Here is a 119219-nt window from a genome sequence, read left to right as displayed (position 1 = left end):
GCACAGAAACAGAGCAAAGCATGCTTCTGTTTTCTGTCTTATTGTGCAAAATATCATTGGTCGATAAGACAATGAATGATGAATTAGACATGAAGCTGTATAATTAAAAATAGAGAAGTCTTAGCCTGCCCATTAATTGTATCTGAATATTTGAACAATTGCTTAGAACAAAATTCACTTTATGATTTCTCTGCAACAGCAGACTGTTTTTTCCATTTCAGCCAATTTATTACTTCAGCCCTATTTATGTACAGTATTTATAATTCTATTAATTGATTTAACAACACTAAACCAATTGTTGCTTCAGGTGCAGCAATCACACTTTGTTCTTCTCAGTTTATTATTTTTATTCCAACAACTTTTGCACCAACAAGTCCCACACGCTTACAGCTAGAAACATGGTTCCACTTCTAAAATGTTGAGTGTGTTTCCACAGTTTAAGCTATTACTTTATTTTTTCTTACATATTTCTGCGATTATTTATTTATATATATGTATGTGTATATATATATTTAAATTTATAATGGTAACCTATGGGGGGAATTGAAAAACTCTTTGTAACTTTTAAACTCACATGCTCGGATGGATGTTGGCCAACAGACCCAAAGTTTAAAACATTCAGCAAGCTTTGAATATTCAAAGTTGTGTTGTGATACCTTTTGTACTTTTGGGCATTTAAGTCCAAAGTGAGGGCTTTTCCAGTAGTTTTCAGATCTTATCAGTGTGTGGTGTATATATTATTCCCATAGGAGTTTTAGTTTTTTAGTTCTAAACCTTAATTGATAGGGAGAACAATGTCCAGCTCTCACTCACTGCAATACAAACTGCAGTTGGTCCCTCTTGTTTCTTAAACTTACAGATTCTCTCCCCCTTCAAACACTGTGTAAACACATTAAACATTTTCATCCTCAACTTATCTTGCTGCCACTAATGATGTATAAATCTCTGGGCTATAAACTTTAGTTTCAGGCAAATCAATTTCTCCTCAACAAAATGGGAACTTTTTCTTCACATATCAGGGTTAGTCTACTGGCTCTGCGGTTTAAGCACTGTTCTTATGTTCAGCTTTCCTGTGGGATTACAAGGTTGTGGGTTTGATCCCCGCTCCTGGCAAGACTGCTGTTTTTAAGGAAACGCAGACACAGAGACACACAGCTGGTTCCAATCAGCCGATAGAGATTCTCTCTCTCCCCTTTAACTGTAAGAACATTCAGACCTTCAGAGGCTTCATGTTTCATTCACAATTCAAAACTGCTTCAGTTTCTCTTTCTCTCACACACACATACGCACGCACACACAGACTTATCTGATCAATAAATCTATAACAATATGTCTTCACATAGGGAAAGAACAAATATTAAAACAGTAAAAGCATATGATTATTTGTACACTATTATTACATTTACACACTATTAATACATAAATCACTATTCTATTAATATATGAAAACTGTACTATTTTAACTACATGTTCAAAATATAACACAGTAAATAGTAAAGAAAATAAGGAAAATACTATATTTTTGCAAATAATTTCTTTATACATTATTGTAAATAAACATGTTGCACATGTTGTAAATAAAGTTATTATCACTTGTATGACGTTAGTGACATATGTGACTGGGGACCCGCCAGGGGCCTCGACGGGACGTTGAGAGCCTGACATATCAACACATGAAGAACTTAAGCACCTATTAGCGCATGAAAATAAAACCATAAATGTGCCAATAGAAGATGAAGAAATAAAGAAAATCAATACCCTGCAATTAACATCCAAATCCTCACCCTTTGTGTCAAAACACAAGAAGAAAAAAACTAAAAAAAAGGCATTTTTCATTTCTCATTTCATTTCACATCAAGACTTGTGTAAGCAATGTCGCACTGCCGGTGTGGTCATATCGTTCGGCTGGAACTCATTGAAATTTGCTTTTCAACCTGTCACAAAACATCTTAAGATTTGTGATTGCATCTGAAACGGTCAAGGGCTTAAAAACAGAATTATGAAAGGATGAAAAGTTTGACAATATTGAGTTAGACAAATTAATCAGAAAATTAAGACCAAAATATGACTCATAACCATATGAGGTTATCATGTGGAAATATAGTCAACCCTAATTTTATGGTACAGAAAGTAATTTTAAAAGTTACCATACACTTAAATTAAATTCTCATTTAATATTTACCAATACCCCCCACTCCCAAAAAGTTTAAAGGTGCTGAACATACTAACAATGTACTTAACCTATTGATTATATATAATTAGTGCAAGTACAAATATACTGAAATACACTTTTGGACACTTGACTGTGTGATTTTGAGACACCATTAAGTTATAATTAAGTCCCCATCCACTTTAAATATTTTTTTCTTCTCGTTCCTTTGCTTAGATGTTTGAGTTCCACTGTGCAGATTTTGACCCTCTGGTGTTATAGGATAAAACACGCAGTTGCACTTTAAAGGAAATGAAATGACTCAGACTGTGCAATTAATTACATTATTGCACTTGAAAATTGAGCATTTTTCCAATGCAGTGGACTGATTTAGCCTGGGACTGTGCAATCTACTGTGCATGACATTTGAGGTTACTGTATATATGGTGCATTGATTGAGAAAAGACCTGGGTTGAAGCAGTTTAGTCTATATACAGCATATAGTACAGTATCTTCTAATCTTTATATTGTACTGCTTTCATATGAGAAAACAATGTACACATTGTTTTACAGAATTTATTTCAAAAATTGAATCGTTATTTTTGTTTTCTTAGATGTTCCTGGAGCTGTCTCACCACCATCCACTACTACTTTTCATTTTGTCCAGCGGTGAGTACTGTAGCTCCCTCACTTTGTTTTGTGCATTGCATTGTTGGAGAATATTATCCATCAACAGCACACACAAAAATCAATCAAAAGTCAATTTTGTCACTTTTCCATTATGAACACACTAAACACTTAAACCTGCTATATAGTGAATGACTGATCCAACTGTGGTGAATGATGAATGAGCAGAATACACTGAAACTTAGTGACTCTTTTGTCCACTCTACTGCTGTGTTTTTTAGATATATATGGTATGGTCTGAATATACATTCATGTTTCTATCTCCAGTGGATTCAAATGTGTTTTACTTCTTTAGGGGAGATGTCAATCAAGGACAGTCTATACAGGCCCACACAATCCTAAGTAGAGGTCTAATCAAGCAAAATAAGCCAAAACTCCTCTGTGGGTCTATCATTAAGGACCTTTAAACTGGGAGAAGCAGAAGAATTTAAAAACGTATTGTTATGACCCAGCCTAAGAGAAACCCTGGCGCAACATGAAAATGACATTCCCTCGTCCCAGCTCCCAAGAAACAGCAGCAACAACGGACTTTTCAGCCCTTTAAATGTTTATTTCATAGTTGTAGTTTCAGGGTGAGTTAACAGCAAAACAACAAACAAAAGGGAACTAAAGCTAATCAACCTAAAATTACTTATTTAAACATAAAGAAACAAAAATACAAATCACTGACTCAACTCCTAACTTAACAGAAACAGGAGAAAAGATATTAAACAAAAATGCTATCCACCCCTACAGAAACTGGGCTGTTAAATATATTTACAAAGTTATTTACAATACTAGTTTCCTGTTATATTTCTATTGAAAATAAAACATACTTAAATAAATATTAATATTGATGAATTAGGGCCCCTGGTGGCCTTGGATGTTTCCAACATTGGTTTCTAAAATAGGGGAAAGTGGAACTTGAATTATTAGAAACTAAATTAAAGACTTTTAACATATTTATTTGTAATTGCATTTTAATGAGTTAATTACTATGTGCTTTTAAATTACGCACTGTAAAACTCAAAATAAAAAATATATACTTCATATTGTTAAATTTGCTAATTAATAATTGTATTTCTTTGATCTGTCTTTAAATGTTTAATGATTAAGCCTACATTTAAAAAGGATATTACAAAATGAGTATTTAAAAGCAGCAAGAGCTCTGATTATTTTTATAGGTTATATTTTGCTCACATGATGTGACTTCCCAAACACAGCTGTGTTTCATCAAATTACCACAAACTAACCAACAAACAGAAAAACATATCAAAAACTTGGGCCAGGTGTTTCAGTACAGGTGTACTCAGTCCTGTTTCCTGAGAAAACATATTGGACGGACGCCTGACACGCTCTTTTTATTTTTCTCTTTTTTTCATTTTTTCCTTAAGCGTTAATTAATGATAAAATGATGATGCGAAATACAGGACTGTAAAACACCACAGAATGAGAAATATATGTAACATCTGTAAAGATCATGTTTGCTGAATTCATTGTTATAAATGTTTTAGAGATTACAGCAAAGAGAGAAAGCAATAACCATGTAAAAAACAAGTGATGTACTCTGAATATATGTACTGAATAAGTAGCGAATGAGTATTTTTATTCAAGTGTAATACACCCAAAACTGCCCAGAAACATGGGATACAAAATAATATTTACATCACCTGTAGAGGCAAGAAAAATGAAGGGAAAGCAACCCACACATGTTATGTGTAAGACACATTACATCAGATAGAAACATATGTTGGTGTTAATGATTTAACACAAACTGAGCTGATGTCAAATAGACTGGGATGTCTGGTGGATATTTTCAGGAAAAAGTTCACATTAAGATCCTGATAAAAAGGAAATAACTAACAGCCACTTTCTGCTCCAAGAAAACTTAATTGAAGTTAATATCAGTGTCAATACAGTTTATACATATTAATTCAGCCCGGCGGAAATCATTTCGCTACTTCTAATAGAAACAATATTCTAACAATAAAGCATAGTCAGTGATCAAATGAAACCAGAGTGAAACTTCGTCCATCATTTAAGCACAGGGAGCTGCCGGTGTCACTTCCAGTTTCCAGTTCACCAGTTGTTCACTGGCAAACAGAGTGAACAGTGATTGAGCAGCTGTCTTCACTCAGCAGTCTGAGTGTTTGTCTACACAGGGGGACACAGAGACACCGAGGCACCAGGCCAGAGCCCAAACCCAGGATACAGAGGTTGAGTGAATGTAGTGTTGAAGGTGTGGAGGTGGATCAGTGTGCCAGAGGAGACTCTGTAGAAGGACAGAATGCCAGCAGGACAGTCCACATACACTACTACTCTGTTAGAGGCAGAGGAGGGGAAGAAGAGGGGGTAGGACGAGGAAGGGATGGATGTGCGTATCCCATTGTGACGGACATGGTAACCAAGAGCAGAGCAGTCCAGAGTCCAGGACTGATCATTAAATCCAAACAAACAGTCAGAACTGTCTCCTTTCCTGCCGATCCCTCTGTAAGACACTGCTATAAGAACTCCTCCTGTCCACTCTACCTCCCAGTAACAGCGACCAGTAAGGCCATTTCTATACAGCAGCTGAGGACCTACGTCAAATCTGTCTGGATGATCAGGATATGGCTGATGCTGTCCTACACATGTCACCGTCCTGTTGTTGTTAAACAGTTTGAGGGTTGTGTTTATTGTGTTTGTATCCGGTGTGAGTTCACAGATATCTGATGAAGAAAAGATGAAACAACACAGCAGCAGTTTATCATCTGACACACCTGTTGGATTTATTCTCTGTTTAAGTTGATCTTTTGTACATTTCTATCAAGTTTGACAATGATGCATTTTCTAAGAAATGTTTTACTGAATAAATACCACAAAGATCAACTTAGTATTTAAAGAGAAAAAGACTGTGTGCTGTTAAGTTGTCATGAATCAAATAAAATCCACACTTACACTTCTTCATACCAGGTTTTAACCTGTGCTCTCCACCATGGTCCACCCTGGAGGAAGAAACACAGTTAAAATTGTTTTCTATCCAACATGAGTCCTAACTGCTGGTTAACATGAAGCAGTGTTCCTCAGTTTGTCAAAGAGACGCAGAAACTGGCTGCAACTCATCTGTCTCAACTGTGTGCTGCATTCTTTAACTGAAGTCTGTGACGAACGTGAAGAAGAAGATGTGATGTACAAATATGTCCTCCCATGTGATAAATCAGAATATTAAATATTGACAGAGTTTGTCATGACTTCAATATCAAAAGGAGACTGAATTTCAAGGTGAATGTTAAGGAGCAATTTTGAAATCATCAAAGAATACACCTATAAGATAGCAAACCATTTTAATGCAATTATATGCATTTGTTTATTCGTTTGCTTTCAATATATAATTATAGAGGTTATAATAATAATGATAATAATAATAATGATGATAATAATAAATAATACAGGAAAATATGTGACTTGGAGATGTTTAGTAATTCAATATTGAAAGGAGATTGTATTTCAAGTTGATTAAGGAGTAATTTTTCAGTTGGAGAATAAATGCACCTTTAAAACATCTTACTGTAATTATATGCATTTGTTCATTCATTTGGTTTGAATATATAGGCTAATAATAATAGTTGAAAGACACTGTAAGAAGCAACAAGGACAAGTTAGGAAGTTCTAAATAAAGTTCATGATACAAGTGAACCTCTTTATAATAAACATTAAATACATCCATAATAAAATAATATATGGACTCTCCTCTGATGAGTTAAGGGACACCAGGAGAACAGGAAAGTTTCACAAAAAAATAACTTTAGGTCGCCTTTTCCTAAGGTTTCACTCACATCACATGGTCTTCAAACTATTATTTCCATGATCAAGAATGAACATTTATGTTCAGCATCAAAGTTGTTTACCTGAGAGTGTCCACCTGTCTGTCCATACCTGAGAATGTCCACCTGTCTGTCCATACCTGAGAGTATCCAGTCTCCAGTGTGGATCCTCCAGTCCAGCAGACAGCAGCTTCTGTCCTAAGGCTCCTGGATGATTGTAGCTCAGGTCCAGTTCTTTCAGATGGGAGGGGTTGGAGCTCAGAGCTGAGGCCAGAGAAGCACAGCCTTCCTCTGTGATATGACATCCTGACAGACTGTAATTCAGAAAATTAAGTTAAGTGTTTCAGAAAATCATGTTAGCAGGACAATCCTATAGATGTTGACCATCTTCACTAAGATGAACCTAAAGCAGGATGAGTAGGATATTGAAGATGAACTGTTTATATGAATCCTGACCTGAGAGTTTCCAGTGTACAGTGTGGACTTTCCAGTCCAGCAGACAGTAGCTTCACTCCTGAATCCTGCAGGTTGTTGTTACTCAGATCCAACTCTCTCAGACTAGAGGACTGAGAGCTGAGAACTGAGGACAGAGCTGCACAGCTTCTCTTTGAGAGGTTACAGAAACCCAGTCTGAAGAAGAATTAGTGATTAACACAATCAAAACTTTTTGTCATCTATACAATTAAAAAGACATTGTTTGACATTATTCATTTATATTAATTCATCCACTTACAGAGCTTTATTTGAAACTTTGACCACTGGTAGCAGCCTCAGAAGAGCCTCCTCTGAAGCAGAGTATTTCTTCAGGTCAAACACGTCCAGATCTTTTTCTGATGACAGTAAGATGAAGGCCAGAGCTGACCACTGAGCAGGAGACAGTTCATCTGTGGAGAGACTTCCTGAACTCACATACTGTTGGATCTCTTCCAGTAGAGAATGATCGTTCATTTCATTCAGACAGTGGAACAGATTGATGCTTCTCTCTGCAGACTGTTTCACATTGATCTTCTTCTTGATGTACTCAATTGTTTCCTGATTGGTCTCTGAGCTACTTCCTGTAGGTGTCAGCAGGCCTCGTAGGAGAGTCTGATTTGTCTGCAGTGAAAGACCCAGGAGAAAGCGGAGGAACAAGTCCAGGTGTCCATTTGGACTCTTCAAAGCCTTATCCACAGCATCTTGGTAAAGGTATTTTTCTGCAGATTTGTTTCTAAATAGCGCAAAGAAGGAAGGCTCTGACAGCAGATTGACTCCAGAGTTGATGAACGTCAGATGGACATGAAGAGCAGCCAGAAACTCCTGAATGCTCAGATGGACAAAGCAGAACACCATGTCCTGGTATAGCCCTCTCTCCTCTCTGAAGATCTCTGTGAACACTCCTGAGTACACCGCGGCTGCTCTGATATCAATGCCACACTCTGTCAGGTCTGATTCATAGAAGATCAGGTTGCCTTTCTGCAGCTGCTCAAAAGCCAGTTTTCCCAGAGAAACAATCATCTTCCTGCTCTCTGGATTCCAGTGTGGATCTCTCTCAGTTTTTCCATCATACTTGACGTTCTTCAGCTTGGACTGAACCACCAAGAAGTGGATGTACATCTCAGTCAGGGTCTTGGGCAGCTCTCCTCCCTCTCTGCTTTTCAACATATCCTCCAGAACTGTAGCAGTGATCCAGCTGAAGACTGGGATGTGGCACATGATGTGGAGGCTTCGTGATGTCTTGATGTGGGAGATGATTCTGTCGGCCTGCTCCTCATCTCTGAATCTCTTCCTGAAGTACTCCTCCTTCTGTGAGTCCGTGAAGCCTCTGACCTCTGTCACTATGTCGACATACTCAGGAGGGATCTGATTGGCTGCTGCAGGTCGTGTGGTTATCCAGACATGAGCAGAGGGAAGCAGTTTCCCCCTGATGAGGTTTGTCAGCAGCACATCCACTGAGGTGGACTCTGTAACATCAGTCAAGATCTCATTGTTGTGAAAGTCCAGAGGAAGTCGACATTCATCCAGACCGTCAAAGATGAACACAACCTGGAACTCTTCAAACCTGCAGATTCCTGCTTCTTTGGTTTCAGTAAAGAAGTGATGAACAAGTTCCACCAAGCTGTACTTTCTCTCTTTCAGCACATTCAGCTCTCTGAAAGTGAACGGAAATGTGAACTGTATCTCCTGGTTGGCTTTGTCTTCAGCCCAGTCCAGAGTGAACTTCTGTGTTAAGACTGTTTTCCCAATGCCAGCCACCCCCTTTGTCATCACTCTTCTAATTGGTTCATCTCTTCTAGGTGAGGCTTTAAAGATGTCCACTTGTCTGATTGTTGTTTCTGCTCTGTCTGGTTTCCTGAATGCTGTTTCAATCTGTCTGATCTCATGTTCCATGTTGACGTCTCCACTTTCTTCCGTTATGATGTAGATCTCAGTGTAGATCTCTTCTAGGAGTTTTGAATTTCCTGCTTTTGTAATTTTCTCGAACAAACACTGAAATTTCTTCTTCAGCTTTGATTTGAGTTTATGCTGACACTGGGCAAAAATCTCTGTGTGAAAACATAAATAAGAGAGTAATGTTAGAGTAGGTTTTAGTAGTTTTGTAATAATTGTGCACATTTGATTCATAACAAAATATTTCCTCAGATCAAAATATTGTTCATATTGTGATGAATCACACAACAATTGTACAACCATTTACACCAAAACATCCTCCTGAATTTGTTTAAGTCTCCCCTCCAGTATTCTCCCATTGGTTTCTGAAGTAGCCTCAGCAATGTGCCTCCCAAATAGTTGGAGCACAACCTCTGGTCCCCTTTTTAAAAATGGGGATCACCAAGTTCACAGGCACTGTCCCCAACCTCCAAGTAACACTGTGTCACCCCGCGGGACCCAACACAAATCTTGCAGGAGCAGGCGGCTATAACTTTGCTGCGGGTAGTCAAAAAAATATACCGTGGGTCCCAGGATTTAACCAGCACTGAAGGCCGACTCTCACAGAGCCAGGCTTAGTGCTCAGTCAGCGCTCCTCCTGGTGCTCCGATACAGCTTCCTGCTGCTGCTCCTCCTCACACACATACACATACACTCATGATTGCATTGCTGCTGCCACCTGCTGACTTCACCTGAACAAGCAAGGAACAGAAACACCAAACAATGTGTGCATATTGCATTATGCCATACCACAGGTTATTACTACTTTTGCGCTCTTTTAGGAGGTAACGGAGGAGTTGCATGCCATCATCATTAGGAGTGCTACTCCTGATCAGTGCGTTAAAAGACACAGGGAAACTAAACAAAATAAAAGAACCTCAGCAAAACAAACAACCACAGCCAACAACACATGTTCAAAAATAATATGTAGGCTAAAATAGATAAATACAATATAATTTTGCCCTAGAACAGGTGTACCCTACTTATTGCACTAGAATAACTGTAGTTAGGGCTCTACCCTGAACCAACCAAGCCTGAAAGGACTCCTCCTTCAGGTTGATACCAGCAACCTTCTGGCCAGAAGTAAGAGCAGCTGCTCCTGTGATGGAGGTTTGGGAAATGGCCGTACCTTTCACCCTGGGAAACTTCAGAAAAGGACAGAGTTCAATCCTTATTCAGGAGTTTGTTTTCAGAGCTGGCATAATGCGTAGATCTGAGTCTAGCTACATCTAGTTAGTACTGCTCCACCTCCGGCACCAACTCTGGTTCTTTTTCCAACAAAGAGCTGACATTCCACATTCCTGGAACTGGTTTTCAAAGCTTAGGGTAAACATGCCAGGGTCATTGCCTTTGCATGACACCCATTTGGCAACACACCTGACCCATATGTCCAGTGTTGCATGTAGATCTGGCCAACAGACAGTCTCTCTACTCTAGGTGAGGCACCTTGCTTACAAAGGTTCTCATAAAGATTTTCACCTGGGACTAATTTGCCTTGGGTGACCAGGAGCTTTTGTCCCTGACAAGAAAAGCTTCAATTAAGGGTCATGGTGATTCTCAATGTCCGCCAGATTTTTGATATTATAAAGATTCAATATCCTCACTTCTACTGTATCTGTTGTTATTGGCATGTAAATTACCTTATCACAGTTTAAAAGTATTCTGTTATGTAGTTATATTCTTTTTTAAAGACTTACCTGCAGGTTCGTAAACAGTGTTTGATAAATTCTCCAAAAGATTATTCTGATTTATCTTCCCCAAAACCATTCTGGTCACTTTAATAGTGTTTATACAGTAGTTTTGGACCATTTGATCCACTGTGTCCATTCTGTCGGCATTCTCTAGTTGACTCTTTCGGATTGCTCTGAAGCCTTCGAGGACCCCCTGCTGCTGAAGGTACCACTTGAACATTTTAAAGTCCTCGGCTCCCAAATCCTCCAATGTTTCCAAGATCATCTCTTTAGGTGTCGCCATCTTTTCTCCCTGCCAAGACCCCAAAGAGATCAAAGGAAAAATTACTTTTCTGAATTTGAAAACATTCCTTTTTTTCAGACCAAGTTTTGTAGAGTGAGCTATAGCTGAATTAGGTTGTTTAGTTTTAATGCGCAATAATAACCCAGAGGGGTCATATGGAGAAGTTGGGATGAAGAGCTTTGCTCAAGTACATCTCAGTGGTACTGGAAAAGTACTGACTTTTCACTCTCTAAATCAGAAAACAATTTGTAGACTCCAATAAAAGTGACCGCATTTGTTTTAGAAACCGCATTAACTATATTCCTTTTTATAGTTTTATTTTTGTCCAATTGAGAGATCATATGCAGCAAGTTACAGTTAACTTCTGTTTAAAAACTGATGACATGCATATACTTTTAGTCAGCTGTGTGGCAGGAAGAAAGTACTCACCAGGTGAATTCAGACCCACATCTGGTCACAGAGTCGTTCTACCTTTACCTGTAGAGGAAACACAGAGAGAAGCTGCAGCTGACTCTCCTTCGTCAGTCCTTCATCATCAATCTGAAGATGCTGCCACACTCTCATAACTTCACAGTCAAAGTCCAAAACCATAAAGATGATATTAAACCAGTGAACCCTGCAGCAGAGGTCAGCTCCAAACACACAGGGGGAACCTGCCAAGACTTTCTGTGAGGACATTAAACAATGTCACAGTGCAGCAGTATTCTGATTTCACTGGAATCTTATGTTTTTCTGTCCAAAAACAAATCATTATTCTTTGTCTGATATGTGCGAAAAGGAGCAAACCATGCAGAATATTTAAAAAACTGAAACCTTTAACCCATACCAAAATACATTATCTCTATCTTGTCATAAAATTGCTTTTATTGTCAATTAACTGACTACAAAGCATTTATTTAAACAACATGATTCACTTTTAATGTTTTTTAAAAGGTAAATGTTTATTAAGATAACATGTAAAAATCAGTGCCAGTGTACCTTAACCCTTTAACATCTAGTGTCAGTTATGTACTGTACTATATTTGGCAAAGATGTACTATTTGAGAATGATCGTAATTAACTTTTTATTGAACTAGAGGTCTGAGCTAGATATTATGCTCCTCTAGGTAAGATAGACAAAATAATCTAGTTAGACAAATTAATAGACTGCCACAAAGTCGAGCCTAAACATGAACCACAGAATTAAACAAACGTTTGAAGAGGTTGAATTTCACCTTTGGCAAAACAAAACTTTTCTTATTTATTCTGGCATTTTGTTCCTTCCACAAATGCAGTAAACAAAGCAACATAATTCATCATTATAACTTCCATCTCTGCTGCTATCAGATCATTTTAACACCTGCTGACACAAACATGATGAAAACTGTTGGTTACATACCTTTAGATGCTGAAAATAATAGCTATATGAGTGAAGGTGAAATTAAGTAGCAGCTTCAACCAGGGAACCAGTGTTTCAACTATAATAGTACAGGCTTGGCGGGCCACCAGGCCAACGAGAACCCCCGCCAGGCCCAAAAATATTTTTTTTAAATGCCAAAAATAACGCCAAATATCCATTCATTCGAAAATCAATAGCATTTGGGAGAATCTGAGCAGCGCTGTTTCGAAACGTGAGTCCACGTCTGTGTCGTTGCCTGGGAAACTGCAGGTACATAACTCCTTTTAAGGAATAGGGCAGAACGTAAACCAGTGAGTGGTTAAACGAGAGAGCGGGCATCAGAAAAGTGACAGTGAATGTGAGCAGAGCAGAGGAAAAGGTTAGCAGTAAGGCCATATTTCAGGCGGTGCAGCGTTCAGCCGCAGGGTCAAACGGACGTGTGAGGGCGTGTTTATTTGTCCTCTGGAATGTAACTGCATTGAAACAATCAGAAAATAACGTTTTTTGATCTGATTCACCAGCATCCTCGCTACCAGCGATCCCTCTCTTCATTCACTCTCTAGCTTGCTCGACCACTGCTGCTCTCTTTCTCTATCTCTCTCTCTCTCACTGGTGCTCTCTCTCTCTTTCTCTCGTCTTTTTTACAGTACAGACTACAGTGTGTAAGTTAATAAATGCTGCAGCTTGGGGATTAGCTCTGAAGTTAGCAACAATGAATTAGCCTAACCTGTTGATTCACAGTCTCTGTATTCATCTTCAACCTGAAGTGTTTTTTAAGGAAATCTTATCACAGAACAGAAGCTCTGGAACTTTGGAAAGAAAAACCTGCAACCAAAGTCAAATATTAACAGGAGTCCATTCCAGATAGCAGGTTCAACAAACTCTAACCCTGAACTCTGAGTTGATTAACCATAAGATGGGAAACTCTGAGTTTTCAGTTTCAGAACAGCTCATCAGTCAGTCCACTCAACTCTGAGTATGTTCACTCTACATTAAGCACATGTGAGGTGATTGAGAAAAGCAATCATCGATAGAGCTCCAATACTACAATTCACCAACAGGCAACACGTAAATAAAAGGCACTGTCTCCATTTTAATCCAGTGGACGATGTAGAGATATTAATGCGTGTGTATACAGACGGTGCATTTATCTTTAAAAAGAAGAACCTGAGTCAGAGCGGAAGAAGTGTCAATAAATTAACAGAATACATTTTTAATCTGATAGGGAACAAAACACAGGAGGCAGCAACTAAAGATGAAAAATATAGTTTAAGATTTAAAAAATATATGGATCAAATACATAGAGACATGACTATAAGCTGACAATCTGATCCAGTAATAATGTGTTTTGTGATTTAGACTTGAAAGGTTAAAATGCAGTGGATTTTAAATGTTTAGACGTCTATTTGTACGTTGGCTCAACAGCATTCAGTGATGCTGCTTCATCCTGCTCACTCAGAAATATTAACATATAATCTCCAATACTGTAAGAATGATGTTCCATCAGTGAAACCAATAACATCATGGGTGATAGAGATAATTCATTGATCCTACATGTCTAAAGCTCCATACCGATTTTTACATTTTAAACTTACAATTATACATTATGTGCAATAAACATTTCAGTGTATGAGCTGCTCTTACAAACTGACAGCTGTCTTGTGTGCACAGTGTTATAGCAGAGGGACATGCAGAGGTTTTATTCTGAGCTGAGGCTGAATTCACGCTGTGTAATATCCAACGTGAAGGCAAAAACCGTTGTTCAAAGAAATGACTGATGCGCACAAAAGCAGTAACTTTAGATAGTCCTGAGTAACTAAACTCATATCAAACCAGGATTTTGATTTTTTGATACGTATAAATGATAATGAGGAAATGAAACAGTTTGTCTGCTTTCGCTTTCAGGAAACATGGCCCCGGAGCCTGTACTACGAAGCGGGAGTTGGAGTTATTGGAGTTAGCGAGGTAACTTCAGGTCTGGGTTTTCAGGGTTACGACGGTGGTTCACTTCTTACCTGTTTTCATCGCCATGGTAACTTATGCTGAACAACTAACTTGCTCCGGCGCAGACTGACGTGTACGTCCCGTCCATGATTGAATCACATGATCACGGCCACGCAACATCTCGACCACTGACCAATGGTAGAGATCACTGCAAAAAAAAAAAAAAAAAAAAAAAAAAAAATTCATAATTTCTACAGGATCTCGACATGGACAAAAATCCTGAGTTTACAATGAAGTGACAAGTAAAAAGGAGCAATATATCGATGGCCAAAGCGCAAAACCTAATATCTGCAGAATTTTCCGGTTGGCTGATTTCACTTTAGATGATGAGAAAAAGGAAAGCTGCTCATATTTAGTCTGTCTGCAAGATAATCCCGTCCTTCGTTGTGACAGAAAAGTCACACAACAAAACAAAAACACAACACAGAGTCCCTGGATGTGTAGGGAGGCTATAGCACGAGTGTGTTACACAATCACTGAACATTCACTTCCAGCGGACAAGGAAGCAAATACACTGAATTTAGGGAATTCTGACCCTAGTATACTACAATGTAGTAACTATTACAAAAAGTTTAACAAACTTAATTTTATTTTTAATTTAATTTTAATTATTAACTTAATTTAGAGCATCGTTTTGTAGAACCTCTTCCAACTTGCACCAAGTGCAAAAGCTCCTATCTGCACTTTGCGAGGCATTAATACCTAGTCGATATTGTTAACACATAATAGGGATGTGCAGAGAGCCCAGTATTTGTATTTGTATCTGTATTTGTTGAGGCAGCAAAATTATTTGTATTTGTATTCGAATAAAATTGGACAGAGGCTTAAAAATTGCTTAAAAATACGCTTTTAATTTTAGAAACTTAAAGTGTTACAATAAGTGTTCATGAAGCGTGTGTCAGTAGCTCAGTTTATCTCTGGGGAACACCCTCAACTCTGGGAGTGATGTCCAAATTAGGAAATATGGGTCATGTAGCAGGTGGGTGTGACTCCCCTCACTGAGACCCACTGATAGGCGTCACAGCGGAGCAGAGGAGAGACACTGAGATAGCGATGTAACCAACCTGCACTCTGGTATTTGAAATGGTTTATTTTTCTTCCTGAAAACAAACAATTTTTGAAATATTTGTATGAAACAAATATTCGTAAAAAAAAAAAACCCACTATTTGTGCTTTGCCAAATAATGTATTTGTATTCGGGCACACCCCTAACACATGACATAATAATATAGTCCAAAAACAGTGTATTATATATTGGGTACCCTTAACAAATAGCATTCTGCAAGAAAACAAGTTTTTTTTAGTTTTCTCAAAAAAGTGCATTTTTCAGATAGGAGACTTTGCTCTTCGGCTATCGATATATATTTATAGGTCAGTAGAAACATTCAGTTTTTTCAGACTTTCTATTTCCACTCTGGTTTTAAAACAGATCTTCTACCAAACAGAGAGATCGTCTACTTCACTAAACACATAATGGTTATTTTAGCTGCATTTTAACTGTGCAAAGTTTATTTTATCCCTGGACTGACAGCTGACAGTGTGGAATATTTTGACACTCTGATTCCATCGCTGCACCTCAGAATAACATGAGACAACTGTGTGATACTAACTGGAAATAAAAATGTAAGCTTGTCTTTTATTAGAAAAATAATCCACACACTGTTAATTGGCTCCCATGATTATAAAAGCCACATTTGGGTCAGATAGACCTCATCAGTCATTAATTACTTTTCCCCTCTTTGCTTCAGTAGCAGAAACAGTCTGGCATTACTTTTAATGTGACATATTCAGAATGGTTTCATCATCCAACTAAATAAAATAAAAAACTACTCACTCTATAGTTGAGTCTTATATAATTATTCCTACATGTATTTTAAGCCTTAGCCTACTTTTAATATGTGGAAATTATTTCTACTGTTTCTAGTCTTCTTATTCTGTTGTATGATTAGTCTGTCATTTACATTTCACTTTGCTGAATATGACTTTTTGCTGGCCCTAAAACAGCAGTTTTTCATAGGTACTTGATATCACTGTTTCATATCATATTAAGTTTTTCATTCATGGTTCTGATGATGTCGCTCGTAATTAGCAACCCCATGTCTTTCACATGAATTTGCTCCTAGCTGGATAGGAAAACCCAGAGTTGACTGAGGTAGTTGATAACCAGCTTCATAGTACTGGTTATTGTGACGGCCAATGTTAGGCTCAGTGAAGCCAGATAACCAAAAGATATCCTGGATATGTTGAACTTGCTTCGTAGTGCAGGCCCCTGATCTCCTCTCTTTTAATTGGGTTGTTTAGACACAGTGTTAGCTTATTTGAATATACTTCCCAGCATGCATTGCAGTGGTGTGAAAACTGTCCAGAAAACCTGGCAGCTGGCAGTTTAATCAGCTGCAGCAATCACACACATTTTCTTCAGGAAATGTAAATTCTAGTTTCACATGTGAATAATTCATATAGACTTATAGATTTCACACACAAAAAATAACGTTTTAAAAATTATAAGTATTTGCTGTAATAAACTGTAAGGTGTTGTTTAAAAGGATGTACAATATGGCAGGCACACAGTAGAGTGGAATGAACATCATGACAACAACATTTACTCAAGTATTGTACTTAAGTACAATTTTGAGGTACTTGTACTTTACTTGAGTATTTACAAGGGAAATATTGTACTACGACTAGAATTATTTCATAGCTGTAGTTACTTTTCAGATCTAGATGTAAAACTGTAAAACTGATGTATTTTTAAATATTTCAATAATATATTTTTTATTTATTTTATTTTTATTTTATTTATTATTTAATTACATTTTTTTTCTGTTGATCAGTGTAAAAAAAAATCCACATTAAATAACCTTTGATTCAATGTTAAAAGTTAAAACATGAAACCTTCCAGAGTGTTAATACTTTTTTAAAGGCACTGTATGAATGTGTAAATATAATGCATGTGTAACTATGTGTTGCCATTTTGAATTGATACTTTTACTTTTGATATTTTGAGCAAAATTTGCAACTAATACTTTTGTAATTTTACTTAAGATTTACAATACAGATCCCAGATCTCTGACTATTCCTTCTCTGAGAATACATATGAGTTAATTTTACACTTCGCTGTAAGTCACTTGATAAATGCATGTTATTGCTCACACTCAGCAGATAACTTTAACTCATAAGTTGGTTCTTTTGGCAATATTTTGCTGTCGTAAGATAATGTATATTCTCTAAATCATATCATAGTTTGGATATGTATGAGATTATGTAGATTTATAAGAATTATTTATTTTGAATCATAAATGAGTCCTGAATTCAGTTTTGAGAAGATTTTATTGCGTATATACGGGTTAAGGTTCATTGTGTGTTCTATGTAATGTAGCACTTCACAACACAGCAGGATTGTAAGAACAACCATCATTTCACCAAACCAATGATTTGCTTAGAAGCAGTAAACATAACATCAATTCGTATTTTCATGAATCACCGTCGTCAGATTTGATTATTCACAATTCAAAAACGCATTAATGTGAATTTCACAATTATTGAATCTAAATGGCTTCAACTTTTACGTGATCAATCAGATTTTATGTGCAACGCTTTACTTCACAGACATCACTTCACAAGACAAGAGCTTTTACATTTTATCCAAATATCATTGATGTGTGTTGTCGTATAAATTAAACATGACATTGCACCGTCTTCCTGCGAGCAATGCGGACAAAATCAGTGCGGCTGCAGTTTACAAAACCTCTCTTGAATGCTACTCCATGTCAGACACATGCGACCTTAACTACAACTTCAAAACTGTAAAAAACACAACAACCCCCCTCTGAATACCAACACGCTACTCTACACTGAAAAGCACCGCGTCATTCAACATACTAAACATACAAATATAATTAAGTCAGTGGCCAGTACTAAAACAGAATTAAAACATTTGAAGAGCACAGTGACACATCGTTATACAGTACAGTACATAGCTTACGTTCTCCATTTGTTTTTATAGTACAGATAACAAACACACAATACATTCATAAAGAAAACACACAACATACTAACTTAATCACAACGTGCTGACATATTAAAAGTTAAAATAACAAAAGAAATTGGCCTAAATAAGTAAGGCGACTGTGTAAATGAAACCTTTAAAACATTATTTGATGATTCTGACAAAATAATAAATGACAGCAGCAGAACAGTTAGTGTTAAAGAGTCGAATTCCAGTTTCTCCTCAACACACATTTCTTAAATAAAATAAAAAAATTAGGGCTTTTCACATTTAAAATCAGCTTACAGTGCAGTCTGAAAGTAGTTGAATTTACAGCTTTATGTTTGGTCACCAGAATTTGAAGGCTTGTACATATAAAAACAGTGACTTTCCTACACAGTTTCATTGAATGTGGATGTTAACGCCCTTAAATTAAAGCTGAAACTCAGCACTTAAGCCTTGTTCACATTGGGCCTCATGCAAGAACATTTTTATCATCTTCTCCTAAAACTCTCTTACGTTTTTCTCTTGAGGTTTGTTCGTACGAGTGTTCCAAGTCAGACTCAACAAACTCTCTTAACTCCACAAACTTGTCGTAAATCGCTTGTTTCAACCTGATGATTGTCATCTGTTCATGAGGAGGTGCGTGGTCGTGAGATTTGATCATTAGTGCTATCAATACCCCTGACTTGTCCATATAAGGCTCCATATTCCGCTCCATTTGTGAGAAAGTTTCGTTCACAAAAATGTTACCAAAGAGTAAAAACAAGTCCTGTTTTCAGAAATCAGCAGACAAAAACAACAAAATTTAGGGGCGTCAGTAGTAATGGACCCAAAACGATTAAAATATATTAAAACAGCTGCCAACAATGTGTCATTAGAGCAGCGCTGTAGTGTGACAGAAATAAAGAGGGAATGCTTTGACATGGAGGAGATAGAGCATTATAGCCTTCTGCAGGTGATGTTACACTGACAGCTGCTACAGAAGATGATACTGGATCTGCAGAAAGAATTTTGCTATTAACTGATTCTTTTTTTTTTTTGGCCACTTGGGGGCAGCGGAAACAAGGTGTGAACACAAAACTGTTACAGAGCAACATTTTCATTCATTTAGAGTCGTGTTTCTGTCCATCTGGTGAATGTAAGTCCAATTTTCACTCTTTTAGCTCTGTTAACAGTAAAGTTGTGGCTGGACAGCTAAATAATGAGCTGAAAGTCACTATAAAGCTCCGTAAAGCCGAGGAAAGCTGCAGAGTCGCTGATAATTCTCTGTAGGTTAATCACTACAAGCAGCGCCTCACACATTACACAGTCATTTGATACATTGCTATTATAAAAATATTGATTATAGCCGCTTCAAACTCATGACATTATAATTCTAAGTCAAACTAGTGTTTTCCTCTTCATCTCTTCAGAATTAATCTGTTTGTACGAGTCGTTTTTGCACGAGGCCCAATGTTTCGTTTCAAATCCAGTGTGTTGGAGTCCAGAGCCAACACAACGCTGTTCAAATACTTACAGACTACGCTGTTTGTCGCTGTTAACATACAGTATGCAACACAAAGAAAATGTAAAGTTGGAATAGATTTTTTTTAAACTGGCCATGATTAAAATATAAATACATTCTGTGATTATTTTTTGCAAAATAATCAGAGAAAGTTTCAAAAACAAGGACCAGACGATAAAGGAAAGTTGAAACAGGTCCAATCACAGCCACCTATGATGAGCTTGTGCTCGTCTCTAGTCTCGGTCTCCATTTGGTCTTCATGCAGAGCTACGGTGCCAGCGTCTGTCTCCGTCAGTCTTTACAGGTAAGGATACTGGTTGAGTTTTCGGGGGTAGGTAGCACTGGAACGGTGGAAAGGCTGCCCTCCCAGCTGATGCTGCTGCTGCTGTTGTTGGTGGTGGTTGCCGTACTGTCCCGGAGTAGACCCTCCCAGGGCTAAGCTGCCATTCTTTTGGAGCAGCGCCAGGGAAGAATAAGCCCCGCTCGCTCTGCCGTGGCGGGACGAGGCCCCTTGCATCTGGTCCACAGCCTGGGACACGGAGGCCAGGGCGGCGGATGCAGGGTAGGCATACAGGTTAGGGGTCGAGCTGAAGAGCGTGTTCTCATGAAGCCGGTAGGAAGAGTGGGAGGAGACGGGAGGAGGGTATGTGGGCTGCCGCCTCAGAGATGTACTGCTTCCTGTTTGGTCATGAGATGATGACATCACAGACTGCTGTACCTGAAACAACAGAGAAAGCTGAACTCTGCAAACAGACTCTTTATGGATTCACGTGGAGCAGACAGCAGGGGTCTGTTCCAGAAAGCATGTTTCAGTTTGTTTAAAGATAGATTCACGTTTTTTGAACAATTGTATACACTGAAAAAGCTCATTCTTCTCATTCATACTAGTCATAAAGAGATCCCTTCCTATCATGGCTCTAATGTAACAGATGCTGAAGCAAATATTAGGCTTGAGCAGTCTCTTTTAGGCTCCACACAAGTAAGCAAATGCCAACATCTGGTCCAGCTGGCAGAAACAAACATTCTGTGAACATACTCTACATGAGCTCTTGCACACCAGTGAAGGCTAGTTAAATCTAATCAGAGCGTTTCCATGACCACGGTTGTAAAAAAACATTGCATGAAGAAGGAAAAAAAGAAAACACTGAAGATACGAGCTGCGATCTCTGAATTACTCACCGAGGAAGAATAGAATTTCTGTCTGAATGAAGTGACAAAGTTCAGCTAGAGCTTCGTTGAACTAGTCAGCAGATTGTTTTAAGCAGAAGTAAACCCAAACGAAAGGGGTCCACTTTCTCTTGTTGTTTCATGCTATAGCGACCCAAGCTAGAACACAGACTGCAGCTTGTGCTTGCATTGGGCTTAAGGGGATGTATCATGCACATTTCCAGGTCTATATTTTTATTCTGGGGTTCTACTGGAATATCTTTGCATGATTTACAGTTAAAAAAACTCCTTATTTATCTTCTACTGACTCTTTATGCAGCGTCTCAGTTACAGCCTCTGTCTAAAACAGGTCGTTTTAGCTCCTGTCTCTTTAAGGCCCTGCTCCCGATGAGCCCACTCAGATCTGATCGGTTAGCTTTGTGGCTCCAGAGGCTACAAACAGTAGCAGGACTTTTTTCTTGTTCTTTGCTTAAAATGGAAACTACTGAAATACATCCGTACATGTTCAAGCACAATCATACTTTCACCTGAGGTTTTAGAACATTGACCATGTTTGACACAGACATCCAACATCATAACAGTATATAGAGTAAATGAAAGAAAAGCTTAATAAATCCTCTTTAAGTATTTTCAGGTGACTCCATAATGCAATGACGTGTGAAATGGATCTTGCATAACTCGAAGCATGTTCATACTTGCAAGGCTCTGACTTTGTTAAACCTGCTTTCTTGAAGAGGCCCTCGCTGCATTGAAAACCTGTTACCTGACTCAAGTTGAGAGGCTGAGATCTGCTGGATGCAGCCCGCTGATGGCGCTCCGTGTTGGAGTCTCCTGGCCGACTGGACTGCTGAGATGACCCCTTCTTGGCCTTACTAGAGCCACTTGTAGCTTGATCTATTGGTGCAAAACCACACAGAAGTATGTTAGCACTAAGAAGAGTATCGCTTACAGATGTTGGAAGTAAAATGGATCTGTCATTTCAGTTAAAAGTTAATCCTGTCAACAGAAAAATGTATCCAATGATGTAACTTGCAACCACATCTAGTTATTTAAAATACAATGAATATGTTCGGAGGCTTCACTGTAAGAAGAATATTCATTGCTGGATATAAAGCAAATAAATGAGGACTTTATGTTTCAAGTTAGGCAGTGAAGTGCCCTGGAGGACCTGGAGCTGCTGGAGCTTTGTGGGTTGTGCTCTCCCCAGGCTGGCTCTTCACAGAGGGCATGATGACGGCCAGAGACTTGGTGGGCTGCGAGGAGGTCTTGGGGCTGAGGGGGCTGCTGGTGGAAGAGTCAGAGTCGTGGGAGTCGTGTACCGTCACACAGCTAATCACGTTGGTCCTCTGGCTTGTTCCAGAGCTGCGGGAGAGGATAAGAGAAGAGTAAACAAAAATTTCAGCTAAATAAAACCTCTTAATTTTTCTCAAAGTGTGAAAAATATAAGTCTACTGAAATATAATATGTCCAAACTTGCTTGAAAATGGGCCAAACAGTCTAATAATATCTGTCTGAACAGGAAATGAGCTCACCAGGCAGCAGGGAACTTCCTGTCATCTTCGTCCTCTGAGTCGCTGTGGATGGTGATGATGCTGACGGCAGGACTCGGCGTGTCAGAGATGACGATTGGCTGAGACTGGTCACCGGCCAAAGTAGAAGTGTTGTGAACCACAGTGGTGGACGAAAGCACTGATGACACAGGCCTAGAGGGGGAAAAAGACGCTCTCTCACTGAATCATCTTAATCATTGAAGACTGTTTTCAAGCAAAATGACAAACATTGTCTGATTCCAGATTCACAATTTTGAGGATTTGCTGATTTTCTTTGACTGGTGTGATAGTAAACTGAATATCTTTGGTTTTTGACTGTTCGAATAAAACAAGAATGTCGATGGTGTCAACATGGACTTAAAGGATAAGGCTGGTGATGATGATGATGATTTTTTTAATTGCTAATCATGTCTCTATACTTTTTGACTTCCCATTCATTCCTATTGAAATCTTTAAATATGGGTCAAAAATATGTAGCCTATTTTATTTTTATAAAATGATAAATAATTTCCTAGAACAGCTGGACACTGTCATTTTTAACAAACATTACTCAGACTGGTGTAAATAGTGCATTTGTTGGGGAATATTTTCAGCTGCGGATTGATACACATTTGGTTCTAGTATTTCCAGCAGAATGGTGTATGAGGGATTGATACAGAATAAACTGCTGTGTGTGTGTGTGTTCATGATAATGAAGGAACATCAAGTCATCCAGTGCAACTGTGTGGCTCCTTAAAGGATAAGTTAACACATTTTCCAATGTCTGTCTTAAAGGATATCACTGGCAATTTTTCATATTGTCAACAAATCTCATGTATAGATCCTACTTAGAAGTATTAGTATGTATCCAAAGTCTGATATATCTTATTCCATATAATCAAATACGAGGCTTCAGCAATCTGAGTTAGTCAAATCAAGTCTCCCAAAGTCTTTTTTAGTATAAAGTTCAACTTTGTGTTTCCTTTTTGAGCATTTCTCTCTATTTTCAGACATTTTTTACTGACATTGATTGATTCATTAATCAAGAAAAGAATCAGTAAATTAATTGTCCATAACGTCTTTTACTCAAGGAGATCGAACCACCAACACCACAATTTTTTGACAACCTTCCCCCCCATCAACATGTAGATGAGGTGACAGTGTGACAGTCTGACAGGATACCTGGCTCTGCTCTCAGCGTGACGAGCCTTTGACCTCTTGCCCTGTTGGGATCTTGAGTGAGCGGCCCCGGTGCTGTGGCTTTGGGAGGCAGCGTGACGGCCCACGCCAGAGTCCTGCTGGCTGCCTCCATCGTACTGGCTGCCGTGACGACCCCTAAGAAAAGCAAGAACACATCTAGCTCAACTATCACTTCTGTTTGCCTGACTGATGTTTTACTAAATGTCCCATTATATTTTGACATTAGAATGAAAGACAGACTCTCACCTCCAGCCAGAAGCTTGTTGACTGTCGGAGACAGGCGCTCCCATGGGTGAGTCGGGCACTACGGCCTGCCCAGGGTTATGGATGGCCATGCCAGGCATCTGCTGCCATGTGGAAGGGATGAGGATCTGTTGTGTGCCTGCTGGCCAGCCCTGCTGTATTCACACACACATGCACACACATACATAAGCACATCTAAAAAATGGCAAGGGCTAGATGTCACTTGGTCTATTTTCAAAAACTTTAAATTTCAGTAGTGACACTGAGGGAGGAGGATAAACAGTGCAGAGTAAGTCATGACTGTATCGACCACAGTGGAATAGACAGCGGAGATATTTTCTGAACTGAAAGAGAAAACATAATGAGAACATGCAGTCTGTACACATACACAAAAGGTTCCCAAGTGTCAAACACCAAGACATCCAGCATGTTCCACAAGAAGTACAACACACTTTCACCTCAGATGTCACATTTAAAATAAGCCCTGACACATTGACAAGCTGAACACAATTGAGATGTCACCGCCACCAGAGAGCTGCATTTGTTACCGCTGAGAGGAAAATGTGCTAGAAGCGAATCAACAAGCAGTAAATACCCTGAGTCACAGCAGGTCAAACCAAGCTCACAGAAAGACAGAAAAAAAACCACATTTCAATCCTGAGCCAAACGTGCATGCCAGACAGTCCTGCGCTGTGGAAAACAGAGTGTCCAGTAACAAGACAGCCAACCTGAAATTGAAAGGAATGTGTTTGTCTGAGATAAGAGCAAGAAAGAAATGACGATGTTAAAGCTGGTCACAATGCTATTTTGACTCTTGCTGACATTTGTTATATTGCGTTTTTTAACTAAAATAAATATTGGCGGAAGCTTTCAGAGCTTTATAATAGTGTGCATTGCTGTCTGCCAGTCTTTTTTGTTTGACACTACCACTAGGGGACGCCAGAGTTCTATAGACAAGTTTGAAGGAATCTCTGAAAATTTCTTCTGTGATGAATTTTGATATTTACAAAAGTGTTTTCGCTTGAGACAACACAGTGTGGCAGTCAGCATTTTGTAGGGAAGCTTTAAAGGATCCATCTGCTGTAGTCAAAATGCCAAATTAAAAGGAACACATTGGATTTTTCTTCTTAATAATTAAAGTTCTCTTTACATTCTGGTGTTGAATGCATTTCCTTCCACATGGAACATTTGCAAAACTGATTTTTTTTCAAACAATTTGAAACATGCATTGTTTACAGTTTATAGTCTTCTTCTTATCAGCATTTTGCTGGCATATAAATACATTTATTGGTGTGTTACTGCCAGGTGTTGATCAGTGGAATAGTGTGAAATCATTGGCAGGAATGTGTATCACGTCACCCGCAACCTTGTGCATGTGAAAGTGTGCTCTCAAATTTGAGAAAAACACTGTTTTCCTCTATTCTAATCTGTATGGATGAAGGGCTGAAATAGAGAGAAAAAGATGAGTTTTTAAATTTAACCGTCTTAATGTGGTCTTGGACCTGCTCCATATTCTACTGAATTTTGTTTGCAGAGCCGCACTTGATCAAGAGTTGTCAATTTGTGGGAACACCAGAACAAGTGTCATTTTGAGAGTTTTATTTGGAGTGGAGAGGACTGAATGGTTTTTGGCATGCAGAAAACATAAATGACCAATTATGATACAGTGGCCACTTGCATTTTGGATCTGGGTCCCGGCTGATAAAATTCCTGGATTCACTAAGCTACAAGGCTGACAAATCTCATTCAAACTTTTTACCTCTCTTCACTTTTTTAATTTTGCAATGTGCAAAACATTCTGGTAGCAGCTTTTCATTTTTAGCCAGCGCTGAATGCTAATGTCACCATCAAATTAAACTTAGTTATTAAATCAAATTAAAGCAGTGTTTCTCTGCCTTCTCTGGTGCTAAGTTTCACATCTGTCACACTTCTTCCTGCAGCCCGCATTACTGATTTTGATTCATTCAGTAGATGGATTCAATACTGGATTCAATACTGGATTCAGATTCAATAAAACTCCATCAAACTCAAACCCTGGTAGTCATGCAGCGGGGCCTACCTGTGCCAGCATGCTAGGCTGGATGTGAAGAGGCTGGGACGACTGGTTCTGAGGAACTAAAGGTACTGAGTTGTCCATCCTCACTGGGTAACCAGAGGGCTTATTGGATGTTTGAAGACCTGTAAGAAGAAGATGGAGGCAGATTATATTATGTAAAAAAGAGAAATACTACATATAGTGCATGAGAAATGTGTGAATTCTGAAGTTAGCTGCACAAAAGCAAAATATCAAAAGATGTTATTTTCCTTTTGTTTCTCTTGATTGTGATAAAAACGGACAAATACATTTTTTTAAATTCTAGTTATTGCCCTCATGTCTGGTGGTCATATTATTATAATTTCTACATTGTAATATGTAAGTGTAAAATGAGATTTCTTTTCTTTGAAGCAACACTAACATCTTGCTTTCTCACCCTGGATGGTGGGTGGGCAAACGATGAGGGTTTGCTGGAAGGGCTCGGTCTGGGTACAGAGCTGGGTGGGTCTGGTCTGCAGGGGCACGCCCTGCTGGGCCAGGCCAGGGATGTTTATGGTGGCCTGCTGGTAAAGGCCGGGCTGGTAGTTCAGCAACGGGACATTACTGCTGAGGGACAGGGACTGGCCTCCTGTTGAAGCCATCTGGCAGACAAAACATGCAGAAAAGAGTATTTAATGCCTGAAATGATGAGTCAAGTACAGTTTCAAAGTCCAGCAGCCTCATTTATGATTTACACATCAATGCTAAATGTGTGTGTGGAAACCATTTATACGAAAAAGCAAATTGGTGTTATCAAACATGCAATATGGACAATGATAAATCTCACCTGTTCTACATTAATCTAACATACAGAATTCAGATTAACATATGGAAATGCCAAATATGGTCGATTTATTGTTGAGTTACTTGTGGACAAAAGTAGCAGCTGAGAAAGAAAACATCACAGACCATATGGTTAAGATACTTAAGCATCCCGGGAGCAGGCATGTGGGAAAGCTTCCCAGCAATATAAAATGCAGTCATTAATGCAGATTGATTCAACCGAGTGTGACTGACAGATCCTCTGAATCTCTAATATGAAGCCACAAGTGCTCAGTGATGCAGTACAAGAGAAACAAGATGAAATTGAGGCAATGAAGGTATAATTTCACCCTGAAAGACATGATTAACTTGTTTACCAAATAAAAACAGAAATGCACGTCTCTGCATATTTTCATCATTCTCAAGCACAAGAAGAAAGTGATAAATCAGATTCTATGCATAGAAATGAAGCACAAAACTGTAGATAAATGAGCCCTCACTTTACAAAGCTCACTATATAACCTGCAACAAATGAAAACTGGATCAACGAGAGAAATGTTTCAAATCTTAAAAGGTGACCAAAACTCACCTGATTGTGCTGGTTCAGTTGGCTGCTGAAGGTGACTGTGAGGTTGGTGGCTGCACTTGGGGTGTTGTTGCTGGCAAACATATTTTTTCCATTCTCGAAGGCGCTGCATCTGCGTTTGCATATGTCCATATTTTGGAAGCAGGACTTCACACTGTAACATGAATAAAAATCATGATACACAAGCTCAATCAATCAGTGGAATCATGGGAACAATGTTAAACCAAGGCCAACACAATCACTACAAATGGCTTACTGCGAGCTGTGAGGGAAGTGCAGCAGGTGCGTCATGGTAACGAAGGGGTGGTTCAGTGTCTTCATGGGCGTGATCCGTTTGTCTGCATCTAGAGTCAACATCTTCTTCAGCAGGTCTATGAACTCCCGTCTGTCGGCCTTCTCCGCCAAGATGTCTGTCCCTTCCAGGTTTGTCATGTTCACCTGCAGAGGGACAGGAAATAAGTCAAACTGCAACATTCAAAAGGTTTTAATATACCTGACAGCATCACTTTCTAGGATATAGTAAATTCTGTTAATAGTAAAAGTACAGTGATACAGCAGTTACACACAGAAGTTATGTGTCCTACTTTACATCCCTAGAGGGGGAAATTATAAAATAATCAGTTCCAGCAACAAGGAAACAGTTCTGTAAATGCTAATCTGAGATTAAACAGTTCCTTCCTCACCTGCATCATATCATCGAGACAGTTGAAGATGTATTTTCTCGCCTCTTTCGACTTTATCCCCATCTCTGCCTCGTGCTCTGCAGGAGTCTGCAGAAAAATAACCGCAACAACACCTCAGTACATGTATATATTTTAGGTTTATGATAGAAGAATGTTATGTGACGTCTCTGTGGACTGAATCTCTGCGGAGACGCTTACTTTGAGTCTCCAGAGGGGGTAGCTCGAGTCGGGGCCTCTGTTGAAAAAACGGCTGGTCTTGGTTCCTGCACTGAGCAGGTACTCTGCTGGAAGGCCCTGCGTCTGAGAAATGTAACGAATCTGAGGGAGACAAACAAAAAAACAATCTGCCAGTTAATAATGTATCACATATGTAAATCTTGTTACCAGCAGTGTATCTGTGATCAATACCAGTTAATACAGTTTATGACGACTGGTTGTGTCGATTGATTTAAATATTAAGACTCACAATGCAATGAAATGCAAACAATCTGGTATTGTAGATGGACTCTCACATGTCCCCACTCACATGTTTTGAGATTTTCTAATTATTTATAAGCAAGAAAAGCATTTTTTAAAGTATTTTTCTGTGTGTTTTATGACTTTACTAGATAGCAATAGTGGAAAGATGACAGGAAATGAGGGAGAAAGAGATGCAATAAAGGTCCCACTGGACTTGAACCAAGGATGTTGCAGCTCATCGTCAGCATCTTAACCCTTAACTAACTGGGCGCCACAAAAAGTGTTTAAATCAAAACACACTTTAAACTCATGTGTTGACACCATAACAAAGTTGCTATGACTGAACTGCCATCAACAGTAATCACCCCTTTTCACAATTTATGTATGCTGCTTTACAACCATTTCCTATTAAGCATGAAATAAATGTGACTTTAAGGTATTTGTGAGAGCGTTGCAGCTGACCTGATCATACTCTGAGGCTCCGGGATAGAGAGGCCAACCCAAGAATAGCTCAGCAATGACACATCCCAAAGACCACATGTCGATTGCTTCACAGAAAGGAAGGCCCAGAATGATCTCTGGAGCTCTGCGAGTACATCAGAATGGACAAATGACAAGATCACAGCAGGTTATTTACATATTACAGACACAATGAATGATGTACTGTACTTACTGTACAGTCTTACCTGTAGTAGCGTGACTGCAGGTATGTGGAGCAAACAGCTTTGGACACGTGGCTGGCAGAGCCGAAATCAATGACTTTCACCCTGTACGGCTGCCTCAGAGGGTCAACCAACATAATGTTTTCTGGCTTCAGGTCGGCGTGGATCAACCCCAGGCTTTTCAGCTTCATCAGTGCCGTGGCGACCTGCTGCAGAATAGGCCGTATACACTTGAGTAGCAGAGGGCTGAACTTGCTGTGCTTCAGGAAGTCGTAGAGGTTCTGCTCCAGCATCTCAAACACAAGGCACGTGTGGTTCTTGTGCTGGAAACACTCGTATGAGCGCACAAAGTTGAACTCATCAGCGTTTTCTGTGCTCAGCCGGCTAAGGATGCTCACCTACAGTAGAGCACAAGGAGGAAGGAGAAGAAGATGAAGATATAATGTCTTCATCAATGGAGAAAACATTAGGTCACCACATTTTGTATTTTAACCCTTTGAACCCTCTGATTTTTTGCTCACTTTTTTATCCCTTTATTTCCAGGCTTTCAGCATAGTGACTACGTGTCTTAGCCAGACATGCCATACTGTGTATTATTATTTTTCACAATAAGTTGGGCTTCTAAATGGAAGTTGCACATGTTCTAGGATAGTTTTCATTAAAATAAAATTTCCAGCTTCATGTGATTAAAAATTGTTTGAGTTTTTTGTGTGTATGTCCACACTTTTCAGTAAAGAGCAAACATCTGTATGTGAATGGATGCATAGAGGAGTGTCACTTTTCCAGTAATATAAGAACCATGTTGATGGGACATTCTGATCTTTAATAATATGAAAAATAATTTGAAATAATCATGTTGTAAGTTTTGGAACTACAGTTCCCATAATGCTTTGGGGGAAGGAAGCAGAAGGCAGTCAGTGAGACCCCACTGGACATTTTTTAGCCTATATTTGTTTATATTTTGGCTAATTTGCATTATGAAAAGTGATACAGAATTTGCTATTAGCAGTTCCTGTTTGCACTGTACACACAGATGTTATTGTTGAATTATCACTGGGTTACTTTTGATACCCAAACTTCCAAATGCGATAATTATCAGGCAACATCTGAAGTTATAATGAGCATCTTTGTCTTTTGATTTCTATGACTTCTGTTTATTTGAGAACCAGGTGCAAAGGGTTGAAGAGTGAGAACAGCTTTTCTATCCTGAATGTTGTCTTTTTAACTGCATGTTGTCTCTTTTAACTGAATGTTGTTTTTTTTTGTCTGTTATGTCAGGTGTCTTGGCACATACACCCTATGAGAAACGCCATTTTATTCTGCCAAGTGTATGAAATAGCCTACATATGACATGAATGATAAAAATAAAGCAAATCTGAATCTATCTGCCCTGGAGTTCCTTTTCTTTTCAACACAACACACTCACTTCAATTTGACCTTGTCGAGCATAAGAAGGATGGTTCTTCAAGATTTTGATCGCCACAATCTCATTTGTGCCACGCTTCCAGCATTTTGCCACCTGGCCGAAGGTGCCGCGTCCCAGGAACTCGAGCACCTCGTAACTGTTGGACATCGAGCACAGAATCTCGTGCTGGACCAGCTGGTAGTCGCCCTCGCTGTGGGAGTTGCTGCTCTTTGTGGTAGAAGTGGAATGTGCTATGGACTGAGCTGTAGTGGTCCCTCCTCCACCACCGGTGCGGTTTGACACAACGGGGGCTGAGAGCTCTTCCAGTATCTGGACGCTGTCGCTGCTGTCCACCTCCTCGCTCTTCCGCTTCAAGCTGTACTGCTTGTGGTAGAGGTCGCACGGCTGGGAGGAGGACTCTGCATCCTTAATGCGGCGGCTGGAGGAGGACGAGGAGGAGGAGGAGGAGGGAGGTCCGCGGAGGCTACCTGTGCTGTCTGCTGCCCGCACCACCGTCTGCTCCCTGGAGCCTGCTGTCGGCGGGTGCACCTGGTTGGCGTTGTACACCGGGTTGAAGTTGGAGCCAGAAGTGGAGGGTGCAGCTCCCTGCGTGGGGCTCTGCTGGTAGTAACCATTGTCCCCCAGCTGGTTGGACACATCCCAGGCAGGGTTCTCTACTTTAAGCCTCTTTGAACGAGAGTAGGCACTGGAGGACACAGAGGGAGAGGAGAACACCTGGAGCTGGGACGCCATGTCTGTGGACGAGATTAAAGATCGGCAGCAACCATCAATCAGACATCTAAAACACCTTGAAACAAGTGAAATGGATCCAACTAGTGCAGCTCACTTGATTTAGGATGACAGCCCCTGGCTTTAATTTTTTTAGTCCTTGTTCAAACAGAAAATAATTTTAACCCTCACAAGCTGCTTGTACATATAATACAGTTGAAGAAGTTCCTTTTTAGACAGATTACAAGGATTTGAGTGGTAAATTGGTGCAAATTGTAACAATTAGACTGGTGATAGGGCTGCAACTAACAATTATTTCTATTTAATCTGCAAATACTTTTCTCAATTAATCGTTTAGTCAATGAAATGTAAAAGAATTGCATCCACAATTTCTTAAAGCCCACACTGATGTATTCAATTTGCTTATTTTGTCTGAATAGCAGTCCAAAATAAATATGAAAACAACAGCAAATGTTTAAGAAGCTAGAACCACAGAACATTTGGCATTTTTGCTTAAAAAATGACTAATGATTAATCAATAATTTAAATAGTTGCAATTCATTTTCTGTTGATCGATTCATTGATAAATTGTTGCAGCCCTAGCTGGCAATATTCTACATTTTTGTTATTGCCCACAAACCCCATGAAAAGACTCTCTGACTACCCTTATCTGTCTGTGGCTCTCATATTCAAGCCTTTGGCATCCTTCTGAAAATAAAAGTCTTTAAAAACAGGTCACAAATATTTAGTTTCATTTTTTTCTAAAAAGGCTCAGTAATTTCCTTGAACAGCTTGAACAGTAATTTCCTTGTTGGGGACTATTTTCAGCAGTTCAACAGTTATATGAAGGGAAATTTAGAGGAATTTAGATGTCTCTTTGGTGGAGCTTCTAGCAACTCTGCCATCTGAAACATGACAAGGAGACACAACTACACACTGATTTTTGTATGGGGCCAAAAGCCAAAAAGTTTGGGAACCACTGGTTTAATCTTAAAGTCCCCTCCACTCAAAACTGTTTTTTCTTGTTCCTACAGTTGAATGTTTGAGCTTCACTGTGCAAAAAGATGTGCAGTTGAGTTGAGTTTGACACTAGAAGGCTGTTTTCACATCCGTCTGCTGAAAGTGGAAAGTTTCTCTGTGCTCATTAAAAATCTGATTTTAAAGGATGAGCCTACGAGCCTGATTTATGACATCACAACTAATTTGGAAGCCAATCCTGGTCCAATATGCAACTTACATAAGTGTGATACAGAAACAGTTTTGAAGCCTCCAGTGCACAAACACTGAGAATGGACTTAACAGTGAAGAAGGAGACATCTTGCGTCCACCAGTTAAACTTAAAACTAAATATATTCATAGATTCTGGATTTTTTTTAATGAGGGAAAATAGGTAAATGTAATTTTAAGGATTTTCACAAGATATTTGAACTTTTTTGGTGGAAAAAAACATATCAGATACACATTATTCACAGCAGATGCATCTTAAAACATGTCTGGAGGGGATCTTTAACATTCCAGTGTAATTTATAAGCTCATCATTGTGATATTATATGTAAAACTGTATTCTGAAAAGTAACTAAAGCTGTCAAATAAATGTAGTTGAGTAAAGAGTACAATATTTCTCCCTAAAATGTAATGGAGTGGAAGCATAACGTAGCATAAAATGAAAATACTCAAGTAAAGTACAAGTACCTTAAAATCGTACTTAAGTACAGTAGTTGAGTACATGTACTTAGTTACTTTCCACCACTGTTGTCTACCTATAGTCTACCTTAAATGCCCCACTTGGATCACACACAATAATAAAAATGACAATGACTGCTATCGGTAAATCACAGCACTGAGACTTTAACTATTCATGAATGGCAATACCTGTATCTGATAAGTGAACACACCGCCGCCGATCCTACATTTAAGGCCTCCTCCTCATCTTCTCCTGTCCGGGCTGTGTGAGGTGCTGCAGCGGATCAGCTGAGCTGCTAGCCGCCTGCTGCTGGAGCTCCGGCTGTATGTAGCAGGATGGATGAGCGCTAAGCTAACTGCCAGCTACAAGCATCCGAGTCATATCTGACTCAAGAGTTACATCGCGTGTCAAGCAGGCAAAATGTGCATGATGTCCCTCGAAATGTCAGATATCTTCATCGTGAGCGCTGTCGCCTTGACAGAGCTCCATCATCGCGGACTGACTGCTCGCCGTACTTCCTACCCTGCCGACGTAACGGCGGGACGTGACAGACGTCAACGGCCGGGACCGTTGGCATGGTTACAAAGATGGAATCAAAGATCGTCTATGACTCAATATTGGAGCACATTTTAAATCTGCTTTAAGAATCGTAAACTGCAGCAGAATATAAAGGTAGGAGAGGCAGTGACGGAATGTAAGTAAGTGCATTAGTCTGCGTAGAGATGTAGGCTACTTAAAGGACAGGTAAACATTTTTCTAGACTGTCTGTAAACAACAGTCAGGTGTCCAAATAAGCATTTAAACAGGTTATTCTTGCTGTAATCTTTCCTCTTGTTCATACAGGTGATAGGGGACACAGTCCTCCTTCTGTGCAAAAATGTATTATAAGTTTATCTGAAGCTAATATGACGCTTCAGACGTTCAAATTAGTCAAATCAAGTAGATATCTTTCATTGTTACAGTCTTTTTAGTGTCAAAGTCCCTCTTTTTGTTACTTTACCTCCGCTGCAGCTCAACAAGGAAACACAAAGAGGGAATTTGATGCTAAAAAGACAGTAAATGTGGCAGATATCCACTTGATGTAACTCAGACTGCTGAAGCCTCATATAAGCTTCAGATAAACTTTTAAATGCATTTTTGCACAAAATGACTGTGTGGACTCACTGTGGATTTTGGCCTCCATCAATTACATTGAAAACACATTTGAAGGGGATCTTTTAACAGCCAGTATGAACAAGAGGAATGATTACAGCGAGTATAACCTCTTTCAGTGTTCATACGGACACCTGACTGTTGTTTTAAGACACATTTGAAAAATTGTGAACCTGTCCTTTAAGTACAAATTTGAAGTACTTGCACCTTACTGAAGTATTTTCATTTTATGCTACTTAATACTGCTACTCAATTATATAGGCTTATCTTACAGTGCTTCTTGTTAATTTCCAGATTTTTCCAGATGTCTTTTTGAGTTGTTCCCAAAGACTGATTTTCCCTCTAAACATCTCAGATGGAGCCTGTCTTTTGAATAACTATGTTTGAGGTTCAAAGAGATAAAATTATCCAAAAGAAAAATGAAAGAAAACACCACACAATTCATACAATTCACCTTAATCACATCATACCCCCTTCATATTTATGTTGTGACCCTCTGGATGGTGCAGTGGCAGTAGTATTTGTCAATAATCAAATTTAAACTCAAACTTAAATTGTCCAACTGAATTCTTAGCATTTTCTTGAGATTTATTTATCCAGTGTGAGCAAGAAAACATGGCTCCTGCTGCCTCTCTCGCTCTGCTAAAAAACAAAACAAAACAAACAACAACAACAACACATATACCTTCCAAGTGCATGTTGGTGCTATACCTCCCTTCCTACCTATATAACCTGAGGTGCCCATAGTGTTACCCAGTTCTCACAAAAATGAAGCTAAATATGCTAAACATACATATAATTAACATTTTTACAGAAATCTCTACTAATACCATGTTCAGTTATTGCAACTAATGTGTAGGCTATTGTTCAGTGAATACCATTCAGCTCATGCATTTGATAGGCAATGTGTAATGATACAGTATTTTAAATGGTGTTTATCCTCTTTACTTTCTCATGGTTATCACCATCAAATAAACTCAGATAGTTTTATACTTAACATGCATGATCCAGGCCTGTTTTATCATTTGTGACTGACTAGTCTCACTTTTCGACACAGGAGGGCGCTGTTGCCTCAGCTACATGGATGTGTGATGTAGTCAACCTCAACATAGACTCTTACTGCACATATGTAAACACAGACAATGTTTATTTTAATACATCTTTCATCAGTACTCCTGTTCATTCAGATATATTAGCATTTTTGCCTCTACAGCATGTAAACAGCATCATAAGCACTGCATTTCATAGTGGTACTGCAAAGTACATTTAAACAAAAATTATTTATCACCGAGACTATACCAGCATAGTCGATGCAAAATAACACATTTCATATCAAAATAAACTATCCATCAAGAGAGATAACACTGCGAGTTCAAGATGTTGGACTGGTGATGCTGATAACTAATGATGATATGACACTTTTTAGCCTTACAGACATAGCAGAATTCAAGTTTAAGTATGAAATATAATGAGAGTAAATGCATGCATTACACATACAGAAAAAAACATTAATATACTGTAAAGCATTGATGAACTTCCTTCAACCAATTATGAAACTGATGACAGCAAACAAATCATGGTTTATACAAAAAAAAAAAAGAAACAAAACAAGTGCTTGGTATTTTTTTATCCATCTAACACTGTACAAAAATGCTTTATTTATATATGCATATAAGAGGAAAAGACCAGCAAATCCTCACAGAACACATTCCTATCAAAACAACTGGTTGATCTGAGAACAGCACATGATTCTTGCAGATATAATGCAGCTATCCTAAACAAAACAACAGCATCCAAAAAAAAAAAAAAAAAAAGTCTTCCACTAAATCCACTGTGTAGGTAGGGTAACGGAGTACAGAATCAGGTTTCTCCAACTAGTGGTTCAAAACATGGAGCTCAGGATCACTTGTGACTGCGTTTGGAAAGTGGCTACTGCACTTTTCAAGTATGTCTTCCTCTGTAGACGCTTGGCGGACTACCTGAAGGAGTGTCGGAAGTGCACACTCCTCCGTTTCAGCTTCTCTGGGTTGTGCGATGCCATGTGGGAAAATTCTCGGAAGATGTCGAGGTATGTGGCGTCTCCTGATGAAGGAAAACAAAAAGGAAAATATTAATGAAACTAATATACATGCTATTTGTGCAGTTTAACTAAAAAAAATGGGGGAAAGTGGCATTACCGCTTTATACAGTCAAAACATCTTTTATATGAATTGAGGAAAACAGAAAGCAGAGGGTGAGAAAGCCTCGTAAATGGAGGGGCAAAAACAGCCTGAGGCACCATGAAGCCCTCCTCTTTCAACTTTCCAAATTCTGAGGCTTTACTTTTCTTGTGGCCATGGTAACCGCTGAATCTACGGACATAACAAAAGCAGTTGAACTCCTTTGTGTCCCATGAGAGCTCCCAGGCTCGGCTAATTAAAAAGGGGAATGAACATTCCTGGCTTTCCCTGTGTGTGTGTGTGTGTGTGTGTGTGTGTGTGTGTGTGTGTGTGTGTGTGTAAGGAGAAGGAAGTTGAGAGATCACTGAGTACAAGCCTTATAGTAGATATGGTTTCTTGGTAACACTTTATTTTAACCCCCCCATTCAGTATTTATAAGCAGTATGAAAATGATTAATACATGTTTTATAACACAGTATAACACACTAGTTGTAAGCAGATATAAGCGCAGTTTAAAGGACGTCTTCACAATTTTTCAAGTCTGTCTTAAAACAACAGTCAGGAGCCCAAAGGAAAATTGAAACAGGTTTTTCTTGCTGTAATCATTCCTCCTGTTCATACTGACAATTAGAAGATCCCTTCATAATGCACTTACAATGTAAGTGACGGAGGACAAAATCCACAGTCCTCCTCCTGTGCAAAAATGTATTTAAAAGTTTATCTGAAGCTAATATGAAGCTTCAGCTGTTCAGATGAGTCAAATCAAGTAGATATCTTTCAACGTTACAGTCTTTTTAGTGCCCAAGTCCCTCTTTTACTTTACTATACTTCCACTGCAGCTCAACCGGGAAACACTGTCCGAGGGAACACAAAGAGGGAATTTGATGCTAAAAAGACTGTAAATGTGACAGATATCCACTTGATATGAGTAACTCAGACTGCTGAAGCCTCATATAAGCTTCAGATATACTTTTAAATTCATTTTTGGACAGAATGTCTGTGTGGACACACTGTGGATTTTGGCCCCCATCATTTACATTGAAAGCACATTTGAAGGGGATCTTTTAATAGCCAGTATGAACAGGAGGTATGGTTACAGCGAGGAAAACCTCTTTCAGTGTTCATATGGACACCTGACTGTTGTTTTAAGACAGACTTGAAGAATTGTGAACCTATCCTAAAAGTTTATCAATGAATTTGTCAGCAACTATAACTCTTCCTGTGAATCATCTATAACAGGTGTACACTACAATGTTAGAAAGTTATTAAGTACATTTAATCAAGTGCTGTACTTACAGTACTGTACATGCAGTTTTGAGGTACTTTTCCTTTAGTTAAACCTGCATTAACTGATTTTTGGCCACTTGTTTTCAGCAAAAACAGACATCATCACCTTTTAAGTTTATATGTTGAACTCGTTAGCAAACAGTTGCTTATTTCCACATCCAGCAGTTACAGATCAACATTATCTTTCATTTGGAGTCGTGTTTATGTCCATCTGGTGAATCTAAGTCCAATATTCACTCTCTTTAAGCTCTGTATTTGCTCTCTACCAACTCCTGAGGGAAACATCTGGCTCTTTAGCTGCTAAATGTTCACCAGCTGCTACTCCTCTACATTTCAGAGGGAAATACTACTACTTTGAATCCAATACATTTATCTGGAAGCCACAGTTACTAGTTAATATTCATATTTTACATATAAAACATTTGATAAACTTATAAGATATAATGCATATATATTACCACATAATATACAACATGCCATACCCGTGTCTGTATCTCTACTATCACTATCAAGTGAAACTATGAATGTAAAAACAGAACAAAATTATTTAAAATTAGCTCCACGTTGATCAGCTGTGATATAAAAATGCTGCTTAAATGTTAATACTACTATCAATCCATTAATATTATATATATGAGTATTATATATAATACTCATACACACATAATACATAGACTATGTATATATAAAAGGTTTTTTTACAGTGTGCTGCTACTTTGACTTCAGTTGCATGAATATTTCCTCCACAACAGCAATTGTATAAATTGTTGACAATATAACACAACAGTTGTAATCATATAAACACTTTCTCACTCTGGAGAATGGGACGGTCTGTCCAAACTTTAGATTGGTGCTGTATATTTATTAATGACGTATGTATTTGTATACAAATACTTCTACTTCACTCTCATGACAGCTGAGCAAACTCCATCAGCTGATAAAAGCTCCAGAAGAAATCTAGTAAGTGTGTTAAGAAATTTTGTCACACTTGTGCTCATGAGGTGAAGAATAAACCTTGAAGCTCGACACGTCTTCATCAGTTTTGAACACGTTTGTAACCCGTTTTAAAGCCGACTGTGAATAATTTGTTCATAAGAGTTCATAACTTTTTATAACACACTGAAAGGGTTTGTTCATGTGTGTAATTATATATCACTAAATATAATTACAGCTATGTTATATAAGCATTATAGTGTGTTATAAATAATTAATTTCATATTTTTATACTGCTTATAAATTCTAAATAGGGAAGTTAAAGTAAAGCGTTACCAGTTTCTTTGAACCAGAGCTAAAGATTATGTGTCTTCAGCCTGAGTGGAAAAGATGAAATGCGAAAATCAAACTCTCTCCACAATCTCTAATGTCATGCATGATCAATCAAGTCAGTCATGTTATAATGTCATCTTGTGAAAATCAAAGATATTTGACCCATAATTAGTTCACCAGTGTACCATCAAGTTAGAAGTTTGTTAATGCTGTTAGATGTAGTAAAAAGGCTGTCAAGGCAACTAAAAGAGGAGTTAGAGATGAAGCAAAGAGGCAGAGGGAGAAGTTAGTTTTTAGTCACATCTTCTGTTTATTTTCAGTATGATTTTAGAAGACACTGGGAGGAGATTTTGAACAAAAAACAGATTCTAAACCAAACATAGGTAGCAGTAAGTGTTAGTAAGCACATGTACTGTATATTCAGAGACACACGTTCTCTTACAATATTCAAAGAAATTGTACAGATAACAGTCAGAGACAGAAAAAATACAAGAAAGTTCAAAATTGCATGTTAGAAGCAAGCAGTTAAAGTGTTAATAGTTTTTAGTTTATATACACAACAGTCAACTCGCTGACCTACTGACTGATACACTGTAGACACACCGTACTGTACAACACATAATCCTTCAATGGCTTGATGCAAATCATTGTTTGGTCAGTGATGACATCATTCATGTCGTATAATCGGCTTCCTGTTAACTTTTGTAAAGTCAGTGTGTAGCCACCACACGCATGTACTGCAAGTAAAGGCTGGATTAAGAGAGATTTGTGTGTTTCAAAGTGCTTAAAATCTATCACTGACGAGAAAGAAGGGAAAAGAGACACTGCCACATCCATTAAAATAACATTTCACTGCTTAATGACTCCAACCTGTACACTATGTGTCTTGACAATGCAAGTTAGGGACTGTACGAAAATTATTTGCAGTGTGGTCTGAAATTTCTAGAACATTTCCATGTCCCACATTTAAGGCCCGACTATGCCAGCATTTAAAACTGTCAAATTGTGTGACAAAATCAGTTTCACTAACAGGAGCAAAATGGAGGACGCTATTGTAGATTATGAGTTGTGTTAAACCCTCTACTATCAGAGTATAAACTGCTCCACAAAGGAGGAAATTATGAGACAGGAATCGATGGTATAAATGCGTACATATTCTGAATAAACTGCTAGAACTTATTGTCCCGTTAGCAACAAAGCTAACAAGCTTGCTAAGTTAGCAAGCTCGTTAGCTCAGATAGCTTTTTTTCCCCTCTTGAATAAAACTGGCAGTTATTAGTTTTGAGAAAAAGTACATGTGGATTTTTATATTTAATAAGGACTGAAGTAGAACTAAAACTATTTATCGTTCAACAGAAAATGAATCAGCAACTATTTTGACATTTTGTTTCAGCTTCTGGAACAAGCAAACATGATGTGAAATAGGATGTTTTTCTTTGTTTTATGTCATTGTAAAGTGAATATCTTTGGGTTTTGAAGTGTTAGTTGAAAAACAAGGAGCCATTTAAAAATATTACAATGGGCTCTTGGAAATATTCTTACAGTTTTCTGATACTGCCATTTGCTTATTCAGAGACAGTGTAATAACTGTTCATGTAGTTGCTCTTGGTTCAAAAATATAGAGCAGCTGGGATGCTTTTTAAAAAAAATTTGATTCATGTCTTGCACTGCACCTTTTATTCTCCTGTTTTATCTGTCTTATTCTATTTTAGCTTATTTTCATTTTCTATTGAACTCTTTTTAATTGTATTTAGATGTCTTTTTTATATGTTTATTTTACATTTTGTCTTGATTCCCTATGTTTTATGTAAAGCACTTTGAATTGCCTTGTTGTTGAAATGTGCTATACAAATAAACTCGCCTTGCCTTGGTAAATAAAACACATTTGTTATGTTTCCAATTTTGGTAATCGCTAATTCCACTCCAAATGATTGTTCTATTCACATATTAAACTTGAAATCAGGGTTGAGTTGAGAAATGAGGGGTGTTGTAATTAAGTCCAAAGCAAATATTAATAACCCTGGGAAAAGTCTTGCTTTTTCAAAAAGTCAACATTAGTACCGGTCCCCCTCCCTCAACAATAATTTTCATACAGTCCCTTATAAGTAAAAGAAATCCCTTTGGACTCATGGCCTTCTATGAGAAAGGAAATGGTAAAAACACTTGCTGGCTCTGATAAAACTGTCTGTGGTCTTTGGTTTGAACTAAACCCCAACAGTCGCTAACATCTGTGAAAGACAAGCAACATCTTTGGGAAAAGGTAATTCATTAATACTGTTCTTTAGGCTGATTCTGCCTCAGATACCATATGAACAACGCAGTGGTCCGTTACATACGAAGCTGTTCAATGATTAAAAAACACAAAAATGTCAAAAACGTAGTTAGTGGTTTGTCCATTTGGGGCTATGAGTGATGGGATGAATAAATACAGTTTTAGGCAGCGTCCAGCCTGCCTAATGTTCATTGTCATCAAGCTTTTTTTACACTCGCATCACCCTGCTAATGGAAGACAGCGGGAAAGTTTGTTTGTATCCATTTCTGTCTGAAAAATTGAGATAGTGGCTCATGAATGTCATTCCATGCACTGTTGTCATGATTTGGCAGCATATAATATGGATATTAACATTATTCAACAATACTAAATGTCAAATATTCACATACACTGGGTACAGAAGTAAACAAAAGCAACAGGGCTTAGGAAGACCTGGGCAACAGCCACCCATGCACTATAAACAAAGAACAAATCTAATATAGGCCTAGCTGTGATACATCAGATTACCATAAACAAATGTTTTCAACAAACATTTTAACATACAAATACCGTATATCAAGTAACACATGTTAGTTTAGTGTAATTTATCAAAAATGTCCATCTTCTACTGCAGTTTGTACTGCAGAATTACTCCAAGTGATTATATATTATGAAATTGTGGAGTATTGGCTCTCTTTCTCATAATGAGAATATAACACTGGCGCTGTGTGTGCGTGAGTGCTCAGCAAAATAAAATCTAACAAAATATATCCAGCTTAAAAAAATACCATCTGCATTGTTGTGAAACATAATACAAAAAATACAGATTATCTGTACTGAAATAATCATTGCACTATTGCTCTGGACGTTTTGTCATAAATAAAAACAAAAGCATTCAAACCTGTTCCCGGAAAAAAAAAAAAAAATAAAAAAAAAAAGGTACAACGACATAAGAGCAGAAAAAAAAAAAAAAATTCAAATCACTGTTGGTAAGAAAAAGTGCATAATTTCGCTTTTAATTAAACATAAAAGCTTTACTTGATCAATCTCTCGATCAATACAGAGAAATGATACTTCTTCTGTGATCATTCGACTCTTTAGCCTCACAGTTACCCCTCATGACCTTCACACATATAAATTCAAGAGCTCCACCACCGCTCGATCACACGTGCACCGACAACAGATCCTCAGGTTTTAAAGAAGCGCAGCCAACACAGATTTAGTCGACCTCCTACAGGTGAGTCAGCTGTACCTCCCTGTACTCGTCAATTTGGCATTATTCCACACTCTGAAACAACATCATCTGTGCTACATATACCATATAGCGTAAGACTGTAATAACAGCTCAGTTACATAAAGAAATTAAACTTATTGGGATAGATGTCAGGTCTTTGGTTCAGAGCACCCTGTACCCTCTAATACCTCCAAATGTATGACACGGTTGGTCCCAAATACATGTCTGATGACTTTATTGGTGTCTTTTGATTGCTTCACAATAGTGCTGCTGGATAAGCTTTAAAAAAAAAAAAAGTGGCTAACCCTTCCCTGGCAGTGATTTCTCAAATCCTATCAGCACCTCGCTAAGCTCATCACTGATTTTTTTTTTTTTTTTTTTTTTTTTTTTGGCAACCGTCGGATTTGACATCATTAAAGGAAGTTAACACTGAGTTCTTGTGTGATCCTGAGAGGGGAGCTGACTTGCTGGCAGACTGTGCAGGGGAGAGGAATAATTCTGGATATATTTGATGTAAAGAAGAAGTTAATCTGGTGGTTAAAAGTCCTGTTTAGAGAGAACAAGTGGAGGAAAACAAAGCTTGAAGCACAGGATCCCCAACAGGCCTCTCTCTCTCAGTCAGTCATATGTCTACTGGCACCCCCTGCACTGGTTTCACCTGACTGGATTTGATTCTAGCACTCTGCTATAGTGAGACAAATAAACTCCTGTATGCATTTCTTATACTGCTGTTCAGTGGGGCTGCTGGTTGGGTATTGACCTGGTTGACCAAAGGGTCCCTCCGACTCCCGCATCTCCTCGTTCATCCTGGCCAGACGCAGCCTGCAGGAAAGACACAAAAGAAACAGAGAAGAAGAGCAGAATGTTAGAAATTTGTCAAAACTGGAGAATAAAAAAAACATTAAGTAAATAGCTGCTGATTTTCAATAATTTTCTTATTGTCACAGAATCTAATGTAATGTTTTTTTTCTGTCTGCACATGTGCAGGAACATGAGTCTGTTTACAGAGCTTCACTAGCTTGCTGTGCTACATATTACAACCTCTTGACTTTGTCCTACATTATAAATATCTCAAAGAACTTCACTACAAAGTCAAAAGGTTGTGATATGTGGCACAATAAGCTAGCAAAGCTCTTTAAATGGAGCAGCTTTCCTACATCCTGCACATGCTCAGTGGCGTCTGCCTTACACAGAACTACTCTCCTGAGGCTGAAAACGTGATCGCTGTTATTAGTCTTTGGAGCTGTTTCTAAACTGTAATCTTTGGGGTGAAGAAACATGTCACCCAGTGCAGCAGTGTGACTCACTGATGTGTTTTTAATAGTTTTTGGACAACAATGGAGGTCTACAGCAGTGAGGAATAAGATGTATCAGGCTTTGGATACACACACAATACTTGTAAGTAGGTCAATCCATTGTTGGTTTGGCTCTGCACATGAGATTTGTGGACAAAAAACAGAAATGGAAAGTATGTAAGAAATTCAACGTACAGTGTGACTATATCTGCATTGGCCTGCTGTACAGCTATACTCAAAGGATCCTGGCCGTCCTCATCCCCGTCATTCTGTGTGGCTCCTCTTTTCAGGAATAAACACACCTGCCTGGAAATACAAGGCAAATGGAGATCAATAAGAGCAAACAAATTATAGATTTCTTTTCATGTGTGAGCATGCAAATGACAATAAATTATCTTTGAACCTTGAAACACATATCCAGTCACATTCTCATTTTTACTCAAAGTCTGTGCTCCGTACGTCTCCCTCAGCGACATAAAACAAACAGTTCAAATTCAAAGAGGCAGCTGCAAATTCTGGAAATCATTTTACGTTTTATTGAAATAGAAGCCGTGTGAAAAGTGGTTACAAATGCTGCAAACGCAGCTTTCCGCCTCATGACTCACCCTGTGTGTCCCAGATATGTGGCATGATGCAGGGGGCCCCGCCCTCTCGCGTCTCTTTGATTGACATCAGCAGCGTTCTGCAGCAGGAACTCACAGGCTATCAATGAACCCTGAAATAAAGTAACACCAGTCAGCACTGACAACAAAATATCACTATTATATTGATTATGGCAGTAAATCAGTATTTAAAATGGATGTTCATACATTCTCAGATGCTGACATGTGACTTCTTTTTTTATATATATTTAGTATCGGCAAGAGTTGTGTGGTGAATGCACAACAAAAACTCGGTGCTGGTCATTGCAATGGCATATATTGATGAGACTATGACTGCACACTGCTTTGATTTTATCCATAAAACCAATGTTTTGATCACACTTGCTTTGAAAGACCAAGTGAGGTCAAAATGTTGGTTATATAATAAAATCATTGGACCATAGTGTGCGGTCATCTTCTCTTCTATATACAGTGTGTATATGTGAAAGTTAATCAGAAAATGTAACATGCTTTTTTGAAATAAAAGGGTCAAGTAACAGGACTACTTCAGCATGCTGGCAACTCTGTGAGGCTGTACTTACACACGGCGATCCTTTGAGCAAAATGCTAACAATAACATTTAGCAGGTATAATGTTTCCCATGTTAATATCTTAGTTAAGTGCATTAGCATGCTAACATTATCTAATTAGCACCAAACACAAAGAGAAGCTGAGGCTGATGGAAATGTCATTAGTTTTTTAGGTATGTGGTCATACATTTAAGTGAATTAATGAATTGACTTTTTACTCTCATGTCCATAAAATGGTCCATCCCACATGGGTTTTGGATAAATTTATATTTTTACCTGATAATGGTTCTTATAATTTACCCTGACAAAGGCATGCATATCCTTTGTATCTAATTTTGTGTTATCATCTTGTAAAGTTTGTATATATTGTGCTTATAGTTTAAATACTCATAATTTTATATTTTTTTAGAGTATATTCCCTACTCTGGTTATCGATGGCGACTGGAAGGGAGTGAAAACTAAAAATTTCATTGTACAGAGCAACTGACTGTTCTCTGTACATAAGACATAAATATTTGGTTGATTGATTGATTGATCAATAGTTGTTGAGACATTTAACTCCTCTAGCGCCACTACCTCACAGTGGCGCTAGAGGAAAAGTCACTTGCATCCATGTAAGATTTTAAAAGTTTACCATAAAAACCAAACTATTACATGTTGTAGTATCACACGTATAAATCTGCTGCTCGTCACAGATCTAATTTCAGTACAGATATCAATACATTATCCGATCACATAACTGCCAAATTTACATGAGCTATTTCATTTCTTTTTGTTCTATTACTAAAACACTGATATTCACAAATGACAAATTTTCCCATATGACTAATTTCTGGTGCTTCTCAGTCGACTGACTCACCCCGATGACAGCCTGTATGAGGGGCGTCTTTCCTTCATCCTCCTCGTTGACCAGATTGACGTCCGCTCCATGGGCTAGTGCTTCAGCCATGACAGGCAGGTTGCGTGCTTTCGAGGCTTTGTAGAGCAGCGCTCCAGGATGAAGATCCCTCATGTCCTCCGGGTCTGACGTCTCCGGCTCGGCCTCCAGCTCAGCCTCGCCACTCGAGTCCTCTGACACCTCACACTCTGAGGACGGGGAAAGGAGACTGAGTACTCATATTACAGGAACATACAGTAGGTTAAACAAAGTATATAGATTGTTCATGTAGCTGTTGAACTTGCATTTAAAGGATAAAACCAGCATATTTCTGTATTTTTCTTTTCATCTCATGAAAAGATCAAAACCAAAAATAAGCTAGCCCTTCTTTTAATACTTAAATATTGAAAAATCTGACTCAAACATATACTTTCAATTTTTAAAAAGGCTCAGTTATTTCCTAAAACACCTGGGCACTGTTGTTTCTAGCAAATATTACTCAGACAGAAGTAAAAAGTGTTTTTGTCTGGAACTACTTTCTGTGGCGGATTAATACACATTTGTTACTTTAGTAAATTCATGGTAATGGAGGAACATGTCACCCAGTGCAACACTGTGGCTCATTGGTTTTTAATAGTTTTTGGACAACAGTGGATCTCTACAGCACAAAGGAATAAGATATATCAGGGTTTGGACACACAGACAATACTTAGTAATTATGGGATTTGTTGACAAGGGGAAAAATATAAAATATCACCAGCTTTATCCTTTAATTTATTGATTTCATAATGTATCATTTTATGCCTACAGTGTGCACATAACACCAAAGTGGCCATCTGGACTCACCCTCCTCTGTGACGCTGTCCACCACCGAGCCAAACACCAGGATGTCTGTGCTGCCGTCTGTGCTGCCTCCCAACCCGCTGTCACTGCTTAGGCCTGCCGGACCGGGAGACGCCAGAACATGGACACATTAGTTACCGCTGTCTCTTTCAGGCTGACCAGTTTTGTTTAAAAGGGACATCACACTCATTCAAGAACAAACAGATCCATTCAAGCATCTTATTCACACGTTATCTGGCTTTAATGTGGCAGACTGTCAAAATAGCGAGTCGCTTACTTCGAGGTCCAGATCCTGTATCAAAGTAGGAGAAGAGAGAGTCCAGCTCATCGGGACAAAACAGGGAGTCTCGTCTGAATTTAGCAGCAGCTGTGAGATGAACATAAGTGACAAGTTAGAATTCAGAGAGAAAAGCATTTATATATTAAATAAATTAACTATATCATTAAAAAGTACCTGAGGAGAGGGTGGAAGGGGAGACGCTTCCAGGCTCTTGCCGATATCTTCGCCGTGTTTTGGGTACTGTGGTAGCGCTGTTGTGCCTCCGACACTTTTTTACGCTCCACCGCCGCTCCGACTTCCTCTCTCCATTAATGAGTATCTCTGTGGAGCCCAGCTTCTTCAGGAATTTCTTCTCTACATACTTTGCCTTGATCCAAGCCTCTTTTTCCTGCCTGATTTTAGTGTTCAAAAGTAAATATTTAGTTATTTAAATAAGGCGTTAGATTGTGCTTATACTGTATATTTGAGCTATACTTGATTAATTCCTACCTTGAGCTGGATGGTAACGGTTTCTTCAGACCTTGTTCTTGGTATGAGCCTTCATAGATGTGGTTGATGACGCTGTTTCCAAGCTCACACATTAACTACAAAGCAAAGACAAGAGATGAGATGATGTTAATGGTCTTTACACCAACTGATTTGTACTATAATAGTTTGACATTTTGGTTAGTACACTTATTCGCTTCATATTAGCGTCAGATAAACTTTTAAATACATCTTTGCACAGGAGGACTGTAGATTTTGGCCCCCATCACTTACAATATAAGTGCATTATGAAGGGATCCTCTAATAGTCAGTATGAACAGGAGGAATGATTACAGCAACTATTTCAATGTACATTTGGGCACCTGATTGTTGTTTGAACCTGTCTTTAAAGCTCAATTAACATGTTATATCTTATTTATTTAATCGTTTTTTTAAATCTTTCCTTCTACAGAGCCAGGCTAGCTGTTTTCCCCTGCATCCAGTCTTTATGCTAAGCTAAGCTATCCATTTCCTCGCTGTAGCTTCATATCTAACAGACAGCCATGAAAGTGGTATCGATCTTCTCATCTAACTCTCAAAAAAGCTAATATGCGTCTTTTCCAAAATCTCAAGCTATTCCTTTAATGCATCAATATCTGCTTAATGGATAAACAACAATAACTGCCTTGTTCTCATCATTATTTGGCAGGATAATGCTGAGACAAACTGTACCTTTAATAATTCTGGTTCCCATGAGTCCAGTGTGAGTGAGCGCACCTTCGAACAGTGAACTCCGAGACTCCTGCAACAGAACATATTTTAAAGTTAAAAAAAAAACGTGTTTTGTTGTTAAATAGTTAATTGGTAAAAGTAAAAAAGAAACTGACTTGGCAGCCAGTGCAAGGAAACAAAAGTAGTTTCTATTCTTCTGATAGGAAAAGAGGAAGTTTTACAAATGAATCATACGCTGTGGTGCTGTACGGTGACCTGGTTTGAATCTAAAATCACAACAGTGTTATCCCAGGGGGAAATGAGAGAAGCCGTTCCTAATGTCATGCAAATCACTAAGTTCCACCGATGAAGCTGTCTGGTATCCAGGCAACAGCGATGCATTAGAAAAAAAAACTGATACTGTGTTTTTTTTCCCCCCTCGTCGCTCTGCATTGTAACATGAGGCCACGTCTGATCTCACTGTGGGAAGACAAGCCCAAAAGGGGAACATGAATATTCAACAGGTGGGAACGCACAGGGACGAGGGTTTTGTGATTACATAAGCAGTGATAATTGCGGCATCAAAATAAACACAACTCCGGAGGGAAATCTTTTCCCACCGGGAGCTTGAAAACTAACCTCAGTGATGCAACAGTGTGATGTAACAGAACATGAGCTTGGCGCACTGATCTGGATGATGAGAGGACGTGTTATGTGATACGTTCATTCAACGGCATTACATCATGACTATATTCACCAGGATCTGACACCGAATTTCACTATTCACTGGCTTGTTCGCTAGTGTGTGTCTCAGCTCTGCAGCCGCCTTTATCTTCTCACTTCCCTCCCTCAATAAGAAACTCTCAAATCAAAGCCTGATCCAATAAGCAACATATTGCACTTTAATCCCTTCAGCTGTGTGTGTGTGTGTGTGGCAGAACGTGCTCGCTGCCTTTAGCAGCGCAAGTTAAGGCCAAAGTAACAGACAGTTGGCACATCTTCCTGTCTTCGGAGCCAGCACCCTCACAGCACACATGGCTGCGGTGGAGGAAGCATTCAGATCCTTTTACTTAAGTAAAAGCCTCAACGCCACAGTGTGAAATTACTCCATTAGAAGTAAAAGTCCTGCAAAGTTTTACTTAAAGAATGAGGCGAACAATTTTCTGTTTTTCTTTTCCTATTGTCAATAAATATCATGTGCAGAGCCAAACCAACAGTGAATTCATCCGACTTATAAAAATGTGATCGCTGTTATTAGTCTTTGGAGCCGTTTCTAAAAACAAACTATTGTAACTAAACTCTTTGTGGTGAAGGAACATGTCACCCGGTGCAGCGGTGCGGCTCACTGACGTGTTTTTAATAGTTTTTGGGACAACAATGGAGGTCTACACAGAGGAATAAGATATATAAAGCTTTGGAAACACATATAATACTTGTAAGTAGATCAGTTCATTGTTGGTTTGGCTGAGATTTGCTGACAATAAGAAAAATATAGAAAATCACCAGCTTTATCCTTTCAAGTGCAGAAGAATTATTAGCAAAAAGTACTCATTATGCAGAGTGAGCCCTTTCACAGTGTTTTAATATACACTATAACTTATTATTGTATTGTTATCATCTATGAATTAACATGTCAGCAGCATTTTAATGTTGGCTGGTCAAGGTGGAGCTGATTTAACCACTTTATATAATGATCATATTATGTTCTACAGTGAAAAAGTAATTATTTATTAGTTATTGAGGCCTAAAAGTCTTTAAAATACTGTAAGTGAAAAAGTCTGACAGTCTAGTTAGATTATTTCAAACTGTTTCCGATAAAACTCAACTTGTTTCAAGAGCTGTTTAGAAATGAGTGTGAGAATCTTAAAAGAAAACAGAATAAGATTGAAATTATCTTAACACAATGGCTGATTTTTTAAGGGACTTCAGTATTAGACTACAATTACTTGGTAAGATGAAGATACCTGCAGTAAATGTAGTATGTAAAATGTTAAGCCTACAGAGTAACTCCAACACTAAGATAAATGTAGTGGAGACTGTGGAGTAGAACTTCACTATTTTTCGGTTTATTCTGACAGTTGCAGACGTTCTTCTGAACTCTACCTGTGGATGCCGGAGCACTCGATACACAGCAAGATGCCCAGGTTGATTGAGGCCCAGCGAGGGTCGGCCTGTCCGCAGTCACAGCACTGCTCGTTCCCCGGCAGACACTGGATCCGCTGCAGGATGGTCTCCCCTCGGGCGCTGCGCTCCCGCGGCTCACTGGCTGAATCGATGCTGCTGGTGGACGGGGAGGCTGTTCTGTCCAGATGCTGAATATACAACACACAAAAAAAGACATCAGTCAGGATTGTAAAACGTCACATCAATGTGCATTTTCTGTCATTTGCAATTGCACTCCTTATTTCTGTTTTTAAGTGCCAGACTGTTGGAGTTATCACATTACTATGCATCTTAATCTAGACTCAAAATTTTAACAAAACCAAAGTTTCTAGGAAGTCACTGCGTATTTACCAAAATGTTGAACTATTCCTTTAAATACATTTAACTGCTTTACATACCAGGTACTTTAATCTGTAGCAATGCAGCATATTTTATAAACTGATCATATGTTGTGTGTCTAAAATCTTAAACCACAAAGTAACTAGTAAGTATAACTGTCAAATAAATGTTGCAAAAAGTACAATATGTCCACCTGAAAAGTAGTGAAGTATAAGTACTAGCATTAAATGGGTATCTCATTATAGTACTTACATAGCCTACAGTACATAAGTTAGTACTTCCACCATTGGACGGATACAATAAAACCTCATAAACAAGCTATAAGTGTATTTGTATGAGGTTTATGACCCACATCTGTGACTTACCTCTATATAGCAGGTGTCTGGGCTCTCTCTGTAGGCTGAGGCGATGCTAGCTTGAACTGCCTGAATCCACGCTTGTCTTAGCTTCTCAGACTCAGCCTGAAGCATACAGCTCCTTTAAAAACAGACGATCAGATTACTATTACCATGTCACAGTGTACTTCCTTACAGATCTGTGTAATATAGTGACATGCTTAACTTACACCATTAAAAAGGAAAGTTTTTATCTATTTCATCATAATGTTTTTATAAACTTTATAAACTTTTTAAGAGCGACAATAAAACAACCACAACCATGATTTTTTATACAATCTTATAAACGAAAAGGAGTGTTATTATGTTATTTTACTTTGCTACAGCACGATGAAATAAAACATAGTAGTGATTAGGATTGGAGTAGGGCTGTAATATCAATTATTGTCATTGTCGTTTAATCTGGTGATTATTTTTTTGATATTTGCTGAATCATTTTATCTATAAATTGTCTTGAAATATTAAAAATGTCTGTATTTCCCTACTGTATGTCCTGTAGGAGGTGATGACCTCAAATATCTTGTTTTGTTCGACCAACAGTCTAAAACCCAAAGATATTTAGTTTACAAAGATACGAAACAAAGAAAAGCAGCAAAATCCTCACAGTGGAGAAGCTGGAACCAAAAAATTTTTGGCATTTTTGCTTAAAGATGATTATCAAAATAGTTGCCGATCAGTTTTCTGGCAATAGCCTAATTGATTAATCAACTTACTGTTGCAGCTCTACTACGACAGGACCATGAATGCCAATTTCATGGCAATCTGATAGTTTTTGGGATATTTTTGTACCGTTCCTTGAGCCGCTAACATGGCTAAAAAATTTTCTTCTGCATATTTAAAAGGTGTCACATGATACACCCATTTCATATTTTTAATGTTTACAGGCAACAATAAAACCACTGCAACCATAATTTATCATAAAACTAGATTTTGTACTCGTATAACATAACCTTAATGATTATTAAAGCACACTTAAAAGGATAAAATTAAAAATATCTGTTATTATGGTGGAGAGAGTGACTTACTTGGAGGGGGAGACGACCTCAAAGCAGAACCTCCTCTCGATGTCCTCACATGGTTTAACAGAGCACAGCCGGAGGTCTTCCACCACCACTGTCAGAGAGTCCTGCCGACACACAAACAACAACTTCTCATTTCTCCCCCCAACACAACATAAACATATAACAGCTGTTCCTCTCTGATAAGACATTTGTCCTGGCAGCTGGAAGCCTCAGTGTACCTGAACATTAGATATTCACACACATGGATGTCAAGCAGAGAGTTGAAAATGACCTGAAAACCACATAAGGCTCCAGACTGAGTACTCAGATATCAGCTGAGACCTCTTGACTCACATGCAGTTGGTGGGGAAGTGAGTGATGATGGATCCCAGTGAAGATCACCATAATGTTAAAAACATTCAAAGCCCACCCATTACAGTTGCACTTAACCTCTTTGGTTAAGTGCACCTGTAGGTAACCTTTTAGGTTGAGTTACGGGCTATCAGTTCTCCCCACTTTACCCCGGGGAAGCTGATAGCTCCAAGATATATGGACTTGCCTTGAGCTTCTTCTGATAGACCAGCTGACTGTTCTGTATGGAGAACCACCGCCTAGAGAGAGAGAGAGGGGGGACATAAATAAAAAATGTTTTAGATGGATATCTTTGCGATGCTGAAGGGTCAGTGCACAAAGGTGGGTTTTGCTCCTGGCAGCACGATATCGTGACCAGCGCTTCATATCTACTCTAAGCTCTCTAACCTGCTACAGAGGAGAGGAATACGCTGACAAATCGACTAATGAATAAGAAACTGAGGAGACATCACGCATCACAGGCGTCGTGCCCATTCAGGTACTTGAGATCGGATGGCTTTAGAAAATTCTATTTGTTTTAGGACACACTTGAAAAATTGTGAACTCATCTTTTAACTCTGCTTGCTGCACAGCTGCTGCAGCTACTTGGTTCCTTCTAGCTAAAAAGCTCTACGCAGTATCAGCAGAGCTTGTAGAGTCGCTCTGCTGCGGCTATTGAAGTAGCTCCATGTCTATGAGCTTTCTTTACTTAAATAATTAACAATGCTACGAGCTAACCAGCTAACGTTACCTCTGAGTTTAAAGCTGATTCACTAACATTTACTTGTTCAATAATGCTGGTAAATGCAATATTGTGTTATCAAGTGTCATTCAATGACAGTTCTAGATAGCTTTGACAATAGAAGCCAAAACAGATAATTACTGGTAACAACTCTTGGTTTGAAGTGAACATTAATATATGCATCGTGAAAATGTGCACCCTCAAAAAAACTGACTGTATGACGCTCCTGACATGCACAGTAATCACCTGGTGACTGTCTATGTAGAGCTACAACTTAAATCAAACTTAATTGGCAACTATTTTGATAGTCAATGAATCATTTGCTGGTTCTAGCTTCTTAAATGTGAGGATTTACTCCTTCTCTCTGTTTTCATTCATTGCAGTCGAGTCAATTTATTTATAGAACACATTAAAATGAACAGATGTTGACCAATGTGCTTTACAGAGAGATTAAATTATGGGATTATTTGATTTCGTATGACTGTACACAAAGTATCTTTGAACTCTTGGTCGGACACAAGACATTTGAAAACATCACTATTATCTGACATTTCATAGACTAAACAATCAATTGATTAATCACAAAAATAATCAGCAGAATAATTAATAATGAAAATAATCATTAGTTGCAGCCCTGCAGGACTTCTATAGTGATATTAAATCCACATACAGTGTTGTACCATCAATTTCCAGTGCCTACTAATGTCGCACATTCCTGTATGAAGAGATTTTCACTCACCTGTTCCAGGTCTTAAAGGCATTGCTGGCCCTCTTGAACAGGTAGCCCTCCATCACCACACCATTAGGAGCGTCCACATTGAACTCCACCTTGGTGTCGTCATAAGAGAAGTCCTGAAAGAGAAGCGAAATACCCCCAAAATTAACCCTGGCTGTCATAGAAAAGGTTAATAGCCTAGCAGCTAATAGTTGGGCAGGATGTTGTTCTAACCTTTTACCCATCAAACAGGAAACAAAACACTAAGAGAGGTTGCATTCATGAGGTTCCTGGAATACCAGTAGCATTCAATGTGCAATGTACTGTACATACTCTCCACCAAGCCAGTAAATCATCATAAATTGTGCGATCATGTGGAAACAGTCACATGTTTGTCCATGTATGCATTTGAGTTGCATGCATATTCCTGAGTGTCACACTGGGGCATTTCATAACTCAACAGATGTGAGTGTGACGCAAATTATTACATAAACTGTATGATTCATGTGAAATTAGCCTCTAACCTTTTTATGACTTCTAGCATGACACTAAGCGCTTTAATGCTAGCCAACAGAAAGTGGTACATAGGTATGAGTTATGGTGCAAGTTGGTCATGGCTTCAGTATGTTTAAATGTTTTAGGAAGCACAAAAACCATCATTTAAACATTTTTGTTTCAATGTTTCATGTATCAAGGATGAGAAGTACGACACGGTTTGTCCTGAGAACACCAATACACGACATTTTAGTAGTAATGTAATATTGCAGTAGGCACAGAACATTAACTTATCCCTAATTGAATTACGACAGTACACACATGAAGCGCTGAGAAAACACCAGACCCAGTCTTCCCACCAGAGTCAGTTCAGGTTGCAAGCTTAAAATACAAAGACGTATCAGTCATAAAAAAAGGAACCAAAGAAATAAATATATAATATGAAAATGTCTGCTGGAACGACCCATATAAAAAACTCTTCTGTTTCATAACAGAGTACGTGTCCTCGCAGCGGCTCCCAACACACCACTGCATGTTTGAATAATAGAACGACTTTCCTCTCTCCACATATCACTATTTTAACACATGTACATATGAAAAAAAGGTTGATTTCCTGCACACTGTCAGCACTTTGTGTTTGTTAGAGACACAACGTTTCGGTCATGGAGCTTTGTCAAGCATTACATTTAAAAAAAAAAAAGGGAAATCTTGAACATTTGAGACAGTAACTGCATCAATAATTAATAAAAAGCATCCTCAAAAGGAGACAAACAATACATGCCATATGAAGGGAACAACATAAATAGCTTTTTTTTCTTATACTGTAAGTAAATGTAAAATACGTGATTTTCCTATTTTTTTTTTTTTTTTTTCCTATGATCGTGTCCACCAGTGTGCATTGGTTAACACTTATTTTAACATGTATACATGAAACATATTTCACTAAGCATTATATATATTTTAACTGTACTGAATGTGCAACTATTAGCATGCAAAACCTACAAAACATCTCTGAAGTCATGACAGAAAAATAATCACAAATCAGAGCAGATTATTCTTAGCATAAAGTTGAATATTACTGTACGATAACTGCATTAGAAGATGTACTAAAGTAACAGACAGACAATGTAATGCAAATCAACCCACCAAAGTGTGATCCCACTGGCAAAAGATCTTCATTTTAAAACGTTTAGTATGCTCCAACAACATTGAAAAGCACAAAAAAAAGCCAAAAAGTTTAAAAAAAAAAAAAAAAAAATACAACAAACAGGCTCCAAAAAAACCCAGCAGTCTCAGAGTAGAGGCATGTCTGAGGAGATAACGGTCTTCACTCTCTCACTGCTGCAGCTCTCACTGTGAAGGGAAGCGCATTGTGTCGCTGCAGAGCGGTGCGTAATTCCAACACTGACATGTGTGTCCTCCACTGCAGCCACCTGCCTCCTGCCCCTGTGAGACTCAGGATTAGTACTCAGGACTAATTAACATACAGCTGCCAATGTATCCGCGGCAGGGTGCTGCGGAAGAATAGTCAACTACACTGTAGGGTACTGTAGCTGCTCTTGACCTAAAGACAAGCAGGCTGCTTTGACACTACGGTGTGTGGGTCTGCTCCACTCCCTAAACACACCTCCCCTGCCGAAGAAGGAGGGGAGTTTCAGTCTCCTGTTGACCCAGAGGGAATCTGTCTGCCCAGTTCACCAAAGCAAACACTACTGAAGGTTTGATTTACCATCTAATGACAGCGGCTCTGCAAACAACTCCTACATTGCAACTTTCAAATCTGTAAGAAATCAAGTCGACGCAGCTTACCTTCAGTTGTTAGATGCCTTTCTCTCTTTTTTAAAAAAATATACAGCAGAGCACCACAAACATAGGAGGCAACAACGCCGAACAAGAAGTGCACTGGGTGGCACTCTGCAATCTCTCAAGCCCACAACAATCTATTTTTAATGATGCAACGTCATACAGACAGAAACTGAACATCAGTGAATTATTGAACGTGCAGGGAAACAGAGACTACCAAATATTTGGAGCAAAATAACTAAACTGGCTGGCTGTTGTGGAAAAAAACCACAACAGACTGCAACACCGGATGATGCCGACAACATGTCCTGATGCTTCATCCACCTGCTGTTGTGTGTGCTGTAGGCCGGCCTGCGGGCTATGCTGCAGAGCCGTGATGCCAAATGGCGAGCCCAGTCGGTAGCGCTGATTACTCAGACTACTGTCAGGTGTTTGTTTACTGGCTGTAGGATCCTTCTGTGTCTCATTATTACTACACTCTGCAAGCAATCATCTGTTAGCGACTGGCCTTTAACATTCGTCCCATACCTGCCTGACATCTGCTTTGCCTTCGTCAGTTAATCCTCAAACCACCTGGTTGACTTCATGACAAAGTTACCACATGCTACGACATCTTTGAAGTCTTTTTAAATACTATTCAGCCATGAGACATCCACCGCAATTTTCTGTGATTAATTTAATGTGACGGAAACTACCACAACAATAAAGACCTCAAACTGCGCCGATCAGGGAGGCTCAAGTTAATTCCTTAATTAAAAATGAGATTTAACAACAGACCTGAGGAGCAGATGTGAACACGACCACAACGACGACCACACAGACAGCATTATTGTAAGAAAACTTTCCTCTGGAAACACTTCTCTCCATGTACAGCTGCAACAGAGGCTTTCATTGAATCCTCGACTTTCTATAACTTCTCTCAAATGCAAAAGGGATGTTGATAATGAAGATATTAGATTTAAAAAATCCAGCATTCAAACAGCTACAGACAAGGAAAAAAAGCAACACTTGAAAAATGCAGAGTAGCTCTTATAGCTATTAGTTATTCATCAAAAAGCGACGTGAAGTTTAAGCCATTGGTTTTAATCCGATGACCTCTTCTAATGAAGGCCCAGGGCTGAAACGTCATGTGATAATGAACAAACAGAGCTATATTTATCTACATAGCATGTGTTGCAACTCTTTTTTTCCTGCTGTAGGATGAGAGCATTCAAACAGAGGAGACAAACAACTCATGGGGCAGCTTTTTCTTCCCCAAGGAAATTTAAAAAATGAGACTTTTTGGACTAAATGGATGCAAAAATGTATCAGACACAGTAAATATGAGTTTTTTGTTTTAAGATAGACTTTGAAAAATTTCAACCAGTCCTTTCAAATGAGGTCTGGCTGATTTAATTAAATTTTTTTGTCCAAAGTGACCTACATATTTTCCCTAATATACACACACCGGCTGCAATTTGAGGTTCAGTAACTTGCTCAAGGACTCTTTGACATGTGGACAGGAAGATATGAGACTACCAACCCTACAATTAACCTTGCAGCCAACCCACTCTACCACCTAAACTTATTAAACTTCGTTGATCAACAGAAAATTGATCTGCTACTATTTCATTTTAGTCATTTTTCAAGCAAAAATGTCAAATATTTATGTGTCCCAGTGAGAACTTGCTGCTTTTCCTTGTCTTACACTATAATCAATTTAATATCTTTGGGTTTTAGACTGTTGGCTGCACTAAAAAAGCCATTTGAAGACAGCCAACGTGTGCTAAAAGGACTATAGCTCACACACAGTCCTTTCTATATTGCCGTAAAACTACTCAAATTAAAGCTGAGACACTTTAGAGCCTGGAAAACAAGATATATCTAACTGTCGAAATACTGCATATACATTTACTTATGTATGATCTCTCTACCGTATATCCTCCTACATTAGTCCTCTGATTTAATGCTTTGTTGTCTGATGTACAGTGTCGTTGACTATCATGAAAAGGACCAAACAAACAAAATATTCAATCATTATTTTATCACAACATCTATCTGTATTTCCAAGCAGTAAAAATAAACCCAGTGACACACAGGGGAACCATGTAGCGCTGTGCCGGTGATATAAATGTAGAAATATAGAACAGTAGGCAGAGGCAGCTGCCTTGGACAGGACTTCTCCATTAAATCTGCAGTTAAAAATGAATGGCTCTGGCATTTAGATGCTTTCGCTGCACTGTGTGCCCAGCCGGCAATAGCGATAGTCCACGGTTGGAGCACTTTAACTCCCTTTTCTGCTCCCCTGGTTTTCGCTTGTACTGAGTAAGGGCTGCCCCTTTGTCCTGTGTAAGTTTACACAAGGCTTATTGCACATGAAGAAAGAAAAAAAACATCTCTTTAAAGGAAGGATGAAAGAATAACAAAGTAGGCCATACCGTTCTAAAAGCAGCGGAGAACAAAGATGGCCAAATATAATACAAAATACAATTAAATTCTACAATTTTGTGCATGAATAAACTACCCATTCCTATTAATAAGATTATGTCATTAAATATTTCAGCTTCAGAAAGATTACATGGTTAATTTTGATGCATATACAATGAAATAACAACATAAAAAAGCAAAAATAGAACAGATGTCACTTATTATTATGCAGGAAAAGCATCCTCAGTGGTCAATAATTACACTGCTATCTATTTAAGGAAACTGCAATTACCCCCTTGCAGCAGGTGATATAACAGACAGCTTCGATACAGGCACCTATTCAAACTAAGTTCAGTGTTTCTAATTGTTTTCTATAAATTATTCAGGATGCACTTCAGCTCGCCCTCAAGGCTTTTTGGAGTCCGACCACAGCTGAAGAAAACTTCAAAGGGGTTTAATAATGTTCTGTACTAACACAGCGGGCTGTGCTGTGCCCTCGCCGCTCACTAAACCAAAGATGTATTAGTCAAGTAAAAAATGAGAATTCAGACGGGAGTACAAATGGAGGAGTACTCACCTGCATGAGGGTCTGAGAGTAGATGGTGGCATTGGGAGGATGCAAGCACAGAAGAAGGAAAGAGAATTAAGAGTTAGGACCACCAAAGACAAATTTAAAAGCAGATTTAAGTGGGGATAAAACAATAATCCTTCAGGTTGAATGCACCTCCTGCTCACTGGCCTTCCAGCAATGAAGCAAAAAACATCAACCGTCTGACACTACAATATTTTAATACCATGCAAATTTCAATGTGGTTTCAACGACGGACCTTGTTTATTTACTACTACATGTCCCTTGCTGATGTAGAGTGTGGCGTATGAAGCTTAGTGTCTAACAGCTCTGGCAAAAACAGATCAATAACTGTCCCCACATTTGACCCAGCCCTTCCCCGTGGCTCTATCCACAGCACAGACCGCAGCGCCCGGAGGGAGAGCGTTGACCGGCGCTGTCTGACAGATGGTCACTGATCCTGGGGTACAGAAGAGCCAGACATCGGCCTACTGAAAACACTGCTCTCTGAATTATTTAGTAAAGAGATGCCAGACAGGGAGTGCACCCGATATTTATGGAGTCCATTTTAGAAACTCCTAGAGAAAACATGCAATATGCAAACAGAGTCTGTTTGAAATGTGTAAAAATAGCAAAATTCTGGTGAAATATGTGGTGATGAAGTATTAAGGACAAAATCATTTCTGATCAAAATTAAACAAGATTTAAGAGTCTACAGTCATGCTAACTGTATTTGTGAAGCTGTATTGTTTACCATCAGATGTTTACCATCTTAGTTTAGCATGTTAGCATGCTAACATTTGCTAATTAGCAGATCATTTACCAAATCATAGCGTTCTTCCTTATAGATTTGCATGATATAGTGCGACACCACATTTGAAAAGAAAAGTTTTCTTGTGCGTATCCCTGCTGTAGTTTTCACATGTTAGGTTGTTACATCGTAATGTTAAATTATTAAGAGATGAAAATACAACAACCAGTCCTATATAATCACATAACAAAAGGACTGTTATTCTTCTTCTTCTTCTTATTATTATTTTTTACTAAAGCTAGCACGGTTAAAAAGATGAAGATAAACAAGTTTATAGCCGTGCTAGTACCTTTGTGAAGCTGTTCTGTACTTAGCTAAATGCTAATGTTAGTATGCTAACATGCCCACAATGACAATGCTAACATGCTGGTTTTTAGCAGGTATAATGTTTACCATATTGACTAAATTAGTTTAGTGTGTTAGCATGCTAACATTTGCTAATTAACATTGAACACAAAATACAGCTGAGGCTACAGCAATTGGACAAACTGAGGTTTAACCTGATGATGGTGCGAGTTAAGGGATCTCCACAATTATTACACTTCATCCTGAGGAGGAAATGAGTGTGTGTACTAGAGCCCGATATCAGCTCATTGCAGGTATATAGTTTCGATATATGTCAGCCAATAAATGACAAGAAATTAAACTACAGAAATGCCAAAGATATGTTTTGAAACAATGTCATCATTCTATAGTTTGTCCAACAGAGAAGTGATCAGTTTATTTTTCAACTGAAAACGTCCTGCCCAGTAGGTTTCTTGGTCGCAATTATCAAAAAAAATTATTCATAGGTTGTGTATACAAAATAAGTATCAGCAGATTTATTATTGTTGAATTTTTTTAAACCACAATATTATTATCAACATCAAAAATCCAGTATTGGTTGTGCTATGGCTTGCACCAAATTTCATCAAACTCAAAACCACAAATGTGGTGCTAGAGAAAAAGTCAGGGGATCATCAAAGTCGGCGGGATTCATCCTTTGGGGACCATGAATGTCTTTGCAAAATGTCATCTTGATCCATCCAATGGTTGTTGAGATATGTCAGTCTGGACCAAAGTGGTGGACAAACCAACTAACCAAGTCCAAAATCACCACACTGATAGTATGGTGCTAAACATGCTCAATAAACCATAAACTCAGCATTTTACTGGACTAAAAGCACACTGTGGCTCATGCTAAAGCATCAGCACATATTCAGTAGTTAATGTGCTGACTGTTACCATCTACAGCAGACAACAGCGGGATTAATATCTCTTAAAAACACTTAATCCCACCTGATTTAATGCTTTAAGCAATGCCTAAACTTTGTTAGGGAGATTAATCAAACACTTCTGAGCTGCCCAGGTCTAATCCCTCCCCAGTCACAACAGATGCACTTATCCAAGTAGCAGACTGGATCTTAGAGGTGTGATGTGAGCACATTCACACCCTGTCAGATTCTCAGTATCAGCCTGCCAGCCTAATAGACAAAAGAAAGATTCTTAAGGGTCAAAATATGCATCCAAACCTGATAAATCCTTAACTGAAAGAAATAACTGAAGCCACATTTTTTTAAAAAATTGGTCGAACTGATAAAATAAGAACTCACCCTTTGCTGAATAGTTGCATGTTTATGCTCCATTTCCCTCTTCTCCATGGCTGAATCAATCACCAGCTGATCCAGCTGAAAGTCAGTTCCCACGAACAAAAATGATAAACAAGATCACTGTTTCTGAAGAGACATTTAGCCAAAAGTACATCCAGTGAAACTCTTCATTACATATTTAGTAAAGACACTGTGAGAGCTGAAGTGATTCAGAGCAGCTGAATGTAACACAGCGGCAAACACAGGCTAAGCCCGCAATGACACGTTAGGTCAGTGTTTGGTATTGAAGCATTGATTCAGTTTTCCTGCAGCAGTCAATCTGCTGTGACAAACAAGTTAGCCCACAATAACATGTGTACACAACAGCTAAGGATAACATGTTGTTTTGTTTTTTTTATGAGTCACAAATTAAATGTATGCAAACAGGAAGCTTTTTATTAGGTACAGAAGCCTCAAAATAGAAAGTAAGTATCACAATGTATAATTAAAATGAGGAATTATGCAACTGTCCCTTGTCGATAATTCAAATGAGGATCAAACCTCTTCCAATCAAGACAGAAAGCCTGGGGGAAATGACACAGGCCCACTGATGGAGCATAAGCTAAGTGATGATGATAAAGATATTAATTTTTAAGATATTTAAAATAATGGTTACTGCGCATGCCACATATCTGTTAACTTCCTTGGTTCAAGTCCAGCAAGCGTTGCGTGTTATATCCATCTCACTCTGCCCTTGTTTCCTTCTTCCGTCTTTGCCAGTAACCTTCCAATAAAGGCAAAAAGTACCAAAAAAAGAAAAATCTTAAAAAGATGTTTAACTGACCTCAGCAGCCAGTTTCTTCATGTATGGGTCGATCTCATCCAGCAGGTTGTAGCCCTGCTGGAACAGCGAGTACTGGGCGTGCATGAATGACAGCATCTGGACCAGAGAGAGAGGCAGTTGCAGGTAGAATATATTACACAGATGCTCTTGAAGGTATTATGTGTTTTTTGTATACTTTGCATTAGGAGACATAATGCTTACAGCATCTAGGATCTCAAATTTCTTCTTCGCCTGGAGGACGTTGATCTGCAGGAAAGACAAATAGAAATGTGTTTATAAATGAACACTGGACACTCTGGAGTATTAATTATCTGTTTGATTATATCTATATCAATACATCATCACGTCATACAGTATAAAGTACATGACACCCATTAAATGTTGAGACGACTCCCTCTTGTGGACAGTATTTTCTTTTTCTAACTGTGGCACCATCAAGTTTAGTTTGAATCAACTCTAACAAAGGCAAACCTCAATACGGTGAACTTGTAACTGAACTTGTACCTCTCGTCCCAGGTTCTGAAATAAAACTAGGTCAGTTTCATATAAATTTTGTAACACCCAATACATTTAAAAGTTTATAAGTCCTACATAACATATGCCTCACAGATGTTTTTGTTTGCTGATACTAACTGAACTCTTTGTAGAAAAGAAAATGAATCATTCACATGTTTTCAGTTATAACCTCACAGCCAAATTTGGTTCAAAAATAAACATAATTTTAAACTTAATATCAGCAGCTAGCAGCTAGCGTTAGTGTCAGCTCCACCCTCTCGTCCAAATATGGTCACTTCTGGCTCAAAAAATCCAAGAAGGCGATGGTCAAAATGCCAACTCGAGGCTTCAGAAGTCCACAAGCCAGCGGGTGATGTCACGGTGGCTACATCCATTATTTTTTACAGTCTATGGCGTGAATGCAACTTTGAACACACATTTTTTTTCCCTTTATACTCCACTCTGCGCTGTTTCTTTAATGTAACTGTCCATAACTTGTTGTATGAACTCCATTTAGTCCTTGTGGCGTTTCATATTCATATTGCATTGTATATCTTAACTGATGCAAAACTAAATGACATTTTGTGCTACATTTAAGAGGTCACATACATATAGCGCATTACCCGACCTTTTCTGCCTCGAGACACTTTCAATTAAGACTCAAAAGGGTAAGCTGTCTGAGAGTAGAAAGAGGGCACGGCCATCACACTGCGATCACACTGAATCAGTCTCTTTGTTCCCCGCAGGCAGTTGTGGATAGGAGGTTACAACTTGTGGGTAAAATAAACCCCTTGCTGCATATGAACAAAGTGAAGAATGTGTCACACAGGCAGACGGACAGACGCAGACATCGCTGCAGGGTAAAGAGCTACGTCACAGTCGCTCCCCGATTCTTCTCATAATATATAAACAAATGTGAATACGTTACTTGAATATAAACAGATTGTAGATGTCTTGTATTCTGTTTGGTACAAGATATAATCTTATGTTGGCTATTACATTATTATTACATTATTATTATAATAATTACATTATTATACATTTTACTTTGGGTTGATTCTGAATTTTCCTTTATGTATCACATTGATTTTATGATAAGTAAATAAGTAGTTTAACATTAATATCTTCATATTTGTTTGGAGGTGACCTTATTGGACACATCATTGTTTCATATATGATACACTTAACTAGTTATCATTTAACACTCAGCTTTTTTAAGAGAAATATTGGCCCAGAGCAACTCTTATTTTTATTTTCCTGATGTTAAAACCTCCTAATCTTTTTCCACTGCTCATTTCCACCTTGATCCTTAAAATATTAATCTTGCTTCATTATTTACATTTACATGTATTCATTTGGCAGATACCTTTGTCCAAAGCAATATTTTATGATTAATTTAGGTACATTTATTTTCTCAATCGATTAGTCGTTGTGTCAATTAAAGGTGAAACATGTCAATCACTGATTCCCAAAGCCAAAAAGATGATGTCCTCAAATGTTGTTTTGTCCTGACCAGCAGTCCACAACCCAAAGATATTCAGTTTACTCTAATAGAAGACTACCAGAAAGTATTCACATTTAACAATGTGGAACCAGAGAATTTTGGCATTTTTTCTTAAGAAACACTGGCAAATCTAGACTACTTCTAGCAATTTCCAGTGTGGACACCACTCACCTCTAGTATAAATCCCACAACAGATATTTTATCAGCAGATACAGATACGGATAATAACTTTGATTTACACCTCTTCTGTCTAGATCTTTATGTCTCTGTCAGGCAGTTGAATATATAAAATTGTACCTTTGGGAACATATGTTCTCAAACAAGAAGATGCTCAGTTGCAACTGAAGTTTTCTTTAATAAAACACTGCAAACTAGACAACTACAGGAAGAATTCAAGAGTAATTTTTCTGACCTGTAGAACGTAGTCCAGAGCGAGGTGTCTGAAGCACTTGCGGGTGATGCTGAGCGAGCTGGTGGCTTCTTCTACCTCGTGAGGCTTGTTCCTCGGAGCCTGAGCGTTCTTCACCTGGGCGATCTCCATATCCTCACGCACCCTATCAAAGTGCTTCTTGGTCTCCTTGAACTTCCGTACATCCCTGACAAACAGGTGAATACAGAAACTTTCTGGATCACAAACAAACTGAAATTCAGTTCAAGACATATGGGGATTACATATTTTAAGATATTTAAAGCCACCACAAAGTCAATGTGAGACTACAAGTAACCTACTTTAGCTGGATTGTTCAGGACATTCATGTGACAACATATCTGGGCTGCAAAAAGTTGTACTCGGTTTAATAATTAAAAGGCTTGCAGGGGAAACAAGAGTATGTTTGCCTTTTAAAGGGTATGGACTTTGGGTTTTTCTACAAGTGCTGAATTTTTCATACACCTCAAGTTCTGCAGAGACACCTTGCTGAAGCATCATGAATCATAGGTTTACTCACTCTTTCACAAAGTTGTGCAACTGCTGCTTTACAGACCGCTGAGCTTGATCAAACAGTATCTGAAACAGATGAAAAGAAGACAGTCCTTGATTATTATTGATGAAGAAGATTATGAAGACCTTGTACACCTGGAGCTGAAAAACATGGTCAAAAACATCCTACACTGCTAGTGCTGAATTGCTATTACTGTGTTACAAATCCTGGGAAGAAATGGTTTTGTTGATCCATAAATGTATCAAATCTACAGCTGAAATTATTAATCAACTGAAGGAAAATTAATTGTAAACTGTTAATATTCCATTAAACAAGTCATTTTTTAAGCAAAAATGCCAAAAAATACTTAGTTCAAGCTTCTCAAATGGGAGGATTTACTGCTTTTCTTAGTTTTATTAGATAGCAAACTGAATATCTTTGGATTTCAAAGTGCTGGTCAGAAAAAAAGAATTAATTTGAAGACGTCAACTTGGGCTTTAGCAAACTGTGCTAGGTATTTCTCACAATTTTCTGACATTTTATATTTAATTAATCAAGAAAATAAGTTGGGTATAACATAAATTAGATATAAAAAGCTGTAGTTCACTGTTTGCTTATCATCTGTATTATTAAACCAATATGACACAAAATATTGAAATTAATAACTACCGCCAGTAGGGCTGCAACAAACAACTCTTTCCATTATCAGTTAATCTTCCAATTATTTTCTGAATTAAAACTTTGGTCCAAAAAATATCAGAATATTGTGAAAAATGCAAATCCTAGTTTGCCGGAGTCAAAGGTGATGCATTCAAGGGTCTCATTTTGTCCGACCAATAGACCAAAACCCAAAAATATTCAGTTTACTATCAAGTTTGACAGAGAAAAGCAGAAAATCCCCTCACTGTAGAAGCTAAAACCAGCATGTTTGCTAGAAAAACAACTTAGACGATTAAACGATCATAAAATTTGCCGCCATTTCATTTTCTGTCGACTCCAAACGTCTGCACAACCTCAAATGCATTCTGACATGTCCCAATCTGAATAATAAGACTTTTGGAGGGAAAACAAAAGTGGGCTTCTCTCAATACACCTGCAATGTATTTGTAACCAACAGAGGGCGACAGAGCACAGCTTTTTTTTCCCCCTCCACATGATGCATGCAGATGATGCAAATTAGCCCTTAATGCCTGTTGGAATGAATGGAGGAGGAATGTCACTCAGACTCGTACACACCCGCTTTAACACAATAACACACTGCCTTCAGTTAGATGTTTTAAATTCAAGTTCCCTCCTCTTTTCTTTCACACACTGAGCACATCCTCTGTGATCGTTCCTGCTATGCTGCTGCCGCCGCTGCTGCTGCTGCTGCTGCTAAATAGGTCACTCGGGCAGAGAGGGAGGGAGGAAGTGAGTGAGAGGGAGGAGAGGAGAGGAGGTTTTTGGTACAATGTGACACTGCAGACTCTGCATCCAATGCAGGGTGCAAACCCCCCCCCCCCCCCCCCCCCCCAGACAAACTGTCAGAGCCTGTGTGCTATCACCATAACTGAGCAGTTAGATTTAAGGGGTTCGCGTCCTCATGCACCCTGCCTGAATAATTGGATATATAACTGTGTGTGTGGATTAGAAGATTTGACTTTGCAAGGGCCTATAAAACTGGGCTTATGGGTGTTTTAACTCTGGGATTACAAGAGTTGATGAAGAATGAGACACTTCTCTCTATTGATGCCACAATAGGCAGTGTACAGAGTGAGCCAACAATCAGCATAACACTTGAAAAAACAGATTAAAAAATAAAAAATATGGCTGTGATGGAAGTGGTCAGTTTTACTGTATTCATGCCACCACCTTTAAGAGAGACATGTTTGTTTTGATGGTGGGTTAAAGCTAAATTTTACTGCTCTATAAACTCACTTGGTCCAAATAAGTGTGAGAGTGGTGCTACAAAGCAGCCGTGCCATTCTCTTTGTTGCTTTGTGAATCTGCCATCACATCAGAAACAATCGACTCTACTGTATGTGATCACAGAACAAAGAAAATCCTCCGATCCTGCACCAGACGCTGTCTTATCCAACTCGGGAGTAACACACAAACAGGTGAGCCAACCTCTCTAGTCAAGTTAATAAACCGCTTTTAATGGCTTCTCGCAAAGTGTCATGTTCAAAGGCCGCCCGGTCTGACTGCAAATCACTCGGGGTCTGATTGTGCATGTGCGGTCAATCTGTTTTCCTGGATCCAGTTTAAAAAGCTGTTAGAAAAAGTGCAAGTGAGAGCTGGAATCTTGTGCCATCGAAGGCTCCCACAAACTGCAGTGACTCGAAACAAAATCAGCAGTGCAGCAGTGTGCAGCGGTCATAAACACTCGGGTGTAACGTTGGGTTGCAGACAGGACTGAGGTGGACGATGGCTCAGTGTAAAAAACCACAGTCTTTAAAAGCTGTCAAGTCAACAAGCACACTGCCATGTTGTTTGTGTGTGTGTGTGTGTGTGGTGGCAGGAAAACTGCTGTGAGACTTCCTGGTTCTGGGGGTAGCAGTCAGCCGTTAGCATTCCTGTGCTGCTTTGTGGCAAGTTGACACCCTATTTTCATTGGACCAAGATGCTACAGGTTGTCTCTGTAGGATGTGATGTGACTGACAGTGAGGAGGGCAGGATTAACAATACATAACTAAATGTATTCAATAAGACTAAAGGGATGATGACACTAATGGGGAGGGTGATGTCGGTCAGATGGTCTGTCAGTCCGATGATTTGTGAAATATCTTGGCAAATATTGAATAAGTTGCCATGGAATATTACATAAAGGCATTCATGGTCGCCAAAGGTTCATGCCAAGTGAGTAAAAGTTAAGTAAGTAAGTAAAAACCCACTTATCAGGCACGTCAGTTGACAGGTTACCTAAAAAAAACAAATTCCCATCAATTTAAGCTGCTCTTTGACCTTAAAAGTAGCGTGTGAAGTTTTTGACAGCAAATCGCTATTGAGCAACGGTTTTTTGAGTGGTTCCATGTGGGCATAGTACATGTCATATAATGCATATATGTATATACACTCTCTCCTTTTTGCTCAGTTTTTGGTATGAAAGTAAACCAAAATAGTAAAGTCGAGAGTCAGAGAACCAAAACAACAAGCTGAGAGACGCTGAGTCGGCTGATAATCCTCTACCCTATCGACATTATACTTAGGCTAGTTATTTGATGTATTGTTATTATATAAAATTCACTACAAAAACATTGATTATAGCTGCTTTAACACGCTAACACTGTGCTCATTACAGGGTCTTTTTGTGGCTACAGACTTTTATTGAAATGAGATCACTCTGGACTTGAAATCTCAGCAGTTACTGGATATCATAACTTTTTATTGTCATATTTGATATACAGGCCAACATACTTATTGGAGTTTGAACAAAGAAAAACAGTCAATCATGTAAGTAAGTGAAAAACTAAGTAAGGAAGGAAGGCCGGAAGGAATATCTGGCACATCTTCATTGACCTGATACCAGAACTGAGGAATGAGACCGCCACAAACACCATCACAATGGACTACTGTACTGGCTGTCTAGTTTGCTAATTTCCCTGTTATTCCACTGGCATGTCGGGGCACATAATGATGTAATGAAAGCAGTCAAAGCAATTATCTTTAGCCCAGTCGGTGCTCATCCCAGCACAAGAGAAAGCGCATCTGTCAAACAGATATAACATATCATAGTGTGGCAAGAAACATGTTTTTAGACTTTATCCGGGAGGGATGACTGATCGTACTTCCAGTGAATTGTATTCCTTTATTCTGACAGATGTTTCTAATCTTTAATCCACTTCAAAAACACTTGACCGAATATAATTCAACTGCACCACAAACTACAGCCTCCAAAATAACTGTTGAGTTGAATCTAGGGCTGCAACTGACAATTATTTTCATTGTTGATTAATCTATTGATTATTTTCTTGATTAATCGATCAGTCGTTTGGTCTATAAAATGCCTGAAAATGGTGAAAACTGTCAATCACTGTTTCCCAAAACCCAAGGTGTTGTCCTCAAATGAATTGTTTTGTCTCAACCAACAGTCCACAACCAAAAGATATTCAGTTTACTGTCATAGAGGACTAAAGAAACCAGAAAATATTCATACTTGAGAAACTGGAATCAGTACATTTGGATATTTTTGCTTAAAAAAAAAAGGGAAATGGGAATTTCTCATATTCCAATTCTTCAATGGCATCAACATCTCAGATCGTTTGTATATTCCCATCTGTAGCTGTTTTTACATGTGTTGTTCACGTTCTCGCATGCCTCAGATCAGATTCAGGCTCAAACATGTACCGCTGTATTTGAGAAGTTTCCATTTCGAATAAAGAACGAGAAAAAGAAGTGAAGTCTAATTACTACTGTTTGTTTATGTGGCCTCCTGATCTGGTGAGCTGGCCAATCAGAACAGAGTGAGTTCATCAGGAGCCTTAAAGAGACAGGAGCTGAAACGGCCTGTTTCAGACAGAGGCTGAACTGAGGGGCTGCATGAAAGCCCAATATAAGATAAATGAGAAGTTTTTTGAACTGTAAATCATGCAAAGATATTCCAGTAGAGCCCCAGAATATAAATATAGACCTGGAAATATGCATGATACGTGCCCTTTAAGAAGAAGGGTGCTGCAGAGCATAACAAATGAAAGTATTTTAAGGAATACAATAACAACAACAAAGTGTTAGGAAACATAAGGACTGAAATCTGTATGTGTGTGTTCCTTTGAAGACACATTTTCATATATTTTTATTTTATCAACAAAGGACGCAGTTATGCCCTGTAGGGAATGATAAGGGTTGCAGTTGTAGACATAACTGCCTTCCTACTGTGTCTTGTTTTGTTTTCCAGTTGCCAAATATAACCAGGAGACAGTAGCGTTGGCATCCCACATGGGAATTCACTCCTTCAGTGCATACAGCCTACTGCCCGAGCATACTTATTCTATTCAAATGCATTAAAATCAGGGGAATATTGTATGCCACAGAAACTATATTTGAAAACCATATGTAACTGCAATCTAAATTATTTCATCCAAACATGTTTTCTCCCCCATCTACCGAAATCCCACCAGCACCTATGTAATTTATAATCCCTTATGTGAATATGGTTTTCAATGCATAAAGACTTGGCAGCTCAGATGTTCGTCTCTCTTCGCATCCATGTGTCAGTCTCCGCTCATTTTTAATGGATGTTCAGAGAGTCAAACATGAGTCAATAATTTATTGAGTATTCATATGGAGTTTCATGCTTGAATTAAACAGAGAAAATGTTGGCCTGATTCTGTTGATGCCTGTTCCTGTCTGAAAGAAAAATCTATTGTGAAATCTTTGGACGCGCGGGCTCCGAGCTGAAGTAAAAGGAGCTATACTTGGCTTGACATTCATACAAACAGAGCCTGCTTGTTCTGTTGTGTGGTGTTGGACTGGCAAGAGAGGAAATGGAGGGAAGAAAGGGCCAAGACTCTTTTCTGCTTTTCTTGGACGTGTGTGTTTGCTTGTCTGAGCTCATGTTCACGTATATGCTCAAACATATGTGCAGTTTGTGTTTATTTTATGGGTTTTAAAGGCATCTGAGCATGGCAGCAACAAGGGCAGTTGGCACTCAGCGGCCCCATTTGTACGGTGCCATTTAATATTCTGGAGTGTCTGCAGCGAAGGGTAAGCACAGCGGCAGCTGCAAGGCAAAGCATGCACACAGAGGGACATCCGTCATGACTGGCAGATATAACCATCATCATTTCTTATTCATCGGTGCCCTGCCGGAGTCCCTCAGCTACGGGAGCGCCACACAGTCAACTGCACACGGTGTCATTCCTGATTAAAATAGGAATATGTAAAAGACGCCAACAGAAAAAAATTACTGCATCAGCTAATGAAACTGCAGTTAAGCTCTCCTCACTGTAATCAGGTCACTTCACAGGTTTTTCATCTCAGGGGAATCCCTCTTGTCAGTCACACTGCTCTGTTCTGCTTTTACATCAAAGTAACACAGAAAACTTTTGAGAGCCAATCATATTAATGTCCAGTCAGGCTCTTGGCTCTGATGGACTGGAGAGAGGGAGAGGGGGAAACAGGAGGTTGAAAACCCAGCTGAGCTTTCAGTGGACAGGCCAGCTGATCTCAAGCCAAACCTTGCTCTCTTCTGGTCTCTAAAGTGTGACATACTGAACCAGACAAACAGGGGAATCTGTCAGTCTGACAGAAACGCTGACAGAATGACCAGAGGTGCTTTTGACTGAAGCTGGCAAGCAGTGGACACAAGCATGTAATCCTAAAACTGCCAAAATGTAAATGGTATGTTTTTTTTGGTATATGCCCAATATATAGTAGGTTTAAAGATCAGTAGTTCTCAAATATTATTATGTCAAGGACTGTAGATCAGTATTTCATCAGATTTTTTAACAGATTTTGTACCAAATTGTGAGTTGGATGCAGGATAATTAAGGTTGAGTTTGTTCGGTACACCTAAAAACAAATGCAGTCTTATACAACAGCTCTGTAATAAAGCCCACCTCCTGGAGGGCTATAAATAAATATTAATTTGAAACTGTTTTAGAGATGTGTTGATTTAACCTTATGCTTATTTTGGAGGCTGCAGTTTGTGGTGCTGATATTTTTATTGTGTTATACTGAGAGTAATGTCTAATATTCAGTTTACTCTCAGTGGTATAAATGGACTCTCCTCAGGGTCCTTTAGGGTGCTACCAGCCAGGAACAAACATTGATAGAATTCACAAATAGGTTGCACGAGGGCTCACAAATGTTCTTGCATTTAACATTTTGGGAAATATGCTTATTTTATTTCATGCAGAGAGTTAGAAGAGAATATCAATACTACTCTCATGTGTGTGCGGTAAATATGAAGCTGGAGCCAGAAGCTGGTTAGCTTAGCATAAAAGACTGGAAACAGGGGAAAACAGCTAGCGTAGCTCCGTCCAAAGGTAACAAAACCCACCTACCAGCAACTTTACAGCTTACTGTTTAACAAAACATATCTTGTTTGTTTTAATCCACACAAACACTGAAGAATAATTTTTTTGGCATTACAAGAGGTTATGCAATAGACTACTTCTTAGTGGGGAGCAGTCATTTTATGAAGTCGTGTCATCACCATGAGGTTGCCAGGCAACCGATGAAGACTCCAGGACTCCTGGCCAAGAAGTAGTCCAGCACATAATTCCCCCCCATAACACCATAAATTCTTCACTTCGGTTTTTGTGCAGATTAAACTTAAAAAACATGTTAATTAGTGAGCCGGGCTAGCTGTTTCCCCCCGTTTCCAGTCTTTATGCTAAGCTAACCTCTCCTGGCTGTAGCTTGGTGGTACTGAATGGTATCAATCCTCTCTTCTCACTCTAAAGCGAATAAGATTTCCCAAACTATTCCTTTAAATCAATTAGTAGCTTAAGAGAAACAAAATTCCCGATGGAGGTTAATGAGTTTTTGCCCTACTTATTTGTGAAATCTACATAAATTATGTTGATCAGAGGTTTCTGTGCCGCTTCTCTGTCACTGTCAACAAACTCAATGCAGCACAACAATGCAGCAAAAGCCCACAGGATGTCATGTGCGTGACACCATGTCTTTGATCTGTCTTTTGGCACTGAAGCACCAGATCATGACAAAGTTTTCCTTTGTAGTTACAACATTAACTCATCACCACAGCGACTCTGACAGAAAATCCACACACATTTACTGCATCAGACAAGAGCACACTATTGTATGGCCACAAGTTATCGACACCAATGTCATCGACAGTCACGTGCACATAGATGCCTGGCCATATGTGACATGTCAAGGTTGTAAAGGGTTACTACTGTCCACCGGCTAAAGCTAATCCACGCTTGCCTGAGCGACCCGGGCCATTAACCCTCCATTAGTAATACTGACCTCTCTCTCCACCAATGGATAGAGAGTGATTGGGGTGAAGGGAGTGGCTGATTTGCGATGACACATCTTTGTTGCTTTAGAAAGGAATGTGATCTATACACACACACACACACACACACACACACTGCACTTTACAGCACCGTCAAGCATGCAACGGGTTCAAGCTAATGGACTTCAAAGGGCTTCAGAGGGGCAGGATGGGGGCAGGGGGTCAGGAGCCTTAAAGGCAGGGAGGGGAAACGACACAGCAGTAAAGCACATGCTCTGTTAAATGTCAGCAGACAGATGTGGATAAAGAAAATACAGTAACAAAGATGGGAATAAGGAGACTATTACTTTACTGTTATTCAAGGTTGTGATTCTCAGGAATTTTACGAGGTTTTAAAATACTTGTAGATAACTGATTTTGAAAACAGAAAATTACACAAATGGCTAGTAATAAGGCATCCTTTATAACTGGTTCATAAGTTGTAACTAATGGCTTTATTAATAGCTAATAAGTAGTTTAATTATGCTTTATAGACGAATGCGGGTTGCAGGCAGAGGTAGCAAAGTCGTCATTATTACTAACACTGTAATTTATGTAAAAGGATCTCACTGTTTGGGTGCTTTTGCTAAGAAACACGTCCAAGAGATCCTGTAAAAGCAGTAATATGTTGGAAATATAGTCATCATATGCCATTAAAATACAGGTTATAATCTACTGAATTTAACTTTTCAGTGAAATTTAGTCCAGTTTTTACAGACGGCTCTTTGCTGTGCTATTATTATCACCTGCTATACAAAGAAACAGACTCTTTGGAAAAGACAGAGTGATCATCTTACATGGGGCTGATGGTGATCTGCCTGTTAGCTAGGTACTACGGTACTTTTAGATTATCATGTGTTTCCGCTTTTTTTTTTTAGCTTAAATTATGATTTTATTCTGATTAAAATGACAGAAGCTCATAAACTAGCTAGTAGCTCCTGCTGAGTTAAATTAGCCGCTACACACAGCACTTTAACATCCACACTATGGAGGCTACGTTCATGTTATTTTTTCATAAAGCCTGGTTCCCAATTAATTTATTGTTTATAGACTGAATAATTCCCACATTCACACAGACTATCTTCATCTGTTGAGGGGGCGACAGCTGACCGTGATTAACCCAAACATCTCTGCTTTCAATATCAGTGTACGTGTGTTCAGTTCCCATCAGCCATCGCAGCAATGGGGCGACGCTCGAGAGTGCAACACATAAATCAGCTGCCGGATTTGTCTATAGATCAGTTATAAGGCATGAAAAAGAGCTAAAACTGGATTTTGACTTATTAACAACTTATTAAGACTTACAACTGCAAATTCCATGATTAAAACCCTTTATTGATAACTTATTAACAATTGTATCTTGTTTTTAACTGTAAAGATGATAGATTAAGCAGTGTAAGATAATTTACAAGCACAAACTATATGTTCGTGATAAAAAAAAAAAAACTCAGGCTCTACAAACAAAGACATCAGAGAGGACAAACAATACATTTGGAGCAGATATGAGGAAAGAATACACAACATTTTTGGAGTTAAATAAATAATTTGGGACCAAAATGCTTTGAAGAAATTCTTGTGCAGGTTTGGTATGAAGAAGAAATATCATTGGATTTGATTAAAATATTAAATGAATGGGAGGGAACTTTTTCCAATCTTCGTAAGACAAAATGAAAACTTCTGACAATGAGTTTTATGAACATAAACTATGATGTTTGACGAGGGAACATGTGAAGCAGTACCCCCAAAGTGATGATTATTTAAACAGAGACCCAAGTAGAGAAGAAGTGAAGGAGAAAAAAGGATATTTTTCACAACCTGGCAACCCCAAATTTGTTCTTATTAATTGCTCATAACTGATCCATAAAGCATTAGTAAATAATTGATTAGCTATTACTAACGCCATTAGTTACAGTTAATAATCTCTTTATAAAAAGGTGCCTTGCTAGTATGTGGTACAACGTTTAATGAACCATACAATATGATATAAAGCCACCTTAGAACGACAGAGGAAGAGTCTTTTTGTGTCCTCGGTCTCTGCTCTGACTGACAGGTACATTTACATACTGACAGTCACACAGCGACAGACAGACGGATTCAATTATGTGTGAAAGTCAGTTCAAATACAGCTCAGACTGACCCTTGGTGCTCTACTGAGGGGGATATAGGACCCTAGTGAGGCCTTAAATGCCAGTTAATGTCAGCATTTCAAGATGAGATGATTTCATTGTGCCGGTCTGTCTCAATCTACTGTACGCTGAGCATATGGGGGACAGACTGCAGAACAGACTCACCATGTGGTAGTTGATGATTTCCTGGAGGCTTTCCCCGCACTTTTCCAGGCACTCCTGCAAACACGATATAACATTTAACCTAGATAATATAAAGAAATATTCTCATAACTGCTACCGTATCTGCATCTAAGGCTGTCATGAAGTAAAAACCAAAATGTAATTGAATTCTAAATGGAAGAAAATGAAATGATCTGCAGTGCTAAAATTAAGTCAAGGCTGGTTAATGTCACTGAGGTGTACTTTTGTGCTCTAGCAGCCTTTTTTTTTTCCTTGAACCTTGCACGGGAAAGGGAACTATAATTGCAGGGCTGATTCAGTTCTTTTTTTACAATGGAAACTACAAATACGAACAAGACTTTAATAAGAAACTCTAAATTAGTCATACAGTTAAAGCCAAGACGGCTTTTAATAGTACTTAATGTCAGTAGCAATGAAACTAGTCCAGAGCTGCGGAGACACTGCTACTGCTGCTGCTGCCAGAAGTAAGTTTCCAGGCCTGATCTGATCCTCACTTACTATTCTGTTAGTAATCAGGTTTACTGACACACAGACCTGTAAGGCTAACAGACAAACATGAGGAAAGTCTCCATCCCTGGATACAGTTAACTATAACAGTCCTATCCACTGACTGACAGAAAACGATTACAACGTAAGACAATAAAACCACAATAAAGGCTATAATGGATCAAACAGACACTCATCGGAACCTCACCGAGATCATTTCATCCTTCTTGCACTGCTGAGACAGATCCCGGATGCCGTTGACGAAGAGCTTGTTGGCGCTGACATACGCCTTCCCCGCTTCAATCATCCCACTGCATAGCTTCACCAGCTGTGGAGAGAAGAGGAGACACACAATCGAAGGAGATAAAGGAAAATATTGCAGCTTTCATCGACACATCAAATTAATGTCAGTTAAAGGACGGGTTCACAGTTTTTCCAAGTCTGTCTTAAAACAATAGTCTGGTGCCAAATGAACATTGAGAAATAATTTTCTTGCCATAATCATTCCTCCTGTTCATACTGATCGTTAGAAGATCCCTTCATAATAATTATCTGAAGCTAATATGAAGCTTCAGCCGTCCAAATGAGTCAAATCAAGTAGATATCTTTAAACGTTACAGTCCTTTTAGTGCCAAAGTTCCTCTTTTTGTTACTATACTTCCACCAAAGCTCAACAGGGAAACACAAAGAGGGAATTTGATGCTAAAAAAAACTGTAAATGTGACAGATATCCACTTGATATGACTAACTCAGACTGCTGAAGCCTCATATAAGCTTCAGCTTCAACTTTTAAATGCATTTTTGCACAAAATGTGGATTTTGGCCTCCATCTCTTACATTGAGAGCACATTTGAAGGGGATCTTTTAATAGCCAGTATGATCAGGAGGAATGATTACAGCGAGCAAAACGTCTTTCAGTGTTCATTCAGGCACCTGACTGTTGTTTTAAGACAGACTTAAAAATTTGTGAACCTATCCTTTAAACTCATATTGTCTCATCATATGGGGGGAAAGGCTGACTGAGATCAGAGACTCCATGTGACTATCACTTCTGAAGAACTGTCAACGCTCGAAGGCAGCAACTTTTATGGCTGAACAACATCATATGCTCAGGCAAAGCACTCAAATGTTGGCTTCCAGGTCACACTTCTTCTGTTTTCAGCACATTATCACACACGGACCGGGACGATGCCTGTTTGTTGTCTGGTTATCACCTGCGGTTGCATACAGTAGACGGTGCATTCTCAAGTGGGGTCCATATGTTAGCCTGTGACATTAGCATGTAAAAGCTACGGAGGCTTAATGTTATCCAGGAATGGAGAATTGAACCCAGACATCGATAATTCAACATGTATGTTTTGTGTAAGATTTTGTATCTCGACCACATACTGTAACATGCCGCAGTGAACGCACCACAATATACATTTTCTCTGCGACTCTCAGCGAAATTTGTCATTAGAGGCCTGTTTTATTTTGCTTCGACCTTCATGAGAGGAAAATTAATTCTTCTTATTTTTCACTCTGTGTTGTAACGCCAGACTTTCTGTTTTTAAGCACCCTTCATCTCCAGCAAAGTCCCATTTCCTCCCAGCTGCTAACCAGACGTGAGGCTGAACTCTTCTGCCCTTTTGTTTAAAGGAATAGTGAGACATTTTGAAAAAAAAAAATGCTTATTCACTTTCTGACAGAAAGCTAGATGAGAAGATTGGTACCATTCTCATGTCTGTACAGTAACCTAGAAACACAATTTAGGGCTGCAACTAACGATTACTTTCATTATCAATTAATCTGTTGATTATTTTCTCAAATTAATCAAAACTACTTTAAAGCCAGGCTAGCGGTTTTCCCTTTGTTTCCAGTCTTTATGCTGAGCTAAACGTCTCCTGGCTCTAGCTTCATATTTAGCGCGCAGACAGAGCGGCATCTTCTCATCTAACTCTCGGCAAGAAGGCAAATGAGCCTCATTTCCCAAAATGTCAAACTATTTCCTTATTACCTTAGAAGGAGCTTTGTAGGACTGAGACAGTGCTGGCACTGCTGCGCATTGAAATGGAAATGCCACCTGTTGTTTGACAGTCTCGCCTTGTTACAGACATTGTGTGTCCATAAAGAACAACAGCCAGTTATTTGTTCCACTGTAAACGTTAAAGAGGACTAAGAGTCTACAGCCATAGCTTCTCTGTGAGGCTGAGGCTAAACGCTAACAACCATAGAGCTGCAATGATTAGTCGATTAATTGATTGGTTGCCATCTATTAAATTAATTGCCAACTATTTTGATAATTGATTAATCTTTTTGAGGCATTTTTGTGGGATTTTTTCTGATTCCAGCTTCTCAAATGTGAATATTTTCTGGTTTCTTTAGTCTTCTATGACAGTAAACTGAATATCATTGGGTTATGTACTCTTGTAAGACAAAACAAGACATCTGAGTACATCATCTTGGGCTCTGGGAAACAGTGATCAACATTTTTCACAATTTTCTGACATTTTATGGACCAAACAACTAATTGATTAACAGAGAGATCAACAGATTAATCGATAATGAAAATACTTGTTAATTGCAGCCCTAAACATCAGCATGCTAACATCTTCACAATAATAATGCTAACATGCTGATTTTTAGCAGGTATGTTATTGACCACGTTTACCACTTTAATTTGGTGTGTTAGCATGCTAACATTGGCTAATTAGCATTAACAAAGTGCATCCGATACTAATGGTATTGTCATTAGTTTTGCAGGTATTTAGTCATAAACCAAAAGTATTGGACAAATTAACATTTTGATCTGATGATGGTGCTGGATGTTAAGTCAGGAGATCAATCAAGTCAGCAGTTTTTAATGTCGAATGTCTACAAAATGTCATGGCAATCCATCAGATAGCTGTGAATGGACCAACAGACATTTCCTCCCTCATGTTATGCCACTAGCATGGCTAAAAATGATCATTTAAAAGCATTTGGCATACATAGTTAAGAAATTATTTTTTTCTAATAGAATATTATTAATCTAGATCAACAAATCATTTGAAATGTGAACTGAATAGTTTCTCCTTCAATTTTTCCCATTTTCATGATCTAGTTTTAAACGTTTTTAAAGAGAACAGTTTGATTAAGGAATATTGAATATTCAGGGATGACTTTTGACAGGAATATGAACCACAGTGGAGGTTTCCAACACTGATGGCAGTAAGAGCACAACTGTCTAATCCTGGTCTCTCGCTGACACATACTGTAATTCAATGTCAAGAGGAACAGATGGACCTGTGACATGAGCATTACAGGCAAAGCATCTGGCTGCCTCATTACAGGCAACTGGATGGTTTGAAAGCCAGAATGATTCAATCTAATGTTTTTCAGAGAGTCCCGGTCTTACTCTGTTGCCACGTTACGTTTCAACAAACCTGCGCTGAACTTCAACAGGATGACTGAGCGACATTACGCCGTCTAAAAGAGTCCAGACTGCCATAAGTAGAGGTTAGCAATGGTAGCGCTGTGAGATTGGGCACTGCAGAGGCAGGCTGGGAGTAAGTAGCTGTGTATGATGCCAAAGCTGTGACTAATTTCTGTAGCAGCAAGACATGACTTACCTGCAATTATCTCCAAATCAGTAACAGACTCATAATTAAATATACTTAGAACTGGCAACTTAGGCAGTAGAGGCAAAAGTTTGAAGTGTAAGGGTCCTGTTGAGGTGCAATATGTGCCGTAGCAGTAATAGCAGTAAATAAATGATAAAAAATAAACAATATTAGCATGTGCTGATTGCAGAGCTTTCTCAGAGTTTTCAGTCTGTTATGTTCACTTGTATTTCCACCATATCAACTCACTGTTGTGAATTTTACACACAGTGTCCATACTTTTCATTTATAATTTAAATATTCTGACCCAGCACCAAAATGGTATGCACCCATGAAAATCCAAAAGATTTCAAGTTGATACTGTGAAATTATTTGGAGTATAAACGCCAACTTTTTAAATTTTTTTAGCAAATGTCAAAACCCCATTTTTATGTTTTTTTGGTCATTAAAAGTATGGTATGACTTTTTTCTCATAGCATGAATAAGAACTTACAATTTGCATATGAACTCTTTTAGATATATAGTACTTTTGAGACTTAAATGATGCTTTTCAAATACACAAAGGAGCAGAACCGCAAAGTTTAAATGTATTAATTAGCCTACTTATACAACTATAAGCCAGTATTCATGCCAGGAGATGCGATACTATGCTGTAATATACTATAATAATGTATAATGTTAACTTTTAATTAGCTGCATGTTCACAGTCAGTCACATTTAATGTGCTACTCCTCACCGTTACCACTTCAACATGCAAATAAACTTTACAATATAGATAAATAATGAGCTTAATTTTCAAAAAAAAGATTCTGTGGTTTTCAGGGGGTCCTAAGTGGTAATTAAGAGGTCTGAGATCAGCTGTCACCTGAATCATTGAACGGTTTATCATGTATTTTGTATCAGCATGATGCTTTTATGTCCTATTAAAACAAATCCATCACTCTGAAGGCTGTACTGTATGTTGCATTGCTATACGAAACCATCACTGCTAGAAAATCATTGCTGTACTATTATTTAAACTTTCAGGCAGGTTGGACTTCTGGCCACGCCTCGCTCAGTGATGTCACAGCGGGAGTTTTGCCTTCAGGTGGGCTCTGAAACATGACCGGCACAGACTTGTGGCAAATGGGCATGATTTCACAGCCATTTAAATTCGGCACACATAACAGCACGTGCTACTTGGCTTGATCTCAACTTGACTGCTCGTAGGGCAAGAAAACAAGCGTGTAGCAACAGCACTGATTGGCAAGGCTGAATATACCGTAAATGTAGAAGGTCTTTGCCAAAGTTGTGTCAAGATGTCAGCCTGAATGGTATGTTTTTAATATATTACTCTAACTGATATTGGCTTTTTTTGCTGGTGCAATTTAGTAGCAAACAAGCAAGAAAACTTTATTTCCATAGCACAGAAGTTACAAAGTGCTTGACAGGGAGAAGAAAAAAGGGAAATCCACAAAATAAAAAGTATAAAATCAAGAGAAAGCAAAAGAAAACAAATAGGTTTTAAGATGCTCTTAAGAATATGCATTGATTTGACTTCTCTGACACTTTCCAGAGTCGTGAAGCAACAACATTTAATTGTCAACCAGTAGCGCTTTCACTGCTCATCCACGCTACATCAAACTGTTGGATTATGAGCTGATCAGTTCTCATGGTGTTTACTATCATGTGGGATGTCAGCAAGGAGAACAGCCTTGGAGAGATGATGCAAAAACCAGCTGCGGCATCACTGTGTGTGTGTGTGTGTGTGTGTGTGTGTGTGTGTGTGTGACATGCCTGAAGGTTTTATCTCATTGAGAACAGTTCAGCAATACTTTCCTGCTCTGTTTTCAGGGTTAATTTACTCCTTTATCATATCACATATCACATTTTCTGCTTCTGAAAATAGCCACATGGAAACAGATACGGTTCACAGCGACAATATCAAATGTCTTACCTTATCTAGTTTCGCCTCAATCTCCACAACCTCCGTCTCCACCTCATCAATATTTGCCCTGAAAAACAAGAGCGAGAGAATGCATGTGTGTTACTTTATGACTGAAATAAATTCCATTAAAGGTCATTCATCTCGTTGGATGAACAGTCGTTCTCCAGTCTGCTTGTGATTTCCCACGTTCTCAGAAAGCATGACGGTGCTCCGTAATCTGTGAGTGACAGATGGAGCTACGTGGAGCCAAACCCAGACATGTTGGAGCAGCATCAGGCCAGAGTTTGGGTGCGCTTAAGCGAGCGAGCGAGACGCCGCCCTGGGAGCAGTTCAGCTCCGTCCAAACAAAGTGACACGACAAGGTCTCTAAACAGTGAAGGGAACATGGCTGTCTGGCTCATGTCAAAAAACCCCGATCCACCTACCCAATGTCAACACCCCCACCACCAATACCACACCCAATTGCATCTGGATCCCAGGCCACTGGGAGAGCTGTGATTTACACCCAGCTGAATCATGTAGTCCCTAAAAACACCACTCCCCAACTTCTCCACAAGTGATGTCAATAAGGAGTTCGGGGATTATGAGCAGATTTAGAGTCACCATCTTGATGAGTTCATTTCTATCTGTTACCTGCTTCCTGCTGCACTGTGGGACCTCATGGTTTTAGTGGAGTATAAATATGATCTATAGCCCGTCTGTCTTCTGATTGTTTTGTTTTGTTTCTCGAAAACACACATAAAGAGGACATAACATGCAACACAATATTTATATTCTGGGGCTGTACTGGTATATCTTTGCATGAGTTACAATTAAAAACAATCCATATTTATCTTATACTGGCTTTTTATGCAGCCACTCAGTTCAGCCTCTGTCTGAAACAGGCTGTTTTAGCTCCTGTCTCTTTTAGGACCCACCTCTGAGAAGCCTACTCTGCTCTGATTGGTTAGATCTGGAGGCTACAAAAAAAAAATGTTCCACTTCTTTTTCTCATTCTTTACTGGAAATATAAACTTCTTAAATCACAGAACAGATGGTAGTTTGTGGCCATGCACGACCAATCTGATGTCGTAGTAAGAGGGAAGTAGAGGTAACACTGCAAATGAACCGTTTAGATCAGGTTGAATCCTTGGGTTTTGACTTGAAGGCTGTATTTTTACATACGTCCACCTGAGTTTTGGACCTCTGACCATTTTTAACATGGACATCCAACATTATAACAGCATAAAAATGACAGAAAATCACAAAAAAAAGCACGATACGTCCCCTTTAAAGCTAGTTTTTTTTTATTTGATATCAAAGGGATGGGAGTCACAGCGCTACATAAAAAGCACGTCTGTGATGAGAGCATCTGTGGCATATATCGGCCATGGCTGGCAGGATATAAAACTTGTATCTCTGCCTCATCTCTTTCTCTCTGGCCTTGGGTGGATTAGCCTGCTTGGCCGAAGCTGCATAGAGCTCAGAGGACGAAGGATGGCACGTGCTGTTCTCATACTCCTCTCCACCCCCACAGCCTTTCCTCTCACCATCTCCTTTTATATGGAACAGAGGGAGTGAAGCAGGGGATAATACTCCAGAGAGGAAATATCTGTCAAAAGCTCCGACTCATGCAGAATGGAAACATACATTACCTAAATAATCAATATATATTATTCCACATGTGGACGTGTGTTATTGTAACCTCAAGTGATCTCCTGCTGAACAGAACTTCAGCCAACCACACCCAGGATTAATCTTGCAGTGAGCAAAGCTGTTTTCATTGCTGATGTCATTTTTCGAAACTGCACTTTTTTTTTTACGCGATAATGCAGAGCTTAGTGAGCTCTCGCTTTTCAGGAGGCTCGTTCCCCTTCACGCTTTTCAGCTACAGCAGCGGCCAGACTAATCTCAAAAAGTCATATTTTGTTTTAAAACGTCTACGTATGACCACCAACATGGTTCACGAATGACCAGTTTAAATTAGAAACAAGTAGAGAGTCTCAGAAGCTGTGATACATATTTTCCGAAGATACCTTCTTTGGAAATAAAATCATGCTTTTGGGTTTTGTGTGTTTTAACCCATTGCTGTTGCCTGTCTTTGCCGGGACACTGTTGAAAAAGAGATTTTTCGTCTCAATGAGGTTAAATAAAGGTTAATTAATACCATCAGTATTTAGACCTGATCTTCTACATCTACCTGCTTCAAATTTATTCCACTGTGGTGTGAATATCAGCTTACAGAAACTTCAGACATGCTTTAAAGGGGTTAATTCATCACAGTAAACATTTAATTAACTTCACTCTTTGTCAAAGATATACTGTGTTTGTGTAGAGTTTTGTGGAAGATCAAATTCACATCATCCTTTAAACGTTGTTTTATTTACATAGTTGGTCTTCTGAGTTAGTTGTTTTTTTTTTGTAGCCAATATAGCTCATGAACACAATGTTGTTTGACAGCTGACTCTCAGAACTCAACCCTTTAATGCAGTGGTTCCTAACCTGGGAGTGGAAGATGAGATGATTAACAAGACAGGAAAGAGGAAGACAAAACATTCCTGCTACACAAAATGTTACTTTTCCTGGCTTTTCTCAAATCTTTGCTTTTTCTTGTGTTTTTTAATTAAACAATCTGACCCGACCAACAGTCAACAAACCAAAGATATTCAGTTTACTATCAGTGACGACTAAAGAAACCAGAAAATATTAATTCATACTATATTCATTTGAGAGGCTGGAACCTCTGGATACTTTTGACTTCTTTTTCCTTAAAAATTGCTAAAAACATCTGTTGATTGACTAATCATTCATACACAACCTGTTAGAAGGGATGGCTAGTAGGCATTAGGTGTCTATAAAGGGTCACAGGCCAAAAAGGTTGGGTACCAGTGCTTTAGTGCTTTATAATCCTGCGTTAAACCAACCTAAAACATCTTCATTCATGCCAGTTTATAGTCACATGATTGTGAAAATTAGGTTTCAGAGGCATTTTCACCTCTCCAAAAGGTGTAGGACAAGCACTGAAACATTTAATTGTGTGGCAATAAAAAGGCCAAATTTCAAAGGAACTGACTGACAACACTAAATATAAACTCTTAGTTGTTCCAGTCTAAAAATACTAAAGTCAGCAGTCAGTGAGAGCCAGAGATGGCGCTGGGTTTCAGTCATGCTTCTCCTGCAGAGCGCTGCTCTGAACGCAACTGAACCAGTGTGGCTCCACATGGTGACAGCCCAGCTAGCTGTTCCAGATGTGCGGGCGCTGGCTTGTGAGACAGCTGCTCCCTCTGAACCCCCCCCCCCCCAACCCACCACCCCCCTCCTCCCCCGACGCTCCAGGCTGTAACCCCCACTGCCCTGTCTCACTGCACATGCCTCCCATAATGGATGCACACAGCGCCCCGGGCCCGTAGCCACGGCAACCATCTCCTAAGTGGGCCGCAGTGGTCTCTGATGTGCTTGTGAGTTGACCCTTATTCACACCACGGGGAGCAGAGTAGCTAAGTAGATAATAACATGACTCACAACAAGGCTACTGTGACAGGAGATGACCGTCTTCACACCATTAAAACCTCGTCAGGAGACTATTAAACACCAGTACTGTGACTCTGCACTGATTTACTCAAATAAACACGCAGTTGTTGGTTGTTCTTGACGGCAAAAACACTTTATAATAACTTGTCAAGGCAGATTGCAGTTTCATGCCTATTAGTGTGCAGGATTAGTCTGGGATCATTTATCTGACATGGAACAGTGCAGTTAAGTAGCGGTGTAAAAACATATATCTGAGATTGTGCTGAGCAAGCTGCAACTCCGGTGGTTTCTGGCTGGTGACATGCTGACGGGGCGTCCAGGAGAACGGCCGAGGTGCTGTTTACTGGCCCAAAGTCCTACAACACCTCTGTTTCTCTTTAAGCCAAGCGCTACCTCACATCTTTATTTGTTTCACATGCTACTAGGGCTGAAGCCGTTTGAAATTCTATAAGAATCACCTCAAAGAAAATGTTTCCATTATTCCAGTAAGTGTGGCTTGGCTGCTGTGTGTGAACCGGATGGCTGGGAGAAATGCAGCTGGGCACTGATGCCCCAGAGGGTTGTGTTTTGGAGGGTGAACCGAGGCAAAGCAGTCTGGTGGCCTGGATGGAGAATGAGCAGGTGGGATGCTGAGGACGGAGCCAGCACTAGTGACCCCTAAAATACAACCGCGACTCCCCAACCAAACCCAAAGTGTCCACCAGCTGGGGTACGCCGATTGAACCTACTGACAGCGGCCCGCTGGGGAGAGCGAATTACCCAGCGAGTAATGCGGCGGTGTCAGCACGCTCTGGTCTCTGTGCCAGCATTCAAATGAGAACAGCTGTAGAGCAGACTGGAGGCTAACTTCAAGTGATCCTCAGCAATCAGGAGACTGTTTGATATCAATCTGCTGTTTGCTCTTTCCTACACTCTTCAGTATCTTTAATCTCATATTAATTCAAAACCTACCACAGAAGGTTTCATCAATGTGGAGAATTTAGGAGGCCAAAGAGGGAATGGGAGGAGGGGGTGGAGGAGAGTGGGTGGGTGGGGGGGCCAGAGGGTTGGAGACGGGGCGGCCCTGTCTGTCTGAGGGCCCCATTGTGACAAAGCAACTTCCTGTCTGGAGAAATGGCAGCATTTTGTTATAATATTGATTGCTTTAGTGTCCTAATTGAGGCTGGACTGCAGGGCTGAATGGCTGATTGGAGGAGGAGGGGGTGAGATCCCCGAGCATATTCCCTTCAGCTACATTGAACAACAGCTGAGCTCCTAATAACCCTGCCCAGCTCTCCTCCTCCTCCTCCTCCTCCTCTTCCTCTTCCTCCTCTAGACCACAACATGAACTAATCAGTCCCTCCAGGAAATTGCGATTTTGTGATCACAATGATTAATGCAAATTCAAGAAATCTTGCAGAAGAACTTGCAGATTTGCTAAATTACTGCAACTTTTCCGCATCGAATGGCCAAATGAACTGACCGCCTGTGATTTGGAACAATTGTCGCATTTTGTGTGGCGGTAGCTTACGTCATCGCAGAGCACAGCACGCATTCAACAAGGTTTCAGGCGCCATTCAGATGGAAGATGGACACATCTCGCCATAGACTATGAAAACAATTACCAAATGTTCCTAAATGAGTTTTGCATTCAGTCAGTAAGAAGAATACAAGTTGATGCATTGTTCAGACAGCAGAGATGACATTTACCTCAAACACAAAAATGGGCACTTTGGAAATTAAATCAAATTTTTATTGTAATGTTGAGGTGAAAGTTTATTTAATAAAGGCTTATAAATGGAACTCATGTACGGTATTTTCTTGTTTATATAACTAAGCTCATGGTTCTCATGTTCAGAAAATAAGCACTGAAATATAGTTGTTTCTGTGATATGCAGTATGACTTTTAGCGAAGGAAGTGATTACATTTGACTCTTCATTGGCAGTTGTTTTCAAAAAAAATTGCAATATTTTTCTTCCAACTTCACAAAAACCGCTGCGAAATCAAGCATTTCTGGCTGCAATAATCACAAAAAAACTCTGCAAAATCTTGGAGGGACTGAATAATGGAGAGTCAGGATTGCACTATAAATGCCAAGCACTTACAACACTCCTGCCCAGTACTTCTAAATAGCGTTCAACCTCCAAGACGTAATTACAACTGGGAAACTGGGATTTTTCTGAAAGCTCTGATATATCCAAAGTGCCTGAAAACCAAGCTAACATAGATTCCTTACATCAGCCAAAGTCCATCATTCAATGTAATTAAACTCAAATTTAATGGATATAATGTAATTTTGCCAATGCACAGTATTTTGAACCCTCATATAACCAACTCAGTTATCATAAAACCTTCCTGAGAGTTGTCAGATGACGTGAAGACTCGCAAATCCTTAACATGGAATTCCTTACGATCCTTCCAATCCATCTGAAGATGACGGTCTTATGGTCAATTACTACTACCCATCAAGAATGTAAACAGCCCATGTTGCAGCGCCTAAACATGACCTTATGCCCTCCACTCATCCAGTTGGCGTCACATTTACATCATCATACTAATAATTTCAGAATTACGATGCCCCCTAATCTGTGGTAACCCAATCCTAATACATTTTAAGGTGCAGATAGAGTTCAAATGTTTCCAGTAATACCCTCTCTGACATGTGTTCAAAGAGCTGACTATTGTTTCATAAGCCCTGGATTGTATTTCCACTTGAAAGCTTAGATATGTTCCTCATACTTTCTGTTCTGAAAGAGGAGAGCTCAGCCGCACTATAAACACTGCTCACATTTCTGCACCAGACTATATTTAAGTACGCGCCGGTGTCTTTGCATTAACCTCAAACCCTCCTCAAGACACTTCTGTACTAATGGATCTACAGAAGTGACACGTCTTCTGCAGCAATAATTACTCATTTATGCTTCGATAACAACATGCTAAAAGCCCTGAGCATTACTGTAAGCCATCTTTGAAAGCATAGATTTAGTTGCTTTTAGTATATGTGTGGTATCCATCACAGGGTTAACATGTATGTCTCACGACAGGTGCTCACATCAGTTATGTCAGTATATATACTAAGGGTTGGTTGGTTCTTCTACAAGTGGAAGTTAGTCCTCACCATCCCCCCTCTGATTGCCTACTGTGCCACATACTTGTGTGTAGCCAAACAGCTGAGTGGCACCCATTCACCAGACCCCCGTTTCTACAGCAACATTCATCTACCCTCGTAGACAGACGACCCTCCCAGCCCACCCACTCATTCAGTGGACTCTATACAGAGACCACCAACACTCCCATCAAACTATTTCCTCACAGAGGGCCTCGTGTGTCTGATCTCTGTCACGTCTATAAAGACTGTCTGGTGTCGAGTTCAGGAGAGGACGGGACCTACAATCCTGCGAGGTCACATGCTTTCACATTAGTGCTGAAACAATTAGATCCATAGATCAGTCTACAGGGAAGGAATCTGTAACAATGTTGCCAAGCGATTAATCGTTTTAAGTCATTATTATGCATAAAAGACAAATATTGGTTCTATCTTCTCAATTATAAAGTGAATTGGACAAAATAAGGTATTTGAAGATGTTACTTTGGGATCTTGGAATTTGTGAGTGAACTTTTCTGGGGATTTTCTCGATCAAACTTAAAAATTAACTGAATAATGAAAAAAATAATTGACACACAAAAGAATTTCATCAATTTCAGCCCGACTGTTTTTGTCATCAGTTATAAAAATGTGCAGAGTTACAAACTAAAAATTATTTTCTCAATTAACTGTAAAAGAAATTAGTGTCAGGAAATAGTGAAAAATGCTTGTCATCATTTCCTTAAGCCCAAGGTGTCTTCTTGAAATTGCTTGTTTTGGATGATCAATATTCTAAAACCCAAACATATTCAGTTTACATAACATAATAAAAAGAAAAGTAATAATAAAATCCTCACAACTGAGAAGCTGAACCAATGAATGTTTGGGATTTTTTGCTAGAAAAAAATCACAATTAATCAACTATGAGAACAGTTGCAGATTAATTTTCTGTCAGTTGACTAACCAATAAATTGATTAATTACTTCAGATCTGTTTTACATAATTGCAGATTTAAGACCTTTGGAATATCAACTGTTGATCGGACATAAAGAATGAGGGATCTGGAAACTTGTTGTGGACATTTTTCACAGTTTTTTAACATTTTCTAGATGAAACGATTAATTGACTTATTGTTTAACCAAGAAAATGACTGTTAGATTAATACAAAGTTAAGATAATCATTAGTTGCAGCCCTATTTTACATGCAAAAAAGACCAGACCTGCTGCTACTGGTCATTAGTAATAATGTTGTATATGTTTTATATGAAGCAGACACAAATTAAATAAAATTGTTGTCAGTTTGGGAGAGAAAAAACATGAAAAAACATTCTCTGAATACTAGAGCACGTGCCCGACGTTGTGCCATCTAACACTGCCAGGATGAATGCCAAGCCCCACACTTCCCTTGGGGCCTCTCAGTGAAGCAGTGACTAAATTGACAGTGACTGACCTAACTGCCACCTGACCGAATCTGTCCAGGCGGAAAATCCCCCCAAAAAACTGGGTCTATTTTAGCAGAAGGGCATGTTTGTACCCTCTCTCATGACAATGAGAGGCTTCATAAATCACAGACAAGGACAAAGGCTCACACACGCCAAGAGCAGGACTGTATGCCTGCATGAGAAGTTATTAAGAACAACCAGCACAACCACATTTATATGTGACTCAGACACACTAAGTCTACAGTTAAGCAAACAGGCTAAAATAGAATAATCCAACAGTGTAAAATTAATCTATTAGGTTAATTCTGCACAGTTTTGTTGTTGCATGCGATGAGAAACCTCTGAAATGCAAATTAGATTGGACAGGGTGTCTCAAAATAGATACAGTATGTGTGCATGCTTCATATTTTCTGCAACAATTTTCCAGTATTTTAGTCACTCACGCATTTCACTAATTCAGTCTCCGCTGCAAGTTCAGCTTAGAACAATAAACTTCCCATGTGCAATGAGATTAGTCTATTTTTTCTTTCTTCATGGTTGTTGCTGTAATGTATCAGCAGATTGTGGAAGCAAAATAAAGTGGCAAACAGAGTTGATGTTTAAAGGAACAGTTGGACAATTTGGGGAGTACTTATTTGCTTTCTTGATGAGCGTTAGGGCGTTTTCAAACCTGCGTTGTTTGTTGAATTGAACTCTGGTTCATTTTCCCACTCGGTACGATTTCTTTGGGCTGATCTGAGCATAGCAATCGTACTCGGGTGTGGACCAAAACAATTTACCAAGATCCTTTGAGGAAGTGGTCTCGGCCAGGTCCCAAACGAACTCTGGAACAGTTTGTTCGTGGTGGGAACGTGATCCGACCTCGATCCGACCCAACTGCTAGGCATATTAACTCTACAAGTTTGAAATAAATGGCTCCCATAGCCAGGAGTGCTTTGATATACTGGGATACAGATGAGAGAAGTAAACAGTGAGAGTAAACCCAGATCCGACCTGGAGTAGCGCAAGTTGCATGTTTGATATTTAGGCAGACTGAACCTTCTTCTTCTGTTTACATACCTGCTCCCACACCAGACACAACTAACCAATGAGTGGAGCGAATGTTCTCAAGTGGCTTTTAGTGATGCATCTTGGATATTTTTCTGTGTGAAAAGAAACTGAACCAATGGGAAAATGCCCCAAGTCTAACAAGTCATCCACTGATTCAGACCAGAGCAAACTAACTATAGGTTTGAAAGCGCCCTTTGATGAGAGGAGCGATACCACACTGATGTCTGTATGATAAAAATTGCACTACAGCCAGCAGTCTGTTAGCTTAGCTTAGCATAAACACTGGAAAAAGGGGGAAAACTCACAGATTAATACTTTATATCTCATTTGTTTAATCCTGAAAAAATGGGCCATAAATGGGTAAATTTGTGGTTTTTATATGGGGTTATGTGCTGGAGTGATTTCTTGTCTTCCAATGACTTGCAATAATTTCCTGTAGTCGTGTCACTGTGAGGTTTGGATGAAATGAATGCAGGCTGGTCATCTATCTTCCTTTCCTCAACCTCTCTGAGTGAGAAGGCAGGCGAGACATCCCAGTTGCAATGCCAGGTGAGCCACGTGTATCCACCATGTGTAACCCAGCGTTCCCTAATCTGTGCAGTATTTGGGGCACGTTTTTTCAAATTCACAGACTGAAGTCAGCAAGGTGTCAGTCTACCAAAACTGAAAGCATGAGACTGAAACTGTGAAAACATACACCATGTGCTGCTGTGGCTTCTCTGTGAGGAATTCCCCAAGGCCTGAACTAGTATAAGGTGTCAGAAACTTACAGTATCTGCATGTGGAGCCCAGATGAGCTTCATCGGAACATTTCTCATCCAGTAAATAGAAAGAGAGGGAAAGACCAGTAAACGAAGGTGAGAGAGGTAAAGACGTCTGACTGCAGAGAGTCTGGCTGATAATACTTACTCCTCTCTCCTGACTGCACAGCGACCTCTCCAAAATCAACACTCCTGATATTTTTTTAACTGAAGGAGATATCTAGTCTGGCGGCGGGTAGAGCTCTCCACCTCAGAAGACCAGTCTGCCTGCTGTGGGTGAACTTTTGCCTGTCTGCTTCCTACACCTCCTCCTCCTCCTCCTCCTCCTCCTCCTCCTCCTCCGTCCCTGCCACACCCCTGCCAGCTCTTCCTCCTACATGCTCATGGGTTAGCTGTGTGGTGCTTGTCTGTAGGCTGCAGACCACAGCACATAAATCCTGAGGGAATGAACAGCTCGAGGGCTCGATGTGTCTCAGTCTCCTCCTCAATAAGCAAACCAAAAACACACACAAAAAAACCCCAAATCAAAAACACATTTAGTGTAAAAAATACAACAACAAAAAAAACAAGTTACCCACTGAAGTTACCCACAGAAGCAAGCCTTAAAATAAATATTTCATGTGTTTAAAATAAAGGCTTAACTGATGAGGACTGATTGATTAATGCCAGTGTTAAATATCTTTATATATGAACACTACTATGCCAAAAATTACAAATGTCCAATGGCTCCCCCATAATTCTTTACTTTGAAATGACACTTAGACTCTTTAGCTGCCCAGGAAAACCAAAAGTAATTAAAAAGTCAAAAAAGTGAATGATAAATAAATGTTATGGCTGGTTTTGCTGATTGATTCTATGTAGCTGTGGTCAGGAATGACCATAAATCATTTCAGAAGAAGGCCACATGATTTGCCAATGTCCTGCATTTATTAACAGGGCCAATATTTGTCTGAAATCTTGGCAGATGTAGTATCTAAGTAATTTTAAAAATTATTTATTCAAAGGGGAATTTGAGTAGTTTACATGAACTCATTTGACTTGTCAGATTTTGATCATAGTGAATCAGTTATACTAGCCATCTTTGGGGTTTTTTAAGAGTTTGCTTTTAAATTACAGAGCCACTCTTTCCAAGAAACTAACACAACTTTAAAGATCTACTCCAGCAATTTTGACTTCACTTTGGCTATCCCACAATAGAAACTTTTATAAAGGGTTCAAGGATGCAGCAGAGGCAAAACTATGCTGACTTTTAGTCGCTATAGTATGACCCAAAAATGCTGGATCCTACATTTCCCATAATGCAACTCAACTCAATTTTCATTGGATGCACATTGCCTGGCAAACGCCCACATCTACATATCCCCAGTTTGTAAACTTTCTGTTGCTAGAAAAAGAAAATCTGAAAAGAGTTACCTTGCGAGGCGCCTGGATTCGCGAGATCACAAGACCACACGAGAATCCATCTTGTCAGGCTTCAAGTTATGTGCTTGTGTCTGAACCACCGGTGGATCAGACCAATCAGCGTACTATGAGGATTCTCGTGTGATCTCACAAATCCAGCTGCCTTACAAGTTGAGACAGTGATAGACAGATGGATCATCCAATCACCTGCCAAGTATTTTTTGAAAGCGCCTGCCGTTTTCCAAACAGTTTCCAATGAAGATGGTTTGTTACACAGAACCATCTGAGAACGTCACGAAGAAATAACCCTGATGACATCACTATGACATGATCAGGGTTACTTTCTCAAACTTAGAAAAAGCTCTCTGCAAAGACATTATACAAGTGTTTTCATAGGCAGAGTAGTACAAATCGGGTTGAGTAAGCTGGTCTTCATATGTTAAATCTGTGGAATGTCCCTTTAAGGAAAGACAAATTTTCCTGTTTATCAACTAGAGAAAGAATAGCTTTCAATTATAATCAAATATTCTCTCTGCTTTTACAAATCCACCTCCTGTATCAGGCTGTTGGACCTTGAACAACATGTGTGCATATTTTCAGACCCTCCCTTGGCGAGAGACAATAGTTCTGGCGCTGTCCAACGACCAACGGTTCACAGGCAGTAAAGCAGCCAGGCAGGCAGTCCCTGAGCAGGGGATAACATTCCCGTTTAATCTGAGCAGATGAAGTCCATCTTCTAAATGTGCACATGAAGAGAAGGGGAACAGAAAGACATTCTTCAGCAGAAACACTCAAATCAAACAAGACGTCTGCAGCCAAGCTGATTCCTGCAAAAACTCCTGCCAGGGTTGTTCTTTGAGACGTCCACAGGAAAAAGTCCAAGGATGAAAATCACGTTTTATTTGAACACGACTTGTAATACAGATTGTTTCAGAATGTAAAGTGAAAACTATAAAGTTAAAGGAATAGTTCAACACGTTGTGAGATTCACTTATTTGCTTTCCTGTGCTACGAAGCTCTAGCCGGCAGCCTGTTGGCTTATTAGCTTAGCATAAAAACTGGAACCAGGGGGAAACTGCTAGCCTGGCCTGTCCAATTCTGCCCACCAGCACCTCTAAATCTTACTCAATTTGTTGTTTTTACACTTCTGTTTTTGAACCAATACAACGTGTTAATTAGTGAGTTTTAGAGATGCTAGCAGGCATATTCAGTTACCTTCGGACAGAGCCAGGCCAGCTGTTATTCCCACGTCTTGTCTTTATGCTAAACTAAGCTAACCAGCTGTAGCTTCATATTTATCGGACAGATATGACAGTGGTAATTTCTAAAAATGTTGAACTACTGTATATCTTTAATTAAATGACACAAAATAGAACAAGACTAAGAGTCAGTCACGCTAGCGGCTCTGTAAGGCTACTTACAGGCATAGTGATGCTTAATGTGAGCTTAATGTTACGTCAGCATGCTAACATGCTCACAATGACAATACTAAAACACTGATGTTTAACAATGTTATGCCTGTTAACCATGTTAATCTAGCTTGTTAACATGCTAACATTTGCTAATTAGCCCTGAACACAAAGTACAGCTGAAATTGATGGGAATGTCATTAGTTTTTCATAAACCAAAGTATTGGACAAATTCAAACTTTGACCTGACGATGGCACTATATGATAAAGTCAGGAGATCAAAGTTATTTCAGTTTTTAAAGTTATTGTAATTCGTCCTGACGGGAACATGATAGTCTGGACCAAATTTCAAAGCATCCATTCTGTAGATGTAGAGACATTTCACTCGAAACCATAAACATGAACCTCATGGTGCCGCTAGAGAAAAACTCAGGGGAATCACCAAAGTCACCAGGATTCATCATCTGGGCTCCATGAATGTCTGTACAAAATTTCAGGGCAATCCATCCAATAGTTGTTGAGATATTGTTAATGACACCGCCTGACAAACATCTCCATCTCTAGAGCCATGCTGCTAGCTTGGCCAAAAAAAAATCCAGATTCAAATGATACAATAGCTTGTAGTAGTGAATGTAGTAGCTGCTGTATCACACCTCAGTCATTCATCACACATACTGGCTGCCAAACTCTAACTCCTGACCCTGCAGCAACCATGTGAGAGTGACCTGACCCCTGGGGAGCTAGCAGCTGCCCTCGGCCTCCCCCGTCTGATCACACTCCAGGCACAGACAAAAACTGGGTTAGCCCGCCAAAAGAAAAAAAAGAGAGCGTGTCTCCCCCGGTTTGCTTCACAGCCACAGAATAACGTGTCAGACAGAGAGAGACAGGCTGCCGCTGACCAACAGCAACAGCTGAGGAGGCATTTCCCGCTCTTTTTGAAATCAAGACTGCTCAAATTCAAAGCAGTCAGCCCTAACAGATCCACCAAGAAAACATGCAGATGGTTCAATCTACTGTCTGACAAAGAAACATCTTCACGAGTTAATCAGAGTGAAGAGAACAAAAAAAAAAAGCTCTTTAAGGAAGAAAATATGCAAATTTGACAAGCATTACTGCTTTCTTCTTGTTGAAGTCATCCACTGAGATTTTTTTATGACTAAAATAATGAAAATGTTTCCATTTTTAACTCGTCTGGCTCTTGGATTTGTGCGGCAGACAAATGGCAAAACATCTGGATTATCTAATTTTAGCTTCTACTCAGACAGATAGATTTAAGGGTACATGACCCAAGTAAAAAGACGTGTCAAAGCACATGCCTGAACTCCACAATTATAACCCCTAATGCCCATTATGTGGCAGAAAGTTTCTATCCTGCTGCATCAGAGTTGGATCTGCGAGGGTTTTCTTTTCCTGTGTCAGCCTTTCCATTAATATTTCAAAGCTTTAACTACGGGTCAGCTTTGGAACAGACGTCTTCTGCACAATATCGCCTTTCATTCTGTAGTCAGACAGCTGGATAGATTTCAGTGCTGAAGACAGTCATATAAAAGACTTTAAGAGGCTAAAAGCAACTTCACTTCTTATTCAACCAGAGGAAAAAACTTCACCTTCTTTTTTAAAATAACTGACTGTTGATCTTCCCCTTGAGTCGAACTAAGAAGAAGAAAATTAATCTGCAGTTTTTAAATCAATTAATGGTCATCAGTCAATCTTTCGGTCATTCAGTCAAGCAAAAATACCAAACATTCATTAGTTCTAGTTGCTGAAATGTGAATATTTGCTGCTATTCTTTGCTTTATGTGAAAGTAAATAGGATGTCTTTGAATATGTCACCTCTTTATAATATAAATTATAATGGGCATTTTTCATTTTTTCCCTTTTATAGATAAAATGATCACTAAAATTAATGCCAAATTGATCGATTTTTGCAGCCCTAACTAAACAAAGGTAGACAACATTTCAATGCTGTTGTTTAAGATATTTTGGTAGTTAAAGAAATAAAAAGCATATTATATGATATCATAGTAGTGATTCAAACAATGCTATTCCTGGTCTGATGAGTTCAATCAGTTAATTAGGATCCCAAAACATTTAATCAAGTGGTCATTTGACAGAGAATTACTCAACAATTTTGATAATTGCTTAATCATTTAAGTGATTTATGTATCAAAAATGACAATTTTTCAGCTTCTCAAATATGAGGATTTGCTGCTCTTATATCATTGTAAATTGTATATATTCTGATTTTGGGATATTACAAGGACAAAACTAGACATTTAAACCTTGGGCTCTGCATTTTCCTGACATCTTATAGACCAAAAGACTAATCAATCAATAAGAAAAATAGTATAGTTCTTATAACAAACCTCTGTAAAGAAGTGACATTTTGTTTGGAGCTCATGAAATCATCCCATTCTAATGACATTTTTACAAAATTGTTAAAAATACAATAATTTAAGCACCTCTTATGACGGAAATTGACATTAAGTACAGCTGCAACAATTAGTTGATTAATCAATTGGTCCATTAGTTGATAGACAAAAAAATTAATTGGCAACTATTTTGATAATCAAATAATCACTTTAAAGCAATTTTAAATGGCAAAAAATCAACTGATCCTAGTTTTGATTTTCTTTTATGATACTAAATCAATTATCTTTTACTCTTAAAGTGACCATGGGCTCTGGGATTTTGTGGTGGACATATTTCACAAGTTGCTGACATCTTACAGACCACATACATGATTGACTCATCTGAAAAATAATTGTTAAATTATTCAATAATCCATATAATCACTAGTTGCAGCCCTACATGTAAGTGTTTTCCAACTTTCAATACAGACACCATAACTGACATCTCACTGTGTCAGCTGTAGGAAGGTTCGCAAGCTGTGAATTTAATTTGTGCCTTTAGTCGATTTCCACACATCAGTCATGTTCCTGAAAGCCTGTGGAGCTTTGTGGTTAGAGCTGCATTAGCTACTAATACGTCCCCAGTCTGTACTGAACACCACAACCACAGTGCAGGAGATTATAGAGATCAGTTAGCAACAACTGATGACACTCAGTCCAGACAAAGAGCTAAATCTACTGCGTATAATAGAAAGACAATATTCTCTGAGAGGAGGAGAGGATGATGTAGGTCCAGACAGAGATTTCTATAAATTCCTCAGTGTCCAGTATTTACAGTGACTCTGTAAGCAGCCATGTGTTACTCCCCAGCTGAACTTCCTGCTGTTCTTGGAGGCTGAGCTGGAATGCAATGTTGAAAGGAGAGACAATGAAACGGGAATGCAGCCAGCGAGTCCTGCGTGACCTTGGTGTTGTTGTGGGTCAGTGGTGAAGTCATTCTGGAAATCCCACAAACAACAACTCCCACTTTGATATCACCACAGGAAGAAACAACAACAACTACCCGGCTTTCACTCTCGCTACTTTAATGGATAAAACATCAGTGTGAATGAAAACCAACGGTGCAGATCGGCTGGAGGGGAGAGCAGAGCCGGTGTGATGCAACAGCCTGTAACTAGACTTGACCAAATATCACATTGAAATCATTGTTTTTTAACGTGCCACAGTATCTTTCTACTTCTTGGGCAATAGCAGGGTGATAGATAAATAACTGAAAACAGAAAGAAAGAGAATGAGAATCAGGACTGGAAGCTGCTTGAGGGCAACATAGAAAGGTTTTGCATTTATAGTAGTGAAACAATAACTCGACAATTCAATTAGTCAATAAACAAAGGATTAATTTACTTTAATTTTGACAATACATTAATTATCTAAGTAAATATGCCAAACATTTGCTGGTTAAAGCCACTAAAATGTTGTTGTTTTTCTGTTTCATCTCTGTAAATTTAAAATCTTTGGTGACCTCTATTGAGACAAAATTAGCAATATGAAGACATTGGGTTTTGGTAATAGCGGTGATACTTTTGGGGCGAAATGATTAAAAATAAGATAAACAAATTAATCAATAATGAAAATAACTGTTTTTTGCAGACATTAATAATTACGCTTATTGTTATAACTTTAATTCTCTATCAAACATGGTCAGAAGTCATGCTAGTTTCAGACATAAATCATCTAAAAGTCAAGTAAAGTCAATTCTCATAAATCAAAATCAAATCAAAAATTTGGCTCAAGGGACTTTACAATCTGTACAGCACACGACACCCTCCATCTTTAGACTCCTTTAGCAAAAAGCACAAGTCAAACACCAATACTAATTTGAAATTTAACCAATTTAATTGTGATTTAAATTTAAAAAAGACCCTACCGCCACGCTAACAGCTCTGCGGGGTTGTAATTTGGTTAGCCAAATGCTAACATGCTGATGTTTAACGGGCATAATGTTTACCATTGTCATCTTAGCTTAGCGTGTTAGCATGCCAATATTTGCTAATTCTTAGTAAACACAAAGTACATCTACAGCTGAGGGGAGTATCATGATGATGGAGCTAGATGTGAGGTCAGAGGGATCAACAGAGTTATTACAATTCATCCTAATGAGAAAATGAATGTCTGCATTATATTTCATGGCGATCCACGTGACAGCTGTCAAAACCACAAATGTCAACCTCGTGGAGGAAAAGTCAGTGGATCACCAATGTAGGCGTCATACAATGAGGACCATGAATGTCTGTTTACAATTTAATAGCAATCCCAAGCGTTGATAAGATATTTCAGTCTGGACCAAAGTGGTGGACCAACAGTCCCACATTGCCATCCCTAGTAGAGTCACACTACAATTTAGCTAACCTCAGCTTCTTCTGTAGATGCTCTTTTGGGCAAATCTCATTTCTTGTTTTCAGTTTAAACTTAGACTTACCACATCTTGATTGATAATTGTCAAATTTGGCAAAGAGCACGGAGATGGTCTTTAATACTGGCTGCAATTAGGCTTTTTGACAAACCATCTGGGTTTAGTGGCCATGCATAATGCAGTGCCAGCTCCATCCATCCCCCAGCAGCTATGGGGGGGGCTGGGTCGCACAATTAGGCCACTACAGCCCATGGGGAAATGTCACTTAAGACAGGGGGCCAACAAAGACGATCATGTAGGGGAAACGTGACATAGATTAACCCTTTCAGCACAGCTCTTTTACACCAAGAACTGCCCTCTGAATGAGTTTGGTCTGCGAGTGCTTCCTGTACATCATCATGACGGAAACAAACTTGAATGGACAGTCTCAAATCGTGTGTTTGTTATTACATACTGTAGGATGCAAGAGGATGTGTGCAACGTCACAACAGTATTGTAAGAGTGGGTGGGGAGTAAACAGGAGAAAGGCTGACAGGCCAAAGAAAGATCAGGATATGAGAGGTCTCGCCTGGCGGCGCAGGTTTATATTAACTCAGGGTGGTCTGAGATGACTCCAACACACAAAAATGTCAATGAAGATATTCGGGACGAGGGAGACGAAAGAAAGAACACACACACAGAATCTAGAAGAGGCCTGGGCTGTGAGAACTGGCCTGGACAATGTTCCATTGAAGGGAGGAAGACAATAAAGCCTACAGACATGGTGCTTCTCGCAGCCTTTTTCTGGGCAGCACACCAGACTGCCTGGGTAAAAAGTGGCGCAGAATAGAGCACTACTCACAGTGAGCCAATCCTACTGTGTAACACCCTGACATTTTGGTGAAATAGCTGAATTCCCTCAGTGAAAATCCCTCACGTACACAGGCGTGATGTGTCCGGCGGTGGTGGGGCTGAGCTGGGAGTCTTCCCGGCATTTTTGTGGGCTAAACATGCAGCTTGGCTTGCACTAGAAAGACATACCAGACGTGTGAAGCATTCAGCTCTTTCCTGTCTGAAAGCTTGAGAGATGGAACTCGCAGAAACAACAGTGCAAACGACAGGCAGCCTCCATGTGAATTATGCTGACATCCCTTTAACTGTGAACAGGCTTCGAAACATTAAAACATCAACTGTTTTAAATTTGATCCAAAAATCCAACAATACAAACTGAAATGCCTTGGAGACACAATCCAAACAGCGGATTCATGGTTTACATAAGCATGTGCAGCTGGTGCTTGTTCATGTTACCCAATCATACATCATGTGAATGTCACAGCGGTCCAAAAGACAGTCAGAGACAGCAGGAGAGGTACTGGATCCTGTCACTTCCTTCTGGGTTTCCCCCAGGTGTTTCCTCTGGTCTGAAGTCAGCAACAGGCCCCTGACGTCAGTCTCTGGCTCTCTTCCATAACCTCTGACCCCTTTCCATCAGTGCATGGACCTGAATGTTGATGTGACTCTTGTGTCAACCAACAGAGACCTAACCGGACCCTGACACTGTCAGTAAGGAAAGCATAACAAGGAGACAAAGCGAGGCAAAGCACTGAGAAAACAACTCTCCCATAGCCTGCAGTTTGTGTTGCTCAACCTGAGATGGGATCTTTACATATTAAAGAGGATAAGTTAAGAAGACAACAATAGCTGTTCTTTGTTAAATCTGCCTTTGTGAACCCACAAATTGTGTGAGAAAAATCCAACAGCAGGATGACGGCAGAAAATATCAACAAATGACACTTAATGTGCAAAAACAAAAAAAAAAAAACAGTGAGAGTACAGTGAAGTGAAGTATGGGCTGAAACACGGCACTGAAAATGACTCCAGAGATTAACAGCTTCAGTTGTTCTGCCCGTCTCGGAGTGTGGAAAGAACAGACTAGAATTATACAGTTTTGTGAGAAAAAATGAACCAGAGTCACGGCTCATTGGTCTCTTCACCAAACCACATCCTCCGGGGAGCGCCACAACAAACTTCAACAACAGTAAGAAAACAATGAAAAATGACTTAAGCGGAATGTAAAGTTCAGTCTGATCTGAATGCAGATGAGGTCCAAAGAAGTTGAAATAATACATATATATATAACCCTTATGTAATGATGAAAAAATAGATAGGAAATGTCACAATGGAATGTAGTGCTCCCAAGCTTAAGTCCCAAAATCCTGGACCGGGACAACATAACTCCAAGGTGCTGCCAGTGGTAGGCATTAACATCGGTCAAGGCCAGTTTGTGGTATAGGCGAGATAGGCAATTGCTGAGGGCACCAGTGTGTAGGAGAGCAAACAGAGTGAAAAAAAAAATGGCTTGGCGCTCCCCTCATACAACTTCTTCTCAGATATTTACACACATTACTGGAATCATCAGAAGTTACATTTTACAGGCACAGTGGAATCTTATCTCAGAGATAAAAAAGATGCTTCTTACTGAATAACTTCATAGCTCATCACTTCATCTTCATGTTCATACACATTTTTTTCAGTATCAAAAGTATTCAAGTGATAGTTGTCTGTACATCCAGACAACAGTACAAATGAAATGCTAACAGCTATACAGCGTGTATGCTCTTGGTACAGATTCACAAAAACATACAATATAGGCTAAAACAACAAGACTTATGGTGTAGTCAAGCAGCAACTACTACGGCTTGAAGCTGAAGCCAATGTAGAAGTACCTTAAAGTGCTACTGACGACGATTAGATGTTGGGGCTCCAATTGACTCCCAGTTGACTTGCTAAATTCAGGCCCTCTAATAGGTGTGCTGGTGGTCATTTTGGAAATTATTGCTCCATTAATAAGATTTGAAGACGTATAGTAGCTTTGATGTGAAATATCCAATGTTAGCCAAAGTGTGCACCAGTTGGTGTTCCCATTAAGCTTGCGTTTGCCTCGGTCCGAGGTAGCAGGACGTGTTTCCAGAGCGTGAAAGGCAACACACCGCACTCCTTATTTGGAAGGTCATTTTGCAGCTTTTGGACTGGACTAACTAACAAAAAATAGGAAGACATTCGCTTGGGCTTTAGAAGATGTACTGGGCATTTTTCACAATTTTCCAACATTTTATGGACCAAATATTTAATCAGTTAATCAAGAAAATGATCTGCATGTTGATTGATAATGAAAATAATCATTAATTGCAGCCCCGAACATGATCATCCTGAATAGAAGACAAAGAAAAACAGTGACCAAATCCATGAATATCAGATTCATTCATTCATTCATTTTTCACTATCAATACTTTTTAAAACATTATTATATAAAATGATTGTATTAGCGTATTGATAGTGATCAGAATGCCCCATAAATATGATTCTTATATCCCTGGGACACTGTATTATAGTCACATATTTACTCTGTGTTGTAAGCCTGTGGACAAAACTGTAAAACATTTAATTGCAGAAAACCACCTTTTCTATAAAACTGTCTTAGGACATGCATGTTATAACTCACACACAACTTGATAAAACATTAAATGACTCAAATAAAAGTCTGTCAATTAAGTGGCATTGGGAGGGTTTAGTCTGTAAATGTCAGAATAAAGTGAAAATGCCCATCACATCACAACTTCCCAGAATCCAAGGTGACGTCTTTAAATGTGTTGTTTTGTCTTGACTAACCATCCCAAACCAAGAAGTATTTAATTTACAATGATATAAAACACAGGAAATCTGCAAATCCTCACATTTGAGAGGCTGGAAGGAGTCGACATTTTGCATTTTTGCTTGATGAATTGACGGAAATGATTAAATTTCTATAGATTCATTTCCTTTCATTCAACACTACTAAGAATATTAATTTTTTTCCACTGACTAAAAACCGGTAAACAACATGTTTCTTCACTTACAGCTTTTCTTTAAATTGGCAGAATAAAGAAAATAATAACCATTCTTCTCATTGTCTGCTGTCATTTAAGTTTTATTAATGCTGGAAGTTGTTCAAGGGTGTTTAGGGGATTTATGTTGTGACTCAGGGTTGGGTGTCAGCATCCTCCTCACACACCACCTCCCTGGGGTTTCGCCCTTTACTCTGAACCGGTTTTTAATATTTGAGCAGACTGACGCATTTCCTGACCCGTCCCTAGACCCGGTTCTGGCCCAGCCACGACAAGAGGTCTGCCCCCGCACACAGAGGAAGCCAGGGAGGACGGAAAAAAGGGAAGAGAGGGAGAGAGTATGAGGCAGGGAGTGAGAGGGATGGAACAAATCAAAAACAGATGCTTGTACACGTGTGATTCAGCATTTCAAAAAACTGAGCGGAGACGGAGCTAAGTGCCTGTGGAGCCTAACGATTTCTCCCTTTATCTCCTCTTCACACTTCATATTTGTGTTGGACATAGTGTCATTTCATATTCCCCAGGTGACGACAAACAGCCGCAGCTCCTATCTCTTACTTTATCACATTTCCTGACCCATGTTGACACACCTGGAAACTACCCAGCCACTTTCCCTTCGAGACAGAGGCTTTCCAAGCAGCCAGGTCATCAGGGGAGAAGCTTCAGAGACATGATGTTAAACAGTGAACTCTGGTAGTCATAACTCTCTTTTTGTCCAGTCAAACACAGATTCAACTATGCGTACTGCTTATTTTATTTATCAAGAGTCTGTACTGGTGCAATAACTACAGGTCATCGTCTGCTGACAAATGACGCACAGCAACGACCGCTGACTGGAGGGAGAGCTTTTAAAAAACAGCAAATCTCCTCCAGCACCGTCTAAAAACAAAGCTGAAAGATGGGCCACGAGATAGGAGCGATGCGGCCGTTATGTGCTGAGGAAATTGGATATTTTCCAATTAGTGCTTAATGTAAAACTCAGTAGGTGAAATACCAAACATACTGCACCCCTAATGAGAAAACCTGATACAGATTAATCAGATTTTTAGAACCTAAAGCTTGAACCTTTATGTAATGTCTTTGGGTCATGAACTCATGAGAGAGGAAGCCTTTTAAACAATCCAGGCTCTCGAGGCTACTAACGTGACGTGAAAGCAACCACAAAAAAAAAGACTGATCAGAGGAGAGAGGAAGAGAAAGACTGCACTGCTGTCCTGTCCTATTACACCGGCCTTTCCTGCAGCACATCTGACAGCTCTACTTTACAGTATGGATAATCCAGGAGGAACATTAGTCAGACTATTTATATTAACTCAGAATTATAGTCCGTTTCATAAGACATGGAGTCACGTTGCAACTGAGGCTTAACTCTCTCCATACAGGGTCAGAAAGGGCTGCACAGATGATAGTCATCCAAAAAAAATGAGGGATTCATTCCAGCAACCTGTTGTTTTATGCTCTAGTACACACATTTTCATGTTTCTCAGTGTTTCTGCCTTTGCCATCCTGCGGCAAAAACACATGATTGGGCCTGTCTCTCGGCAAATTGGAGCCCTTCTCTTTTATATCAAGGGGAAAGTGGATTTTCTCCTCCGTAACAGTATGAGACATCTGATATCCACAGCCATACAGAATTGAGATCAGATGTTTGGTCTCCATTACCATAATCCAATCTGCTAGGGAAAACAAATGCTGAGTTGTGAGCGATTTTGTTCACCCACACTGTGAAGTAAGACCAAAGGCTTGGATTATCAGCGTTAAAAATCTGCTCAGTGTGTCCCAGTGTGTGTGTGATACTGCATTCACTGGCCCCAGCTCTTGTTTTCTAACTCCCCTGCCTCGCATTAGTCATTGCTGGTTTCATTCACCATGGGTTGTGATAGGAATACTAATGCCAATTTACTACAACTCATCCATCATTTAGGGCTCAGGATGTTGCCATCGTGCTGATTCAATGTCTGCGACACAGCATGCGCAACCTTCGGCAATACCGGATGTCTGATTTGAAAGAGAGACAAGGGCAACTGAGCAAAGTCGCAGCCATGAGCTTTAGCTATAGGCCCTGTGCATGACTGTAGTCTGCTGACTTCGGTTTCCCGAAGGTGTATATGTGTTTCCGGTTCAAATCTGCTGCCAACCAAAACCTAGCAAATAGCAACCTGCAAAGAAATCAACATGAAGCGTAAATATAATTGAAAAAGTGTCAGATATCAGCAGAGGGGAAGCAGTTCACATCATTGTTGTGTTCCACTGCGCTCCAATTCGAGTCGATACAACTCCGTATCGAGCTTCCACCGCTTTCCGAAAGACCCCGAACTCCGTCTCAAGTCGTTAAACAAAATTAGGTGGGATTGTTTTTCAGTAACAAGTCACACAAAAGGTATGCGGCCGACATTTTAGCAGTGACGAAATTTGCATGACATCACAAGGAAGAAGAATGTTGAAAGTCGGGGCAATTCCCTCTTTATTTAATGGAACTACACAAAACCACAGATACGGTCTGGGGTTTGGCAGTGCCGTAAATGACCCAGCACACCACCAACCCAGTCCGACCCAGAGGAGCCTGCAACAAACAAATGAGGAGGTGGTGCCAGTCATTGCGGACCGTGAGTACTGTGTTCCCAGTAAAAGTGTAGTCATGGACTGTGAACAGTATGACGGTATGCTATGGGAGATTGAAGCCTTGAAGGACCAGCTACAAGCCCTCCGTTTACAAGACCCCTGTGGGTTGCAGTGGTTCGCTGGATCACCACAAAACATTTGATTGTACACCAGGTAAGACAGATAAACTGCAAGCAGTGCAGACAGATAATCCAGCTCATTACGACTGATAGCCATTTCAGAACTGTTTGATGACGCTCTAAACTCTGGTAGATAAAATAGCATTTGTAAATAAGCAAAGACTGAATCAGAAAGTATTCTTACTTCAGTATGCATATAGATTGCTTCTGTCATTAGTATATATGTCTTCTTAATGCTATTTGTGAATACTTATTAAAAGTTATTATAACTTAAACGTTCAAAATCACTTGAATTAAAATGATTTGGCCTGTTTTCATATTGCTTCTGTCTTCAGAAGACTCACTCAGGGAATATTAAAAACACCAGAATATATAATGCAGTGTTTCCCTTGTAATTGTACAGGACTGACGGGCCACCAGGCCAACAAGAACCGCCAGGCCAAAAAATATATTTTTCAAAGCCAATAATAACGCCAAATATCCATTCATTCGGAAATTAATAGCTTTTGGGAGCCTCTGTGCAGCGCTGTTCCGAAACGTGAGTTAACCTCTGTGGTATTGCCTAGGAAAGTCTTGGTAGCGTAGCCCCCCACCAGGCCAAAGCAATAAACCTAGGAGAAACTCTGGACTCTCATCGAACCAGTAACATTAAGGATGGTAGGGGCTCTTTCTTTGCTGTGAGAGAGACGGCTTCCAACAGAACCACGGTAAGTGGTCACTGCAAAAGTCACCATAGCAATACAAAAGGGATATACTGTGTAATACTAATCATGCCTTTTTTCCAAACCAGAAACTGGTCCCCATACGACAGCTGGATGCACCCAGTGGGACTTGGCCACTGTTTTAACATCCACCACACAACGGTCAGCAGAATTATTATAACATGGGCCAGCTTCCTCTACTGCCGGCTCAGATCTGTGTGCACATGGACGACACCTGAAGAAATTAGAGTCTATCTTCCTCATGAGTTCAGGGACTGTGCAGACACACAGGTAATCATTGACTGTACAGTGTAGCGCTGCCAAACGCCAAAGTTTTCTCTTCATACAAGTCCCACAGCACCTTTAAGGCCAGGATAGGCATGGCACCATGTGGTGCTCTAACATTTGTGTCAGCGCTCTGCTAAGGCTCTGTAAGTGACAAAAAGATCTTCAGGCAACCAGGCATCATACGATAAGGTTGATAAGGGCTTCCTGGTAGATGACCTTGTCCCTGGCAAGTTCACTGGCCTGCCTTTCTGTCTAAAGGGAACCAAATGTCAGCGCATGATGAGTCCATTGCTCGTTTGAGAGTCCATGTGGAGAGGTTAATTAGGAGGGTCAAGGAAAACAAACTGTTTGATACTGAAATCCCCCTCTTCATCTTATTCACTGTGGCATGCCTCCTCTCCAATTACCAGAATGGACCTCTGGTTAAAAAGTTAAGAGTAGAAGTCTGAGGATGCAGTTTGCCCTAACACACTGTACACTTGAGTACACACTGAGTTGAAACACTGTTAATGAGTTTATGGGTATCACATTTACTGTAAACTAAATATATTTGGTTTTAGACTGTTGGTCAGACAAAACAAGACATTTAAAAGACATCCCTTTGGCATTTAGCAACTTGTAATGGACATTTTCACTTCTGTCCTTTTTTAATTGGCCAAAAATAATCTAATTCTTTTAATTCTAGAAAAATAATCTGATAATTTATATAGAAAATAATATATAGTGATAATAAGTTTACCAACATCAAGCTAGGCTATAGACTAGGCTAGGCTATAGGCTTAATTACTCACCCTCGTAATTGTGGACGAAACTTGATATGTGCAACTTGACACCTTTCTCCCATTTGCTGGAGGGTGCAGGTGAAAGTGCGTCAACAATAATATATTGCAAATGATATACATAAATAATAATATAATAATTCTGTGCACATTGTTGACATTTATCTGTGGTAAATCTTACAGGCATAGCGAAAAATATGCCATTGTTGATAGCATACGGCAACAAACCAGAAACTGGTACAGTATGACCACCGCGGTAGAAACCGGAAGTCAGTGGACTACAGTTATGCACAGAGGTGATTAGATTTCCTCACACTTAATAAACTGCTCACACTCTTGCCGGTTTTGGTAGGAGAGCAGGTCCACGTCTTTCTCACCTCTCAGGATGTCCGACAGAAGCAGATTAGCACAGTGTTCACAATGCCTTTCATGGCTCTTTGTGTGAGCAGTGTGTGAAACGTCTTACTATTCATTGAAATGAAATGAGAGGGACAGCCAGGGCTCATGTGGCGAGTCCCCTCGTTTCAACACAAAAGGTTCAGGGATGACATCATCTCTGCATCCCAAAGCCTCTCACCAGGGATTAATCTCCATTTACACAAATTGTTAATTAACTTCCTGGATATAAATCATGTAATTAGACATGGTATAGTATAGAGCTGCAACGATTAGTCAATTGACATAAAATTAAATGTCAACTATTTTGATAATCGAATAAACATTTTAGTCATTTTTTTTAAGGAACAATGCCATAAAATTTGCTGGTTGCAGCTTCTCAAATGTGAGAATTTGAAGCTTTCCTTTCCCATACATGACAATAAACTGAATATCTTTTGGATTTTGGGATGTTTGACCAGACAAAACAAAACATTTGAAGGCAACAACATGAAATCATAAGAGGCATTTTTCACTATTTTCCTGACATTTTATAGATGAAACGATTAATCGAGAAAATAATCTGCAGATTAATCGATAATGAAAATAATTGTTAATGGCAGCCTTTGTATAATACCTAATGCAGCACATAATTAAACCTGTTCTGTGACCTCATGGCTAAGTGTACATTAACATCTTCTACCATATCATTTTAAAAATTATGGCAAAATGTTTTTTCAAAACAGTAGTCTTGACCATTAGAAATCACAATAATCGGGTTAATTTTCAGTTTTCCTGCATTTAGTCTTAAGTTTAGTTGACACATTGTTGGCTGTTATAGTGATTAACCTTTATCCTTAACACCTGGACCCATGACGCTGACTAAAATGACTTGCTAGAAACCTGAGTCATCTCGGATGTGGAGCAACAAAGCTGAGTCACCAACAACACAGCAAACAGAGGAAGCTCCCGAGGAAATTATCCTGAACTCTGAGTCGATTCAAAAAGCGCTGAGCCAAGAAATCTGTGGGAAGTTTGACGTCATAACCACCAAAGGTGACAAGTGTCCATTGACTCAAACAGCTTTCTCACACAGTGATACTATAAAGAAGGTGGACTTGTCTCTGCAAAGGCACTGAAGACGAGCATGAGAAGATCTGGAGAGGATGCAGAGAAGAAATAATAGGTCTGCAACTGACAATTTTTTTAATAATTTGATTAACTGATGAATCGTTTAGTCTATAAAATGTCAGAAAATAGTGAAAAATTAATCAAATTTGATGTCTTCAAATGACTTGTTTTGTCCAAGCAAAAGTCCAAAACCCAGAGATATTCAGTTCACTATTATATGTCACATAGAAACACATTAAATCATCATATTTAAGAAGCTGACACCAGCAAAGTTTTAGCATTTTAGCTTAAAATATGACTGAAACAATTATTTGATTATCAAAATAGCGGCTGATTAATTTGGGGTTTCATCTGCTAAAAGAACTGCTTAATTTGGATGAAAAACTCCTATTGGACCGAGCACAAGCATAGATCCCTGCAGGGAAAACCTAAAGCTAGTGAAACTCCACCTTCCTTTGTCATTAGGATTCACTTTGACCAGATTCACAACCTTTATTCTTCGCCAAGCAGAAGAAACTTTGCCTCTGATGCATCAAGGCAAAAGGGTAGTCTCCATCCAACGCGCTGCACATACAGAGCCATCTTTGTCTCCTGAGATTTACCCTGAGGACTTGTATATATCTGTTGCCTTTGAAGGAATATATGTCTTCTCAGCAAACACAAAGTCAAACACTATGATAATCTATGTGCAGCGACCTTCCAACAGCTGCCCTACATGCTTTGGAGCCTGGTGAGCTCCGAGTCTCCAACTGGCAAAAGCCCTTCATCTAGTCTCATTTTTGAAAAGATGAAAGCTAATAGTGCTGTGCTTTCTCAGCAGGAGGGCAACAACACTGTGACTAAAAAATCCTATTGTGTTATGTATCATTGGATGTGTTTGGAGTCCTTCACATCAGGATGACACCAACTGGACGTTAAGCTTCCAGGTGTGACACCTTTTGCCGTCCAGGGATTGAGCAGAGGAATGTGGGGCAATCCCTGATTAAGACACGCAGCCATTAAACTGCACACTGCTGACTTTAATCCCTGTCACTTTCATTACCTGGAGTTGTTAGCTCCAGCGCGCAGAGCTCACTTAACAAGATGGTGAAAATGCCCGCAGGCCAGCGCCACTGAGCTTTCATCATGTCGTTAAATCAAGGACATGAATGAAAATTAAAATAGCAGAATAACTTCACACGGGTGGGTGAGAAGGTAGTGGAGCACGAGTTTAATGAATCTAATGTGGAAATCACAAGCAGAGGTCACTAAATTGATGCCACACAGGATAAAGACTTCATGAGTAAAATGCTTTGGTTCAGGCTAGGGCTTAGCGATCTATTAAATCAATACATATTATAGTTTTTGCACAATTTATAAAATGTCTACATTGTGAAAACGGTAATTTTAGTCAAATAGTAACAAAAATCATGGCTGGCTACTGAGACTGCTGTCCCTACCAAGCCCACCGATTTAACATTGTGGCCAAACCGCGTAATTACAATGTTTGGGTCAGTCACGAGATGCACACTGACCCAAACAGCATTTTGGAGCATTCAGGAGCGGCTGTAAAACAGTGAATACATTATTTTAGCGTCACAACCACCACAAAATTACTTATTTTAGTATCAAGATTTGATCCATTCAGTTTGATAACATCTGGAAAGTCTAAAAGAGCCGCTTGATTAAATTATTTCATCCCTATTTTAGGAGGAACGAGGAGCCAACCGGAAGTCTGCAGGCTCTAGTGCACATGCTCTACGGGCCTAAAAACACGGAAGCGTGAAGAAGCCTGCAGAAAAACTGTGGGCCTTTTTTTGGCTTCACGCACCGCTTAGCAACTTTCATAGGAATTAATGGACACCATGTTTGAACACAGTATCCAGTTCTCCTTAATACATCCATGGTCCCTACCAGCTAGCTAGCGTTAGCTACCCAGCTGCTGATATCAGTCTGGTGTCTCCAAACACACACAGCAGGAGAATTAGTAAGCTGACTCTTATGCTCATGTGTGATGAAACTTTTCTTTTAAACTGGATGTCCTAGTTGCAGGATCTTATTCTGACAGTCTACAGCTGTGTGGGATAATCTGTATATTGAATATGTATAATGATTTTGTATTATTCTTGCTCAATTCTCTTGCACACAAAGTCCTAAAAAATAGAGCTGGGTTTTAATGTTCTTGCATTTTGCAGGAAAAGAAAAATGATTAAAACCGTGATTTGTTCCCTAGCTTGAAAAACATTTTTGGGGCCATATCGCCAAATAGCACTAGGACAGACTTTCCTAAAACTATGCAAATGTTACAAGACAGACAGTGTAATTTGTAAAAGTACCAATTATTTAATAAAAATGATCAGTTTCAGCTGCTGCTGCACGAGGAAACGGATGTGATGGAGACCAGCTTGATGATCAGCAAATTGTTTTTTGCGTCCCCCACCCTTACTGGCCAGAGTCACAGTCTTGGGAGGAGCACTCTTGGCTGAGCAGAAGGGCCACTGACACAGATTCAAGATGGAAGGAGGTCAGTCTGAAATAGAGCAGAAGCAACAAGCCCACATAGAAGAAATCCCTTCCAGCTCCAAGCAGCTGGAGATGCAGATCTTCCAGAAACATGAGAAAAACATCCTCCAACCTCCCAAAACACAAAGACAATTTGTTATGAACCAAGATGAACCAGATGCTTTGCCTCACTTTAGATGTTCTTGGTACCATGGTCAGCTGCTTGGCAATGAGTTTCTTTTAGTAAAACTGTTTTAAATATGGAGTCAGCTATTATAATCCCACTATAAATTCCCTCCCTACAAAGAAGGAAACAGATGGGTTGAGTACATCTTGAAATATAAAAAGGCAAAATAAGTCAGGTACTTTCCAGTTTGCTAAACAATGTACATAATGCCAAAAGGAGATCTAATGTTTGGCAAGTGTCAAATATGGAAGCAACAAGCACTAACATGAAGATTTGATCTTAATCAAACAACGGTTGGATGTAGACAAACTGAAGAAGAATGCAAACGTCACAGAGGTGGCGTTACATTTCCAGCATTTCATACTGAATGAGGAAACTTATCTTTAACACACCAAAACAATAGGAACGTGTGTTTTTACAGGGATTAGCGATAATTTTGTATCATCTATTGAGATTCACTGGAGTCGTATTGTGACCATATGATCAGAAAATGTTTTACTAATTATTTTTTTAAAATTATGGTTTCTTTATTAATTTTCAAGGCTGCAATTTACAATTGTTTTCATAATTTTTTCATTGTATTTATAATTATTTTCCAGGGGGAGCTCAGAGTAGAGCCGCTAATCCTTTGCACCAAAAGGAGCCAGCTGAGGTGGTTTGGGTTTGGATGCCTCCTTGACGCCTCCCTCTGAAGGTGTTCCAGGCACGTTCGACTGGTAGGAGACCCCGGGGCAGAGCCAGAACATGCTGGAGAGACTACAAATCTCTTCTGGTCTGGGAACACCTTGGGTGGGATCCCCCAGAAGGAGCTGGATGGATGAATGCCGGGATGAAGGATGTCTGGGTTTTCTTACTCAGTTTGATGCCACGGCAACGCATCCCGGATAAGCAGTGGAAAATGGATGGATGGATTTATTATTTATCTGCTTATTATTTCAGTTGGTCTATAAAATAGTGAAAAATATCCATCTTAGTTTCTCAAAGTCCTAGAAAATGTCTTCAGACGTCCCAAACCCCCCAAACAAAGAGAACGTTTGCCTTTTTTTGTTTGACTAAAACAATTAATAAACTATCAAAATAGTTGCTGATTCATTTTTTTATGGACTAATGGTTTCACTTCTACTAATCTTCATCAAAAACTAAAAAAAAATCACTATTAAAGTCTTCATTTCATACTGATTTCTCATCAAATGCAAAGCAGTGTCAGCTCCATGCGTTGAACATCAATGCGATAATTCTGCATGTGATTTTGCATGCGTTTACCACATTGTGAGATCGACATCAGAAAAAATATTCATATTAATGTCATCATTTTAATTTCAGCCACATGACCCAGCCCTAACGTTTCACTCGGCTTTCTTCCAGTACATTCACTCAGTAGCCACTTTATTGGCTTCCTGTACAATCTAATGTGATCTAATGCAACAGCTCTTTCATGAATTCTACTTTCTTCTACTGAATCCATTCAATTTACACACATAAAGTAGAATTCAAGGCAGAGCTGTTTGTATTGGACTTGGATTAAATTGTAAAAGTGTAACTAATAAAGTGACCAATAAATGTCTTTACTGGCTGTACAACTTGTACAAGTACTTAAATTTCTGATTTTGTACTTAATTTTCCACTAAACAGCCGTAGCTTTTTGTCCCCTACAAACCGGGACATCACACCAGATGCTCCGCATTCCTCAATACCCGGCATCTCCTGGAATCTGACATACCACACCCCCCCCCCCCCCTTCCTCACCCTCCTCACCCTCCTCACCCTGTCATCTGACTCTGTGTCACAAATCCATCCATCCAGTCATTCTCTCACAGACGCTGCAGACACACAAGCAGCGAGCGCCACAGGTCATTGGCCTCGGATTCCCCGCCTTGTCGGGGGGGGTGGAGGGGGGGCTCTGCGCTCTGCTCTATGAGTCAATGACAAGCCCATCACCATGAAGGCGGCCTCGCCTCGGCTCTCCGCCCCCAGCTGTTCACATGGGAGGGGAGGAAGGATCATCTGGGCTCTGTGCCCCGGGGCCATTCAGACACAGAGAAAAGAGTCTGTCTCTCAGCGGAAGCAAGAAGCTCTCTGGACAATAGTCATATTCTAGTGGAGGAGAGCTAAGAGAGCATGAATACTGGACTCACATTCACCAGGTGGACGGAAACACTCCAAATGAATGATAATGTTGTATATAAGCAACGTCCGGCTCTATTTCTGACTATTTGATAGTGTATTAAAGTGCAAAACAAAACCTCGGCTTCACAAATAAAGCCAAGAAGCTCAGAAGTTATTTCTATACTGACAGATCTATTTCTTCATGTGAACTTGATTAAAAGATAGTAGCTGCTACGCGTGTGAGGTTCCATCAGTATCATCCTCCGACAGTGAGTGTGTGAGTGTGACCTCGAATTGACATGTCAGTGGGGAGAAAACAGCTCAAACGTTGTGTGTGTGTTGCCAATGTTGTGCCGGAGCAAACACAAACACACGAGTTCCTGCGGCCGTGTAATCATTACAGACCACTCTCTCAAAACAGATGTGGAGAGAGCATCGGCGGCTGCAATCTCACATCTGTCCGAGTCGGGGTATCCATAGAGACTAAAAAAAACACAGAATACACACACAGGTTTGAGCTCGAGAGATCTCAGGGCCCCAAAGTGGACGGTTCATCCATCATATCGTCGTAGAGCGCTTAAACAGAACGTCAAAGAAGAAGAAGAAGAAGAAAAACCTAACTGTCAGATATTTTTCTTCCCCGTCTGGATGATCAATCGTTAAGCGATCGAAGCTACAGCGAAAGAATCCTGCAACATGTCGGAGATGATGGTGCAGAACTGATTTCCCCGCGTGTTTTTTTTTTGCACGTGTGGGAAGCAATCTGTCATGCAAATCCTAATCGTGAAAAGCCTTGATTTTCCTGTATTCTGCGCCTGCTTCCTTCCAGTCGTCCTCCTCCAGAGGTTGTTACGTAACACTTGCTGCATGCTGCTTTTAGCTTCACAAAGGATCCATTTGAATGCTCTCTGAAAACACTGTTACAGGCTTCAGTGGCTACGAGAACACGCGTTTACTTTATCTCTTTCAGCGTCGTTTAAACAGCGCGGGCAGCTAGATAAAAGACTCTTAACATAAACTGGGGCGTATAGGAACATCTCTCTGTGTGCTGTGGGTGTTTGATCCTCTTCAGCCAGTGAGGAAGTTCTGTACAGTGTTTATGAAGAGGAGGCATTCACAGCTCCAGCCAGATAAGAAATAACTTCATCCACTCAGGCCTCGTGAGGGGAAAAAGAAGACATAGCGAGGCATCTCAGAGCTCTAAATAATGAGGTGGATGACTCTTTAGCATGCAGCTTGTCTCGCTGTAGCTTCACTGCTGCTTAGCATATGAAACAAGGGGAGAAGGTTAGTGCAAATACCCTTCACTCAGCGCTTCCTGAGATGTGCCTTTCTCCAGCCCAGATGGCAGTCATTAAGGTGCTGCTGCCAAGTCTGGAAGTCTTTGATTTGGAACAGAGATCCTATCTTCAGGAGTACACAGACACACACACACAAACACACACACACAAACACACACACATGTGCAGTAGTGGAAAGTAACTCGGTATATTTACTCAAATTCTGCACTTAAGCACAATTTTAAAAAGGGGATTTCTATTCTATGCTGCTTTATACTTCTACTCCATCACATTTCTGAGGCAAATATTACACTTTTTACTGTTATATTTATCTGACAGCTTTAGCTACTAGTACAGCTGCAACCACCGGTCAATTAATTGATTGGTAGATCGACAGAAGAATAATTGGCATCTATTAAGATAATCAATTAATCATTTTTCGTGTATGACAATAAACTGAATGTGTTTTGGTTTTGGACCATTGGTTGAACAAAGCAAGACTTGAGCTCCTTAAACTGTAGGAAATTATGACTTAAATTAAATTATTATGCATTTTTCACTATTATTTAGCAACTAAAAGATTAAATCAATTCACTGTGAAAGTAATCTGCAGATGAACTGATAATGAAAATAATTGTTAGTTCCATCTCTTGCTACTAGTTACTTTTCAGATTAAGATTTTACATTAAAACATATGAAAAGTTTAGAAAATACAATCTATTGTTGAAGACTAAACCTTTGATTTGTTATAAAAACAGCCCTAGTTTGGTCCCTTGTCATGTTTCAGATATCTATGATCTGTTAGCAGTTCCAGCAAAGAAAGATTTCCCCTTTAAACTCGTCAAATCGTTTCATTTAACTAATTGTTCAAGGCCCAAAAGTGTTAAAGTATCCAATATTTTATAAAAACAGCAAATATTGCAAAAACATCCAAAATCTGAACCCCTATTTGTACAGCAGACCTTTGTTTTTTCTTCTTTCCTCTCCTGTTAATCATCTCATGACCCCTCAGATTTATCTAGTGACCCTTTGAAGGAGCCCGACCCCTAGGTTGGGAACCACCGGACATAAACTGTATATAAAGTAGTTGAAACTAGCTCCACTCAACAGTAACATGGTGCTCTAACACTGATGCAGCAGTGTAAACAATCCAATAATGTTATATAAATGAATTACACTTAAAGTACATGTTGAATTCAGGACTTTTTCTTGTAATTCGTATCTTTACTTTGTTGTATTGGTACTTTAAAGGATCTGAGTACTTCTCCCAACGCTGCAGGAGGATAAAAGGTCCTGAGACTGAGGCTCTTGACTTTTGCTCAGGTTTTGATGTGGGTGTAGAAAAATTCCTGCCTTATTTATATAACCTTTGGTGCACAGGCTGTCAGGGGCTTTAGCACAGTCTGTGTGTGGAAACCTTCAGTTTCCTCTGATCCAAATGATGAGCGTCACTGTTTGAACTGCGCTCTTTAGACAGGAGCCCATTTATAAGGGAAGTTAATACAGAGTTGTTATCGCAGTTAAGCATTTCCTCCAATTTCCTTTATTTTTTGGATGAGGATATGATATCTAATCACAGACAACTGTTACAGATCTCCTAAACCAGTGGTGGAAAGTAACAAAGTACATTTACTCAACTACTGTACTTCAGTACAATTTTGAGGTACTTGCACTTTACTTGAGTATTTCCATTTGATGCTACTTTATACTTCTACTCCACTACATTAATCTGACAGCTTTAGTTACTTTTCAGATGAAGATTTGACACAATGGATAATATGACCAGCTTTTAAAATACAACACCTTGTTAAAGATGAAACCAGTGGTTTCCAAGCTTTTTGGCTTTTGATGTCTTACAAAAAGCAGTGTGTAGTCGGGGTCACATTTCAGATGTCTATGAGTTGTTAACAGCTCCACCAAATAGTGATTTTCCCTCTAAACTTCTCACATGGTTTCATTTCAATAAATGTTCAAATGATCCAATATTTCACCAAAAATCAAAGATTAGAGAAAAAGTCCAAAAAACTGAAAACAGATTTTTGTATCACAGCTTTGTTTTTTCTTCTTTCCTCTCCCATTAATCATCTCACGACCCCTCAGATTTATCTGGTGACCCTTTGGAGGGGCCCGACCCCTAGGTTGGGAACCACTGGACTCAACTAGCTAACTGTATATAAAGTAGTTGAAACTAGCTCCACCTCCAGCAGCTACAACAGTAACATGCTGCTCTAACACTGATGCTTCACTATTAATAATCACATCATACATTTTACTGCTGATACTTATGTACTTTTACTTAAGTAGGATTTCTCATGCAGGGCTTTTACTTGTAATGGAGTATTTCTACTTTGCTGTATTGGTACTTTTACTTCAGTAAAGTATCTGAATACTTCTTCCACCACTGTCCTAAAGACCATTTTGGAAGGGGGCGTGAAAGCAATATACAAATCTGACAATGTGAGGACCAACAGATATGACTGTGATCTCAGTCAGTCCATGTGACATCTCATATGGCTGCATTGCTCATCATCATCATCATCATCCTCATCATCATCATCATCATATTGCCTACTTGTCAGTAAGGACTGACTCTCAGACAGTGAAATGACTCAGATATGATTTATATTCCAAACTGTAACTGTAATCCAGACACCATTTATCGGATCGGGGGTATTAATCCCACTGAGATTCACGTGCAACGTGTCGCAGTTTAATTAGTCCAACATGCAGCAGCGCACGTTGAAGACACATGTTTGATCGCATGTTACAATACAGATTGATCATGTGCATTAAAACAAACAAACAAAAAAATAAATGCAAGCAATCGTACAGTCTGTATGAGCAATGCTGAGGCGTTCAACAGTTCAGCGGGCAGATGAGGAGTTTCATGTTCTTACCTAAACCGGGGTGAATCTTTAATACAGTCTTCAAAATCCACCGTCATCTTGGGCTGGAGTGAAGTTTTTGTTGTGTTTAAAATGCGGGTTTCATCTCCTGTGTAGAGTAAAGCAGAAGATGTAAGTATCCGTTACAGTGATCCTCCCTCCGTCTCTCCTGCTCCTGCAGCGCTTCACTCACTGATGATCTGAAGCGGCTCCACTCAGTACAGGACGCTGTGCTGCCTTCACGGGCTCCGGATGAGCTCGTACTTTTAAGCTTTAAGCTTTTATTCAGCTGAGTTTTAGTGGGAAACGATGACTGGTGGAAAGACGGGCTCACAAATTTTCAGTTCTGTCTTAAAACAATAATCAAGTGCCCAAATCAACATTGAAATCGTTTTGGGTTTTTTTTTCATATAATAGTAATCATGGGATGGGGGACAAAATCCACAGTCCTCCTTTTCTGTGCAAAAATGTATTTTTAAGTTTATCTGAAGCTAATATGATGCTTCACCCGTTCAAATTAGTCAAATCAAGTGGAAATCTTTTAATGTTACAGTCTTTTTAGAGCCAAAATCCTTCTTTTTGTTACTATACTTCCACTGCAGCTCAATGGGGAAACACTGTCTGAGGAAACACAAAGAGGGAATTTGATGCTAAAAAGATTGTAAATGTGGCAGATATCCACTTGATATGACTAACTCAGACTGCTGAAGCCTCATCTACGCTTCAGATATACTTTTAAATGCATTTTTGCACAAAATGACTGTGTGGACACACTGTGGATTTTGGCCCCCATCACTTACATTGAAAGCACATTTGAAGGATCTTTTAATAGCCAGTATGAACAGGGAGGAATGATTACAGCAAGGAAAACCTCTTTCACTGTTCATATGGCCACCTGACTGTACTGACAGACTTGAAAAATTGTGAACTTAGTGCTTCTATTTTATCTGACTGCTTCTTTAGTGCTTCTATTTTATGCCACTTCATACATCGACTTCATTACATTTCAGAGGGAAATATTGTACTTTTTACTCCACTACATTTATTTGGCAGCTACTACTTTGCAAATGAAGGTTTAAAAAACTATAATGAGAATATAAAATTTTTACTTAAGTAAAGAATATTTAGAAATACTTCTTACACCACTGTAAAAAATGCTGCCAATGATTAACTTTTTCAAACTGTCAAACACCATGATTGTAGTTTTCTAAAAACTTTGTAGGCTATTAGTCTTTAAGCAGCATTTCATCCTAAAGGATGAATGTAAAGTCCAAAACTTCAGTTCAGTTTTGACACAACAAATTCAATGTTAATCCAATTTCCAACAAAGTATAAATGACACTGCATATAACATATACTTTGTAATAATAAAACATATCACCTTTACACAAGCAGTAGACCTTTAATGGGTTTATTTATTCTCTGAACATCACTTCATCTTATCATAGTGTCATAACCAGTAGTGGCAGAAGTATTCAAATCCTTTACGTTATGTGAAAGTAGAAAAACCACAGTGAAACACTCAAGTCACAAGTAAAAATCCTGCATTCAATATTTTATTTGAATAAAAGTACAGAAGTATTAAC

General features: G+C 39.2%; 3 protein-coding genes across 5 annotated transcripts; all 3 read right to left on the bottom strand.

Moving 5' to 3' along the window:
- Window positions 1-3365: 3365 nt before the first annotated feature.
- Window positions 3366-14881, bottom strand: LOC137184980 (NLR family CARD domain-containing protein 3-like). 2 transcript variants are annotated; one of them, XM_067593148.1, is made up of 8 exons: window positions 14392-14881; window positions 11428-11475; window positions 10722-11007; window positions 7352-9140; window positions 7075-7248; window positions 6759-6932; window positions 5753-5799; window positions 3366-5523 (listed from the first exon to the last, which is right to left on the bottom strand). In XM_067593148.1, the coding sequence occupies exons 3-8, from the start codon at window positions 10996-10998 to the stop codon at window positions 4970-4972; spliced, it is 3015 nt and encodes a 1004-aa protein (XP_067449249.1). In that variant the 5' UTR covers window positions 10999-11007; window positions 11428-11475; window positions 14392-14881; the 3' UTR covers window positions 3366-4969. The 2 variants fall into 2 exon arrangements, with proteins under 2 accessions (XP_067449249.1, XP_067449251.1); XM_067593150.1 differs by lacking the exon at window positions 14392-14881 and having other exon boundaries at window positions 11428-14275.
- A 2810-nt stretch (window positions 14882-17691) lies between these two features.
- On the bottom strand, window positions 17692-33616 carry hipk1a (homeodomain interacting protein kinase 1a). The gene is made up of 16 exons (XM_067593147.1): window positions 33247-33616; window positions 30667-31400; window positions 29265-29638; window positions 29041-29164; window positions 28318-28437; window positions 28120-28206; window positions 27693-27874; window positions 27440-27590; window positions 26486-26690; window positions 26074-26192; window positions 24018-24169; window positions 23754-23906; window positions 22575-22745; window positions 22211-22404; window positions 21806-21936; window positions 17692-20593 (listed from the first exon to the last, which is right to left on the bottom strand). The coding sequence occupies exons 2-16, from the start codon at window positions 31396-31398 to the stop codon at window positions 20174-20176; spliced, it is 3315 nt and encodes a 1104-aa protein (XP_067449248.1). The 5' UTR covers window positions 31399-31400; window positions 33247-33616; the 3' UTR covers window positions 17692-20173.
- A 1722-nt stretch (window positions 33617-35338) lies between these two features.
- acap3a (ArfGAP with coiled-coil, ankyrin repeat and PH domains 3a) lies at window positions 35339-117814 on the bottom strand. 2 transcript variants are annotated; one of them, XM_067593145.1, is made up of 25 exons: window positions 117646-117814; window positions 81424-81481; window positions 76115-76234; window positions 75403-75456; window positions 65197-65255; window positions 64662-64845; window positions 62452-62496; window positions 62251-62346; window positions 61431-61505; window positions 59037-59048; window positions 53780-53892; window positions 52507-52558; window positions 51972-52072; window positions 50917-51028; window positions 50153-50361; window positions 48071-48140; window positions 47363-47457; window positions 47048-47265; window positions 46871-46960; window positions 46597-46698; window positions 45733-45959; window positions 44308-44417; window positions 43898-44008; window positions 43168-43229; window positions 35339-36292 (listed from the first exon to the last, which is right to left on the bottom strand). In XM_067593145.1, the coding sequence occupies exons 1-25, from the start codon at window positions 117690-117692 to the stop codon at window positions 36186-36188; spliced, it is 2529 nt and encodes an 842-aa protein (XP_067449246.1). In that variant the 5' UTR covers window positions 117693-117814; the 3' UTR covers window positions 35339-36185. The 2 variants fall into 2 exon arrangements, with proteins under 2 accessions (XP_067449246.1, XP_067449247.1); XM_067593146.1 differs by having other exon boundaries at window positions 46597-46689.
- Between the last annotated feature and the right edge of the window lie 1405 nt (window positions 117815-119219).

Source organism: Thunnus thynnus, chromosome 6 (genome assembly GCF_963924715.1).
Source record: "Thunnus thynnus chromosome 6, fThuThy2.1, whole genome shotgun sequence".
Taxonomy (NCBI): Eukaryota; Metazoa; Chordata; class Actinopteri; order Scombriformes; family Scombridae; genus Thunnus; species Thunnus thynnus.
Note: the sequence above shows the minus strand (reverse complement) of the source record. Positions and strands in the feature narration are given on the sequence as shown.

Coding starts and splice junctions, on each gene's coding strand:
- LOC137184980 (XM_067593148.1), bottom strand. CDS start 10,998: ATGGCGACACCTAAAGAGATGATCTTGGAAACATTGGAGGATTTGGGA. Junction 9,141..10,721: donor CACTGTTTACGAACCTGCAG/GTAAGTCTTTAA, acceptor GTTTTCACACAG/AGATTTTTGCCCAGTGTCAG. Junction 5,524..5,752: donor AAAACCTGGTATGAAGAAGT/GTAAGTGTGGAT, acceptor TTTCTTCATCAG/ATATCTGTGAACTCACACCG.
- hipk1a (XM_067593147.1), bottom strand. CDS start 31,398: ATGGCGTCCCAGCTCCAGGTGTTCTCCTCTCCCTCTGTGTCCTCCAGT. Junction 28,207..28,317: donor ACCCCCTCTGGAGACTCAAA/GTAAGCGTCTCC, acceptor ATTTTTCTGCAG/ACTCCTGCAGAGCACGAGGC. Junction 22,746..23,753: donor CACGCTGAGAGCAGAGCCAG/GTATCCTGTCAG, acceptor TTCCCCCTCTAG/GCCTGTGTCATCAGTGCTTT.
- acap3a (XM_067593145.1), bottom strand. CDS start 117,692: ATGACGGTGGATTTTGAAGACTGTATTAAAGATTCACCCCGGTTTAG. Junction 81,482..117,645: donor AAAGATTCACCCCGGTTTAG/GTAAGAACATGA, acceptor CTTGTTTTTCAG/GGCAAATATTGATGAGGTGG. Junction 76,235..81,423: donor TTGAGGCGAAACTAGATAAG/GTAAGACATTTG, acceptor TTCTCTCCACAG/CTGGTGAAGCTATGCAGTGG.